General features: G+C 41.1%; 1 protein-coding gene across 1 annotated transcript; it reads left to right on the top strand.

Annotated features, from left to right (window-relative positions):
- Positions 1–8429: 8429 nt before the first annotated feature.
- On the top strand, positions 8430–109960 carry grin2aa (glutamate receptor, ionotropic, N-methyl D-aspartate 2A, a). The gene is made up of 16 exons (XM_026355852.1): positions 8430–8457; positions 17536–18036; positions 73375–73541; positions 77136–77564; positions 84078–84192; positions 88557–88759; positions 92249–92420; positions 93223–93376; positions 94361–94486; positions 94623–94852; positions 97945–98105; positions 100815–100904; positions 102032–102129; positions 104377–104615; positions 107583–108315; positions 108346–109960. Exons 2-16 carry the CDS (start codon positions 17539–17541, stop codon positions 109545–109547), a joined length of 4617 nt encoding a protein of 1538 aa, XP_026211637.1. The 5' UTR covers positions 8430–8457; positions 17536–17538; the 3' UTR covers positions 109548–109960.
- The last annotated feature ends 15190 nt before the right edge of the window (positions 109961–125150 follow it).

The raw sequence follows: 125150 nt of genomic DNA, 5'->3' as shown, positions 1-125150 counted from the left end.
TGCAGAAGCAATGGTTGTTCTGTGGTTTGTTCAGAAAGCAAAGAAAAGTTGAAAAAGCTGAAAAACAAAAACAAGCTTTAACCAGACCTTTGTTGCTCACATCATAATCTGTCCTTGTGCCTCGCAGATCCAGGCTGCGTTAGACTATACAGTAACATTATGAACCCTAATCTCTAATATTTTCCTGTTCTGTGGACAAATTAGAACAATTCAGAACATTTTGGCTTAAATTAGAACCAGTGTTTGTAACTTATCAAACCAAAGAAGTTTGTGCTACTTATTGTTCCTTTTATAAAATGTAGTGGTGGTAGTGTCATGATTTGGACCTGCTGTAAGGTTTGCCACCATGAGTCATGAATTCTTAGACAAGCAAATTCTTTGGATAAATGTTAAGGTATCCACTGTGACCTGAAGCTCATACTGGATCATACAGTATAACAGTATAACAGTATAACAGTGATCCTAAAGCACCAGTTGTTCTACCAAAGAAGGGTTAAAGTAAATGAAACTCAATACTTTGCAATGGACAAATTAAAGTCCTGACCTTAACCAAGCAGTTCATAAAAGAAAGCTAACCAGCATGTGTGAATTTAAGTTGTTCTAAAACAAGGAATTGAAAATTCTTTATGTATAGGACCTTCTTATGATCCGATTACATTTGAGGTATATTTATGTAGAAGTACTTAATAAATGAAGCAGCTGAAAGAGTCTCACATTGACAGATACATAGAAGTGCCTGGAGTTTAAATAAACATATCAAATAAACATATCAATGCAGTTTGCAGTTTTTGCAGGAAAAGCACTTTTTCACCCAATTTCCTTTAAATGTTGCACTGTGACAGTAAGTTTACTTTTCTTTTGCATCTACCCAGGGTCTCTTTACTGGTGTCTGCATAGAACATGATGGATGCACACTATTATTCCATTGTTCTTCCCTCAGCAATGTAGGAGGAAACTCACAATAGAGGTTTTTGCACACAGGCAGTCACAATAGAGAAAGATCTTCGAATACCCTATCAGACATCATGTTATCTGACTGGTACCTGTGTAACAGGTTTCCATGCAAACAAATACACTACCGCCAAAAAAAAAAGTCACCACCATTTAGGATTTAACTAAGCAAAAAGGTAAGAGTCTGTCATTGGACAATTACTGCATGAATGATTATTTTTCAGCTGCCAACAAGTTATTTAACCCAAACTTATGCAGCATATTCCAAGATGACAATGACAGGATTCATCGAGCTGAAATTGTGAAATAGTGGTTCAAGGAGCATGACACATCATTTTCACACATGGATTGGCCACCATGTGTGAAATCCAGACCTTAACCCCATTGAAGATCTTTGGGATGTGCTGGAGAAGACTTGTTGCAGCGTCCGACCCTCCCATCATCAATACAAGATCTTGGTGAAAAATTCATGCAACTCTGGAATAAATGTTGTGACACTGCAGAAGCTCATTTAAACGATTCCACGGTGAATGCGTTCTGTAATCAAAGCTAAAGGTGGTCCAACAAAATATTAGAGTGTGTGAGTTTTTTTTGGAGGCAGTGTCGAATCCTACAAAAATCAGCTACAGGCCAGAAGAAGGAGGGCAGTGAGATACATAAAGAAAGTAGATTTAGAGATGCTAGTCCTGTGCACTGCTGTGTTTTCATCCATCCACCTCTGTTCCTCAGAGCAGGAGAGTTAATTTTCTCCATGAACAGAGCTGTAAATAAGTCCTATTGAATTTTATTTCAGCTTCACAGATTGCAATAAAATGTGTTTGTTGACATCTTGCCCAGAATAGATAAGGAAATATTCTCTTACTCTTGTAAATTGCAGGTTTAAATCAGCCTTGATTAAGTTCCAAAGTTACGAATGCAGTTACACATGTGGAAGAGTCGTTTGAGGTGAACTCGGTATTCTAGTGTACTTCTTTCTGTAGGAAAGTATCACAACCATTAGGTGGCAATGTTTGTCAAGTAAAGGAAAATATGTAGACCAATTTTTTATTAACTATCTTTAAATCTATTTGGATTTTTTTGTTCTATTTTTACTGTATAACATATTTATATATAACACAAGACACAAGAAACTTTAACTTGGAAAGTGACTCTCTGCATTATTAAATTTTAAATATGATGGTATGTTTGATCTTATATTAAACAATGTTTGGACAAAAAAAAAACATATACATACATATATATATATATATATATATATATATATATATGTATATATATATATATATATATATATATATGTATATAAGGTGAGCATTATATATATATTTTCCCCCACAAGCTCACATGATTTTGCCGCACTGCTTTGTCTCATGACTGTGAATTGACAACTAGAATATATTCATTCAGTTCAACACTAGATGGTGCTGTCAAACATGACATAGACAGTAGAAACTGTGGCGGGTCTTCATGTCTTTTGTGTGTCTAACTTGTTTCTGTAAAAAGTGAAGGTCAGGATGACGGCACAGCAGTGCTTTAGTTAACAGCATGTCTTTTACAAATGATAACAATGATGATTTGTTAAAGCCTTTGCCTGGTCGGTGGATCTACTGTAAATCTAAGTTTAATTGGTGGTCCATTTGAAATTTAAATTAGGCTTTTTGTTCATTTCGGACAGCTCTGCCTTTTGATGAGTTAGCAGATAGGTTCTGGGTTTGAATGCAGCTCTGCAGCTCCACCACTGAAATTAGCCGGTCAAAGCTGCATTCAAAGACTGACTTTGCCTGTGACCATTAAAGAAACATCTCCCTTTTTGGCTTATATTCTCTTTGAAACCTGTTTTAAAAGGCAGCCTTGCAGATAGACTCATCTCCATATGTCTCTGCACTTATCTGCTCTTCAAACAAGTCAGTCACCTGGTTGCCGTCTGCCGTGACAGCCAGGTTTTCCACATTTATTGTGTCATGAAACAGCCGCTGTCAGCTTCTAATTGGATATCCACATTTCACTGTTCAGCAAAATGCCCAACAAGATTGGTCATACCACTGTTTAAAAAGTTCCCCACTACAGCACTTGCTCAGATTGACTGTAAAGCGTCTTTGTCAGATGGCAATATGAGTTATTGTGAAACCTTTTTATTATTAAAGTACAGAAGAAACTTTAATTTCATTCAAGATGGCAGCAAGTGAGTCTCAGCTGAAAACTCTGGGTTTAATGAGTGGACATTGTCTCTGTTTGGATTCCAGGAATACACTTTTTTTTTTCATTTAGATATGTATCTGGACAGTCATCAGCACATTTCAGATACCAGCAAGTGTCTTTAAGTGCCTGAAGACCCCTCAGGAAATCAAGGTAATGGTTACTGCAATTGCTCCATCATGATTATAATTAGATGAAAATGAACGCCCTTTTCACCCAACAACAAAACAAGGCCAAGAAGGTGCTGTACAGGAGTGGGCCACATGAGCCATAAATACAGTATTAACTGTCCTGTGAGTGAGCATTAAGTTCAACCAGGGATATGTGCATTTATTGATGTAGTATCTTTCATCTTGAACAAGGTGAGCATTATCTTATCATTAGTTTTAATCTGGTCCTTGTTTTACATGACTTTATATAATTCCTAATATATTGTTTAGTCTGTTTAGTTGTAGTCAACTGTCTCCAACATTATTTATGAATCAGTTTGCCACAACATTAGAAATGAAAGTTTTAAAACTCTAAAATCTAATCTGCTACAGGGAACGCATGTGCATCTAGATGATGAAGCTCTGCTGGTGAAGAATACAGCAGTTTATGTGGAGTTCATGCTTTACAAAGGAAGCCCAGTGAGCTGCCGTGAGCAATTTGATCTATGCTTGTGGTATAGCTAAGTGACAATGAGTAGGTTCAAGTGGAGGGTGTTACCTGTCAAATGCAGATCTGTAGATACATGCAAAAGATAAACTGCAGGTGGCATTACAGCTGTCAAATGCAACTCACATCTCATGTTGGTTAAATAATTCCTGTGAGTGTGCTGTGTTGTTCTGCTTCTAGTGATTTCTGTGCCTGATTTGTAATGCTTACATGTTTTACGTTTAACAGCAAACTCTCTGCTCGGGTACTGCAGATGAAAAAGAGGGTTTCAGGTAAATCTGACATATTTACTTTTTGACATGATTAATGTGTGTCGTCCCAGTAAATTAGACCAGTAAGTAAAGTTAAAATGAGAGAACTATACCTGCTAGTCTGATGATTCTTCACTCACGGGGGGCCTCAGTGAACGTGTCTTCCTGTTCCAGTAATGTGAACAATTTTACTTTGCCACACTGATAAAGGTGAGTTTCCAGAAACTCTGCTGTTCTGCTCTTCTTTCTCATCTTCTACTATAACCGATTCAATACTATACAGTGCCAGAACAGGGAAGACAGTCACAACACCTTCAGTGTAAGTGCCTTCTGCTGGTGGAGAATAAAGCCACTGCACACTGCACCACTCAGGAGTTGCCCCATTTTCCAGCAAGTAAAACAACACAATGAAATAGCATGGAAAGACTCTGTCTGAGTGATTTGCTGTGTTTTGTGATGCAGACAGCAGAGCAGTAACAATCATAGATGAAGTCATGCTGCTTAGGGAAGTGGGATCATTTCTGATCTCATCATATTATTCCATTGGTAGCTAATGAGGCTTTTTGGTGCTTAGCCTGGAAATGCTCAGAGAAAGACGTAGGAAGATGCTGATTACCTGGCATTTGTACTACTTAATGCAACACCAAATAAGAATAAGAACAGTAATTTCACTTCAGCGATTACATTGCAATGAGATTCCAAATGAACCCCAGCCAGCTGCACCTGATTATTTTCAGTCAATTTCAGCTTCAGGAGAACATTTCTTTTAATTTAACATCTTGAAAGTAGATGAGATGAGAGATAGATAAGAGTGTCAATGAACATCTAGTCTTGTGTTGAGACTTTGAATCATTTATAAGATAGGTTGTTGCTTGTCTATAGGGAAATAAAAAGCTCAGGAGGAGACAGAAAGACGCAGTGAGGTGTTATTAGATGGAGATATACTCAGGTGTTTTAATGTAAAGTTTTTGTTTTCCATGCCTCTCACTCTCTTCTAACTCTTACAATGCAAACATACAGTATGTTTATCCCAACTCAGTTACTCGTCTGTTGTCCTACGCTGCCCGTCCAAAAAAACGTCTCCACCTTGATTTAACTAAGCAATTAGATCAGAGCCTGTCATTAGATAATTACTGCATGGATGATTATGTTTCAGCTGCCAACAAGTTATTTAACCCTAAATGATGCAGTGAGGAGCTTCTCATTTCTTAAACAACCATGTCTGAAGACTCATCCTGTGGTCGTGGAAAAGATGTGAATTTATTTCAGAAGAGTCAAATTATAACAACGTTATGTGTCCAAAGAATGAGGTCAGCTGATGAACAGGTTATTCCATCAATGGATTTTTTCTTCCCTGATGTCCTAGACATATTCCAAGATGACAATGTCATCATCATTCATTTGGTTCAAATTGTGAAAGAGTGGTTCGGGGAGCATGACACACATGGATGGGTCCCCACAGAGTCCAGACCTTAACCCCACTGACAATCTTTGGGATGTGCTGGAGAAACCTGCACAGCGGTCTTGGTAAAAAATTAATGCAACCCTGGGCGGTAATAAATGTAAGCTGCAACTAAGCTTGAGTTGCTCTGTGGAAGCTCTTCACTATATGTACAGTTCCACAGATGAGTAAGTAAGAGTGAGCGATTTCTATTATCAGATGACTGCATCTGGAAAATTAAAAGAAGGTGCTGAATTATATATTAAAAAATTAAAAAAAACAGGAAATGAACTGATCTCCATGTGTTATGTTGCAGTGCTGTGTGTGATTCTGTGTGTGTTTAGATGCTGTAGCATCTGTTTCCCTGTCTGAATATCGCATATTTGTAGTTGAGTTCCCCTCTCTTCTACTTTCTGTGTGTGTGTGTGTGTGTGTGTGTGTATGCTGCACATCCCTTGCGGCCAATCTGTCTCCCAGACAGCTGTTTGGTGACCTGGTAACACCCCCCCACCCCTCTCCCTCTCCCCCAGCATGCCTCACACACACAAACACTCCCACACACAGCCGTCCAGCATGTCTGTCACCACTGAGATCTCCAAGTCATCACACAGAGACACAAAAAAACGTCTTTAAGCATCTCAGACTGTGTGAGAGTGTTTTTACATTACACAAGTGGGTGATTTTTAATGATCAGCACTGCACATCATTGGTCCATTGGTGGTTCATGAGGACTCCTGTGACACAAGCGATGTTGCATGAAGACCCCAGGTCCAACCACAGTGCAGGGAGTTTGGGACTTGCTGGTCAACCTCTTTAACTCAGCTGGTTACAGCCCAAATGAAACACTGCTCTGGAGTGTGCTTCAGGCAAGGGACTGGGGTAGAGCTCATGTAAGCACTGTGAAACAGCCATAAAGAAGGGGAGTCTGAGTTTGTGGTGCAGTGACAATCGGTGCTTGAATACATGTTTTACACAAGGGGCTGAACTATCAGGGCTTTCGTTTGATGAGTCAGTAACATCCAGTACTGCAAGATCCACCTTGACAGCTCCAGGGACATTAGAAGTACAGCCAGTGGAGCAGAGACTGTTCAAAGAAACAAAGGAACCAAAACATGGCTATGTCCCCATGGTTGAAATGCACATAAAATTCCTAAAATCTTTTTTTGAGTTCTGTGAAAAGTTTCTGCAGTTAGAAAATGTCACCACTTCTTTATCCACATGCAGAAAGTTTGTGACACGTTGTGTTTTGTGTTGTATTTCATCAAAGCTTTGTTGTTCTGGGGAATTTGCTGCAGGAATTAGCTTTTTTTGGTCAAATGCGTTCAGATTAAGCACTGGACTCCAATAAAGAGACGCCGTGTCCCTATTCCTGACTGTGACATTCACATACAAGAAGCTGCAGCCAAACTGTGTGGAAAGTGTCCAATATGGAGGAACTGATGTGCCATCTGACATTGTCCTTCTGGCTTCAGTGGACCATGATCGCTGATTTGCAGAGGAGCAGTTTCCAGCAGAGTGTGACACAGTTATACTGAGAAAGCACCTTCATATCAGGTGCGAACAGAAATGTCCAGATCCACCTACTGTGGACATTGTTGGGAAAAAAGAATCCTCTATTCTGAAAACAAGTCCAATTTGTGACTTCACTCTTTGTTATTTTATGAAAGTGAATGAACATTATTATTAATATTGTGATTTAACATTATCAAGATAAAACCACACTGAGTCTGTTTCAGTGGCGTGGAGCCTTTCAGATTTGTTATGAAACTACAAAAGGACTACAAAATATTTATTCTGTGTACCCTCCAGCTTATAACAATAACTGAAAATGAAAACAGGTCACCGGGCAGTTATAGGCTAGCCTCTCCATTTATATGTCAAATCAATAATGAAAGAGGATACAGTAGATTTTCTGACAGGGCACACTGGTTTTCAGTGGCTAGGTTGCACAATATGGTCAGTGTCCTACAATGATAATACCATTAATATCAGTCCACGAGAGAAATGTTATTTAATTGTTTTAATTGGAACCTGTTTAGTTAGTTTGTTCTTAAAGTTTGAATACTGCGTCATTGCACCTGTGCTTCATATTCATTAACAGGACATTTTATATCACTGCATCCTTTCTACTCCTCTTATTTAAACCTTTATGTCTTGCTCAGACTATGTGACCTTATTGTGCAGTAATCTCCCTACAGTATGTTTGTGATAGCCAGTAATGAGTTTGTGGCGATCTGACTGATCCTTCTGTCATTTTTAATGTCACTGTGTCATTAGGTGACATTTTTATTAAATCTTTGCGTCAGACCTGGTAGATTGAAACTTGTTTGTTCACTGTTCTTCAACACAAGCGTGTCTGCATGGTGCATCACTAGGGCAATTCGGGTTTTCTGAAAAGAAAAACAAAACTGTTGGTGCAAAGGCACAAAGCAAACAATCAGAAGAGAAACCAGAGGAAACGACAGGTAATCATGTGACCAGGTAAAACTGAAGGCTGGGACGCTCCTGCACTCATACAACAGCGGTGACTGGTCAGGAAAGTGGGAACAGGTGAGTAGGTAGGTGGAGGGGGTGGGGCTGTTTTCTGTCAGGTGTGAAATGTGACTGTATATTCATTTGTGGAGCGTGTGATCCTCTCACTGCCTCCACCACGGTCCTCTCATCACAGAGCCAATGTGTCAGATGTACAGAGATCCACTAATACTGAGCTTAGGATGAGACTAGTCTACATGACTGGTGGTTTTTGAGCATCGTCCCAGTCTCTTTGTTTAGTCTGTGGCAGGATGACGGAGTGTAAGAGCTGCATGTCAGCAGAGGAACTAAAGAGTTGCGTCCTCTGTTTCCAGGTCGGAAGCAGTCCAAGAGAAGCAGCTACGCAACTTGGGCAACAGCCCAGTGACTAAATAACGAGCGCAAACTTCTCCAAACAACACTGCAGAAAACTTCGGTGGAAATTCACAGGTACATGTGCTGTTGCAGCTCCTAACAGTGACGTCTTTGCAGCAGGGCATCCTGCAACGTGACATCCGTGGGTTTACGTATCCCAGGCTCATATTTTGAAACTGTTCAGTGGAGTAATTGTCTGCATTCACATTTTCAAGGTTAGTGTGTGCGTAGACACACGTTTTATCCAATCCACACTGGGAGCTGAGGGAGCAGTCGACTTCCATTTGTCATTTCTTTATGTTGCATTTATTTCTGCACCACTGGTTGGTACTATACTTTATAGACTCTTGCAGTTTTGCAGCTGGATTGAATGTATAAATATCCAAAGCATGAATGGATGGAGACAGGGAAATTAGAAAAACAGTGGGATTTCAGAGAACAGGGGTTAATGCTTATTATCTGAAGCATTAGGAATTCAGCTCAACTCTGTCTGCATTAGTGGGTCTGACTGAGCTAGTTCCTCAAGGAGCTTTAGCGCAGAGTGCAGGGGAGAGAGGGGGAGCGGGAGAGCGACAGACCGACGGACACACAGTCCGTCTATCTATCCAGCTGCCCCAGCCTCTGCAGAAGCGCGCTGACACACGCACGCGTGCACACTCTCTCACACATACACGTGCACGACAGAGAGAGAGAGAGAGAGAGAGAGAGAGAGAGAGAGAGAGAGAGAGACGCTGAAAGCTGGTCCCATGCTCGCTTTGCAGGCTGGAGGAGCCTCCACTGTAGAAGTCAATGTACGTGTGCGTTTATGTGCGTCCGGCGGCCGCTCGCCTGCCTCTTCCCTCTTCTGCGCTCCGCTCCTCGCTCGGGACAGGAATACCGGGATACCAGGAGCTCTAATCATACAGTGGCAGGCTGAGCCCCCACAATGCGCGGGGCCAGCAGAGATTGCAGTGGAGAATCAACGGTAGCGCACACACAATGAAGATTGGATTACAACAACAGTGATTTTATTCGCAGCTGCGCGCTTGTGAATTGTTAAAACGGAGGATTTCGAAGAGTTCTTTTGGACACGGTGGGAATAATTCATTGCCAGAGATTTTTTTTTATTATTCTGCTGTTGTGCAGTGTTTGAGAGTGATCACCATCTGAGGCTGCATGGTTTCTCACTGGAGAACGGGGACTATTGCAATGTCATCTCACACCACTGTTTTGGAGCTATGTGGAAGGGAGATGCTGTAAGTACTTGGTCGTGTGTGTAATTTTTATAATCTGAAATGGGGCTGTGATGATCATGCACCATCTCTGTCCCTCTCTCCTCTCTCGTGGTCAGTGGGCGCCGTGCTGCTTTTACCCACAGGCGTCCCTCATCCAAAGTGCGGCACTCACACCACAGAGAGCACAGCTGTCCCCCAAAACACTACAAACTTTGATTTAAACGGTGCGAGACAGGCAGAATAAGATGCAAGCAAACAAGCTATCAAAATCTCTTGACATTTCTCACGCCGAGCTTTTTCATTTCATCATTAATACATGAGGCTGGCGCAGTGAGCGGGGCGCAGACTGTTTGAAAGCGCATCTGCATCTCACGCTTAACGCCTCTATTCTTTATTTTTATTGTTGTTATAAATGAATATACACGCTGTAAATGTGAACTGCAAAGAGATGTGCCTCCTTCTTCTTTGATAGTTTGTATTTAGCAGTGATCATACAGTATAACCACAAAGAGTGTGACCCCGATTTACCCAGAAAAAAAAAAAAAAAAGATTAGACCAACGCAGATCACTCTCTGCACATAAAAACGAAGATGTGTTTCTTTCTGGTGATTTCTTCCAGATATTGTATAACACATTGCGGGGCTTTCGTCTCACCAGTTGTTGGCACAACTTCCAGCTCTTCTCCATCCCATAGCAGGACGAACAATCAGCATCACTTCAGGGGGATCTCTAAGAAGCGCAGCTATTATTTTCTAAGTACGAGGAGGATTTCAGGGCCAAACCTCGCGTCTATCCCCTCTTGAAATGTGGCAGCAAGTCAACTCGAGCTTTGCCCTAAAAAAAAAAATCTTTCAATATGTAAGAAGCGTCTTGGCCACGAGTGGAGAAAGCAGGTCCATGCTGTACCAGTAGGGGTCGCACTTGTATTATGTTGGCTCCATTGAACCTAATAGGGGGGATCCAAATGAATTTCCATCCACTCTTCCCCCCCGTCTCCCTCTCCCCTGTTCTTGGGATTCAGTCACGTTGTTAAAGCGCAGTTCTGTCTCCCTCCTTCTCTCTCCATGCAGCTCATGTAGGGGCGATTGATATTTTTATAATAGCCAACTACCTCCCCCGATGAGGCCCTAATCATTCTGCCTTTAGGTTTTTCCACTTCTACTACCCAGGAAGAATATGTATGTGTGTGCCAGTGCACTTTTGAAGGACGGTGTGTTCTTAAGTATTGGGCATTCATTATTGCTAATTGTTCACCAGTTCACCACAGGCAAGAGAGATGGGGGTCGAAAGAAAGTGTGAGCATAAGAAAAGGAAACGAGGAGGCGTGTGTGTGTGTGTGAGAGAGAGAGAGGGAGAAACAGAGATATTAATGATGTTAACATCATTTATTTGCATATAGATGAAGACAGCATTAGCAGAAAACAGTTCTGAAGTTATTCAGCCAAGGGATCCTAAAAAATGCAATGGCTTAAAATGTAAGTCACCATCAAGTACAGAACAGATCTTTGCTCCTGCAAAGGCACCGTGTTTCAAATTCATTAGCTTTGTTCATGGCTGAATAAAACCCGAAATTGTTTTTATTCTGAATCACCTCTGACTCGAGCCTTTAGAAATGGCTTCAGAGAGGGGATTTCTTACGTGTTGGGTGAAGACTGCAGGACCAGAAGCTCAGCTAGTCGCCTGGTGCTGAATTAAAAACATAAGAAATAACCCATCAATCCACATTAAACTATCCAATCCAAATAGGAGGATAGAAAAGTTTATTCTAATCACCATCACTTCCATTGCTTTCTTTCTTGTCTTTCTTCCTTATCTGTTGTTTCACATACTTTAGCAACATTTACATGTCAATAAACTGAAATGTAGGTAAAGAGGTGGTGGGCTGAATCGAGCTACCTGCATGAGACAGAGAGTGACTGCAATTAGTACAGAACAGAACATATCATAGGTATGTTACACATCCTGTAGTCATTCATCCTCCAGTTTAGAAAGGATGTAGTTGTGTATTAGGCATCAGGTGCAAAGAGAGAGTGAGAGAGGAGCACGGTTCAAATCCATTATATAAGAGAATACTAGTGATTTCCCTTCTTTCTTTGACAGTTTCTCTCTCTCTCTCTCTCTCTCTCTCTCTCTCTCTCTCTCTCTCTCTCTCTGACACACACACACTCAGAGTGGGTTTGTAGAGGGCTAAAAAGGTATGTGCAGTGGGCAGACAACATGTTGAAGCCTGAGTGGTAACAGACGATTACTTCCACTGGGCTTCTCATGGGCGCTCATGCACACGTCAGGGCACACAGAGCAGATGGCTGGGGCCTCAGAGAGAGAACGAATGAGGGAATGCTTTGGAGAGAATGGATACAGGAATGAGGTGACAAAGTAGGAGAATGTCAGAAGACGGGAGGAATAGTTTGTATATGTCATAAAGTTGGTCCAAACTGAGCAGCAGTTGACATGATATTCTAACTTTATATATAATTTAATTGCATTTGCATTTGAAGACATCATGTATCCAAAGCTGGTGTCTTTTCCAGTCACTTTAAACAGTGTTACTTTATATTTGAAGGCCTGTAGACAAGTCCTGGCAGTGCATTTGCATTCAAACAATTTCTCTGTCTTGATGTTTGTTTCTTTCGAATTTCAGCATCTAGTTCTCCATAAAGAAAACGTACACAGAACCTGGAGAGTGAAATTAATTGAGAGGGAACCGAATGAGACGGTGAGAATGATGGCGGAGAGGGGAAATGTTTGGGGACAGATAAACAAATTAAGGAACAAAGCAGCAGTAATATGCAGTCGTATTAATCATCATGTAAAAATAACGTGTCTGAATTATTGATGCATAAGAAGTCTAGTTGTGTGTGTGAGTGTGTGTGAGGATGAAAGGTTGAAGCCTATATTAGCAATTGGTTTGTTTTTCACCGATCACTGAGAACGTGGTTTTAATTAGACATGGTAGAATACATTTTTTTTATGTTTAGTGTTTCGCATGAGGCAGAAAATAAGACTGCATGTGTGTGTTTCAGTGCCTGTGTGAGCGATCGCCAGTAGTATGGGTGTGCCTGCCAAACATTATTTACTGTTGTGATGCCAGGAAACGGTAGCATTTGTGTGACGACAAACTGCCCCAATCTGATTTGGCTAAGGGATGCTGCCTCTCTCCCTCTCTCCCTCCCCCCTCTCTATCTGAGCTTCTTCTTGTCTGTCTCCCTTTCTGAATATAGGCTACTACTTTCCTTTTTTTGTTCTTCCTCTCTTCAGTCTATTTCCTCACCCGGACTGTCCCGTTGTGATGCTGCAGATTTGAGGAAAGGAAAGAGAGAGAAACCTTTCTTGTGAGTCAGATTCCCAGAGCACCAATTGGGACAGCAAGACAATCTTGGTATAACAACATAATCACCTGTTAGTATAAATTAACTAATACGCATTCACTGTGCCTTTCTTTCTCAATTCCTAAATAATATTCATGAAAGTAGGGATGTGCAGTCTACAGGATGTAAACAGAACCTATAGAAGTCTTTATGTAAGTGTTGCAGTCTGGGGCATTTCTTATTCAGCTGCTCGGCTCAGATTTTCCAGACTGTGTGGGCTTCATAACTTCAAGAAACTGCTGATGAAAAGCATTTTAACAGAGTTAGATGGTCCCACTGATGCTGTGACATTAACACTGAAATGTAATATATACTGTAAAATGACGACAGCAGCAGTCGCGGGGTGGTGTAGCGGTTATGAAGTCAGTCCCACGACTGGAAGCTTTGGGAGGATCCCCCTTTTTAGAACAGTCTTTGTTGTCTTAGTGCTCTTGGGCAAGATCTTAAACAAGAACCAGTATGTGCTTGTTTGAAACCCTGCACCTGTTTGTAAATGTTTGGTGTCCTTTGGCCAAACACACAGGTGACTGCTGTAAATCTTTACTTCTAATGGTAAAGATACATATTTTCTCTGCATTTAAAAAAGAAAAACGTATTCCACTGAGAAATAAAGAGTTCTGTTGAATCAGATGTTTCCATGAACTGCGAGGGCAAGCCTTCATGTAATCCAACAGCTTTTGTGTAAAAGCAGAAGACGACTTCTTGACAGAGACACTATGAATCCATTAGGCTTCAGTGCTCCCTTTGCAGTGAATGGGCTGAGATTTGGATGATTCATCCTCAGGTCTGCTAAAAACAGTGTTCATGCTCAGTTGGGCAGGAGGGGCGAGCAGTCCTGCGCTTGTTTTAAACACAGGATGACACAGTGAGCCCACATGCATTATTCAGCTCACAATGGAGCCTTCTACTAGGGTCTTGATTTCATTACAGAATCACAAGGTATTTCTAGCCAACAGAAAATAATCTTAAACCACCATCATCCGCACAGTACACATAGATCATGCAGCTGGATTCTTCTACAGTTTCTAGAGCAAACTGGATTGAATACTAATAAATTAACATTACAAAGCACATAAGAGCAGATTAGTTTGCAGTAAAGAGTTCTAATTGGTCTAAAGAGCGTCTGAGAATCTTTTATTTATTTTCTACATAGATGTTCTTTTTTATATTAATTGTACATTTGTGCCTACATTTCTATACAAATGGTTATTAACAACAATCAAATGGACAAAACTAGGAACCACAAAATGCATTCATCTAGTGAAAGTTCATTTTTAAGTTTAATTACTTTATTGATCCCTGTGGGGAAATTCAGGACACACTGATGTCAGTGTTGCGGCCATTACAGCTGATGGGGCAACTTAGGATTCAGTGTCTGGCTCGATCATGATTCGACATGTCAGCGGCCAGAGCCAGGGATCAAACATATGACCTTCCGATTAGTGGACAACCCTCTACCACCTGAGGCCAAGCTTCCTCCTTTGAGAAGGAGGGGCTGTGGGGGCTCCAGCCCCTGACTGTTGCCCATGTAACATTAATAAATTCTCTGGGCTCTTAGCCCCCTTTTCCTATTGTATATGCCTCAAATATTGTGTTATATACTATTTCAAGAAAAAGTAATAGCACAATTAGCAGTTTCCTAGTTTTCTGCATAAATCAATCATGCGAGTTAATCCTCAATTTGCCCTTCAGCAAAGTAAAAAATATCCACAAACACAATATTTCTAGGCTGATAACAGACAATCAGGATCATTCATGCCTTTATTGAACACACCTACTAGTGTTTGTGGAAAAAGTATTGGCAATACTCAATAAAAAGAGGGCCATCATCCCGACAATGAAGTATGGTGCAGAGAGCAATCATGATTTGGAGCTGTTTTGCTTCCTCTGGACAACTTGACATTATGGAGGAAAATAAGGAAAATTAATTACCAAGTTTAGCAAAGTTTAATGTCAGGGTGGTTGTTTGCAAGCTGAAGCTCAGAAGAAGCTGGGTAATACAGCAAGACAATGACCCCAAAAGTAAATCAATTACAAAATCTAGTTTTGGAGTGGATCAGTCAGAGCTCAGCCCAGTAGAGATGCTGTAAAAGAATCTTAAGTTTGCCAATCACACCAGTTCTGTAAAGAGGTGTGCTAAAGATGGTTCAACCAGTTATTAAAACAGTGTTGCCATTATCTCTTGCACCATCACTATGTATGTTTAATAGGTGGGTTCAATAAAGGCATGAAAGATCATGATTGTTCATGTTTTATCACCTCAGGAGTATTGTGATGTGTTGTTTGTTGTGTTGATATTTGTTAGAATCATGATTAGACCACGTTTCATAACCAATTTATGCAGAAAAACAGGAAATTGCAGACGGTGCCATTTCTTGTGTCTGCAAACATTTTATACATTATCTATTTCCCACAACAAACACAGGCGTAAATATGTAATGATTTTAAACGTCTGCCTCCCTAAGGCTAAGTCTTTGGGCTCCAAAAGTATGAGAACTCATCAAAAACCACCAGCAGAGACCCAAAATGAATGCAGTGTTCTACATATGTTTGTATCAGCACATGGAGAGACAACCACATCCCTTCCATGATGAATATGATGTTTTCTCAAACAATAAAAAACAGAATAAAACATTTCACTGCAACAAACAAAGTCCATTACATTTCCACTCAATGTTGAATGTTGAATTTTTGGATAAATAATAAAAATATAATTCAAGTAAGTTTTTTCAAGCTATTTTGAAAAGCAGTGGTACGTCTCCTTCATCCAGATCTGCACCAAAACCCAATTTCTTGTTTCTTCTATCGTCTATTGTTTCTTTCCAACAAAATTGACTTCTTTTAATGATTTTGTGAGACTCCCTGCTATCTAAGAGGAAAATACACAAAGGAGCAAGATTGAAGCCCATATCCTTGATAAGTATTAAATTTGTGTGCTTCACTCTAATTCACTGGCTGTTTGTTAGAAGCAGTTTACATCGGTTGGCAACACATGAATGTCTTGCTGTTCTTATGAATTCTTTATTTATGTATTTTTCCCAGTATTGTTGTCAGCTCTGCATCCAAAATCATTGAAAAGCACTCCCTCCCCTATCCACCCTGTGTTTTCGGTTTCAGTCGCATGTCTACATCTGGCTGACCCAACATTTAAACATGATCTGTGCTGTTAAATCTGCACTGCCTCCAACATTGGCATGGCACAACAGCGCCTGTGAATCAATCATGCGCCAACGGGCTCTGCACTGATGCAAAAACATGCGGTCCTGTCAGTGAATCCATAAATCATCAAGAGTGCACATGGACACATTATGTGACCAGATGTTGCAGGCCTTTCTGATTTTGCTCACGCTCTACTGTTCAGCACACCTGCTCATATGTCTTCCACATCATGAGGAACACACACTCGCAAAGAGTTTTATGCTCTCTGAGCATTGGGTGTTCAAGGGGGCCAGTGAGTGTTATCTCTTTAGAGAGATGGGTGGCGTGGATTGTGATTTGTTTTTGATGAGGATGTTACTTTGCTCCTATGATTGCGGTAAAATAACAAATGTCAGGCGGACTCGCTTTCCTCACTCACACTAATTCTGTACGAAGCCCGCGGTGCTAGTTCAAAAGCGCTGGAGAACACTATGTGGCATCCCAAGCTATTCATAGCACTGACTGGTTTATATTAGCCTGTTGTTTTGAGCTTTATGTAACTTGTCTCTCACATACCTCCAGAGATACAAACTGGTCTACATGTGTCTGACAGCTGTGTTACCACTCAGACTTTTCTTATCATACGAATTCAAGATAGTTGAATTTGCAAAATGGTGTCATTTCAAAGTCAGGTACAGCTGGAAAATACCCAGGACTGTTGGCCACCCCTGCTGTAAATAGTTTTCAGAATCTGAAATATTTACTATACAGTGAGCACGAGACTAAAATTCTAAGGCCATACTAGCTGGTCTGTGATGTACTGGTGCATCACAATCATCATTTTAATGTGGTGATGATCATCAGATATAATGTTTACCATGTTTAAGTGTGTTATGCTAACATTTGCTAAGTAACACAAACAAAACATCATGGGAATGTCATTAGTTCTGCTGTGATTTGCTGGTCAAAGGTTAGTAAAGTGATCAACTTAACGAAACAGTCTCATAAAATCAAAGGTGGTCTGTTCAGTTTGTCTGGTTACATGTCGAACCCTGTGGAAGGTGGAACCTTAAGATATTGACTTGCCTCCTTCAAACAGCACAGCTTGCTCCTGAATCATCTGATTCCGAACAGTCGTGACCATACAGTGTATACTTGTTAGTCATCTTCTTTTTCTCTCACCCCTCCGCAGCGTCTTCTCAAGGCCATTTCCCTCCCCACAAGGTTTATGTGTTTAATAATGTTACTGAGAAGAAGTGGAATAAAAAAGATGCTACCTGATAGTGTGGGCTTAAAGAGCTGTGCATTAACAATTTATCTCCCCTGTCTTCTTTTCTCTGCCATCATCATTCCACACTTCTCTCTCCCATCTCCTTCACTCTTTTTGATCTGTCTTCATCTGTTCCGTATTCCCTCATTCTCTTTCCATGCAGGGGATGAAGTGGTTTGGCAGTATGTTCCTCAACAGCAAAAGGAGTAAGAGGAGGAGTAGAAGGAGCAGCAGCTGTAGCAGCAGTGGTGGTAAAGGTGCACTGCTCACCTTGGCTCTCCTGGTGGCAATGACCCTGATTGCAGACCCTGCTGTGGCTCAAAAGCAACGGACTGGCGGTGGCTCGGAAAAAGTACCAGTTCTAAACATTGCTGTGATCCTTGGACGCACACGTTACATCTCAGACCGGGACATCCGAGCGCTGTGGAGCAAGGAGGACCCCATTGACGTCAACGTGGTCACACTGCTGGTCAACGAGACTGACCCGAAAAGTATCATCACTCATATGTGTGACCTGATGTCTGGGACCAAGATCCATGGTGTGGTGTTTGGGGATGGCACCGACCAGGAGGCCATCGCCCAGATTTTGGATTTTATTTCCTCGCAGACGCTTATACCCATTCTTGGCATCCATGGGGGGTCGTCCATGATCATGGCGGATAAGGTATGGAAGAATGTATGGAGAATCATGGGTGGATGGATGACTGTTGGAGGAATGATTGCTACTGATGACTAGAGGAAGTTAAATGGGTGAATGTTTGATTGATGGATTGCTTAGATTTGGAGTGAGTCAAAAGTTCTTTGAACAGCCAAGAAATTCAAGCACACACTTGACCTGTGACCTGTAAGTCATTACATATTTGACTGTTGCTGCTCTCAACCAGCTGTAAAATAGCATCAAGTCGATTTAACTAAGTGAAGGGAAACTATGCCTGGAAACTGCACTTTACAAATCAGTGCAGCTAGAGAAACAAAACACAGAGAGGAACCAGAAAAGTGCAGAAAAAGGAGAAAGAGGCGATGTGGAGGAAGAAAAGGGTGTAGGAAGATGAGGTAAGTATCTGCAGAGAACCGTTGGAGTATTTGAAAAGCAGGTGTAGGACAGAAGGAACTGAAGACGAAGAACTATTGTGACTTTAGACAGAACAGTGAGGGCCGAGGAGGAAAAATGGAAAGAGTGGGTGTTTTAGTAGAGTGGCTAACATTGGCTGCGTGGTACAGAGGACTTTTATCTGGGACGACTTTATTCATTGTGCAGGATTCCCTCAGGTGGGAGAGTCCTGATTGGTTCTCCCATTTGAATAGGGCGTGCCCCTCGCCTGCCAGTCACTTTGAACTGTGAATGATGAAGATGAAGAGCTCAGCTCACTCTTCTGCGGATTCATGTGGGAGTGCTTAGCTCCTGGTGTTCATCAAATTCACAGTGGGGAAATTTTGATCCACGTTATTTACCCAGCAGATCAAACAGCAGACAGTGTGTTAGCCAGACTAGCTACATACAGCGCTTTAAAACATCGTTTTTCCATTGTCAAATAATTGATCATACAGTACTTTGGTGTAATTACTGTGAATCCAAGATAATAGATAAGTTTGATCCTGCTGAATTGTTATAGCTATAATATATTCTATAAATCTTTATAATATCCATCGGTACAAGAACATTATAAATCTTTTGGAAGAAAAACATCCTCTCTAAGAAATCTCCCACTAAGCTGTCCACTAGGTTTCCCAACACATGTGATCCTGTCATGAGGCCATTCCAAAACCTCTTAGGGACCATTTTGTTCATTTACAGTAAATATGTGAATGTTTTAAGGACACTGACTTTTTGCAAAATCGCATGTGATACCATTAATAATACTAAAGAGCAAGAAAAAGAGGGAAGAGCAAAGGAGACGTGTTGAAGGAGAGGACAGAAGAGGAAGGAGGAGGTCAGAGCTGGAATAGAGGTGGAGAGGGAATGCCAAGAAATGAAAGGGTGAGGTATAATCCCTCAGTTTGACAAGAGGCGAAGGCTGAGTGGAGGGGAATTACAGAATGTCCTGATTGGCACCTGCCACACACCACTTATTTTAGCAGCACGCACACGCCTCATGTCCTCTGTCAGAGATTGTCATTGAAACAGCAGCAATTCAGCTCCTTGACAGCAGGAGTGTTTCCTCTGTGGGAACAGATGAGGAGAAAATAATCTATTTTAAAGTGCTCAACCCACCACTTTGTCCTTGTCTTGGTTCTCACGTTTTACTTCCTCCCTTACATCTTGTCTGTCTGTCTCTGCTAGCTTCAGCTCCACATGCTGAAGTGCATGTGCAGCTGTCTCTTACCCTTCACTTCTTCAGGCTGTGGGAACTTAAATATTTTCTCTTAAGCCACTTGTGTCAAACGTGTGAAGTTGATACTGTTTTGGATTGTTTCTCCGTGCCTGATGAATGCACTGGTTGGGGACACAAAGCTTTTACCTGGAAGCGTTAACGTACTGTCACTCTGAGGACACGTTACATGATAATCGGGATTCTCACACATTTCATAATGTAATTCAAATCAAGTTACATCTCATTTCACATATGTAGACATTAAAGTGGGGATGTGAAGGGAGTGGAGAGATGGGCTATTCGTCCGCTCCACTCGCCCTCTCAAAGCTACACCAGGCCGCTCACCTCGTAATTGCTCAGCGAACAATAACATTAATAAATTGTAAAACAAATTTCTCACACTGCACAATTACATAGTGTTTCCTGGTTTACCTAACTCCCTCCCCTCTTTAGGGTTTTAAGGGTTTTGTCTTCAGTCACCCTGTGAAGTAATAGAGTCGGTCTGTTCAAATATGATGAGAAACTCTCACCAATGATTACTCCTTGTAAGCTCCTCAGTGTATTTGTGTGTGTTTTGTGTGTTTATAGTCCCTACGTACATCTCTTGCACTGTGTGCGATCTGGGTGTGTGTGTGTTTCCTTTCCTGTCACTTGGCGGCTAAATCTCTTTGTGCTGACGACTTCCTCTCAAAGCTGTTACCACGTCTAGAGAGGGAACTGATATTATTCCTTACTTTCAGTTTTTCTCCACTTCCCTTGTTGTCCCTCCTCCATCTCTCTATCTTCCATGCTTGCTTGTTAATTAGAGAAATGTTGCAGTATTTCCCTGTGTTTGTCTCTTCCATAGAACTCTCAGCCTTTGTTGAATAATGCAGCACATGCCTGTATTGAAAAGAATACACTGATTAGGAAAGAAACACCATCGTTTGCTGCATTCTTAGCAATTCAGCTGTTTTCATTGTCTTTCTTAACTTCACATATGAATCTTTTGTCTGTTATTTGTGAGTTTGTTCTTTCTTTCATCCGTTGCATCAACTTTTTAGAGCTTGCCCTTCTCCTTCTCGTACCCAGTGTTGTTGTGTGGGCAGATGTCTGGCCTGGCTTCTTGAATGCCTTCATGTAATTCTCATGCTAAATGGTTATCGACTTTCTCAGAGGTCACTAATGGCAAGTGGATCATGTTGGTCACGACCACTGTTCATCTTGTTTCCTAACTCAGAGCTGCCTGTTGACACATCCTGTATGATCTGTCTGAAGTCCTCTGTTGCTGCGGATGTTTTTTTCTCCTCATCTTAACGCCCCTCCCCGTCCGTTTTTATAGAGCACACCTCATGCATTTAATCATGGTCTGTGCACCAAATGTGTTAACAGCAGCAATGGGAGATGTCCTTCTTTTTGTTGCTTCTTGAAGAAAAACAAACACTTTGAACATTTTATTTTATTCAGAAGCGAAGAGTTGGTAAATATTGTGGTACTCTTTAATGTTTTGCAGCAGTATGACACAGTACTGTGTGTGTGGGTCTGGTTGGTGCCTCATCAATCCTGCCTTTGCTCTGCACAGTAAAGTCACCTTAACTGCTCCATGGACAAACAGGCAAGCACACAGACAGACAGACAGACAGACTACTTTCATTTCAGAATTCATCCCTGGAGTGACCTAAAAAATGACACTTCATTTACATGGGCTGATTAATTCATTATTTCCCAATTCAAACACATTAATGAATATTCTGCCTGATGGTTACTGAAACACACATTTCATGAGCTTTGGTATTCAAAGCAAAGCCTGACACTCTCACACAGTCCCACTCTAAAAGTTACAAAGAAGATTGAATTACAAAAAAAAAAAAATAATAACACCAACAACAAAAAGAATATTAAATTCACACCAGTAAAACTATTCACTCCAACTCATTTAGTCACTTTTTGCCAGTATTGTTTGCACACCTCCCCATTAAAAACATTTATAATTGCCATGTTGGTAGCCACATTGGTAGCTAACTTTCCATGTAGGAAGACGACTTGTTTCTAAATCTTATAATCTAATTAACTAATTAACATGGATCAGTTAACACCCATCAGTAGATTCTCCAAGCAGGGGAAACACTCATCAATAGGTGCAACCCCAACCCTTTTTAAAGTTAATATGCCATATGTCAGCTGGCATCAGGACCATAGACATGCTTGTTTCAGCAGGCCATTATCAACTGCCTGACTTTTTTAGTTAAAATGATTAATGCATTATTTAGGAACAAAACAACTTAACTTAGACACTTGCTTAGGAAAACATTACCATAACAGTAACAATCAATTAGAAATAGGGAACAAGCAGTCCTTTCAAATTTCGAGAAAAAAGTGGCTGTTTTGTCGCCCACCCAACCATTATGAGCATGAAAACAACTGATAATGGCCATTTAAAAATATTGAAATTGTTGGCTGAGATGTGGGTGGGCATTTAGGGATCTGGATTCAGGCTATGGTGCTTTAATATTTTGACCATCAGCATCTACAAAACATCAGCTGAAGACCAAATCTATAGGAATATAGCATCATATCTCACCTCAGTGGGAATAACTGACGTCACAGTCTTGCACCACATCAGTGGATGCATGGCCTGGCCTCCTGTGTTTGTTACCAGCTCTTCCATCTATTAGCCACAGTTACTCAATGTTTCCATTTATCTAATTAATCAGTGACGCACAACGTTACACACACAGAGATGCCGCCATGCTGGAGCTTTATTTATGTAATTTATTGATCCATAATGGTGAGATTTGTCAATAGATCCCAGGATAATGAACAGTATTTTCAGATTATGCATATTGATAAATTCCGCTCTTGTCCTGTTCGTATTTGTTCCTAAACGAGTGTATGTGTTTAACGACAGCTGTTATTGTGGCCGATGACCGAAAGTTTATTTTTTATAACAACTAACTACACATGGCCGATGTAAGTGCCATCATTAATGTTGTAAATGCAAATGGTTGTGTGTGTGTGGTGCTATTGTGATCAAAGGACATTATTCATCCATCCCTGTTTGCTGTCTCCCCTCAGGCTGCATCACACACACACATGAATAAACACACACACATACACACACAGGCACTGTGGTGTTTGTTGCTGCTTGCTTGTGTCAAACAGGAGGGAAAGAGCGGATAGAAATAGAAAGTTATGATATCATTTATGGGGGTTGTCCAATTACTGCGTGGAGACGTTTGTTTTTGTTTGTCGCAAATCACACTGTCATTTAGCATGATCTCCAAGCTGCCGAACCACAGAGCTGCCGCAGTGTCGCAGAACTCCACGCGGAAAATATCCAAGTGCACAAGTGCACTTTGGTCCTGCGTATGTGTGTGTTTAGGTCCACACACTTTATCAATATCTTGCCCACAAAGGCAATTTGTATTTGTGTGTCTATAATTGGCTGAGTGTCTGTATGTGTGGGTGCAGGCTGCGATAATGACATCACTGGGGTGTTGTCAGATATCCTATTACCTTGGTAAGACTGTCCTCAATGCGATTCCCATGGTAACACTTAACTTGTTAGCTCTCGTTGGTTTGAATTGTTGGTGTCTATGGTGCTTGCATGTGTGAATAAAATTAACTTTGGTGTCACTGTAAATATGGAAAGGTGTGTGTGCGTGTGTGATTGTGTGTGTGCGTGCACGCGCAGCTATTCTATGTAGCATTGTGTGTATATTCCAATAGCTAGATGCAGCTGTCTTGCAGATGAGAAATGGCCTCTCACTTCTCAAAGGGAATCGATTTGAATGAATATGTGGGACTAGAGGAAATGGAGCTGTTAGCTCTTTCTGTGAGTCTATTTCCCTCTTTTTTCCTTCATCTCCCTCTTCGGTCTTTCCCTGATGGCGTCTTTTCTAAAGTCTAAAAAGTTTGTATTTGTGCTGCATAGTTGGAGCTTTACTGGGCCTGTGAGCCTCCATCTCACTCAGGTTGCTTATTCCTTCCAAAACTCTTTTCCTTCCTTTTCTTGTCTTCTCTCTGCGTCCTTGGCCCCTTCATGTGTCTTCTTATCTCACGGTGTCTGTCTTCTTCTCTGTCTCTCTGTCCTACATGGGAGCTTCAGCTTTATACAGAGATTGCAGCAACACAAATTCACGAAGTTGCATACCCCACAAGCACAGGGGCGCTTGCAAAAGAAGAGTCTTGACAGTGAAAGCTGTAGCCAGGTTGATGATGCAGGTCAGGAGCTGTAAAAGCTCTTTTCTGTAATAAAATCCACTGAACTGGTAGCTCAGACATGGTATAAATAAACGTTATGACCCATACTAGCCAAAGCATCTTTTCCACTCTTAAATTAATTGATAAAGGCTTTGAATGGAAGGACTAACATTGGTTTGTGTGATAGTTAAACTGGAATAGAAATTGATTTTGATGTTGTACTCATGTAGACACTTACTTTAGTCTTTAATCTCCTTAGTACTTCATCTTCTTCATTTTATCCTTGTGCTGCTACTTTAGTCCTCTTTGTCACTGTTGTCTTCTTCCACTGAATGAATTGCACTCTTTTTGCTGACGCCACTCCTGCTGGGATAGATGCTCTAATAGTGGTAATAGGTGCATGAATTGAAAAGGCCCTGACCTGTGCATTTGCCTGCAGACTCAACAGCATAACGCCGCTATTTAAACAGTTTGTTTGCTGCCATTGTACTGTACAGGTTTTGTGTGTGTGTAAGTATTGTCATTACAAGATGAACAAACAACTGCCCTGGCTAACATCAGTCTAATCCTCTTGTCTGTTTGTGTTGTGTGAATATTTTTTTTTTCAGTTTGAGGGTCCATCTTTTTTGTTTCTCGTTGATTAACCCAGTGTCTCAGCGGTAAATTGAATTTCTGATCTGCTTGACTCGACTCTTGTCAGCCACCATAAGCCGACAGAAATACTCTACAATAAATATAACATAAGCTCGGTGACCGAGAGACTGAAGAGGCACACAGAGAATAACACAGCTATCACAGCTTTGGAGGGGAGAATTCTGTCATCTCAGCTTAAGCCTGACTAATATACAGATAACACATGCATGCGGTTCCTGGCTGTGAACGTCTTTTCATTCTTCATCTATGTGTCACGAGGCAATTGCATCAGTGTGAGTATAAATTAAAAAAAAACGCTGCCATCTCTGAAGTCTTCAAAGACACATTTCCTTATTTTCTGAATGCTGAAACTGTCTGATTAAATTGTCTACACTCAGGTTTTAAGCTGCAGAACCTCAGTGGATCTTAATTCTCTGTACACTGCAAACTGCTTCATTATGAGCGACAGCTACTTATTAGCTAGAAGCATCTTTCAGGAGGACTTGTCAATCACAGTTATAGTGGAGGAAGAGAGACACAGATGTGAGTGAGAGGTTGGTTTTTCACACTGTATTATTACCACCTACTGTCACTCATGCTCCAGAGATGCACACAGATAAATGTCAACAAACTTTGCCCTTTGGGATGTTGGTCTGATGGGTTATTTATGTTGACATGAATATATATTTGTGATACTTTAGTCATACTATAACTCTGTTGATTCTACCCTGACAAAGAAAAGTATAGCTTGATCATTTGTTATGGATGGGTACTTCCACCTGAACAACTGCCCCTACTTTACAGCAAATTCTCCACACATCTTTTCGAAAAACACGTGCTATGACACTGCTACAGTAGGTACACACAACCTGGTTAGGTTTAGGTTCAAATACTGTGTTGTAAGTAGAAACAAACCTGGTTATATTTTCATTAGAAAACATAATCATTGGCCAGTCAAAATGACCCCAAGAACACAACAAACACTCATTAATGAGGTAAAGAAACAACCCTCAGAGTAACAGCCAAAGATTTGAAGGCATCATTGCAACTGGTTAAAATCTGTGTTCACCAGTCTACAGTAGGTAAAACATTTAATTAGCAGGGTGTCTATGGCAGGACACCACAACAAAGGCTGCTGCTTACTAAAGAGAACATTGCTGCACACCTGACGTTTGCCAAAGAGCACATTGACACTCCACAGCAGTATTAGCCAAATGTTTTGTGGACTGATGAAACTATATTGAACTATTTTGAAAGAACACACAACACTACATCTGGCTTAAAAAGGTCACAGCATATCATCATGAAAACACCAAGTAAGGTGGAGGAAACATCATTATGCGGGCCTGCTTTGCTGCATCAGAGCCTGGCCAGCTTGCATTGATTGAGGGGAAGATGAATTCCCTAGTGTAGCAAAAATTCTTCATAATAATAATGTGAGAATGTCTGTACGAAGGCGATACAACAGAACAATGAACAAAAGAACACAACACTAGTAATATGTGTCAGTGACAGAAGCCAGTAAAAAACTCTGAGTTCTGGAGTTCTACCTTTTATTTTACATGCACTGTATTGTCTCTTCTAATGTAGGCCCACATATGCACTCACTGGCCACTTTATTGGGTACAATCCAATACAGCAGCTCTGTTATTAATTCTACTTGCATGCTTTGAATTCCTATATAGCAATGCAGTGTTCTGAGCAGTCTGGATGGAAGAGACAAAGTGTCTTCATCTACTCGCATAGCTCTCACACTGTGCTGTCATATTTCTGTGCCTTGTTCTGTGGCGCAGTACAGTGTTTTTGTTCAGTGATTATTGGTGCAGTCGGTTCCACAGGCGTGTTTCAGCAGGTTTTTAAAAATGTATTTTTTTAACCGCACTGCAACGTCTTCCCTTTGAGCTGCTTTGGGATTTAAATTAAAATCCTCCATGCTGGGAGGTCAGAAAACGGTTACTTGATTTAAGTTTGATCTAATTAGATGGTTTGTGAAGAAATGGACTTCCCACCATTGAAACATCAACTCGAAGAAGAGGAGCAGTTAAGCATGCCAAATTCAACATGTAGAAAGAAAACACTGGTCATTGTAACATAATTAAAATGCGACAAATGAATTATTGCTTTTATTTTGGAGCTAAGATAACAGTGGTTACACATAGTGCACATTGTCCTTTTGCAGTGTTATAGCTTTCTTCTCCATCACCATCTCCTCCTCTCATGTGCATTTCTTGTCTAATCTTGAAAGACTATCTGTCCTCCCCTCTCTTACTGCTTTTCAATCTTGTCCTTTAACTGTTTGATGATTGTTGCAAGAGATTTCTCCCTGTATTGAATCCATGTCGAAAGGAGTTGGCCACAGCTGCATCTGACACACTCGCTTCTTTCTACTATACCCATTGCTTTTTAGGTTTCAGTTTGTTGTGTTTGACGCAGCTCTGGTTTCCTTAAAGGCACTGCTTTTTCCATTGTTTAATCCATTTCATTCTCTTTTACTTCATCCAGTTGTGATTTTACATAATGCACATGCACATGCACTCAGATAAACTGTGAAGTATAAATACCAGACCACACAATCACGCAGATATTCAGTTGCTACATTACTCTGCAGGGTCTGCAGTGAACAAGCATGGTCACTTAAGAATTGGGCTGGCCTGCTTCTCTCGCCTGCTCCCTGCATCCTGTGCAGAGCTTCTCTAGCGTAGCAACCCAATTTCATTAAAATGGACCATAGTTACTCCTTTAGTGCTAGCGTAGTGTAGACTAGCCCAGCACTGCACCATGTTGTGGGCAGTGAGCTGTGCTAAAAGACAGGGAACGGAGCGATGCAGGCAGTGAGAGTGACATGAATTAAATATTCCTGCGATAAGTCTCTTCCTTTCACTCGTCTCTCCATTATGATGGAAAGCCCTGTGGAGCATGGAGTCAACCTTAATTGTTCTGAAGTAGCAGGCTAGACGGGGGTAGGGATGGATGGATGGGTGGAAAAAGGAGAGTGTGTAAGAACATCCCTGTGTGACAAGCAGTGAACAAGATGTGCGCACTGTGGGGGGCTCTCAGGAAAATGGCATTATTCATGTTTTATTGGCACACTTAGTTTATTTGTCTCTCTCTGCCTCTCTCCCTCACTTACATGATGTGCAGGCAGCACTTTGCTCTTAAAACTTCAGCTATGAAAAAAAAAAAGATTGCTGCATCGCATCCATTAACATGAAAAACAACTTACATGTCCATTTGTCTGTCGACTGAAAGCTACACATGCTGAGCAACAAGGCAAACTTTCCTTCGTCCTGAACTGGAAGTGACAGAATATTCATATTCTCAGCTTTTGCTTTTATCCATCCTCGGGCTCGTTGTCTGTTTTAACTTGTCATATCTGATCTTTAAAATATTTACATTGGCATTTTATGTGTTAAGTTAATGTATGAAGCATGTACTGGACCATGTACATGGAAACGAGTGGGGCTTAATCCTCTACAAGTCAGAGTGATGGCTACATGATTTAAGACACCTATATAGTAGCTTTTAATGTTGCTTCATCTGCAACGAATGCATCCCTCTACATTTTGTCTTTCTAGTTTAAATGCCGACTTTTTGGAGAGAACTATTTTTAGTTTTCAGGTCATTTGCAACTTGTCTCAGCACTCTGGGTTCTTTTAACTGCAGAGTCCTTAATATGTAGTCCTTAAAGTGTCGTGTCGCATCATGTAACTGACGTAGTGCAGTGAGCGCTTCGCTTTTAGATTGTAATGTTGTGGAATTCAGCTGACTTCAAAGATAGAGGGAAGAGAATAGGGGCAACGAAAGAGTGACTCAACAGCTTTCTCCTTGAAAAAGCAACACAGAGAAAGAAAGAAATTTGGAATGAGCACAAATGAGAGCGTTGAAGACAGATTAAGGAGCAGTGAGAAAAACAGGAGCAAGGCTGAGGGGCTTTTAAAGAGTCCGTCTTTAATTAAGTTGTGTGGTTATTAGTGATAAGGTTTTTGCTGAGAAAAGTCAGTGCACATCCTATTAACACCCCCACCCTACTCCAACCATGTATACCGTAATGACTGTATGCAAACTGTTAATGTCAGTACTGTGCAATCTTGTTTAAGTTGAAGAGACTGCAGCGTCATACCGACACAATCAAATTCCATTGTTTTCCTCCTTATGAACAGTTAATTAATCATTTTTCAACGATCGTGTTTCATTATTGTTGAAATTGTGATTAGTTACTTGTAATTTGAAGTGAACTGTAAGTGTACTAGTATGTTGAAATTACCACTAAGCCCACGGGATTCAGTTTTCTGTAGAGCTTCTATAAAAACACTTGCAGAAAAAAAGCTTTAAAGCTGTATTAACTGATTTTTGGCCTCACGTAGCCCAAGAGAGGTCCAATATTTACTCTCTTTTTAGCTGTTTAGCATTATCCAACTGCAGGTTGGTGCTAGTAAAATAACGTATGTGACTGGAAACAATGATTATGTTCATAGTGAGACCGAACCAAAGTGAAACTGTAAATAATTAGCCAAAAGATGGGAAAGTGTTCCATAAAACTTGATGAAGTGCAGTACTGGGTGATAATTCTTTCTGGGTTTGACACTTTTCACATTACATGAAGTCATTTGAGTCTCTGCTAATGCAAAAATATTGATTAGTTTCACTTTATGGTTTTCCTACAACAAAACATTAAATATTTAAAGTGCACAATGTGGTCATACCCTTCAAAAAGTTGACAGCACGTTATATTAGCATCTGCTCTTATATGTTCTAGTTTCGTGCTCCAATTCCCTGCAGCCTGTTTTCTCTGTCTCTCTCCCCTATCCTCCACTTTTCTGTCTATCTTATCATGCCTTTAGTGATTCTATAGTCTTTTTTTAGGGGACAGGTGTAGAGTGAGACATGTGGGGAGATTTTAAAAATAGAAGTACCAGAGAATATGGGAAAGGAGGGACGATGGATGGAGGGGGATGGAAAGAGGGAGTGTTTCAGGGTCAACGTTGACAAATGGGTGTGCAGAGTTAGGTAGGGCTCGGGGGAGCACCGGCAGTTAGGTCAGCGCTCCCCAAGGGGAACAGGGAAATGGGGTTTTTACCTGCTGAAAGACCTGAGAGAGAAAGACAGAAAGAGAGGGAATGAAACAAAACAAAGGCGTAGATGGAAAAGACACAGGGAGAGTCGGCAGTATTTGTGGGCAGAGTAAAGTATTTTAGTCTCACTCCAGTTATTTAAGGAGACAGGGCAAGGGTTGCAGTCACATTTTGTACAGAGCCACAGCAGTAGTGTAACCTTTACAGGGGACTGTTATATAATTTACCTGAGTGGCTTATGGCTTTCCCATAAACTACATGTATATTATATTTGATATTTGATTGTAAATTACATTGGCCAATGAAGGTAAAAGTGAAGCTGGAAGCTGGAGCTTGATGTGTCACAGTAGCTGTCAACATGGATCCTTTTAATAATCTTTCTTTTTAACCATTAAGCTGTTCTACCACTAAAGTTTTGCTTCCCTTAAACAAGAAGCGCAATAGCTGAATCTTCACCTACATTAACGATAGGGTGCAGTAGCAGCATCAGGACCATCCTGACATCCTTGCAATTTTCTTACACAAACAACTTCCCCACAAACTGACTCCTTGTCCTTAAGATGAACTTCCTCCCAACACCGTCTCCATGTAAACCATCAGTAGCTGATAGCTTAGGTGAGCTGTCCTTGAGAGGACTGATGCTTTATTCTCTTTGCTGCAGTAAACCCACGCTTTGTCTGGCCGGCCCTGACTTTATATGTTCCTGAACTCCTGAATGAATAGATACTGAAGCTTGTTATGAAGGGGTTTGGATTAATCAAAATGACTGACTTTTCAAAAGCTTATTTAGAGGCTTCATGACGAGTCACGATGAGGTGAGTTTTTTTGTAGTTTTGTGTTTGCATGTGCTGCATTTGTTGTGTTGGCCTGAGTGTGATGGAGCTATTTTGTGTGTGTACATGTGTGTTTGAGATGTTAGTTGAGTTCAAACTTGACAAGGAGGAGAGGGCATTGTTTGTGCAGAGCCATGGAAAAATATGCCTTGACAGAGAGATACACATCACACACACACTCACACAGAGTATCTGCCAGCATTTAGGCTGCAAATGGATGTAAATGATGTTTGGAAAGCCAGTGTGTGTGTTAGATGCTAACATATGCATACGCTAAGAACCAAGGCATAGGTTTCGAGGCCCCAGCCACGTCTGACCATGGACCATGACACACAGGTACACACAACGTTAAGCACATTTGGCTATTGATGAAGGCTAAAAGCTCTCTCATTTAACTATGGTCTCCCAGCGGTATAGTAGTTGTAATTTATTACTGTCTGCACACACACACATAAACGATGGCTTTGCAGTGCTGTCACTGCAGACCAAGGCCAGCTATTAATTTAGCATTCTGCTCAGTCCATGTGTTCTGTGTGTGTGTGTGTTGCATCCTGAGGCCTAAAAGCCAGGTTTACCTCCAACATTTCATATAGTTTTGGTGGTGTAGATAAACATAACAGAAGACAGTGACAATGTGACTGCAATATAAGAATTATTTATGTAAACTGACATCTCCCCGTGTCATCCGCCTGGTGCAGCCTCGCCGTCAACATCAGTCTCATTCGTCAGATGTGTCTTTGCTACTGAAAAATTTAAATTGTATATACATCAATGCCATAACTTGTTCCTCAGGAAAATACAAACCTGCTCTTTCTTGCATCCCAATCGTACATGTGGGTTTGAATGTGAAATGGTGATTTACTATTGTTCCATATTGTAACATTTGACTCATTTCTGTTTGGAGCCCTTTGTGCTCTCAGTTTTATGAAAGAAATGAAGAAAAATGAGATACAAACTTAAGCAAATTAGCCAGTTATTCACAAAATATTTCCATTAGTTTGCCAAATACAAACACAATTCAGAAACACCAATTACAGCCGGAGACTTTTTCAGCATTTAATTAGCATCTTTGTCACCAATTGACGAATAATTTGAGTGGGCTCACCAGTGCAATCACAACAACACACTTCTTTATCTCATAAACAAGGAAACAATGCAAATGGGAATTTAATGGTTTACACTAAACCTTAGTGTAATAGTTCTCCTCCCTCAACACTTGGGGTGGTCTTCAGTATGCAATTTGAAGAGCTGCTCTAAGAGTCTGCACCCATTTTTGAATCCTCAAGGTGCAGAAGCCCATGATTAAAGTACAATAAATGATGTATGAAAGGGCTGAGATTATGTGCTTCCCACATTTGTATTGTTCATACCAACTGTACTTTTGCTTTTAGGCCAGTAGAAAACAATGCATTCAATGCACATTCAATCTAAGCATGCACATAAACTTTCAAACTCGCATGCAGTGCAGGATTACTGTTGCTGTTTTTGTGATGGCAAAACGACTGCAGGGGGTGTGGTGATATACTGGCCTAATGAGGTCCTCTCTACCTTTATCTCTCCTCTCCTTTCCTCCTCATTTTGTCCTCCAGCAAGGCTACAATAACCAAACCAATTTAAAACAGGGCCCAGAACAGTTATGATGGTTTGACATCTCACTTTTAGTTCACTCCCCTGCTATATGCTTTCTTTCCTCACTGTTACCAGCTACGACATTTTACAGTCTGGTTCTGTGTGTTTGTGTGTGTGTGTGTGTGTGTGTGTGTGTGTGTGTGTGTGTGTGTGTGTGTGTGTGTGTGTGTGTGTGTGTGTATGAGAGAGAGCCGTCAAGCTTTCCTGTCCCTGTGGCGAATCATCTGTCTGCTCCTTAGGGGTGGTCAGCAGGTGCTTTCTAAACAGGCCTCCCACTGGACACCTCTGTCTGTCCTTGTCTGTGTCTGAAAGTACCTTCAGTATACTGAAAGTATGTTTCTCCTTTAAATTTCCCTCACCCCTATTGTGCTTGGTGTGTGTGTGTTTGTGTGTGTGTGTGTGCGTGTGCTCATTCACTAATTAGCCACAACATTAAAACATCCTAGTTACAGGAGTCAGCATTGGAAACATTTAATTCTGGCCATAATCAACAGATGTCAGCTGATAAAGATAGATGTATAATATGTGTATATATAATATAATATATTATTTATTGATGTATTCAGTTATATTTTGGATTTTTCCTCTTCTATGGGGAACACAAAATAATCTCTCAGACTGTGACATTTCATTTGCTATTAAAACTATTTGATTATTTCTACACTATACTTGTGTGCTCTTGCATCAGCTAACACCATCGTCCTCCTTTATAATTTTGCGTTGAATGGTCATACCATGGGGACAGAGATCAATTCCACAGTGTTGCAGGCTGTGGGGATAATGAGGCTTTTCCATTGATTAGAATTTAATTGAGAGGCAACGATGGGCAGAGGGAGGGAGGGAAGGCTACTGGAGTCATTCAGTGCTGTGAGGCTCCTTCTCACACTCCTCAAGTCTTCATCAGAGAGCTCCTTTCGCTCTTCTTTGTCTTTTACTCCCTCTCTCCCTCCGTCCTTTAGCCACTTCTGTCTCTGCATGCCTGCTCTGTCTTTTGCTCCCTCTCTCTCTCTGGTATTGACGGTATATGGACAGAATAGAATTAGACCCGTCTTTGTTCTTTGCCGTATCTCTGACTGAGCACCGAGGCTCCTGGAGATGATGCTGCTGAGTGATAACCGAGTCTCACAGCGCCGGGCACAATCACACCCATCCAATTTACAACTTAATTCAGCTCAGTTCGCTCTCAGATGCTCCTGTGTGACACACACACACACACACAGACGAAGCAATAGAATTATTTTACACACATCTGCACAGATCCAGAAAGGTGAATGGGTAAACCACAGTTTCTAACTTTTTCCATTTTCTGTTTCGTCTCTTTAACCTCTTCTATTCTGCCATCTCCTCACTCTCCTCTCTGTCCTCTCTGGATTTGATGGTACAGTTGGACTTAGGGCATCACTTTATTATTCTAATATGAAATCATCTAACTGGTGTTCGACACTGAATAATTAAGACTCCTCTCGTGGGTTTTCTCAGAATGCTGCAATTAAGAGAGATGCATTCGATGGCTACAGTAGCTGTTTCTCATCGATGACCTGTCTGCGTGTGAGATTTGGATACTTTGTTCTTTTTCAACAATTGATTTAGCATTAACAAGATTGTTTTGTGACACGTTGTTGCATGTTTCTTCACTTTTATGTGGTACTTTTGAATCTGTTTGGGGTGCTGTAACGTGTGAAACAGGTAAAAATAGGTGTGTGTGTGTGTTAAATAGGGAATTAGCCTGAAGCACACAGAGATATTGAAATGTTCCCAAGGACAGATGTAATTGCATTTCATGCCCCATAGTGGTGACAAACAGGCATACATACACACACACACACACACACACACACACACACACACACACACACACACACACACACACACACACAGAAGCATAATAATTAGGGAGCACTTTGTAAAGAGTGCATTCAATCTGCTAGACATCTTTTCAGGATATCATCACCATGAGTGTGTGTGTGACGACACCTCTTTGGATGAAAAAGGTCATTGTCACTTGAAATTAGGCAGAGGGAAAGTGAGGAGAAGACAGAAAGAGAGGATGGCTGGCAAAAGAGAGGTGATGTGGAGGAATAATTGTAGATGGTTAAAAATAAGAAGACGAGATAGACGGGTAGAGAGAAAAAACAACAGCGAAGGAAAGGTGTAAAATAGTTTTTGCATTAAAAACATTGAAATGGACATTCTCACAAAGCCATTTCATTATTTCATGATTGTAATCACAGCCTTTTTTGATTAAATCTGTCTTTTTCTTCTCTTTTTTCCAATTTCTAAAAGAATTATTGAGATACGCAGCACTAGAGGTAACGGAGAAAGGTGGAGGAGAGTTACAAAGAGGAAGGAGGAGAGGAGGGGGGGCTGGTTACATCAGTAAGTTAAAACTCTGGTAATAAAATACAGATTACACAGTGTCGTAGCGTGTCCTTCAGCTCTTGGCACCACTACTCATACAGTACCACAGTCTGTATTGTCCGTTGTGTTCATGTGTGTGTGTGTGTGTGCGCGCTTGTGTGAGATTGACCCTTAGTGGTCACACACCCTTAGGTAATGGCTCCATTAGGAAGACAAAGAGCTGCACTCCTGGCTCATCCCCTATCTCTCTTTTTTTCTCCTTCCCCTCCATCTCTCGCTGTCTTCTTTTCCTTTTCTCCTCATCTCAATCTCACACGTCATTTCTTTTTGTCTTCCTGTCACTGCCCCCCGTCGTCTCTCTGTCTCGCAGGTGTGTGTGTGTGCAATATAAAAACATTAGAGCAAGAGATGCAGCATCAGTTGGCTCATGAATTTATCATCTGCAATTTCATCAAGCTGACCTGTGTATGCGTTTCTGTCTGTCTGTGTGTGTGTGTGTGTGTGCATTTCATACATGCACAAACAAGAACAATCTATCAGGCCTCGTGTTTGAGACAGTCATTAACCCTCTTACCCTCTTCTCGTTATCTCATCCACCCCTCATCACTTCTCTTACTCAGCGTATGCGTGAGCGTTTGCGTCGGGCAATTCATCTCAATAAATCATCTTTCTGTCTCAGTTTTAAAGAGATTGTTCTGGTGTTTGAACCCACATCAAATGACGATTAGTGCAGACCTTTAACCCTTTCAAGTCGTGTCTCTACCCTGCAGTGTGCTGTTCACACTGATTGTCAGGATCCAAAATGAAGTAGTGCAAAGATGTTTTGGTTGCAGGTGCCCTTTAAATGCTAATTTTCAAGTTAATTTTTCATTACAAAGTGTCTTCATGACATTTTTCCACTAAGTGTTTGATTAAGTTTGATTCTGATTGGTTGATTAAATGTCTTAAATTGGCCCACTCAGCACTGATCGGGCAGTTGAGGCGATTATTTCTCCTGCATATTCATGTTCCTTAAACAAAAGGAGAATTCCTTCATCTTCAAAGCTTCTTTATTGACTAAAAACATTCTTGTTGACACTTGTGATGCTGCTCTGTGGAAGTGCATCCTTGTGGCAGATGTCATTTTGATTAACTGACATCCCATTGCTTAATAGCTGTATGTCTGAATGCTCCATGAAGTGCAGAGCAGTAACTTCAACCATTACAAGTATTAATGCTTCATTTACATGTTGTGAAAACCAATAAAACAGTAACATCCATCATCAGTATTTCCTGTAGAGGCTGTACGTCTGCACTGTTGGAGGTATTATGTAGGTTAATGAGCCAACAGATCAGGACAAACAGATTTGTTTGCAGAGCTGTTAGTGGTCAGATTGTTCATGTTGTGCCATTTGGTTTTCTTCATTAAGTTTTCAAGTGCACTCAGATGTTTTCAGAAACACGCATGTTTTCATCTTGCAGGATAGGATAGAAGGATAAATGGGAGTTAATGTATGTTTCCGCCAGATAATTCCTGGTTCTTTTTATTCCCGGGACTAAAGGTTGAGGGACCTTCCATTGTGTAAAAGTCCCTTAGAGGGAATAGTGATTTACATTTTTACAACAAGGCCAAAGCCCCAGGAAGATGAAGCAAATTAGCCTACTAGCTCATGTATCAAGAGCACAGTGGTTTTTTGCTTTTAATGTGTATAGAGGAATTTAGCCGCAACATTCAGTGCTGCAGGTCCCGTCCCAGTAGTTCCTGGTCCTTCAGAAAACACTAACACAACAAGACCCTGATTCCTCTGGTGTAAATACAAATAGAAGAGCTAACTTCCTTAAAAGGTTCTTGTTTCCTGGGAAAAGTAACTACTTGAAAGGCATAGAGGAAGAACTAGAGAAAACAAGTGACGTTATAAGATGTTATTCACTGTACTGTTCAGCATTCAAACGGACAAAGCCACTAACATATTAAAAGATAATAAGAAACCTCCATGTGAAGGTTATTTTTTCTTTATGCCTTTGCAGGAACGACTGATTACAGATTCTCATTTCTTTGATTAGAACTGTGTCATCCTCTCCACCCACCATCCTCTCTCCTTTAAAGGGGCATTACGGTCCTTTCGTGCAGTTTGACAGCTCTTTGTTCTTTCCTCAGAGTAACAAGAGAGCGAGGGCAGAGAGATGGCTGCACCTCTCTCTGTATGTGTGCTCAGAGTGAGAGGGCATAGCAGCAGTGGAAAGAGGACTTAGTCAGAGAAAGTGAGTAAGATGGCAAAAGAAGCCGCAGTGCTGGCTTGCGAGTGCATGTGTGCGTCAGCCTCCACATAACCCCGCATGCCAGATTAGTCTATACTGCTGACTCGTCATTTCAAATACAATTACTTGAAGCAGCGCAAAGTGTGTGTGTGTGTGTGTGTGTGTGTGTGTGTGTGTTAATATGAAAGCAAATGGGTGAATGAAAGAAAAAAACCTTCTTCTGAATACTTGGGGTTCCTAATCTCGCTCTCTTTTTGACTGCGTTTGTGTGTGTGTGAGGATTTAGGTTGCTGCTGCTTTCTCTGACTAAGCCTGTGAGGGTGTGTCTGACGTCACGTAGCGTTTCCCCTGGTTACTAGGCGGCCCGTTTTGTCAGTCATGAGAGAGAGAGAGAGAGAGAGAGAGAGAGAGAGAAAAGGGGGACAGAGATGAATCTAGTTAGAGAAGTTGAAATAAAATGAGATTAACCAAAAGAGGTGCCACGCAGAAGAGACTGGACATAAAAGAAGAGCAGGAAATCAGATAGAGGAGGAAATGATTTCAGTTTTTGTTCAAGGAAGATTAAAGTAGTTTACTGTGTACGGAAGCAGGCAGCTAAGTTTGTCAGCGGCTGCCACAATACAAGACAAAATAAGTACACAGAGTACATGTTTTTCGAACCTGTCTCGGTATTGTTAATGCTGCACTTGGACAGATTTATTTTTCCTTTTTTATTGAAAAAGTGCCTACTGCAGCTTGAACAAGTGATTGGTGCTGCAGCAAAAAATAGTATCACATCCTCACTAGCTGACATGTTGAGGATGTTCCCAATTATCCCCAGTAAGATTCAGACTTTTTATCTCTCTCTCTGTGGTACATTTTTATATATTTATATATATATACATATATATATAAGGCCACAGTTGATCTGTTTTGTCATCAGTAAAAGCCTCACCAAGCTAAAACCAGCTAATAGTTGCCTATTATTTTGTCCACCACTCATTTTAATGTTAAATAAAAGAAAGGTAGCTCTGTGCAACACGGTGCTACATCATACAGAGACGCCTTTTAAAGAATACATATATTACATTTTAAAATAATATAAAATATTAAAGAGTAAAATGAAGGCATTGTCAGAGTGATAGTGGAAATAATCTTGTTCATCGTATGGACCATGAGTAAGCAGGTCCTGAGACGTGGTTATTTAGTTAGTCAGCTAGCACAGCAGGTCAGTTCCAGCCTTTGGACCCTCCTCAGGGCACACAAACACACACACACGCACACACACACACACACAAAACATGCACACATACTGTAGACACAGCAAAATGACTGCACAAGTGCACCATCGTATATTTGTTCATCACACACACACACATGCAAGTACAGTACATCCGTTTGAGTCATCGCGATGACACATTGAATAGTATCACTCGGAGGCTGTAAAACGCACACATACAAATAGAGACACACATAGGAAGGAAGCAAATGTAGGTTGTGTTACGTCATCGGATGCACGCACACATGCACGCACATACAGGCAGCGCTGCATCGAGAAGGAATGAGGTTTTCGCCATCAAACCCAATCAGACAGAAGAGGAGCAATTAGTTTTGTCATCGCATGCACACATCCGTGCACACAGCTGTCAAAGTGTTCTTCAGTCTTCATGTTGACATAAGCACATACACATGCAGTAACAATTACTGTATGATTATTATTAGGTCTCAGCAGCAAATAAAAGAGAGAAGGACGCGTGTTACATCTTATGTGAGCGTATTTGTTCGTCTTACCTTTTGTTTGACTAAATCGTTTTGAAATCCACTCTGAATCCAAGTCGTCACATCACACCGTTCCCTTTTTCTCTTTTTTTCCTGCACCCAGACAGCAACAGCAGTGAATTCAGACAATTCTGGTGCCATTTCGGAGGTGGTTTCTATTTTTAGGCCTATATTTAGGCTCATTGTACTGAGATGAAAAGTGAGCTAAATTCACTGAATATGATGATTCACATGACTCGAATCTCTGTTCTGCAAAATGCAGCGCTTACAGAAAGAAGCGGAGCTGTCTGTTCTAGGTGTTGGACCACTGCGTTTTCAACCACCCCGTCAAAAGGCCCCAGGGGAGCGGAGGTGACAGATGACATTTTAAAACGTGTTATCTTCCAAAGCTCCCCTTTCACATTTTGGTTCAGAGGTCACAGCTTTAACATCTGCCAGACAGTTTTGTAGGAGTTCACAAGCAGTTTTAAGAGCTGCTAAGGTGAGTCCAAGGGCTGTGTATACACGCACAGACGACACCTTCACTCAGCCTTAGAGCTCACCCTTCTGTTCTTACCCATTTTAATCTGCGTAAGATCCAGTACAGCTTTTTGGAAAAAGGGATTTATTGTGTGATCTGTGAATGTGAAGGAAGTAAAGTGTTAATGCAGATTTTACACGGTGCTTTCCATGGTCCTGATAGTGAATGCGTCAGCAGGCATTGTGTGGAGGACTAAGTACCATGGACAGCTCCCACTGGAGCTGGTACTCTCTTTCTTTTGTCCTCTTTGGCTAATTTGCGACGTCTAGCCACTTCTTTTTATGACTTTAGGTCATTTTTGCCATGTTCAGTGCTTTCACATAAGAAAAATGCTCTGGCTAAGGACTCAAAAAACATTTATTACTGGGACAATTTGGAAAAAAGATGGATATCTGTGCATTTTACTTGCAGATATTGACTTAAATACACCATGACAGTTGCCATCTATTGCTATGCTGTTAGAAAAAACGTCTCAAACACAAATATTTCTATCCTCACATATTTATAGTCATCTCTTGCCTACATTTCACCGCCCTCCACCTTACACATAAGCATGCACACAAACACACTGCAGAGTTATTTAGATCGATGTAGAGATGAGAGCTGCTTAATTTATTCATCAGAGTGTCCCAGCTAGAGGTCCAGGTGTCATCCTATCTATTGGCGTTTGGTAGATTTAAAGTGTATTGGAGTCAGCAGTCTTTTCGTCCTGGCCTCCTGCATTAACACACATAATGCTAAATCAACAGCTCTCTGAGAGCCTGCTAAGTCTTCTAGCCGGACAGACGCAGAGGGAGAGAGAGAAAGTGAAAGGAACTGGCACACACTGAGAGGACTTGAACATTTTGAGAGCGAGATATTAAGGAAGGGCAGTAGAGGATAAAGCTCTTTATGTTTGGACAAGTGTTAGTTGGGGACCTGAGAAAAAGGGGGCAGGAGCAGCGCTTCCTCTCCTCACTAATCCCTCATTTTTTCTTCTCTCTCTTCTTTTCATCTTGCCCTTCTTCTTCCTTGTTAAAATATAACGGGAAGCTAGTCTTCAACAGCATATCACGGTGCAGGAGCCTAATGGCTAATCATCACAGGCTGGAACGATGATGGCCAAAGACCGTCTGGGGACGTGGCTCAGCTCTGGGCTCTATAGGCCATGCATCCACGTTGTGTTATCTTGTTTTGAGGCTGTAACACAACAGTTTTTAAATTATATGCTGATTCTTTATTGGGGTCAAATAAAGAATCTAGATTGTGGCCAAAAATGTGGCAGCTCGGTGCCACTTTTGTTCCTGGCGCCATGTTGCATGCTATGCTAATTCAGTTTCAGTTTGTTCTCTTCCGTGCAAGACTCAAAGGTCAACACCGGCCGCGGGGCGGTGTTAAAAGGTGTTGTTTGGACACTGTGAAATGTTAGTGATGTCTGTGCTTGTTTTTCTTTTTTTCTGTGTGTGCATATTTGTGTTTAAACACGGGGTAGGGGGCTGGGGGGGGGGGGGCAGTCTGTGTTTGTTGTTTATGTTGTGCGTGTGCATGTGTGTGTAATGGTGGTGCTGCTGTTGGTGCTAATGGATTCACAGAGGGAAACACTGCTGGCCATCATGTCAGCAGGGGTGTGAAGGCAGTGGTTGGATGGTGTGTGTGTGTGTGTGTGTGTGTGTAAGGGTGTGAATGTTGAGCCTAGGGAACAACAATGTGAACATTTTGTCAATTTAGAACTGCAGGAGTGAGAAAGATACAAGAGGACAATTAAAAGGAGAGGACACAAGGGGAGATGTAATGTCAGCTCACAAGAGGAGGAGGAAGAATGTCAAGCGGGGGAGGGGGGCACCAGAGGGACTCATGACATTTGATGGAGGAGTTAATTTCTTAGATAAAATCTAGAATGTGGATTAGAAAGAGTAATCTTTAGAAGACTTTATTATATCATATAGTGATCAGCAAAAACATTAACATTGGCAGCTATCAGCCCCGTGTGCCACGAGCTGTTTATGTGTCAGCTGTCACTCATTGCCAGCGTTACATGTTTCCCCATGGTGACCCCTGTCCACCACAACATGGACACTGCCAGGTAATGTTACTGCCAGGGTATCAGCTTTTAGAAATTAACCGAATGTGCTGTTTAAACAGGTTTAAAGGGTGAAAAAGAATCAAGATCGTCAAGCTTCTCAGAAATCTTCCTGGTTGATATGATCATGCATATGCAGACATCTCAGAAATCCTTTAAGAAAGAACATGCATATTCATATAAAGCAGGATAGTGAAGGACAAGGAGAAAAGCACCAGGACACGGGTCACGGAAGGACAGGGACAAACAGAAGACACAGAGAGACAGCACATTTTTATTATAAACCATCCAAAACTTTAGTCCTGTACAACTACACCCAAGATACTGTTGTCTCATGCTTCATTATATTGTATGTCAGAGATTATACACATGCACAAATGAACAGACTTTTGGTTGGTGATACAGCAGCTGTATTACCGTCGAGCACTGTGGATATTTACCACAAGATATTTATTTAACAGTGTTAAAACATTAAGAGCTGATTCAATCAGTGTCTTTATGGGCTGTTCTCACAGATATAGCAAATAAACTAGGATTTACTGTAGATGTTCTCATGGTTTCCTTTTTTTAAATTAAGTTTTGCCTCTCTACTGTATTTTTCTTGTTGTGTTACGAGAGCATTTGGCTGCCATGTCATGAATCACTGGCTGCACTAACACAGGCCATTCTTTTCCCTCTGAATGTAAACAGCCTGATCGACGAGTCTCATGGACGTATTCACATCAGTGCTGATAAAATGTTGGGATATAATTCCCTGTGTACATGTTTCATGGTGAGCAATGTGAAGCAATCACTCTATCTAGTATTAATAAGCTGAACCGGACTCTCCACCACACGTTATCACGCTCGCTGCTGTTTTATGAGAATAGTGCAGTGAGGAAGAGCTGTGCTGGCTTGAGTGGGCTTCGGGCTCTGTTCAAATTCAATATAAAAATCATATCTAAGAAAAAAATGAATCAAAATGTGAAAGTAAGTTTGTAGTGATTTATCAAGCAAAGGTCAAACTCCACCCCTTCTCTCCTCTCCTCTTTCCCCCCTTCTCCATTTATCATGTTTACGCCGTTGACATGTCCGCCCTCACCGCTATCAATTAAATATACTGTCTGTCTCTCCTTTTTCCTCTTCCTCACTATTTATCTTCTCTTCTTTTCCTGTTTGTTTATTTTTTCTTAAATTTAAAACTCTTGTTTGTAATGTTAAATGGGATCTTTCGGTGCTGTTACACAGGACGTCTGAACACATTCTACCACATACTGAATGTGGTAAATATCAGTCGGCATTGTTTAGTGCAGAACTTATGCTGAACTGGGTCAAACCTGGTTATTTAAAGCTTAGATGCACTGAACAGAGCCAAACCAGGCCGCACTGTGCTGTGCTGAGATGATACAGTAAGCACAACAATACCCAAGACGACGTGCGTGATGATGAGATGATGGTAACACGCATCACAAAAGAAACATCTGTGGCTTTTATGCAATTGTTACCAAAGACTGTGCTCTAATTGAGTAGTTTGTTTCCAAAGAATTTGCATACGTAAAAATAACAATCAAGCCAAGACAACAACAGCAAAAATAAAAGCAACCAGTGAAATACAGCTAGCATTATGGGAGTCATCAGCACACTTGGAATGAGTCTTTGACCAATCAAATTGCTCAGCTGAAACAGCTGAAACTACCCTTTGTATAATTTACTATGGTATCTTTTACTCTGTGCAGCTGTGCCAGTGTCTGGTTTACTTGGCTAAGACTGAGTTGGGATGAGATGGTGTGCCACATTACAACTGCAGCCAATTCGAAGGAGAAGTGGGAATGAGGCCTCCTCTTTATTTATTCAGCTTTTAATGTTGAGCAGGATACGTAGTGTGTGCCCATTTTGTCTGTGTGAGAGAATGCGCCTGCCAGCCAGTCATAGCAAAATGCTATGAGGGGAGGTTGTAGTTTATGATCGAGAGTCTCTGCAGCATGGAGGCACTGTAGAATTGGATTGTGACTGTGATTTTGCATGCTATACACCTTTAACAAAGGAGGATCAAAGGAAAACAATTGTCTATAAGGATCCAAAGTAAAGAGCATATGTATTCTTTTTGTTTCTGTGAGACCTGTAAAAGCACGTTGCACCATCTATCACCACACTGATAGTTTGAGCCTCGGGGAAATGCATTATCCAGTTCCAGCCATTGCAGCAGATAGCGATGCATCAAGAAGGGAGCGGACATGCAACCAGCACTACAACAGCTAGCTTTCCATCCATAAGTTGCTCAAGAACATAGTGAGCGTGTAGAGTGTAATCCAGCATAGTTTCATCTATGCACTTTTACCATTTTACACAGGAGCAGCTGTGAGTGCTTTGTCCACATTGCACCATGCTGTTGATCTATTTAGTGCAATACTACACTGGCCTTTTCCAACATGCGCTGCGCTTTGCTGCGCTGCACCAGTGTGATGTGTGCAGTGTGTGGCTGCGAGTCTATAATTCATAGACATATGCACTCTTCCCTTTGAAATCTATCCATAATTGATTCTGCCAGTCCCACTGTAGCGATGGTTAGAGGGCTATCTATCTCTATGACTCACTACTGAGTATGTGTGAGAGTATGTGCTTGTGAGTATGCTCATGTGAAAAAGAGACTTGAAAGAGGTTGGAGAAAGACTCATAATGTGAGAAAGGAGCATGGTGCAGTGCAGTGTAAAGTGCGGTCTCCCTGTCTGTTTCCTCTCTTTTTCAAATACCTCCCTCATGGCTTTTTGGTGGAAACAAAAAAAGCTTTACTCACCTCACTCTGCTCACGTAGCACCCTCCATCCCCTCCATCCCTCCCAGCCTCCCTCTTTATTTATCTGGCTGCATTTCTGTCATTTTTTATTCTTTTACTATTCTCCCCTGTCTCCTTCTTCTCTTACTCCCTGGCTGTTTTGCTATATTGCTAAAATGGGTCCTTAGTCAGTGGCTTTAGAACCATTAAGCTGCTCTGAATGGCCTTGCCAATATGCTAATTTGATTTATCCTTTTTATTTTTTTACACTGCACTAGGCAGTGAACAGAGCTGTGCTACTGTAATGCTCTGGTGCATTTGGTGACCACTACCGGAGGCCCATGTCATAAAATCCACAGGCTATGATGCAACTTGAGGTAAATCACTGGTTGTTGTCATGCGATGAATCCAGTGTGGTAATGCTGGTGAGTAGCCAAAGTTTGCAGAAAATGATTTTCAGAGTTTAGGTCACTGACCGTTTTTTGATGAATCACCACAAAGACATGAACAATCGAAATCTTTTGATGCAGTAGTTTCACTTCATGGTAATTTTCACCATTGCAGAGGAAGAGATTTAAGTAGATATTTTTCACATCACTATATGCGGTTATTGATTTTACTTGCATTTTAGTCAGATTTCACATTTCCATGATATTTCCAGAACCTACCGATGTGGTCAGGAATCAGGGGCCATGCAGCCATAAATCTGTGGGTGTTCCTCACAGGGCAGTCATGCAGTAATTCCAGTGATTGAACAGTATTCATTGACTCCAACACTGTGCATCATTAAAAGCCTTGGGCAGTATAGAAATGTGTATAAAGAGAATTATGGTTTGCAGCAGAAACTCAACAACAACACTTTATTGTTGTTGTTGTTTTCTTTTTTAGTGTATTTACCTATATGTAATGATATATTGAGGCTCACTATTACTGTTTTCCTACTATGACCACCATTAGGAGGTGTACAATGATGGCGAGGTGGATATGACCGCATCAGCACACAGAGCAGGTAATAACGCTGACATTACAGCAGGCTAAGTAACACCGAGATGTACGTTTTGGTGAATTGAATGTAATCTGAGGTAATTCCAGAGGTAATGCTGAGGTGAGTTTGTCCGTGCGTCAGTGATGTACAGCTGAGAGAGAGACTGGGCGGATGGCCCAGGGAGCTAACGACACCATCTGCTCTGCTCACACACACCATTAAAACCACAGCTGGAGACACACCTCTGCCTGTCTGTTGGTCTGTGTCGCTCTCGCTGTCTCTCTTCCATTGCAAAGCAAAAAGGCTTCATTGACATGAAAAAACAACAGGATCTATCGTAACACAACAAACAAGACACAATTAAGAAAAAACAAAGTGATTACCAAATTACAAGGCACATGTTTCGCATCTCTTGTTCTTAATTGTTAATGTCCCTTCTGTCTGATATTGGAACAGCTTGATCCATATTTTCAGCTTCATTTGTCGCTGTATCTGTTCTCCAGTCCTGGTCTCTTCCTCTTTGTAAGTAAGTTTATGTATGTTTGCATCCGGTTCTTCTTTTTATTCACCCCCCTCTCTCACACACACACACACACACACACACACCTGCCCCCCACACATCTTAAGTGTGGGGGGCTAAAATATTACAAGAAATATAGAGTTATAGAAATACAGTTTTTGTTTCAGAGCATCGGCCTACTATACCGTTTACCTTGACTTGTTACTCATTATATACCCCCCTTCCGCTCTTTGTTCCTCGGGCCTGTTGGCACCCCCATCTCCTCTGTGTCCGTCTCTACAAACACACACACACACACACACACACACACACTGTCTCTCACAGCTCTTGGCAGACAGAGACCCTGTGGTTTTTCTGCTGAATCTGCCTTTATTGCTGATCTCTGCTGTTGAATAATTCACTGCAGATGTTGCTATTTGAACAGCCGCACACACACACACACACACACACTCCCATTCATTGGCACATGCGTTACACATGCCCACGCAAAGTCTCTCTGTCCTGTCTGACAGCTACGCACACGCACAGGCAGGCACGCACATTCCCACACACCAAGGTGAAGACATGTGCCTTAACTGGTGCACACACACACACACACACACACACACACACACACACACACACACACACAAACTGCTCTGCTTTCCATTTCCCTTTGCAAAATGGGACAATGGGGAGATTTCATTACCCTGTGTAAAACGCATGACAGTTTAACAGTCCCTCAGTACATCAATCCTTCCATCCTCTCTCTCTCTCTCTCTCTTTCTTGCTCCCCTACATCCCTCATGTCTTGATTGTAAGTTAATTACCTCACTGAGAGGCTCGTTTCCGAGCGCAGCGCTCTGTGTCTTTGTGAACGTCACTGGTGAGTATCTGAGACAAAATTTGTTGGTCTCCTTTGGGTACGATGTTTATTGACTTATTGATTATGCGTAGAATTTCAAAATGTTGAGTTCGGCTTTTCAAAAATTAAGATATTACGACTTCAATGCAAACAAATGCACACTTCTTTAAGCAAAAAAACAATTCTTCAGGTGTTGTTGTCTCATAAAAATGCTACTTGTGGTTTCATACATTTGAAAACTCTCATGTCTCTGTTAAATACAAACCATAAAACAGCAACTACTTAGTCTAGCTTAGCATAACAAAGTGGCAGCATTGGTTAGTTGGCTCTGTCTAAAATCAATATAATACAGTACCAGCACCTCCGAAGCTCTCTGACTGACTGACTGCTAGTTTCTGTCTCTCCTCCTCCCACCATAACTGTTTTTAAGACCACTGCAACACACTGAATGTGTTCCAAATGAAATTGCCAAAGCTGCAGCATAAGATATCTATCAAATCTCACCAGCATCACAGGAGTAAAGGGAGCTTCTTATTAAATCACATTAGTCTATTGATTCCTTTGTTGGCTCGCCCGACTTTTTGTCTTTTAAATGAGCTTTTAACTCCTGGCTGGCCATAGACTTACTAAATGTATTAGCATAGACGGAGACATATTGTGCTGTCAAGCAAGAAGCACAAACTTCCCACAGTACTGTAAAGTCTGGCTGCTTCGTCTTTGTGCTTTTGAATTGATTATATTTTAAACATTTGATTTCTTTGTTTCACTCTCTCTGAAGTTGAAGGATCCTTGCAGGGATGAAATGAAATCTGAGACTTTGATAAAGCATTTTCACAATTTTAGAACCAACCAACAGCATGTTTAAAGCCACAGCCGCTTAACGGAAACAAACACATATACAGACACACACAGAAGCTGTGTCGAGGGGTCAGAGCTTTACTCACTGCGTGATGGTTGAGTGGATTATAGATGGTGTAATGATATCTGGGTGAAATGAGGTTTTGAAGTACCGCGTAGGGTGATTGCACAGTGGCTGTTTATTCATTTTCTCTCATGCCTCGTATCATCTCTCTGTGTGACAACATTTCTGTGTAAACACGTCTACTAATATGTGTGTTTGTCTGCACATATCACTCTATGTATTTCCAGTGATGATTTCCCGGTTGGGAGATTACAGCAGGTCAGGCAGGACATGTGATAGATCTGTGAATGACAGCTGAACATCTTGTTGTACTGTCAGGCACATCACTGAGAAACCTGGCTGCACTACTCCCAATGAGAATCAATGGGGGTGTAATCAACAGGGGTTCTGCAGTGACAAACCAGTCAGGACGCAGGTCCCCAGCTGACCCTGTGTAGTGTTGTGGAGAGAATGTCATGTCACTCATGTCATGAGGAAATAGGCAAACTACATGCAAAGAGGCTGGAGCACTTTGACAGTGTTGCAGTGCAAAATCCCATCATTAAAAAGTTTGAGACGGTCTGAGACACCTGAAAGTACAAGATGATCGATGTCTCCATGTTTTGCTAAACTCAGTGTAGATAAAGAAACCAGTACTGATTAAAAAAAATGAATGGCATCAACATCAAGGATGAAAAGCTTTGTAGAATCCAAACACACATTTAATAAGCTGTAAGAAATATAGGTGTGCCTGTTTGTTTGCTCCACCTCTGGAAACATACTGTACATCTCCATCAGTGCTGTTTTATTTATTCACAGATTATCCTGAACAAATAAAAAAGAAACCTGACAAGTAGCATGTCAGTTTATTTTCGTAAGACTTGTTTTAATCTCAGTGTAATCATCCAGAAATGAGTTATTACATGTACAGTACATGATAATTAGAAAACACCTGTCCCTTATTGTCTCTTTCTAATTGTCCCCATACTCGTCCTGAAATGACTGTTAAACGCATTTTTTAGATGCAAAAAGGATATAGGATACCTGTACGTACCCAGACTAGATGGATGCCAGATACAGCATCAAAATGTAAAAGTGGTGGAAATGAGAGTAATGTGTGAAGCATTTGCAGTTTCAATGCACATGTGAATGTCGGTGCATTCATCCGATAAATCGTCAAGCTGAGTCTTAAAATCATGTGTGTTGATGTTGTGTGTGTGTGTTGGAGCATTTACATAAAAATGCATGATGTCCTCATGCATAAGTAGGTTGACGGTCGTGTATATGAACGAGTAGGTCCAGCGTATGATAGAGAGGTGTGTGTGTTCACATTTACATAAAAAGTATAACTACTCCCATGTATGCTCAGAGATTAGGTGTCTCACACAGAGCATATGCATATATCTCATTGCTTCACAGCTCCATACGTAGATCCTCTCCTGCTCTGACATCCCCATCCCCCTTTACTGCTACGTCCCCCCTCTCAGCCCCCTGCCATCATCTTTCCCTAATCGTTTGATCACGTCCTTTCCCCTCATTAACTTTCTCCCTTCTTTCCTTCTCCATCAGCCCTTCCCCCACTCAACACTTGTGACCCTCTTCCCTCACCTGGTTCCCTATCTTCCTGCTGCTCTCCTCGTCCCCCTCCTCACCTCACCTTACTTTACCTGAACGTGCCATCTGCCTCTTCCTCCTGGGTACTGGAGGATGAAAATAAGAGGGGGAGTAGAGGGGTGATGGGGAAAAAAAGAAGCAAGAGGAGAGAATAAAAACGGCTGAGATTCACTAAAGAGGAGGAAATGTAGGTCTCAGCATAAGTCTTCATCAATTATGCTGTCGTCATACAATATGTCAGGGGACTGGATCAGAATATTTTTGCTGATGGTTCTTTTTTTGAGCCTATTACTCTCAGTGCAAACTGGTCTACACTGAATCATGTCAATAAGCAGATATTCACTGAAACACACACAGTAATAATTTATCAAGTGTCTGGGAAAATAGTCTGGAGAATGGAGCTTTTAAAGCTTCAATACAATTCACATTTAAAGTTCCACTTCTGTCCACTGCAAACATTTCAAATCATTTTCAAATCAGGGCAAACTTCCTTTCTTACTATTCCTATCTCCCATGCAAACATACACACGCAGAAATAATAAGAACAGGAAAAATGCTGCAAAAAAGCAGTGGAATCCGAAGTACTGACGCACACAGTAATAAAAATGCAAGTGTGATATAGTTAAACAGAAAACTGAGTCACAAATGATGATACAGATTAAAGTGAACTCCTTTAATCTGTATCTCGGGTGTAAAAACGTGAAGAAATGTGTTCTCCAGTTGTCATCACGGTGACATTGCTTTTCATGTCGAGTGATCAAACCAAGGCAGCATCTCACATCGTCTCCAAATTAATAAACTAAATTAATTAATAAACTAATTCTGACACAACGTCTGTGGATGATTGTCATACAACCAAAAAACAAAGTTTGCACATGCAGTAGTTAGACAAATACTGCTTTATTACTCTTGACACTTCCAGGTGATTAATATAGGCAGATGTGTGTTTTCTTTTTGCCAATTTTCCCCGGGTGGCTGGTGCTAAAATGCAGCCAGTAGACGGTGACGCGTCCCCTCACATTCACGATACAATCCAGCCAAAAGCAGTGGCTGAGGCGTCACAGCAGCAGGGTGGAGCTCTCTTGGATTTGATCTCATGCTTTTCATAGTCCAGTTTAAGTCCACTTTTAATTTTATTACCTCATTTAAAGATACAGGTGTTCTACCAAACAGTTAAAGACGTCTCTGCTGTATTTAAGGTGTCAAGTAATTAAAATATAGTCATGTTAGAGAGAGAGTGTGTTGAGAGTTGTGCATGTCTGTGTTATTGTTAATAAAATCTAAATTGAGGCAGAAATGCTGTGGGTGTTACAGTTCTAAAGAGACTGAGAACACAACTAACTAGGTCATCTTCTTTCTCTACACACACACACACACACACACACACACACACACACACAGCAAACCTTTAATACTGCAGGAATAAGGTAGATTTAGACTCTCTTAGCCGTCTCCTTAATACATTTTTTTATAAATAGAAGAGCAGCTCTAGTGAACCATGTACATCTTCTCCAAGTTTATCACTGTCGAATAAAGCAGCCTCATTTCTATGGGTGGCAGTGGCACCGAAGTGGGCAAAATGGCCTTGTGCTGGGATGTCCGCCAGTTGGACCCCGTAGACTGGCTGAGAAAATCTGGATAGGGAATGTTAGTCTCTGTCACTGTCTGTCACCTGCAATGATGGTGGAGTTTCTGCCGAGAGACTAGTTGGGCGGCTGCCCTGTCTAAATATGTGAAGCCGAGAACATGAAACAGGCCATTTGTGGGGAATAATAAAAAAAAAACAAACAGTGCCAGATAGTAATCAAGAACGAGAGTCCGAGAATTCTAGCCATGAGCTCTTGTAAGTCATGATGGCTCCTGAGTGGCCACAACAGACGGTGCTAAATATTACTAATGTAATCCTGATAAGCTTCTGGGTCGTAGTCATACTGCTCTCAATATGCTTTTATGTAAAGAAATGAATGTGTTCCACCTACTGACAGCAGGAGCAAACCGTTTCTGCAGACTGTCTTGTTTTCTGATCAAAGGTTGCTCCATTTTCCGAACCCTGCGAATGAAAAACACCCCCCACTCCCTCCGAGATGATGAAAACCTTTTTGTAAAATAAAAAGAAAACAAATAAATGGGGTGTAGTAGAACAGATAGTCCTCCCTGTCAGGGTCTAATTTGACCCTCATTTGTCATTTTACAGATATTGTCATGAGCATTTTGAGATGGCTTAGATCAGATTGTCAGCAAAACCTTAAACTCATCCTCTATTCGCTCAGAGGTCAGGGGTTAAATAGTGGGGGACAATGCAGCACTACTGTAGATGACAGAGTTCAGCCTGCTGCATTAATCACCTATTCTGTCTAGTTCAATATTTATGAATTGTATATGTGCTGTCTATAAGAGCATCATGTGGGTTGAAATACAGAGGCTTGGGTGTAGTTACCTGCACAGACCACTAGAGGCTCTCTAATGCCCACATATACTCTACCATCACTCCACATGCAGCTCACTGCTGACATGCGCTGATGCACAAACTTTAGGGGTTGTTCACTGTCAAATTCTAACTTTGTCTCATAAGTCATACCTTTATGAAAACAAGGATAGGCAGATGTCCAAAACATAGCAAGGCAAATCTGTACCCCTCTCTGTGATCATTTTTTGATTTTTGTGACCTTTTCGCCATTAATAAAAAACACTCTTTCAATATCTTCTGTCTCCTTTAGCTGTACTGCAGTTTCACACCTTACTGTGCCTTTTTATCTGTCAGGCAAAAAAAGAAACCAGTTAAATCAGATTGAAGCAGAAATTAACAATGAAGAAGATTCATTCCTAATGATTTACTAATGGATGGAAGACAAACCTCCCTCATGCCAAAGGTTGGTAGTTAATATTTGACATTTCCATTTCTTTTCTGAAATTACTGAAAAAGAATTGAAGGCTGACTCCGCTGTCTGCCAAACATTTTCCTTAAGTACTAAAGCACAGCACAGACACTGGCTCTCACTGATCCTTCAGCATTTGGAGTCACATCATAGGCAACCCCCTCTTTGATTCTCTGGATCGTTTAACTTAATCCACGTCTTTGAAACATGGCTCTGTCTTCAGCGGGGTTGAGATTTTGTCAGTAAATGGAGCGCTGAGCATGAGGTGAGGTGAGCGGCGTAAGTTCAGTGCTGTTTCTTTTTGATATTACACCTGGTATTGATGAGTTAGAACATTCATATCATACAAATATGAGCTTTAAACCACATCTTCTTGAAATCACAGTTGGCTAAGTGCACTAAGAACACCTGCTTTGTCTGTAGTGGGGGCTTAGCTCAGCCTGGTGCACTTATCTGTGCATTATCTGAAAGCTGAGTCATGGCAACTGGACTTCTTTCTTGTTGGGTCAAAATGTTTCGCTACTCAACCAAGTAGCTTCTTCAGTCTGAGAAAAGTTGGTGAGAGATCTCAGATTTATCCTTCAGGGTGGGTTCATTTCTCATCTGACCTGATACTGATGGATTCTCCATGTGTGCAGAAAGACGCACTTCTTCTTTACAGCACATTAGTTTGTATTTAAATCATTTTAATTCATGCTTTTTTGATTTTATCTACTGCCGTTTAAAAAAAACCCACCAAATCAAGCATCAGCCGGCAAATTACCGTTAATCCAGCCTCTAGATAATGAATTCCAAACAGCACATTTTGTAGAGTGGAGTAAGTTCCACAAAGCAACAAGCTTTAGTCACGTCAGCATCCTCTCCGTGTCTTTGGAGATGCTGCTCGAATTCAGGGAACACCCAGGATCTGTAGCTCTGCAGTGCTCGTGCTAAGGCAGTTTCTAATGTGTTTCAGCTGTCGTCGACTTGTTGTCTGTGTTAATATTTGTACATGGCTGTTTGTGCATAAAGGAGATTACGCGACCCAGCAATTTGTGCTTTTTTTAATCCCAACGCTGGAACCATGTTTTTCTGCGTGTATTTTATGTGATAACGTGTTTGATGCATGCTCCTCCTGGCAGTGCTGTACATGTTTGAAGCTAGTGAGCGTGTGTGTGAGAGAGAGAGAGAGAGAGAGAGATTGTGGGCGCCGCTGCGTTCGTTGCGCTGCTCTGTGCCGCTGTGCTCAGAATGCTGATGTGTCACGCTGCAGCACTGCCCCACTTATTCAGCTAACCACTCTTCGCTCCCTCCTTCCTTTCCTTCTTCCCCAATCTCTCCTCTGTTCCCACCTTTTTTCTTATCACCTAGTCTTCTTTCCTCCTCTCGCTCTCTTCCTCTATCACATCTCTCCTGGTATTTTTTTGTTTCTCACTATTCCTTATCTCTTTTCTCTCTTTCATCTTTCGTTCTCTTTTATTCTTCTGTGGTTTCTCTTCAGCTGAACAATCCCACCTCCTCCTTTATTCCTTTATTCATCCATCTTTCCCAGACATTTTTTTTTTCCTCACATTTTTCTTGGCTGTATTAATGTGCCTGTAGATGCACCTGAGTGTGTTCACATGTTCTGGTGTGTCTTTATGTGTGTGTGAGTTATGTTGGGTGCCATTGTCTGATTACAGATGTTGAAGATGCAGCACACCGACCCTTGACCACCGCTGCCTGTCTTCTCTCTCCCATGACACACACACACACACACACACACACTAAACAGCTCTGTTCTTATCAGCCAATCACATCGACTCCATCCACTCGCATCAGCTAGCTCCGAGAAGAGCTGCAGCCTGTGACAGCCGCAGCCCCCGGCAACCCACATATGTCCATGCCAGAAAGTGGAGGCTAGCACTGCAAAGCTGTCCCCGTGTTGGCAGCATCTGTCCCTCTGCCGAGCAGACCCGGCTCCCTGATAACGAAATCTGACCACACTATCTCGTGATGTAAATATAGAAAATAACACACTAATGAAGAGTTTGTCCTCCAACGGTTGTGATATGTGGTGAAATATTGTCAGTAAATATCTGCCCCTGGTCACGTGGATCCATGCTTATGTGATAATAAATTTATTAGATAGGATAATGAGCCCTGATCGACTATAAGATATTCTGTGTGATATCCTCAGTATTGCAGAGTGTGCGCCTGTCTGACTGCTGAGGATATCAAAGGCTCAAGCAAGAGATGAATAAGACTGCAGTAACACAATCCATGCATAACACATTCCACCAAGATTAAGATCTGAGACTACTTTAGTAGGCATTTTACACAAGGTTACTGGAATCTGGCTTTTCATGTGGCTTTCCATAGACCAGAGCTTCTTAACCCAGCACCAGAGAGGTTTCCACTCCAGCCTGTTTTTAAGTGTATTCATTATGTCTTTTGAGGCAGGTGAATGGAACTACAATATGTATCCATACTATGAACTGTAACATCAGTGAACTTGGTGCAGTTGCGGTTTTGATTAAATAAGAGCATCTTCCCTTGAGACACTCTCATCTTCTACACATTTGCATTTCTTAATGAGTACACTGCACTTTGGCCTTGGAGCAGTTTGGAGTCAGTGTCTTGCTCGAAGGCTCTTCAGCTGGCAGATACAGCTCCAGCCACTCCTCCATCAGCGGTGGGGGGATAGCAGGAGATAGGAGGACTTATTGTTCTCTGATTGTGACTGAATCTGTTCAATTTGGAATATTATAAGGAACATCATAAAAAAAAGCAAAGTGGTCTGGCCGGCATTTATTTGTTTCCTGTTAGTTATGTGGCCCTTGAGTGGGATTGGTGTTAAAGAAGCAAAGTAGTCCTGGCAGCTTCTTGCTCCAGCTCCTCCTGGGGGGTGTTAAGGTGTTTTCCAAACCAGATGAGATGTAACAACCCCTTTAGTTCTGCCCTGGGGTCACTTTGCAGTTGGATGTGTCCTTAATAGGTCCACGGGGAGCCATTTTGATCGGTTGCTGCTCATGTTCTTTGTGAGTCTCTCACTTTTTTGTTTTCTTGGTCCTTGGACACAGCACGAGTGGACAAAATGTTTCCAAAAAGTCCTCCCAGTTGTTTCATATGTTCTGACTGACGCCTCTGTTAGTGTTTTGAGATCATTTGATCTCCATCACACACAAAATGAATCAGGACAATGTGATGAGGACGATGTGTCTGTGTGTGTAAGATACTTATCACAAAATAAAGGATATTGTGTTTTATTTCGAGCGGCATCAGGGCAACATTCCACCAATCGCAACGGTCTCCTGAACGCCGCAAGGCTGCATTGTTGTGGAACATAGTCTCCGAGATAAGTGTGTTAGATATGCTTACTGTTGTGCATGTGTGTGTGTGTGTATGTTAAAGCTGTACTTGAGCATAGAGTGAACATAAGAACATACATAACACAAAAAAAAACATGAGCTGAACACATGTACACACGTGCACACGCGCACGTGCATGCTTCCTGGTGGCAAAAGCAGCATGACGGTGTTCAGTATCGACCAGGGAGATGTGTAATCCACTCTGCGGGTGTGTGTTTAGATGATTCCAGAGTGTTTTGTGTTTTCCTTTGTGTCTTGTGGTTGCTTCCAGAGCGAGTGTAGCGTGTAAAGTAATTATTGAGACAATAAAGCCTGCGTCTTTTGTCTTTCGCACTCAGCAGAACGTGTGTGTCTGTCTGCTTTTGTTCATGCGTCTTTGGTTTCCATTTGGAGACTGGAACTCAAACGCTAATGATGGGAGCAGTGATAATATAACTATTGATACTGTGATACTTGTGTCTTCTTGTAAAATATTGATTTTCAGAGGAGTGGAATCAGTAATAAATATAAACAGGGCAGTGTAGTGTCTCCACTCTGTGTTTTGCAGGAGAAAATACTTTTTTTTCTTCTTCAATTTCCTCCAATCGCATCACAGCATTATTGCCACTCACTGTCATGAAAGAGATTAGCTACCATGGAGCACAAATCTCACTAACTCAGCAACAATATGGACTTGTGATAAGGAATTTGTCAAAGTAAACCTAATAAAACCCCACACACTACTTTTAGAATATCAAAAGTGATAATCCTATATACTGTACCGTACAGTATTTACCTGATACCCGGATTTTAGCAGACGTTTTGACACCATAGCAGGAAATTGCACAATATAACTAAAATGATCATTTCAGGGACAACCGTGACATGATGCATACAACATGATGATACAACAACAACACACACACACAGAAATACATCCTACATACCATTTGTGTCTTTAAGTGTTTTCTGACTCTTTTCCCTTCCCTCTCCGTCCTCCCCCTGTATCTTTCTCTCTTGATTGCTTTATCAGTTCTATCTCTGTCTCTTTCATCAGGCACAGGGAAGAATGTAGTGGAGCATAAGGATTCGATAGCACTAACCTTTATCTCTTTAGTCCACAGTTCTAACTAATGACAACCTCTTCTTCTGAGCTGAAGTTGCTGTGTAGCCACGGAGGTTTGACAGGTACAACTTCCCTAATAATCCATATTGAATATCATGGATTGACACTACTACTGTTAAATGGAGGGAAGCCATAAAACATTGCAGCAAAGTGTATAAAGCTCTGTAGAATTTAAAGCCTACATCCAGTGATAAATGACTCCAGCATTAACCAGCTCTTTTGAGACCCTGCTCTGTTCAGGCAGAAGTACTCTACGACTCTTCTACACCTGTTCTTTACTCTCTTTTACATCTGATCCCCCTTCAGAGCACTATGGTTTCTATTATCTATTGACGTTCGTGTGAGATAGTGTACAGTGTGACTGCAGTTTGCCAAAGGATCCAATCGATAGTAAAAGCAAACTAGTTAACAAAAGTTATCAGTGTTTTAAGAACTCTGCAAATCAAGTTCAACACCACCAGCTTCTTCTTCTTGACTTTTCAGTGTCATTTTAAGTTGTTTTTGCAGCCACCTTATTCATGTTTTTGAGTTTCCCTTTTATTTTGTGTTGTTTGTAATGTTTTCTGTAATTAATGGATTTATTTATTTTTTATGGCATCTGTGCTGGCTCTGTGTTATTTGTGGGGAATCTTAAGAGTGTTTGGTGTCTTTGTTCTTGTTTCAAGTCTGTATCATTCTGTATTTTGTTATGTTTGATACACAAAGTTTATTTTCGGCTGCTTGGTAGTGATGTCCTTCCATGAAAAATGTGATTATTCTGATGGAACAAGCCTTTCCTGACTTTTCGGCTCCCCTCTCCGCTGACCTCTCGTATAAGGTCAAGTATTCAATTGTGAGATGGCAAAAACAAGGGGAATAAATGTGGAGAACATACAAAATTAGCGAAGAACTGCTGCACTCACTGAGTGTCCCCCTGTTACACCTCAGCGACTGTTATGTAGTCGCTTCCAGAGGAAGATGGAGCTTAAACAAAAGGCAAAGAGAGTTAGGGTAGGGGGGAAGTATAAATGGGGAGGAGAGGGAGGAGGGACTCATTAGTGAAAGGGTTTAAGTGGAATGATGAGAAGAAGCTGGAGGGAAGGACAGAATAAGATAAGACAGGATTTACAGTGGGAGGGAGTGAGAGACAGTGAGAGAAAAGGAGGGAGGATTTTGGAGGAGAGAGAAGTGTCACTTCAAACATTCTCACTGGGAAGAGATAGGAATATCATCCAAACCTTAATCCTGGTGTATATTTAGTATCTAAGGTGCATGCATGTGAAAACTGTTCCTTGTGCAGTAAGAAAATGACACGACACACTTTTCCCTGTGACACAAAATGTGGTGCTCCATTCGACAAGATCCTGCATTTGAGGAAAGTTCACTCAAGCTTGTTTAGCAGTAAAGAGTCGGCCATTTTGTTGTCTCCCCAGCCACTTTCCAGTTAGCTTTTCACTGTCAGACTGCAGCTGCATATAAAGCTGGCAACGTGGGAGTCCAACTGTGTCTAGAACCTGTGTACCTGGTTTTTAGATAATTCTCTATCCCCCTCTAGCTTTCTCTCTTTTTCTCTTCCACTCTTACACACATACACACGGGCAAACACATTGATGCTGCTTGACTTCACTGTTACATCTGAACATCTCACCATGTCTGAGATGTACTGCAATCACATCACTGCTGCAGTATGCCTGAGGGCTTGTTTGTCAAATACAGATGTAACTGTCCTCAAAATCCCACTTTTTTACACGCACACTGGCGTGCTGCCGCTGTGAGTGTGTTTGTCAGATTTCTGTGGGGAGATGAGCTTTAATACAGTGATTACTCCTTTAAAGTATGCTTTACTTTATTCTCTTTCAGTGTGATTGAAAGGTTTGCACCTTGAGTCTTACCGTCATCATGCACCTCATATTTGATACTTGTTTTGCAGAGTATGGTCAGGTCAGTACAGTAATAAAGATGACTCATCTAAGATTTATTAGACGCACAATAAGACATAATGATTTGATATTTAACTGCTGATAACCTCGCATTACTGATTCTTTCATGGCATTTTACTCTTTTGTTATTCTCTTAAAGAACATTTCAACACAACATATTTGTTTTTTTACTACTCAATATAGAAGCACTGATGTTTGATGTCTGACTGTACAGAAGTGTCATCTTTAACCACGTCAACATGTGCATCACAGCGAAAAAATGGAAATGAACTCTGAGCTATGTCTTGGTAGAAAAAATATATATTGGGTATTGTCATTGTTAAATAAAGAATCATGCAGCAATAAAAATGAAATATAAATAGGGAGTAGACGACTGTAAACTACACTACTGCAGCATGTTTCACATTAAAATTTACAAGTCCTGTAATATGCTCCAGTTGTGTGAGCACACTCGTGATGTGTCCTTTCAGAAACATGGGACTGCAGCCTTACCTAGTTATTTATTATGTACTGTGCCAGCACTGCAATGTGGGGAGAGAGAGAGAGAGAGAGAGACTGACTGTTGGCAGGTAGGAACCATCCACACATACTCACCCACAGAGGCACACAGTGTATAATTATGTTGAGCTGTTACCCAAATACTTATTGATTGCCAATGATCCTCCACTGAACCTGACAACACACACACACACACACATGCAGTGACTGCAGTAGAAAAAGCGTGGAATTAACTGAGCCATGATGGAACACCATGAGATGAAGGGGACGAAAAAGAAGAAGGAAAATGGGGAGAGCGAAGTGGAGTGAGAGACGAGCGTAGGGGTTGAATGAAAAAGAAGATATGCTATGATGCAGAGTGCAGTCCACTTGAAGATGCAGGACAGAAAACTAGTTTACGTCAGCATTGCTCCTCACCATAAACTGTGACCAAAAGGGCAATTTTTCACTCTGCTGTGATCCGTCCCCTGTAGTAAATAAAGAGTATTTGGAAATGCATTTAAAGTCACACACAATTAGAAGTTCAAAGTTGGGTTGCTTGTAGACAGTACAGTGAGGAAAACAGGCTGTGAGGGGCTGAAGCAAGGAGAACACACAAAACACTGTTTTACTGGAACAATGCTGGAAAGAGAGGAGGATACTTCAGTGGCAACGCTCCTGTCTCTTGTAGACACAAGCAGTCAAACAGACACTCACATACACACAGTCCCACGGATACAATCATAGCTGCACCGATGCAAAGCTGCTTAATAGGAGAGTGATGAGGGTGAATTGGCTTATGGAGTGGAAGGAGGGAGACGAGACATAATGGTGTCAATCTGGATACACGCAAACATCAACAAATACGTACACATGTCCAAAATGAAATGACTGAACGAGACAAAAGCTTCTCAAATATGATTCCTATATTCACTTGTGTATTTTTTTCTGCTATAAATAAAAACACAAAGATCAGTGAGGTGTCAGTGCAGTTTCACAGTCTTTTCTGGGTGGTGGTGGTGGTGGTGTGTATGTTTGTGTGTTTGCAGCTGTATGTACCAGTGGGCTTGTTGTACAGTGATCTGTCTATCCCTCATCGATTCTTGGCAGGCATTTCTCGGCATCGGCAACTCTTCTGTCACGCTCTCCCCTCTCTCTCCCACCCCCTCTCCGCTCCTGTGTTTTGGATATCACTTGTTTGTTGGGGTTTGTGTGGTGTTTCAGAAATGGTGGACCCAGTGCTGCCTCAGCAGATCTCTGGCCAGCGGTCGCTACTTTGAAAAAGAAAGTGGAACAAAAAAAAAATAAAAAGAAGAAACGAGGTAGTGGCAGAACAGTGAAGCCGAGAGTGAACAAGGGAATTGTGTCCTTAACAGGAAAATGACAGCACTGGCCATCTGTTTAGGTGGTGACATGTTTACAATTACCTGACAAGGGCCTTTTGTGGCCACGTGAATTACTGCCTGTCAGTCGTCTCCCAGAAGCAAAGGCAGACGTAGCGTGATGCCATTATAACACTGCAGAACCTCTTGAGGAAGAGGTCAAGGTGGGTGGTTTGTTGTACAGAGCACATGATGTGCACACTAGAGACATCTGCTCATGTCAAGGAGCAGTTTTTCCTTGATCTTAACCATATATATAGATACAATATCTTATATTGTTGCTAACTTCAGAAGATGTAATTGTGAGAGAGAGAGGAGTTCAGTTGCTGAATATTGAAGTGTGGAGGAGAGCGGAGAGAAAAGGGGTGGGTGAGAAGAGGAGGAGAGAGGTGGTAAAGAGAGGGTGCGGCTTAGTAAAAGCTGTTCCCATCCTTTCAGTGCAGGGTGTGATGGAAGGTGATAGTCTAATAGGATACAGGACGGACAGATAAAGAGATCAGCTCTCTCTCCCTGCGAGCATTCCAGTCGGCCATCGGGTCACCATGCAGGGCTCTACACATAAATCCTGCTTTATTCAGAGCCTTTCCCATCAGTAGGGAGTGCTCTGCTTCCATGCCAAGCTGCCTAAAGCACCTGACAGAGGAATAGTGAGAGTATGACCAGGTTGGAATACATCAATGTGGAGCTCTAGTGCACTGTGGATATCCACAGCTGATGAAAACTGCAAAACGTCCTGCTAAAGCTTTACAGTAGTAGTAATATCGTAGTAGGATAGACAGTTGTTTTATACTGGACTTGAACTCCCATCTCATGCGGGAAAGTCCTGTGCTTTCTTGTGTCCCCCATCCACCCCAACCCTCCCCTTGAAAATCTTTTAGGGGTTAAATATTTAGTGGCTGTTTAAAGTTTTCAGCAGGACACACTCCAATAATAATAAAAACATGACAGAGTGGGTGTGATCAGCACACAGTGAGGTGAACAGACAGACGAATAGTTAGGATTAATAGTCTTTGGGAGTCAGAAAACAATTATGTGAATGTGCTCAGAAAAACTGGAGCAAGACAAAATGAGAAAACGAAAAGAAACAGTGGAGGAAAAAAGTATGATGAAAAAATGTATTCAGCGTGAGTGAAGAGAGGAGGAAGGTAGGTGGGAGGAGTGCAGTGCTAAGTAATGTATCCTGCCAGTTTTCATTGTGTCTACAACTGACACTGCTCCACAGAAGCAAGGATGCCGTAATAGGATAAAGACTGTACTGCAGAGGGAATGGAGGGGAGGGGGCAAAGCAGGAAGACAGACAGAGACAGACAGACATACATGAGCAGGAACAGTCGGGAATCAATTACTGGGTGTGAAACTATGTTTGATTCACTAATGTTGTTACTTCAAAATATTTAGTTATGTTTGAACTTTCCACGTCTGGAGCGAGCTACACAGTCAGTCGAGTGTTATTTGGATGTTGAAGAGCTTAACATTTATAGGGGAGCGTCCAGTGAAAGAGGACCACTCTCTGAGGAGAAGCTGTAGTCTTCAAAAGAGAACTGAGATGGGAAAGTTGAGGGCCACATGCTTCAACTCTTCAACACATAGTTGTACTTCAAGTCTCACGGAAGTTTGCAGATTTCCCTGCGTTTCCTTACTGTCCACTGTTTACTCTCAGTGTGACGCTCCACCAGAATATGTGCTCCTCTTGTAGCACTTGTCGCGTCTGTATAAAGTAGACTGTATGCTGGTTAACTGCTCTTCCTCTGGGGCACTTTAGAAGTTTCTAAAACTGTTAGTCCGTCACTGCAAGGTGAATTACCATCCTTTCAATTATTCAACACTGTCTGTCATCCTACCTACCTAATGTTCCTTCCACATCTGCATTTCCAGCATTGCTGCCTGAGACTAAGACAAGTGAGGAAGTGTTGCTGTACACATGTGAAGCGTGAATGTGGTGGTTTGTGTGTGAGATCCAAAGACTGAAGCACTTGGAAAAAAAGATCATAAACGGTATCATTTTATGGACAACACTGCAGACAAAGACGAGTGAGATCATTACATTCTCTGTAGACAGACACTTTCACAGTAATAAATGACCTCCTTTTAAAAGCATATACATACGGAAGTTCAATCACAATCCTGTTAACTGTGCTGTTAACACAGCTGATCATGCAATTTTAATTGAAGGCCCTAAGCACTGGGTGAGTACCTCTGACCCACAAGTGAGCTGACTCAGATCCCATGTGGTAATCCATCTTGAGAACACATCGCAGCGGGGTTCTACAAGACTCAGGTGTGGGATTCTTCTTACTTTCGCTCTCTTTGTTTCCACAAATGACAAACCAGCTCATGAATTTAGGAAATTGTCCTATTTGGCCTGCATAGCTGCAAAAAGCACAAATGCAAAAATACAAATAACTTTTGATGGTGATATAAATTGAAGGAACATGAAAAACGGCTTTAAAAACTAGCATGTCAGTCTCAATCCCCATTGCATGCAGAGTCGTGATCGCATGGGTAACATGTTTAGTCTCCAGGCCATGGGGGAAGGGAGATTCTGTCTACACAAGCACTGATCTGTGTGCAGTGATGCTAAAATGTAAGCTTCAGTTTTAGTTTTATAATTGGTCAGAATGTGCAGAGTATAATGAATGTGCGTATGTGCATCAGTGTTTATGACTTACAATGGCCCAGAAGGAAAATGTCAGCACTCTGTTGTTTGCATTTCACCTACATTTTACCATATGAACATACACACAATCATATGATAAGGTTAAAAGGGTCATATTGACCTGCTCCAATATGTGCCCTAGTCATAGACACGTAAATAACTAACAAACAAAAAGGCACACACACACACACACACACACACACACACACACTGGTTCTGAGCTTCCACAATCCATATCTATCAATGTACATTAAAATAAGAATACATTAAATACCCCATAATCAGTGTCAAATTTAATCATTTTTATTTATGTTGCCAGATATCACAAATTTGCCTTAAGGGACTTTACAGTCTACAACAAATTGGCATCAACTGTCCTTAGATTCTCAAACTGGATAAGTTGTAATTAAATAAGCACTAACCACATTTAAAGGCAAAACCTGTTAGTTTGGTTTAGCTTCAATCTGCATTGCTGTCTGCCAGACAGCAGAATGAAACAACCCGATTATTGCCAACTGATTATAACCGCTGCTCCTATGTGATGACAGTTCTTGTATTCCTAACACTTAACACACACACACACAGCGTCCTAAACAAATCACAGCCTTATCTCTTATCTGGCCCAGCCAATCACATGCTGATCTGATCACTGACACCAACAAAACACACAGGGAGAGAGAGAGAGAGAGAGAGAGAGAGAGAGGTTGGAAAGGAATGAGAATGAAGGAAAAACTACATGATCGGAGGAGTAGGGAGAGCAAGACAACAGCAGAAGATGAAGAAAAGCAAAAGCTGGGATAAAAGAGAGAGACAATGGAAGGGAGGATCAGAGAGAAAGAGGGTTTTGCAGGACTAAAATAGACCAAGTCAAATGAGAAAACTAACAAAGCGTGTCGAGCACTACCAGAAGTGTGTGTGTGTGTGTGTGTGTGTGTGTGTGTGTGTGTTTTACAGCGGTTCAGAGCTGCCGTTATCAGGTGATGTAAGGAGCTAACGTGGTGTAAAATAAAAGCAGCATTTGCTCGATTGTTCTTGATGTCTGGGGTCACAGGCACATGTTATTTGGATGTGCGTCCATACAGCATGTATGACATGTGTGCGAGTGTGTCTGTGTCTCGCCAAATTCTTGGCCACAACTCAGTCACTCTTTAAAGAGGATTTGAAACTTTGAGAGCTACAAAGTGGGTCAGCAACTTCCCTCTCCTCTCCTCTCCTCTCCTCTCCTCTCCTCTCCTCTCCTCTCCTAATTCACCCAAGAGGAAGTACCTTCATTTGACTTTCAGTGGCAATCTAAGAAGCATATATTTAAGGCTGAAAATGCCGTTTCAAATGCTTTGCCATACTTTCAAGAATCACATTATGGGAGAAACACAAAATCCTTGTAAATGAGCTTCAAAACATTTGTTTTTAAAAAGCTGGGTTGTTCAAACCTCGCTGTACAAATGTGTTTGTGACCCAGTTGAGACTCTCCCCCGCTCGTGTGTGAGCACTGATCCACAGATGCTCCTCTCTCCTCATGACTCAAGTCAGATATTGTCACTGTCCTTGGTCCTCATACGAGATACCACAGCAAGGTCACGGGAGGACGACCCTGATCGTCCAAGATGTTCGTCAGCCTCTAACCAGCGTCACAGATGAATCATTTTTGTTTCCCGTCACACTTGGCTGTTAACGTGGATGTGACTGTATGCACTTTCTCCATTTCCCCTACAATCGAGTGACTGCTTGCTGTCCTGTGCATTCTTTATTCCTGACAGCCACTGAGCGGCAATTCCTCAAAACAACTACTTTAAAAGTTTTGAATGTATGAAAACCTGAGTGGAGCAGCATTTATCCAGTGGCTTCAATTGGTTACGGATTGATTTTAAGTGGATAGTGTTTGTTCATATATCCCCTTAGGTCACTTATGTCCTCTGACCAGATGTTTTTGGTTCTGAGATCTACACTGACGTTCACAGGGCCCATGCCTTCATGGTAATGCTGAACGTGTGAAATTACTGATTCAATAGGCCGATTACCTGATTACACAGCTCCGTCTATCAACCACATTCTCTGATACTGATTCGATGTGCGGCATCAGCCAAACCTCTGCTAATAAGCGCTCACTGGGGTCCCACAAACTGTGGATGATGGTACACAAACACATAAAGGTCATTTTCAAACATTTTTATCAAATGTGATCATTATTGTTTGATTATCACTAATCGTCACTATAGTTCAAAGTGTTTCCCACGTCTTCATTCTTCCTTCTCCCATTTTATCCTGTTATCTACACCTCCACCATCCACCTGCTGTTCACTGTCGTGCAATCTTTTTCACTCCACTTTTTTTCCCCCCTCATCTCTGTCTCTTCATCGCTCTTGTGCCTAGAAATGTAAGTGACCCATCTGTGATAGCAAAAGGTACATTAGGCATTAGGGAGTTCCCCTCCGGTCCTGCATGTGCATGCGTGAACGGGTGTGTGTGTAAAACTCTGTGCGCCTGTGCATGTTGTTAACAGATATCGCCTGATGGACTCCTCCCAGGGGTGCTGTCCTTCTGCTTGGCCAATGAAATACAGCCAATTACGCTGCAGGCCTTGCTGGCAGCCAATCAAATGGAAATGGGAAAGCTTAGAGATGACGATGGGGTTTGGGGTATAGCACTTATATTACACTTTGTTAATGTAAAGGAAAGTCTGTGCATATACTATCTAAACTAACTGATTTTCCCAGCTGTCGTCTTATAGTATATAATCAGGTTGGATGTCTTTTTTTGCGTGTTCAACATGTTCATCTATTCCTATAACACACCCATTCTTACTCCCCTTCTTCTGCTTCCTCTTTCCCTCTGCTTTCAGTCCACGCTCACCTCTTAATCATCCATCCTTCGTTCCTTTTGTACCCTCCTCTTGCACTCTGACATCGCTCCTTGCCTCCTCCTCATCTGTCTTCCTGCCATGCTTTCCCTCCTCCACCCTTTGTGCCCGCGCATCTCTGCTGTGTCCTTTTTTAAAAGTAGGTCTCTCAGTGTCAGCGGTTGTCCGTCAGTGGCAGTGGCGATGTCTCACTGATACTGCCAGCGTAATTAGTGATGACCATAACAGCTGACCGATGCATCTAGGTGGAGGAAACTATCAGCACATTATGCAGTATTGATTTGACTGAGTATAAGAGGGTAAAATGATGGGGGGGTCTTCTCTACTCTAATATGAGTAGATACATACTGAGTGAATAAAGTTAGAGACGAACTAATTCTGGGTTGAAACAGAGAAAAACACAAACATTTTATGAACATTAATATAGACACATGCTTTGTAACAGTTAAATAAATAAATAGGATATAACATAATATCAGGACTGAACAGGACTGCATTAGTGGGTTTTTCCTTTAGGATTTGGTTGTTATGCTATGCTAAGCTAATCATCTCTCCACTGAAAGTGAGTAGCGGATCCCAGCTGACATCTGGCATCATGGGGCTGAAATATAGAGACAGATAACCAGTCACAGTCAGATTTACATTTAGAGTCACCAACCTAACTGCATGTCTATGGATTGTGGGAGGAAACCAGAGCCCCTGGAGAAAATCCATGCAAGCATGTGGAGAACATGCAAACCTCCACAGAAAAGCCACAGCCGGCCACTCCATTCAAATCCAAGACCTTGTAGCTGTGAGGTGGGAGTGCGAACCACTTGTCACCACTTGTTCCTACTTGTAGTATGTAGTGGAAAACTAGACGGCCTCGGGCCTTCCTGACTGGGCAATCCTGTCAACGTGCTTGCTAAACAGTGGATACTGCTGCATGATTTCAAATTATTCACTCCCGAGTTAGCAATATCCTCTCACCATCTGAGCAAAACTCACTGAAGTGAGTCACACTATGCACAATTTCCTCAGTTGCTGCGATAATGTGACATGATGAAGGTGGCCAGGTTTAAAAGCAACCTACTGTAAATGCACACAATATGTTGGTAATGTGGTATGATGACCCACTAAAATCCCACATTTAATACTTTAATGGTGAGATATCAAAAACATAGTTAGATTTAACTTCCACTGAAGGATGGGTGAAATAAAATGTCAACTCAGCTTCATGTTGGAGGAAGTATCAGAAGCATCAGTTGAGTTACTCATCATAATGATGTTGCCCCTAAAAACAAGACGTAAAGAAAAAAGAGACATGAAGACATAAACTTTTTTTTGTCATTGTAACATCGTACAACGAGATTAAGGATTTGACCCAGTATTCATGCTCCCTTATGTCACTTCAGCCTCCATAAATGTAGGTCTAGGTGTTTTGTTCTGTAGAAATTTGGCCTGTGAGACCCTGTTCTTCCTTTCTGCTGTTTGAGCTGAGGCTTGTATTAGGTTTTCTGGGTGTTTGAAATGAACTCGGCAGGATACACAACCCTCTGGCACAGATACAAACACACACAACAGTTATAAATTCCTTTAACTTTGCGCGGAGAATGTGTACGCATGTGTCCTAACACATCTCCAAGCATTTATTTCTTTGTGTGACTTGATGTTTGAGTTAATGTGAATGGTTGCATGTAAATGAATATACTGGTTATTTCTCCTAATGAACGGTTTATGTTCACCTGTCTACATCCTGTTGCCTGCATCAAGTCTCACCCTGATTGCTCACAACACAAGGTTTCTTGTTAAATTATTAGTCATGTAGTCAATAAAGCACCATAGTGTTGAGGATGTGGCTGTGCAGTGACATCTAATTCAAAGTCCTATTTTATTGTTATTAACACATTCACTCATCCAGGAGGATTTGTTTCTCTCTCCTTTGTGTTCATTCACAAACCTGCCAAAGTGTGATGTGAGGCGGGACGGAGAGAGACTCCAGGGAAGGAGAAATGATAATTGAAAGGTATAAACAAGGAAGGAGGACAGGAAACTAGAACTAGAAAAGCTGAAAGGAAGGAAGGAAAGGAGGGAAAAAGAAAAGAATTGAGAAATGGTGAAGTGTAGGACAGCTAAGACGCCGAGGAAAATAATGACGGTTATGATGACATATCGACAGTGATGGCAATTTTCATAATGATGACTCTATTATTACAGTGGAGGCTGTAATGATGATACCAACCATTTCTGTGCATGTGACAGGTGTGAAATGCCCAATATGCCAGTCGAGAGAAGGCAGGTATAATAATACAGTGATAACTAACAAGCAGGGTGGTGTAGCAGGAGAGTAGTAATCAGATCACCGGGAATGGTGTGGTTTAGAAGAGCCGTTCTCATATTTCTAGTGGTAACGTCATCGTCGAGATCATGTGTTCATTAAACGATGCCAAAGTCCTAAAATGTAACCTTAAAATAACACCAATAATAATATTTACATACTTTTCTATATAAATGGTGTTTTCTAAGCCCTTTTAACAGACCCAGTTGGTCCTCCAAAAACATTCCTGCTACGTATGCAGACTAATTCAGCTAAAGACAGAGCTCAGATATTTTATCAGAAGTGTAAAAATATGCCTTAATAATATGACTATCCTTTTCTAATCATCTTGCAGGCCCTCAGATTTATCTTCTGCATCCCTCCTGGGTGTGGTATATCTAAAGTTGACTGACCACATTTCTTAAGATTAATTAGTCAGTGAAATAATATTTAGTTTTTTGGGGTAAAATTGCACCAGCTTAAGCACAGATCCTTATTTTATTTGGTTGTTTTCATTGATTTGATTCGGGGGTAAATTGTTAAGTTATGTTCCCGTCACTAACAACTATCCCTGCTTTGGTCCCGGAGGGCTGTAGCAGAATTCAGGCCTTATTAGAAGAAACAGAGAGTGGGAGGGAGAGGGCAAGATGGATAGAGGGAGGCGAGAAAAGCCAGAGCCCCTGGATAGAGAGCTAACGGAAAAACAGTAAGACAGAGAGGAAGATATTGGACTTATTAGAAAAGAGAGTGAATGGGAGAAGAGAGTAAACACAGAGCAACAAAGATAGAGACGGAGAGAGAGAGAGAGGGATGATGTTATTTTGTCAGTGTTTCCCTGTGGGGGCTCGACTGCTTGTTAAAAAGTCCTGACAGAGGAACCACAGCAATAACACACACTCGCACACTAACAGACACTGCTTCTGTGTGATAAACTTTGAATAGGTCTCTTCCTCCCTCTGTGTCTGTTATCTAAAATGGACTGCATTCATGCCAAAATTGTTATTCTGTGACGCCAAGTACAGCCTTGTTTAACAATCTGCGTGGATGTATCCTTCATTGCCGTTGAAGGCCACTGTTTCCTTATAATTATCTAACACAAACAAAGGATTTCTGATCTCTGTTCACACCAACTGGCTTTTTAATGCTCATTCTCCACAACCCATAAAGGCATTTAAAGCACACACATATTCACAGCTCCACCAAAGGATGTGCTTATTGCTTTAAAACGCTGTAATCTAGTAAAGACTGAACAAGCTTCCACAGTTTCATAAGATTCTGTCAGAGCCATTTGCAGAGGAGCGCAGTAGCATCCCATAATGTGGTGTAAGTAAAAGACACTAATGTATTTAGGGCAATTATATTTCTCTCTGGTCATGATCAGAGGGAAAGAAAAACATAAGGAGGCATGCTTTTTGTACACTTAGTTAGAACAACTGCATGCTTTCCTCACAGTGGCTTACTATGCAGTACTTCAGTATATAAACCTTTATATTCTGCATTTGAATAAATGCTGCAGAGTTTCACGGACGGAGACACACTGCTCCATAGTAGAAGTTCACAATCACAAGGCTTTCTTTAAACTTCTTAGATTATCTGAGTCTCCTATGTCTGCATTTGACAGAGGATATTAAAAAGGGATCAGCACTTGTTGGAAATAACATGCAGTTTTGGTGCCAACAGTGGGCCGTTGACACCTTCTTTTAATATAGGTGATAAAATCAGTGCATCCTGATGGAAATTGTCAGCTTAATGATGTCTTGCTTATTTGGCATCATGAAGAATATACCTTGGGAAACACTTGAATATGGCTGATGTCTTTAATTACACATTTAACTATGAAGAAGCACTTGTTGCAGCTAAGTAACTTAACTTTCTTAATTGGCTTCTTTTTTTCCTCTTGGTGGGAGGCAGAAGCAAGTGTTAGCCCATCAGTTCACACTTTTTGTACATTTGGAATTTGTGCATACTAAATCTAATGAATCTTTTCAGCACTTCTCTATCTGATATTGCTTTGGTGTCAATCCTGCCCTATGGTCACATAGAAACTTACTCTAGACCTGTTTATGTACAAACTGCAAATTTGAAAACAATTACGGCACATCAAGTCTGCAAAGCCAAATTAAATATATATCATGCAGAATAAAGCATCTAATAAATCCTAAGGCACAATACAACTTTGCATTCTGGTGTCCACAGAGAAGATGGCTTCTTGAAGTTAATATTGCATTTTTGCCTAAAGACATAAAATATGATCCTAATGCACAAAATTGTCTTGTTGATGAGTTTGGCTTTCTGTATATAAAGTCTTGCTGTATTGCTATATTTTTTTAAATTTCTATCACAGTGTAATATTGGCACAGAATGAGTCTAATGATAACAGTCTCAGAGCATGTATGTAGGTATTTTCTGTGGTTTTTATGCTAAATGTTGGCTGCTTGAAATTCCAGTTTGTGTCCACAGACATTTCGAGTTCTTTTGTTTTGCTGCAGATATTTTTAAGTCTGTGTGTCTATATTTAGTAACTCGCCACTGAGGAATTTGTGTCATATCAGAGCGTTTCTCCTCCACTGGTCACTGCGGAGCTGTTAAACCCAGCAGATACCAGGATATCTGTAGCAGATAGAAATAATATATGGACATATATGACATCCATATTTAACAGATATTTGCAGGTTTTGCCGTGCATGTGTACTATTTAGCCTTTATCTTGGTGAATGTGCAGCTAAGTTCACTACACACTCATGCGTTTGTGTGTATGTGTGGGTGACTTTTCTGTACACGTGTGTGTGTATCAGACTAGACAGTGCATGATGCTATCAGCAGCAGAGGATATGAAGACTACTATTTATAACTCCCCCCTATCTCAACTTAGACTTGTCCTGCCCCACAGGGCAGGTGCATGTTTGTGTGTGTGTGTGTGTGTGTGTGTGTGTGTGTGTGTGTGTGTGTGTGTGTGTTTGCGTCATTGTGTTTGTGCGTATGCAGCAGAGTGGGAAATTTGAGAGCAGGAAACTGTGAATGTGATAGACAGAGCAAGAAGGGAAGAGCTGTGAATGGTAGACTGTGTGTTTCTCTAGGTATGTGAATGTGTATATGTTTGTGTGTGTGTGTGTGTGGATGCTGCTAGCTGAAGGTGTGAGTACAAAGCAGAGACATGTCGCACTTGACAAGGGTGAAATGAGAGGATATGATTGGCTGTTTTCTGATGTCATGGATTGTGAGCCATCCCAATTAGAAACAATCATACGCTGCTTAGTCACTCCATCAGTCCTTTTTTCTCCATCTGTCCTGCATCCAAATCCCCTCCCTTTTTGTCACCGATTCCATGTCTGTGTGGAACTTTTCCTGCTTGTCACTGTCAAGCTAATTTATTATCTTAAAGTGTTTCTGTTGCTAATCCTTATAATCATAAGCTTCTTTAATGATGATTTACTTTATGCTTCCAGTTTTTTATTTTAATAAATATAGAACATGAAATACAGTAAAAGAGAAAAAACACCTCATTCATTTTATACAAATGCATACGGTATACTGTGTGCTGTAAAGTCAAATTTGAACAGGAGAGAACCATCAGTGACAGAAAAGGAATCGAAGGTGTGATCGTCTTCTCTCCTTCAGGAGCAGAGCACAACATTTTTTTCAATTCTTTACTGCTGCAGTGTGTTGTCTTTTGCTGCAGTCAAGTGTTCAATTGAGGCAATTGTGGTCTGAGAATTATAGGTTAGGAAACCTAAACTGTCCATTTTTGAGACAAAATCCAAAAGCCTAACCTTCCCTTTTCTTATTCAAGCAGTGTTTTGGATCATGCACACGTGTAAAACTAAGATATTCTCCCCAAACCAAACCAAATCTCTTCATTCCTGTTGGGCAAATGGCAAATATAGATTTCAGGACTTAAATATGTGAAGACAACATATAAAATAAAACACTTATTCCGTTTTATTTGCTAACATATTCTGTGAATGCCATGACTGCTCGATGCTCCCTGGTGGTCACACTCCTCTGTATATTGCTTCAAAGCGTGGGAGTAGAGTGGGAGCTGCGGTGATGAGGACAGGAAGTGACACGTCTTATAGACTGACCTCCCTCCTGTCCCACCATGCTCAAACATTGCTGCAGTTTCAACCCTATTAGAACACACACTGCTACACAGAGAGCCTCTGAAGAGCATTTGATCCCGAGTCATCCAACCTCACAGATACAATACCACTAAAGAGCACTCGAGAGTCTTGATGTAAAGGGGAAAATGATGAGCACACACACAGTCGCCCAAATCATGCCAGCAGTGAATATCTGAAGTATAATATTGAGAGGCTAACAACCTACTCTGTGTTATAGAAGTTAGAAATCGATTCCTGTCTTTTCCTTAGTATTGATCTTTTCTAAAACTACTGTATGGTGGCAACATTAAGTCAACATGCAAGCAAAAAGGAAAAAGCCTAAACGCTGACATTTCTTAATCTGCCTAGACTCATTATGTGTCAACACTTTTCGACAAGTTCATTTCTGAATCAATGTGCTGGAAGTGTCTTAAGTTTTTTTGGCTGACATTTCCACAGGTTCCTCATCAGAGCAGACTTCATCTCAATCAGCCAGCGCATGGCTGACTTCAGTCAGAGCAGGGTGGATGCTGCAGGCGGGGCTAGTTTAGATGCTAAGTGAGCAGTAGTGATGATGTTTTAAGTGATATTCACAGTTAGAAATACAGGAGTGTAGAAGATTCTACTGAATGTGTGGATGAAGCTGTGTGGTTTTGTCTGCCTGAAGTTTTTTTGGCAACTTTTTTGAACATTTACTGTATCAGTTCTGTTTGATCACACATCGACCCTCCTGCTTTTTATTTTAGTTTAGTCACAGTGTGGATGAGTTAGTGTAGATATAAGATGCAGGCAGTGTGAACATTTTGAGAGCAGGTGCGATCTTAAAAGGTGACACCCTGCAAAATCACTTTTTCTTCACTTCTCTTATTTCTCGTTCCAGCCTTCTGTTCTGCGTCTCTTAGACCTCATGGGCTTTTTTTTAATTTTTCTCTCCCTGTCAGGTTTCAGCCTCACACACGTGCGTGCACACAGACATGTACACACACTAACCTACAAGTCTATCATAATTACAGTGCCAAAGACAAGTGGTGTCAAAATAATCCATGTGTGAACTCTCTGACATTTCAAGGTAGCGGAAGTCCACCCAGACACTCACACAACAAACCGTGCAATAAACAACCAAAGACAAGGTAACACCTTGTCAGTCGACACATTTGTGGTGCTAGACACTTTTTCTTCCTCACTTGTCTCATTTCACATCGTTTAGTAGTCAGCGCCCTAATGAATCATTTAAAATTGAGCCCCCGCTATAAATGAATAGAACTCATTTGTTCACCTGTAATAGTACATGCCTGCTCCGTCCAAGTCCATGTCTCAGTATGGCTGAATTAAGTGGCAAATGATTCTGAGTCAGGTTTAATGGAGTGAATATGAGTGACTCATAGTGACTGTAACCCTCGTTGCCCCAGAACCAAGCCCACAGAGTTCTGCAGCCTGCCTGTACTGCACCAATCCAATTTGGGCCTAATTGAATTGTTCTGAGCCCCCCATCCATATATTTCTACACAAGAAGCTTATTACCCTTGATCTCTATGTGTGTGTGTGTGTGTGTGTGTGTGTGTGTGCGTGTGCGTGTGCGTGTGTGTGTGTGTATGAGAAACAGTAGAAGAGAGAGTGTCCGTGTACCTGAAGTGTGCCAAATCTTAAATGCTCTGTTGCTGATTGATATTTCTGAGCTGTAGTTTGAATACGTTGCTGCTGAACTAATAAGGAAAGTGAACCTAAGAAAAATCGAATGAATAAAGTCTCTCTTCTCTTTTCTAAGTCTCTCTGTTTCTCTTCTCTGTTCTCTTCAGGATGTGAAGTCAACATTCTTCCAGTTCGGCGCCTCCATCCAACAGGAGGCTCTGCTGATGCTGAACATTATGGAGGAGTACGACTGGCACATCTTCTCCATTGTTACGTCCAAGTTCCCTGGCTACCAGGAGTTCATCAACATCCTAAAAACTACTGTGGACAACAGGTAGGATGATGTTCTCAGCTGTGAAGCAGATTATAACTAAATTTGATAATAGTGGCCAACAAGATGGCACTTAAAGTACAGCAGCATCAAATAGTTTTTTACCTAGATGTGGATGTGTTTGCTGAAATGTTGACTTACCAGCTGACGACAATGTGGAAACTTCCTTTCCATTTGGAGAAGCTCTGGATACAGAACACAAAGTGTAATGACCATCAACACACACTTGACCTACGTGTAGCATACAGTACAGTATACACTGTATAGTGCAAATTGGGAAGTGTGTTTAGTTTATGTAAGATCTGCAAACAAGTAGGAACAATAAACTCAGTTGAGTGATATTTTTTGCATCCTCCATTTAGTAAAGACCATATAAGTCTAAAAAGGAAATGTAATCTTAATATTAAATATAAATATGATAGTATCTTTTGCAGGATTGTTACACACGGTTTAAATGGACAAGCTAGCTTTGCATATTCAAAAATATTTCCAGTAAAATTCATTTGGATACTTTCAATATAATGACTTCTAATGAAGATACACAACTTCAAAATTGCATATTGAAAATACAGTATCTACATAATAGGGAAACTATGAAGCACTTAGGACACATTTACCCTTTCAGGTCATCAACCAAATCACTCCCAGGGCCAAAAAGTTAGACTAAATAAGTGCAGATTACAAGCACTGTAGGTACGTTCTCCAAAGAGTTATTATTTTGGGCATTTCTCCAAGCCCATTTTTCCATGTTGTGTGTAATCTTCTCCATTATCACTGCAAATTTCCCCAGAGAATGGGCAGGTTTACTTTCTGGAAGAGTTGTGGTGTTCCGGCCTTGTGTTTTTCATCTCCGCTCATACATCGTGTACTTCAGAGACAGAGTCAGAATGGAGTGGTTTCATAATCATTCTTAAAATTAATGTATATGACTGGTGGTGTTACTACACATGTGGATTTGCTGTTTGCTTCACCTGTAGGTCATTCTGACTAAAGCTTTAGCTCTCACAAGAGAGAGAGACTAAAAAAATCTACAGAAGAGAACAGCAAGTAATATATTTCTAGCAAAAATGTCAAAGTCATGATAAATGTTCAGCAGTGTGGAGGTGGTAGCAAGGGCCGATGTCTGCACCTCTGAAATACAGTATAGAAGCCCATTAGCAGTTCGTCTTTATGTCAAACCTAACACGGGTTCAAAGTAGTCTGACAACAATTAGTGGAATCCTCATAGAATGAGAATGTGTGAATTTGTCCTCAAAACGTGTCACTAACAAGAAACGACAGTCTGAACGTTCCTAATTCAACAATTTGGCTTTGCCCTGTGTTTTTAATCCTTTGGATGAGAATGTGTTTCTCCTGAACACTTTCAGTCTTCAATCTCCTCAAACATGTTCTATATGCTCCTTCTTCTTCTTTTGGCTGCTTCCTCACCAGGTTCATGAACCTCCTCTTGGTCCTTTCTTTTTTCCTCCTCTCTTGCAGCTCTATCCTCTGCATTCCTGATATACTATGGAAGAAATATGTCTATACATATAGAAAAAGAAAACTTGATTACCCAATTAACTGGCTGTAACTAACAACCTCTCATTGCACTGTTTTCCATTGATTGTTTACTACCTCATCTTTGCTTCATAATTACTGTTACAGGAAAATTGTTAGGAAATAAGTTATTACAACTTTTGCTTTATAAAACATGCATCATCAAACTGTTAGAGCTATACACAAATCGTACCCTGTGCATGTTTTTACTCCCAGCTTCCAGCTTTAAACGACTCTAAGCCCCCTTGATTATGGTTCTTTAGAGCATCATTAGGTATTGTAACATCAATATCGATTCCATGTAAATGTATAAATAATACTTTAGTAAAAGGTAGCTCCACTGTGCCAGAGATTTGTAATTAAGAAAAGTTACTCAACACACCTAGTGTCAATATTCGTACCCTCCAGATGTGATGTTGAGCTCAGTGTTTAAATAATAGCCTATCATTCATGAAACAAGAAATAATAAGCCCAATTACCTGCAATTACACGTTGTCGATTTTCCATGTCTGCATTCACTTGGTTCACACTTAGTCATGGGCAGACAGTTTTAATGCCAATGAGCTTTCACCATTCACAACAGAAACATGTGGTAGGTTCAGAAATACAGGCTCAGATGAATATGAGAGGAATATATTTTCTAGATAACTGGCAGATATGTGATCTGCCTGTTGGGACAGTGCCTGAACCACCAGTGATCAGAAATGGTGGTTACAGTATCTGCAGTATGAGGTCTGAAACGTCCCAAGCAAACGAGATACTGTGTGTGCAAATAAAGAAAAATCAAAAATCAATATCCAGAACTATATAATAGTTTAAAAGTATTTTAAAGGTGGATGTTCACTTTGTATGTGTTCATTTTGGTACAGAGCAAACAGTGACATCATGGCGTGGAAACTAAGTTCTTCTTTGAACATCCAGTGGCAGTTACATCGTTCCATAGCTGCTCTGACCCGTGCTGTCTTTCTTTCATTGTGAATGTGTCTCCGTGCATTATCGTCTCTCTTTACTAGTTTTGTCGTCTGGGACTTCTAGACCATCATCGCTTTGGACAGCAAGAAGAGGACAAGACGTCCCAAATCACTCTCATGTTACGCAGCCTGCCTACTGTTGGATTCTTACACGATGTTTAACTGCTTCCCTCTTTTCCCTGCTGTGTGTCACATTTTGTAACACTTCCGTGTTACAAAGTGCCTCCTGTGTGTGTGTGTGTGCGTGTGTGTTCACATCATTCCTTGGCCAACTCTGTCAAAGACCTATACCCCTGACACTTGTCAGTTTGCAGCATGTTATGTTCTTTAATTACCACCATTTCCCACCATTTCCTGTGTTTCTACTGCTCTTCAGCTTTGCGTTCTGGGATGTGCTGAACATTATCACTCTGGACAATGCGAAAAAGAACCACTAATCCCGCTGGATGAAAAAGATTCCCTCTGATTGCATTATCTTTTTAATGAGCATGTGTTGCTTTTCACTTTGCCCACTTTAGCTAACTGGCTACAGAACTGGTTTAAATACATATTTCACTTGGAATCATTATACATTTTGCTCCACAACAGCATCAGTCTCAACACTCAAGAGGGCTAAATTATCCTTATAAAACATTTATAGTCAGCCACATAGTTTTGCAGGTGCAATGCAATATTAATGAACCTATTTTTGTGCAAAAAGTGTGCCAGAGGCTCACAGTGGCCGGCCTCTGTTACAGCACTATTAACTGATACCTGTTGATGCTTTTCTGTCACTAATTAGCAAACTGACCACCAGCACTGCGTTGGCTCTTTCACACTAACAAGCCAGTGCTTTACCATTTCTTTCTGTGGGCTGGAACCCACTGAGTATCACTGTACAAGACCAGCTTTAGCGTTTGCATGCTATTTGGATTTAATGTGTTTCCTCTGACAATAAGCAATGTACACCTATTAGCATTCACGTCATATTTTACAATGATATTCATTATAATGCCTAATTCTAGCTGCCCTTGTCCTGCACACGAACAAAGTTAATAGTCTATTGTTAAATATTAACATTTCCCTCCTGTCCTTGTTATTCTTATTTTAGCTTTGTGGGCTGGGACCTGCAGAATATCATCACTCTGGACGCAGTGGAGGAAGACAGCCGGTCTCAGATCATGCTTAAGAAGGTCCAATCTCCAGTGGTCCTGCTCTACTGCTCCAAGGATGAGGCAATCTACATCCTGGAGGAGGCTCGATCTCTAGGTCTCACCGGGTTTGGATACATCTGGATTGTGCCGTCACTCACCACTGGTAACCCGGAAATAACGCCTGATGAGTTTCCATCAGGAATGATTTCAGTGTCATACGATGACTGGGACTACCCTTTGGAAGCGAGAGTTCGTGATGGCCTAGGGATCATAACGTCAGCAGCGGCAGCCATGTTGGAGGAGTATGGTGACATCCCTGAAGCCAAGACATCCTGTTACGGACAGATGGAGAAGACGACCAAGTTGCCACCTAGTGCACTACACAAGTAAGCAAAGAAGTGCTTGCTGACATTCATGGTTATAATGACTATTTTTATAACATCTAAGACAGACAGTAGCTGTGTGAATGCACATAGACGCTTGTTTGAGTGCATGGCTTTCTGCCACAATCTGTTTGTTTTCACCCCTGTCCTCAGTAATTAGAGACTTCTACAAGTTTCCACCAAGTCTGATTAAGGATTGAGATTGAAGAAAGATGCAATTACTGGATAAAAAAACAGGGAATTGAGAATTAGAGCTAAGAGAATAGAAGACGTGTAGGAGTCAGAAAGGGGAATGAAAGAGCTGAATGGAAGTTAAGGAGGGAGTTTGTGATTTAGGTAGCGAAGGATGAGTGAAGGGAATAAATTGAGACTGGGGTAACAGCGGGAAGCCGCTACAAATGAGTGCTCTCCAAAACTGAAGAGCTCCTCGACGAGTGCTTCTGTTCGCCTTCTCATTTATTTCTCCATCTCTGATTCACTCGATATTGCTCTCCTTCTCATCATGCACTCGCTCCCCAGCAGCCAGTGGGAGATGTTGCAGGTCTTGCCAGCTCTGTCTGGCTTTCCATCTGGCAATGAAAGGAAGAGACACACACACAACCTGTGTTTACATCCCCACACTATTTTTTTTTTTTCCAAACTGAAGTTTAAATAACATCCCATTTATTTGCACAAACATGATGGAAAATTCATAAATGTAGATTTTTAATGTGCTCCATTTTACATTTAAGATAGTTCAAGTAGAGAATGATTGACGGGAACATATTTAGCAACTCTGATTGTTGTTATTTGACAATATCTATGAACGTTTTTATAGTCCTAGTTAGTTTGTATTTGTATTAGCTAAAACACTTTTGGCTTCTGTAGCTAATGCATAAATTACACTGCCTACTTTACATTAGTATTGATGCTGTTTTTAGTCTGAAACTCCCAAAGTCTTTGTGTTTTTCTTTTTATTAACAAAGAAACCAAACTAGTGCATTGTGCACTGTGGATATTTAAGAGATGGCGCCTGGGAGATTAGAGCATTAACTGCAAAAAAGGGCTGGGCTGAGCAGTTTGAAATTTCAGTAGTAACAGAGGAGAAAATGGCATTAATCAGCAATATTTATGAACTCCCACTTAAAAATTATGGTCATTTTCTGCAGCGACAGTAAAGTATGACTGATAGCATCTTTAATAACCAAAGTGGGACTTTAAATACCAGTTCCACACTAATATAGCAATCATTTGTTAGAAAACACACACACACACAGACACACATTGCAAGAGATTTACCTGAGCCAGCTGACTTCATTCCCAGCATGCTCTGCTGCTTCAGATTGTTACCCAGGTGATGAGTAGCCACAGATGGCTCTGTTGTGGGTGACAGAGTTCAGCCAATAGGGTTTCAGGGCCAGGACATGAGAAACATGATTGGTCAAGGATAGGCCGTGGCGGTGGGCCAGTTTGCGCTGTTAGACCATCAGTGGGTGTCAGGGGAGATGGGAGGACACGGTGAAGCGAAGACACAGACAGAGGCGGGCAGATGGCCCTGTGCACCAGGTTTACATACTTGAGTATTTACAGATTTCAGTAGCAGCAGCATCTCATGAGTATCTGGTTAGCAGTCATTTTGTTTAAATGCCTCCCACACGCAATAGTGACTTGACAGCAAATTGATTTGAGGATGGACCTTTTATTCTGAAGTGGGCAAAAACATGTCTCAATAGAGCTTAATATTAGTCTGTGCCTGGGATCTCAGAAGAGCCAGTAGTTCAGGTGACTAGCACTGTGCAGTGTGGGCTTTCAGTGAAGTTTTACCTCACTCACTTTAGAGCTATGATGATAAATCCACTGTGACACATCTAAGATGAATATGTTTTGCAGAGTAATAGAAAAATAAAATTAAATAAAAACAGGTGACAAATGACCAACTAAGAGCGCTGGCCAGTGCAGCAATCAGACCAAGTGACAACTTGTGTTCCACATAAAATATGGTGTGTGCATGTGCACAGGTCTGTGTGTGTCCGCATGTGTGTGTGTTAGACACAGGAGAAATATCCCCCCTGAAGAGAATGTTCTGTCATGGCAGATTTACAACGTGCTGCTCACCTTACTGTGGTGAACAGTATGCCTTAAAAGACTTTAACACTTATTTATCAGTGTGTGTGTGTGTGTGTGTGTGTGTGTCTGTGAGTGTGTTTGTGTACACACATCTGAGTGTGTGCGTGTGGAAAAGGCGTGGTGGTGGTAGTAGTTTGTTCTGACAGGTAATTTCAGTCTCTAGCCCTGATATATAAGGGTGAGAACTCGCACACGTGTGGACAGTTGTCATACGAGCCGTGCAAAGACATATTATATTTAGACACAATACAGTAGAACTGAGGGTTTAAAAGATGCATGTCACACAGTATGTTGGATTAAAATTATATATTATGCTCATGCAATATTACATAGTCTATGTTCATAACATGTATATTTCATCTTACAAGTAGGCTACTTACATTTTAATACTCCAGCTGTGTTTACATATTGTTCATAATTGCTTACATTGAATCATGTCCCAGTGGCTCAACATGCCAGTCACCGTTTACTGTATGATCACACATTAGTACATTTTGGACTAAAGGAAGTACAGACTTAAACAGCGCTGTTAACAGTGCAGAGATATTACCTAAACTAAACGTTTTTGAGTGAGGCTCAAGCTTCTAACAGATCAGACAGATACAGTCGTTTCTGCAAACCACTGTGCCTTAATAGTGAATAGTTGGAACAGGTCTTTGGTTTCCAGGCACAGGATGATTCCACATTTTACAGGGCGGCAACTCTAACTACTAAAACTACTGCTAATCCCGTCGTAAAAGAAGATATGAAGTATGATATGTGAGCAAGGTGCTTCAGTGTTGCGAAGGGATTCCTGTAGTAAAAATTGATTTGCATATTGGAGAAAAGCTCGGTTTGATATCCCAACCGAGCTCCAGTATAAAGAATCCAAAGCCAATACTCACATAAATCCTATTTTGTGCAACAAAAGAAATCCTGCTGAAGTAGCTGTGTGGGCATGTGTTGCATTTTGTTGTGCAACTGTAAGCTTGGAAAATACAAATGCTATTGTTAGCATTAATCTCGTGCTACTGAAACTCACACAGAAAAATAACTGCACAGACTCATACACACCAGGGACAACAGGAGGGGCAAAGACGCTACTAAGCTAGCATCTCCTTCACCTTGTGCAGTCATCATTCATGCCACACTTAACACCCGCCACCTGAGGCTGAGTGTGTGTTTTTTCAAGTGACTACCCACCCTTGGGTCCTCTTAAAAGATCTAAATCAGCACTGATATCAGCTCCCATCTTTTTCTTCAGGCTTCCCTGCCACACCTTTTCACTCCTGCAAGCACAGTGGATGTGTGTGTGTGTGTGTGTGTGTGTGTGTGTGTGTGTGTGTGCACTTGCTTTAGCGCTTCTTTAGAGCCTGAGTGATTTGACATCATACATCATTGCTTTGACTAGTCCTTGTCTTGAAGAAGGATAAATGTCTCTATCTATAACACCCACACAGCATTATAGAGTTCATTTAAACATTTCTGTGGAGACCATTTTCCCTGCAGTAAAACCTCTTCAGATAAAATGTAGAGTCCTTATCACAATAAGACCTTTATAAACATGCAGAGATACGAAGAATAACTTAGCACTTCAGATTTGATACCTATTGTGTCAAGAGCACTTTCGCAGGGCAGGGCTGTTACCTGAGAAGACGGCTGCTGTGGTGTGTGCAGAATAAAATGACTCAGTATTTTCAGATATCATTGTCTTAACATCATCTTGACAATCGAACGCTGCAGTTCCTTTGCTCACTGAGTGGACCATTAATAAAGCAGCTCTTATGTGTGTGCTGCAGTGTATCTGTAGTGTTGGTTCAATCTGGTGCAGTGCCCACCCATCGCAGCCCCCTTTTCTCCAAAATACAGGAAAAGAGGAAAAAATAACACCAAAGATATTTTTATCCTAACTCTGTCGAGGCTTAGTCCTCTTCCTCTCACGTCGCCGCTTCCCATCTCTCTCACTCAATCTCTGTTATCTTTATACTCTCTCGCTCACTTTTTTTTTTTTTTTTGGCTGCCCCTTCTGAGCAGTCTCCCTACTTCAGCTCCTTTTCCTTCGTCCCCACTAATGAATAGAGAGATTACTGATATAATGGAGGCTGGAAAGTGAGAGAAATTGGATCGCTTTAGTGTGATCCTCAGTGCTACAGGGGAGAGGAAACATTACGTGGAGAATTGTTGAGGTGGGCAAAGTAATTGTCTGTGTTTCTGTGTTTGGGAAGGGATATTCATTCAGGGTTGTTTAGGGTCATCTTCCAGCGAATACACTTCAGTCCGTGTCCGTATCCTAGCAACGGCATATCAGGCCCACCTGTTCGATGGGCGTCGGCCCAAATGGGCTTACACACACACACACACACACACACACACACACACACACGTGCAATCTGCCCGTCCTGTCTGCATCATGCTCTTGGTTACAAACACTAATGTGTGCGCTGTTAGTGTATTCCTAATTGCATGAAGTCATTTGTTTTTTTATTTCCTGTTTATAACAGGATAGAGAAGGTTGTCCCATAATTCAGGTGTAAAGAAACCTATAAGAAACCTATCAGCATGATGTCCCACTCACGTAGCCTCATCCATCTTACTGTCTTCTTACAACCACTAAACAAGTTTCTGTGTTGTTTTTTTCTGATTTATATCACATCAGTTATGTTGCTGCTGTAAATATCACTTTCTTATCACTGTGTGTCAAACAAAAAGCAAGAAGATAAACCAAATCAACAACAAATGAGGGCAAATTGTACAGTAAAATGAGGGAATAAAATAGCAAAGCCTTCCACTGCGTGTGTCCAAGAGGCATGTGAGCGTGTCTGCATCTCTTCCAGATAGACGGCTGCATCGTGCAGAAGGGGCTGTTGTCTAAAAGAGCAGCACAGGCACTGGTATTGATTCCAGCACCTCTCTCAGAGCCATAGTCACACATAATTGGGTTCAGCACTGCATCCCATGTCCAATCAAATGGCTTAATAACACTCACCTGGTCGCTTGCAGGCCAATCTGATTATTTTAATCACAAAACCTGCTCAGTCCACTTATCTCTGGCTGATTTCATCTGGGTATTGAGGGATTGTGTGTGTGTTTGTGTGTGTTTTTGTGTTTGTGTGTTTCAGCAATTTAAAGGGACATGTAGGTGTCGTAAAATGCCACCACTCACACAAACACACTCCACTTTTCTCCACTCGCTTTGTCATCATGTTTTATACACAGTGTTATAATTGATCATCTGGCTTGCCTAACATATAATTTAATAACTTTCAATTTATAATAGTTTTTTTATATAACAGCACAGATAATAAAAAAAGGATAATGAACCTAAAGGGCAGTTACATTAGGCAGATCATGTTAGTTTACGCAACTTCACCTAAAGAGACTTAAAATCAATGCACCCTAGTCCACCGAGCCATTTATCTCCCTGCTCTGCTACACTCTGCTACGCTCGGACGCACTTAATGTCGTCTTTGTTGTGAAATTACATTAAATTGAAATGGTCAAATACATAGCCTATTAATAGAGCACAAATTAGTGCAATTCTCTAATTAATTAGAAGGAGGAGTCTCTATCATAAAAATGTTGAATGAAGAAATATCTCTGCACTCTGCGGTTGAATGAGCCTGGGTCACAGAAGCCTCTGACAGCATCTTGCAGCATTAAGACATTTTTTGAAGCATATTTCTACTTAAAACCAAAAGGAAAACATTCTGTATGGTATTACAGTTTGTTGTTCAGCAGTTGCATCCATGCAGAAAGTGACTCCATGAAGCACCTCCAGAGCTCGAATGTGGCTTTTACGTGTTCCACGTAGAGGTTCACCTTATCGCCATGCAGTCCTAGAGCAGAAAAGGAAGAAAAGCAGAGTTGTTTCTCCTGTGTTGTACATGATCGCCGACAGAAGGAGTGAGTGAGACAGAGTGGGCAAGGACAGCCATGATTAATGTGGAGGCTATGTGGACCCAAGAATATCTTCCCATTGCCCTCCATCTTAGCTAATGTGACCTGCCATGTGGGTCAGCCATTACATTTTGTGTGTGTGTGTTATCTTCAGCATTTCCAGTTTACTGTATGTGGAAACACTCCCTGCATTGCATAACTTTCACTCTTTGTTCGGTTACGTCATCATAATCCACTCCATGTGAATGAAAATATGGCTTTACAACACTCGATACAAAAGAGCCTGTGTGAAGCTTTCAGGGTAGTAACACTGGTGCAGTAGATTGTAAATTGACTTTTTCTCATGCTAATACAATTCAATATCTCCCTCTCTGTGTTTCTCTTCACCTCCTTCAATTTCTTTCTATATCTCATGCTGTATTTATTTCTCCCTACCTTCCCACTATCTTCCTCCTCATCGCTCTCGCTCTCTTTTACTGTGTCACCCTCTGTCCCACCTCTCTTCATCTCGCCTCCTCCTCATCTCACCCTCAGGTACATGATGAATGTGACGTGGGATGGCAGAGACTTGTCATTCACAGAAGACGGCTACCAAGAAAACCCAAAGCTGGTGGTCATTGTTCTCAACAAGGACAGAGAATGGGAAAAGGTAGGAGTCACATCTGTGTGTACAGTATGTGGGTAAGTTTCTGCATGTGTCTATGAATTCATATATTCACATACAACAGTCGTGCAGGACATGCTCTCTGTTTCAGGGGGGTTGTGCAGTTTGTAGTCTCTGATAGCACTTCAAACCACAGTTAATCAAAACCAAAGACCTCAGTTATTGGTGTGGCAGAGGGTCAACGCTCTTGTTTGTGTGTGTGTGTTTGTGTGTTTGCCCTTCCACATTCTTTATTGACAGGCAATATTTTTTTTTAGACCATTCTGGTTTTTATTCAGGTCACATCTCTGTGTGTTACAGTATTCGTTTTAGTTTGCCGCAATCCACACACTCTCCACTCAATCTCTGAGACCAGCTTTTTCACATTACACACTCACACACACCCACACCAGAGTTGCACAGAAGATCCTTTATTGGTATTCTGAGGGGAGGTAGAGTGTGTTGTTGTAATGTGTGTAAACAGAGAACCCATGGAATTGATCAGTACTACTTCACTGTGGTGCAGAGAAAGAAGTGAGAGAGACACGGAGACCCAAAGTGGAAACATAATTGGGAGCTCTCCCTCTCTCTCTCTCTTCCTCTCCCACTCAGTCTGGTGCAGCTGTCCCACCCATGCACCAGAAATCAACTGCACAGACAGAGAAAGCAAGTGATGGAGACAGATGAGCCGAGGCAGTGAGAGCAAATGAGCGTGAGAAACAAGACAAAGAGAAAGAGAGGGAAACAGAGGAAGACAGAGGTGGAACTGAGCTACCACCATGTGCATGATTTATTTTTTTCCATCCACTACAGGTGTTTAGCACTCAGATTTTCTAAGCATCCACACCTGCTGTTCTGTGCAACACACGTGCAGGTAGCATATTTTAAAATATTGGTAAGAGTTGCTTGTGGATTTGCTGCAGCTGTTTTTTTGTTAATGGTGTCGGTGTCTTTTTTTTCCTTGAGGATTATGTAATCACCAGTGAATTACTGTTTTCTACAAAAGAAGCACAGATTGCAACAAGGCATGCAGGGACTGTACTGTATCTGAGTGGATCAGGAAGCTGGATCCAATGCTGCATTATGGGAGTTTATGCTAAATTAGGCTTTTATTTGGAAAAGCATGTGCTGTAACAACTGAACAGATATTTTAGAGCAACTGAGGAGGACCTAGCTCTGCCAGTAGTGGTAAACGTAGTGTGGATGGTGGTGGCGTGTACGTAAACGCACACCATGCATTAATGTTTCTGTAGCAGAGGTACTGTAATTTAATGACAACTCAAGACATCTATCCATTATCTTAACCACTTACCCTGTATAGGGTTGTGGGGGACAACCCTATACAGGGTGCTGGACCCTACCCCAGCTGTCATGGAGCTGGAGGCGGGGCACACCCTGGACAGGTCACCAGTCTATCACAGGGCTGAGATATAGAGACAGACAACCATTCACACCTATTGGCAGTTTAGAGTCTCCAATTAATCTAACTACATGTCTTCGACCTGTGGGATGAAGCCAGAGAACACAGAGAAAACTCACAGAGACATGTGGGGGGAAACATGTGAACTACTGCTACTGGATTTTAAGCTTTTCACTCATTAGCGTGTGGTTGGTCAAGTTAAACAGAGAAAATGTGTTGGTTGGTGAAACTTAAAAAAAAAAGCATCTCCATGATCAGCAACATTTCATTCATGGTGGAGTTACAGTATAGCATCACAGACTGAATGAGAAAAGTGTATTTACCGATCAGAACCAGGATGTTATGTTTTATTCCTGCTGGGTAGATGGAGTGTGTAAATTGCTTCAGGAACTGCTGCAGTGTTAGCAGCCAGTTCACAAAATAATTATTACAGACAGCATGGGATTTGTGCTTGGAGAGTCACAATATGGAGAGCAGACACACAGAAAAGCTGATGTGCATTCACGTGCACACACACACACACACACACCTCCAAACTGACACGTAATTTCAAGGCATCACTACTTCCTCAATCTTAATAAAAGTGCTCCACTTTAAGGAAACATCTGAGATTCCATAGATGCACTTTTATCTCACTCTTCCACTCTGTCATCATTTTTCTCACATGCGCACACACATACACACACACACACACACACACACACACATTCACAACATAAACAGAGCAAACGTAAGAGATGGAGAGCAGAATCCATTTTCCCGACATAATTTTGTCTGACAGGAGTGACAGATACTGTTTTATGACTGAATGGGTTTCGCCACGCCATTAGGAACTCATTCTCCCATAATGCAACTTGCCACAGCGATAACTCTCCCGGTGAGAGCGGCACAGAGAAGGTGCTCGGGGTAGGAGCCCTGACCCATGTTTTTCTTTATTTTTTTATCATCCTGTCTGACTTGTTCAGCCGTGTTCTGGCTGATGGTAGCACTTGTGCGAGAGTGTGTCCGATTATGTGTGTGTGTGGTGGGGTCAAGCACATTGTGACAGAAAAGGAGTTTGAGAGAGTGTAATACTGTAGATAAAGGAGAGAGCAAGGCATGTTATGTGCAAAGGGCAAGGCTTAGCAAAATAAAGAAGCGGGAACAGGGGGGTTTAAGGTGTCAAAAAAGGAATAGATTAAACAAAACAAGTGATTTTATTTTGAATTATAAAAAGAGAAGTTGCAGAGAAACGCTATTCTTCTGGGGCAGGCTACCTTCTCATCACCAAGTGGCTCTAAATCCATCACAGGATGATGATGTGATAGGATTGCCGCTATGGTTTGTTATAAATCCCGTGGGCCTTATCATCCTAACCTCCCACTGGCCTTGCTGTCACATTACACGCGCACTCACCTACACACTTCTTGCTATGTATTGTGTGAGTATGATATCTGCTTTTTCATACGGGGAGATTCAGCAGTCTGCTGCCTGGTTGGTCGATAAAGAGGATCCTCACTCCTCTCTGGGCATTAATTTATAACCCCTCTTTCTTTAATTAGAGAGGAGAGATGAAGAGGAAGAGGGAAGAGGAGAGCGGGAGGACAGGAAATCAGCTGAGCTGCTGAAGTCAGCTCCTTCTTCCTCTCCGCCTCTTATTCCTCTCTTTTTTTAAACAATTTTCTGAGTAGAACATTTATCTCTCCTCAGTTTATTGACTCATCCAACTAAATCAAGGCCACTCCTCAAACGCTTCTAGTCATGACTGAATGTGTCAGGCTGATCTGAAGTGTGTGTTGTCAGGTTTCTACTTCCTCTCCTCCTCCAACTTGTGTGGGTGTCTGTTGTGCATATGAACAGTTAAAGGTGCCACATGTACTGAAACCAAAGAGATTATTTATCCTTCTTTTTGTTTTTGTTCTGCCTAAACTGTAGTATTATGCACACTTCACTTCACCAATGCACAGATAGATGTGTGTGCACATGTATGCACCACACTCGCCTAATGTGAAATGCAACAGAGCTGGCGTGAGACAGATGGATAAGTGCAGCCACTCCCTGGAGAGTGAAAGCGACACACCACATACCACACACATCTTACCTCAGTGTACTATCCCCCTACCCCGTCCCAACACAAACACCTACACACACACACACACACACACACACGAGAGATGTAGCTGACAGCAGAGTGAGCTGTTGACAGCGAGCGGAGAGAAGACTCTAATCCCTGTCAGAAGACAGAAAACCACTCAAAGCAAAACAATTAAAATGCAAATTTCACTTCATCCTTTCTGCTCGTCTGATAATAACTTATCCAGGTATGAACGCTAAGTGAACATATATCTGTGTGCATGTGACACCCGCTGTCCTACTCTGATTCCATGGTGAAAAGGGGTTAACGTGGTTAAATGATAGTACTGTGTGTGTATTCAAGGGCATTTATGCCTTTGAATATGTGTTGCTCAGCATGTGTACAGTGTACTGTACCATATACGTTGACTGTAAAGTCAGCCAATCTATTCTGCACTCCGCTGTAGAAGAGACAGACAAGAGAACAACTTCTGAAATGGGAAATAGTGAGTGAGATTTAGCTATTTTCTGGTTCCTGTATCATTAATAATTAAGAGTTGAGCTACGCCGTGTTGGCTGCTGCTGCCTGTCTCTTTCTATCTGACACAAACATGCATAAAAGCTATATGCACACATACACGTGCATTCAGACCGGTGTGGGTGGGTATGAAATATCCATAGAGGACTCTGCAGCTCTGAAAACAGTTTGACTTTACAGTAACAACGCCATCACGCCACATATGTAAAACTTTTCTACATTTGTAATCATCTCAGTTTCTTAATTCTTATAGTTGAAATAGTTCCTGTTTGTAATTATTTGTTGTGAAGACAACTGACTATGTCTTAAACTAATAGATAAGTCATCTCATCTTCTTTATGCTCTGTTTTTACCTTCCAGATGGGGAAGCTGGACAATGGCAGCCTGACACTGAAGTACCCCGTGTGGCCGCGCTTTAACTCCTTCGGTGATGCCGAGCTGGATGACAACCACCTGTCTATTGTCACTTTGGAGGAGAAACCTTTCGTTATAGTGGAGGACGTAGAGAGACTCACTGGTACCTGCATGAGGAACTCTGTGCCCTGCAGAAAGCATATCAAAGAGTAAGTCATCTATCTGTCTATCTAGATAATTAGTTAATTAACTATCTAGCTACTAGCTAATTAGATAATTAGCTCATTCCCTAGCTATCTAGGAACTTGCTGGGTAATTAGCTAATTAGCTAGCTATCTAGCTATTAGCTACCCTAACACCAACGTAACATAAATATTGTATCACTTTAAAGTAACAACAAACACTATTTTTCATGATGCAGTGTATTTCCTCACTCCCCTCAGCATAATGCTACATTAACCTTAGCTAAATGCAGTCAACTAACCATTTATAATGCTAAACAAGTATGAGTGCAAAAATATTTAAAGCAGTATGACCTAAAAAAAATGACACAAATCACACATACAGATGCAAACGTGCTGTTAAGGTTGTTTAGTGACACTGACTGACTGGAGTTTCTGTGTTGTGCTGTGCTAATTAACAGAGTGACAGGTAATTCTGTGTTTGAAAAGTGGCCTAAGCACTGCAAAAAATGAGGTTCCATTTTATATCAGTGTATTTCATAATCGTAGGATGATGAAAATGACATCATTAATTTTCCATTTTCCTTCCTGGCTCTGCTCGCGCTCTCTCTTTCCTCTCATGAGCATGGAAAGAGGCGCAGTGTGTCTATGCAGCAGCGTCTTTCCTCCCCCTGAAAATGGAAGCAACTGCTGAACTCAGCACTTTAATTGCTTCCTTACCATTTTTATTTCTAATGCACCACTTCTGCTAGCATTTTGTTGTAGTATGTTCCTAAAGTGTTTGCAACATCTAATGGGTTTGCACTACTTTAGTATTATTTCAGTTTATTGTACTGGAACACAGTTAAAGTAGTACTGGAATGGGCACTCTGCAGACTCTACACTACTCTGTGTCACTCTTATCAGTACATGCGTGTACACGTCAATAATTAATACTCATGGGCACACATGCACAAACAAACAGAGTTGATTAAGCAGTAATAGGGTCCCAGAGAAGGGGTCAACATTCATCCAGAATGACTGTGAAGTAGGGCGGAGGATAAAGCATCTCCAAGGAGGAACACAAACACACACACACACACACACACACAGCATATACACTCTCTGCTGCCACATGTCCACTCACTCACAGCCCAGTACATTTGGGTGTGTTCCTCCCTCCTGCAGTGCAATTCCCATTCAAGCATCCGTAGTGTCCATTTGGAGAAAGAGGGATAGATGGAGGGAAGGAGAGAGGCAGAGAGAGGAGTGTGGCGGAGGGGTTGAATTAGGGGGTTAGAGGACTATCCATGCATGCAGAACTACAAATTCACTCATCCAGGCTGGGCCTAAAAACAAGCCATACTCACACTAACACACACAATTGCACATGTACCCACACTGCCCTCTCTGGAGACCCATCAGGCCCTGTAGCGTTTCTATATCAAGTTGGCCTGGCAACTTCACAAACAGCCCCATAACATCACATGCTCCCGGTGCCTGGACTGTACTACTGTATGGCCTGCCTAAATGAGTACACTGTGTTCATGAATGCAGCTATTACTGTTCTGGCCTATATGCTTGCTCTGTCACTACCCCCACCAGCTGAACCTGCCAGAAAGTTGACTTAGTTGTCCTTGTTTCTATTATTATTATCACAGATCCCATTCCCAGCACGATTCCTCCTCCCTCCCTGTAGCACTTTATCGTGTAGTTACCTTACAGTAACATGACTACAGCTACGTTCGAATTTTAACGTTATATCAAATTAATATAATAACCTATACTAAGCCTAAAGCAGCCACACTTCTTTCCTTATTCCCTGAGTCTGTGTACTGTGGACTTGACCAGCGTTTCTTACAAATGATAATAATGTTCTTTGTGGACAGTCTGTGAATTATTATACTCATTTTAGTCACAAATGACAAATTGTTCCAGTATTATGCACAGAAAGTAGCATTTTCTTTATCTTTGCACACACTTTAAAATGGTAATTTTACTTTTACTTAAGTACAATTATTTTTAAGTATTTCACATTTTTTACACTCTAAATCGTCTCTGAGTGATTTCTTGCCAGAACAGTCAGTTGCTCATTTTCCGTGCCAGGCAGTAAAGATGAAATGCTACGAAAGTGCACTGGAATAAAGAAATGGACAGACAAGAACTAATACAGACCTAAATAAATCAGTATCCAAATCACGTTCAGCTCAGACTGAAGTAAAACATGAAGAAGGAATAAATTTCACTTTAAGTCCCAAAAGGCGGTAATAGCAGGTTCATTATTCATTGTAAAGTTGTCCTTTTCACCATTGTGTGCGCTAAATTGTAAGCCATGGGCCAACTTAAAGATGTTGGGGTGGAAGATTTAGACAAATTGACACATTGCAAAGAGGGTGTCAGTTGTTTCAGAAGTTATTATTTTAAGATTGATGAGGAAACAAAACCTACATTGCTTCTCTGGTAATACATTTTACTGATTTTATTGACATATGCAAGGATTGCTGGAGCATTTAGATGCAAATGAGCATATTTATTTGATTTTAAATTAGCTCTAACAGCTGCTATAGATAATCTCTGGTTAGATCGGTAGAAAAACACCATGGGTTATTGTGCAACATTTCAGAAAATAGTAATTCACAAATGCTGACAGATCAGCCAGTGCCTGGCTTTTTCAGATGAACCCTTTCTGTCTTGTGCAAAAACTATTAGAACATAAAAAGGAAACTTCTTTCCAGTTTGAAGACAGCAAAGAAGTCAACTTGGGGTGACATTCGTTTGACAGGTCAATGGCGACAAGTGAGGGCAACACAGGAGTTTGCACCTAGAGCAAAACAACACACAAAATGCCTCCAAAGTGACAGAGTTTGAGGTCCAAAGGCTGCAGAGTCATGGATGTGTGGGTTCTTCCCCCCCTCACTTTCCATTAAGTTTGTGTCGGGGTTGTTGTTAAACTAAAGGACGAGGTTATATCCTCCTAATTAGCACATATCTAAAAGTTAAATGAACATCCCAGGTGGCTGAAAGTTGATGTTCACTCTTATGTGTGTGTGTGTGTGAACACTGTTTGAACTCTCCTGCTCTCGAATTCATACACGCAGATGGTACAAGGCTTGCAGATGCAGTGCCGTCATAAACCCCCTTCTCTAGAGAGACGGAGAGGTAAAAGGAGAGATAGGGGCATATTTTTCAAGTCTTCTGATGTCATTCCTAAATAGAACAACCTGAACCTGAAGGTGAAAAAGTCCCAGGGTGATGTTTGTTCATTTGAGTATTCATAGAAGTTTAAAGTAGGATGCAAAGAGAGTGTGTTTTTAAAGCAAAAAGAAAGATTGACATGAATCCATACAGTACAAGGTTCATAAAGGTGGATAGAAAAGTTGATCAGCCTTTCTTTATGCATTATTCTGCTTTTGAGCACAGCAGGTACATTTTCAGTAAATGTCTATTTCCTACCATTTCCCTCATTTTGTGTCATCACAGGTCAAAGAAGCTTCTGTTCAAACTAATGGTGTTTGTGTTTTCTTTGTGTTTCTGTAGTAACACAACAGAGGCTGGTGGGACGTACATCAAGAAGTGCTGCAAAGGCTTTTGCATTGATATTTTGAAAAAGATTGCCAAGTATGTCAAGTTCACCTATGACCTGTACCTGGTGACCAATGGCAAGCATGGCAAGAAGATCAATAATGTCTGGAATGGGATGGTGGGAGAGGTGAGTGGTCCATTCACTTACCTACTGCTTGATGAGTTGATCATAAAAGACAGATGTATAATGATTGTGGTTGTTTGTCTGTAGGTCAGTCTTCACTTTACGTTTGCAGTACATTTGTGAATTAATAATACAAGTATAGGCTGTGGGGGAATCGTTAATGGCTGCATTACACAATATTCCTATTCTTTATGTTGCAAAACAACCTTTTAGTGTTGACTGTACAGAACTTTTAAAGTATGGGGGAAAAAACCTTCAGCTTTGAGGCTTTGGCACCAACTGTAGATGCTCAGAAAGTAAACAAATCTTAGCTACTCCTGCAGAAAACTCTTTTGCATATCTTTAATTACCAGCTTCAAATTGAAGGCAAAGTCCCAGAGTTAACTGTAAGACTGTAAACTTTATAGCACTCTATATTTTTATAGCACACTTTTTTCACGGAGCTGAATTTCATCTACAGTAACATTCGTCTTATTTAGCAGTATTCTGCTTTTACACTCTTTACATTATTTAATATTCAGATTGAGGCTGAAGATGTTATTGATGTGCAGTCAGAATTTGGCAGGTATGATTTATTTGTGCTCATGAAGGATAGTGCTCATTTGCAGAGACTTGGACTTAGTAGTAACTTCTCTGTACAGAAGAAGCATGAGTAGTTATTGTAAGGTCACTTTTTCACTGCATGTTTGTCTCACTGTTCAATCAGTTAAGTAACTACAGACAGAACTTGAGTTTGAACTAACATTAAGTGCAGCTTCATGGTGATTGTTGCTAATATTCCTCTCCTCTCCTCTGCCCCTTAAAGGTGGTCTATAAGAAAGCCGTCATGGCCGTCGGATCTCTGACGATCAATGAGGAGCGTTCTGAGGTCATCGATTTCTCCGTCCCGTTCGTGGAAACTGGGATCAGCGTCATGGTCTCTCGTAGCAATGGAACCGTCTCCCCATCAGCCTTTCTTGGTAACTGTCACTGACTAAAATGAGAGGAAGCTCTGTCTTGTTTGCTTTTTCTGATTGTGTGAGTGTAGAATGGTATTTGTTTTGGGTGTGTGTGTGTGTGTGTGTTCCTGATGCAGAGATGACAGCACAATTCAGTTCTGTTCCGCAAGTGTCAATACTTGCTCTTTCATCACAGGGATTTAGCTCCACTGCTGCTTCCTGCTACAATAACTCTCACTTACCTGAGAGGGATTTAACCACAGGATTTTAACCTGACTGACCATGAATATCCCTGCTATGGCTGCTCAGTCACGTTCATTTGATGCACGACACTTCAGCATCATCATTTGAGCTGCTGCTCTCACATGTATGGGAAAAAATGCATACAAAGGCACACACATGCACAAATATTCAGCAAGTAAAAAAAGAAACACATGTATAGGCCAGCGCATACAGGCACGATGAAACACACACACACACACACACACACATAGGTACACACACTGACATGTATGCAGCACGCAGTTACTGCTGTGAAAGTGGCAATTATAAGGATTTAGCAGGAAAACCCATAATGGCTGCTTGCCAGCGTGCACGCACGCACACACACACAGTGTGCAACTCTGTGCCAGCAGTGCTCTCCCATTTAATCTCTGCAGTAGTGCTGTGAGCTTAGAGGGAGGACAGGAGTGCTGACACTAGGACTTCCTATACTGTACGCCTCCTCATACTGTCAAATAGGAGGTGTGCCTGTGTATGTACAAGATCATTGGGAGGGGTGTGGGTGGGGGTGTAGGGGATACTGTGAACACGCAGGAGTCAGCTTGTTATCCATGCAGTTCTTTCCTCAATCCGTGTGCCCCTGTGTTTATCTATACGATTGATTTATCCCTTCAGTTAACACAGTTCAGAGAAGCGACCATGAAAAAGAAAGTGATGTGATATAAAGACGTGCGATAACGTATGTTATTACTGAATCTCTGTCTTCTTATTTCTTTCTGTCAGAGCCATTCAGTGCATCAGTGTGGGTGATGATGTTTGTGATGCTCCTACTGGTGACTGCAATGGCTGTCTTTATGTTCGAGTACATCAGTCCTCTTGGCTTTAACAGAAACCTGGCACAAGGAAAAGGTGAGCATCAACATTAAGACACAGAAAGTGGTCTATGTCCAGTATATTTACCTTTTTGGCAGGAGGATTTCAAAGTTGTCATTTCTAGATTTATTTTTAAACCATCTGTCATTCTCTCTCCTATTATTTCTGTCAGATCCACATGGCCCTTCCTTTACCATGGGCAAGGCTGTGTGGCTGCTGTGGGGTCTGGTCTTTAACAACTCTGTGCCAGTGCAAAACCCAAAAGGAACCACCAGTAAGTTCATCGTGTCTGTGTGGGCCTTCTTTGCTGTCATCTTCCTGGCTTCCTACACTGCCAACCTGGCCGCCTTCATGATCCAGGAGGAGTTTGTTGACCAAGTCACCGGACTTTCTGACAACAAGGTAATGGAGAATAAATGGGAGATGTGGGTTGTTACTTGTTGAGAAGTATAAAACTAGACCTATTTTAAAGTGTGTCTTAGCCTCGTCCATTCACCACTTATTTAGTGAATAGTTGCTGCACTGTTGTAATTCGTTGTGATTACAAATTGTTAAAAATGCACTTTTTTATGTGTAACTGTGATAACATGCACTGAAACAGCTGATAAAGGAAGGGTAGTGTTCCTGAAGAGACAGAGGCAGATGTTGAGATGTACCAAGGAGAAAGCATCTGAGAATGATGTAGAGGGTTTTGACAACATACAGAAGGAGAGAGGGAGGGAGGGATAGGAGAAGGGGTACAGCAACTGGCAGGAGGGCGACAGAGGAATAGCGAGAGACAAAGACACACAAGATGGTACAAGACAACAGGCAGACAGATATGGGCCAGGCTGACGGCTGAGGTAGGGAGAACGGAATGGCACGGGGAGGGAGAAAGTAAGAGAGATATGGAAAGACAGAGAGGGTCAGGAAAGTGGAACCAGACAAAAGGGGTAAATGGCCATTCAGACAGATGTGCTGAGCGAGGCTGGGCATCAAGTCAACTGTTACAAGCAAACGGATTAAGAAAATTCTCCACTGACAACCCTGTCTGTGACTTTTTCTCTGTAAACTCCTTTAAGTGGTTCCGGACCATTAAGTGGGCTAAGAGGCTGCAAAACAAACTAACAGACTTGCATGTTAGCAAACAGACAGCAACATGGCCATTATCTGTTTTTATTATCACGTAAAGGCCAATCATCTAATTGTTTATTAATATTCTAATAATAATATAATCTGAGTGGGTCACATAAACAAAATGCTTCTGTGACTTAAGCATTGTCATTTTGTAGTGGTTCCACATTGTGGCTTTAATCCCATTTTTCGAAACCTCTAATTGGATTGGATGCTTCTTCATCTGTTACATTCAGCTAATGCTTTTGTCTATTGTGCATTTTCTCCATGCATATATTGTACATACTCACAAGCAAAGTGAGTTTGATTAATTTGCTCAGGATTCTTTTGTCAATGTTGCTGGTGATTCAGCTAAGACAGGTTTCATTACTGATATGAAAATAACCATTAATATATTAATCATAAGCTCAAAGGAGAATCAATTACTATCACTTTTTATTGTCTGCGGTTTAACCATCTACGTAGCTTCGGTACAGTTACATCTTTACAAGAACTTTAAATCTCTTACATTAAATTTTAAAGTCTTAAACCCCCTTACAAAGTCAGAGAAGGCTTCAAAGTTTGGAGACACAAAGATGGACTACTGAGATGGAAAAAGTCTGCAAGAAATAAATAAATAAAACATGTAAAGACACTGGCAATTCCTTCTTTAAAGAAAGATACGGTAGATCTGAAGAAAAATATGGCATGTGACAGAGATGGATACTGTAGGAGAACCCAACACATATACATAGAACACGCAAAGAAACAGTTACACACACAGAAAAGGGAGTCCTGTGCTTATGTTACAGCAGACATTCATAATAAGCAGACAGAATGGGAAAAGAATGACGAGGAAGAGTAGCAACAAAAGAGGCACAGAACAGAATATGAGCAAAGGAAAAGACGGCAGATGAGCTTAAGTAAATACACAACGAGGCAACGCTTGAACCTACAGCACTGGAATCCCACAGGGAGTCGCCTGACAAACACAAAGGTTTGTGAAAGATTTCGCAGACTGATATATTTACATTTGTTTATTCCAAATATATGTACTGTATATATATATTTGGAAGCCTCGCTACACGTGATTTCTTGGTAACAACATTCAGGAATTTATCGTATCACCGTTGTAATGTTGTGTGCGTACTTTACTGTCGGTCATGGTCATGGTGCAGGGCAGTGAGCACTCTTATCTCTACCTGTCTGAAGCACAAACCTTCTCCTGCCTCTTTCGTTTTCTCATCATCCCTGGATCAAGCTTTTATTAGCACATTGGCAGCAGCTCTTAGGTCCTGAAAAGCCCTTCACTTTTAATCTACATTTGACTGGTATCTGCTCTTCTCCGGAGGGCTGCTGCCTGTGATGCTGACACACACATTGTGTGACATCACCACTTATCACATGCACATGGACAGTAGAGTTTGACTTATCAACACACCCTCACCCTGACCTGATTACACAATAGATGCACGTGTGCAGGCAGATACAGTACTCATACAGTAAAATATCTCTAAATGTACTACATTTATGATCTACACAGTTTAGTGTACATAAAAAAAAATCCATTGGTATATTAGTAGTCACTATTCCAGGGTTTCTGCAGCTTACTTTACAATTTAACCATAGTAAATGTACTTTGAGTAAAATAATTTTGTACATAATTAAGACTAAAATTCAGATCTATTGAATTTTAGACATTTTAAGGACCAGGGGAAACCGTGTATTCAACACAAAGCCTAACTGACGTGTAGATATATGGAAATTATTGAAATATACTTTACAAAACCAATTTACGCACATATCCAGAAACACTATGTGGTTAGAGTGGAGCTTGTAATTGCTCACTAACTGATACAGTTCATTTGTGTCCGAGGGCAAATTGTTACCTCTGTGCACGAGGGTAGGTTGTTACCTCAGTAACAAGCGCACTACTGCAAAACCCTTGACCTGTACACTGAGTAGATTATACCTGAGAGACGCGGACGATAGGAGAATTTTAAAAAGCAGAAGAGGATCTGTTATAGGAAGGAAGAAAAGTAGGAGAAACCAGTCTCTCTGCTATGCAGAATTGGTTTTTGATGTTGTACTGTAAATGGTTCCCAACAGATACAGTAAAGCTGATAGAGTGAATAAATAAAAACTGTGAAACAGTGGAATAGACACTATGGACTATATAGAAAAAGAACACGTACATATTTTCCTACTCTGTAATAGTTGCTGCTATGACCTAAAATGCAGACTTTGCAGGAATGCGTGTATCAGTGTATTTTACTCTAATGGATGAGTTTATTCAGTTATATATCCTTTGATCCTTTGAATACTTTGTCTCTTCCAGTTTATTTCTGTTCCTTTTCTCTCTCCTGATGTTCTATGTATTGTTCTCCTTAATTGCGCCACAGTTTCAGAACCCATATGCCTACTCACCACCGTTTCGCTTTGGGACGGTTCCTAATGGATCCACAGAGAGGAACATCAGGAAGAACTATCCTGCCATGCACCAGTACATGGTCAAATACCATCAAACTGGAGTCCAGGATGCACTTGTGAGCCTCAAAACAGGGTAATAACATAAACTACTTTACTGATCCATAATACAATAACAAACGTGTGTAGTTGCGTGCACAGTATTTCAGTATGTGAGTATCCATGTTTGAATGTGTGTGTTTGGGTCAGCTCCTCTGAGACTGGGAATGAATGGGCTTTCTCACTGGGAGCACCTATTTTTAGTACTGGTCTCTCAGCAAGGACAGGGTTGCATGGACAGAGAAACATTGGTAAGGATGCTGAAAAGGTTAGGCAGATAGAATAGAGGAATAACTCTCATCACATGGCATGACAAAAAGGAAGAGGGTGGATTAGGAGTGCAAATGCAAAATGTCAGATTAGACAAACTGGAGGAAGGGTAGAGGACACGGAAAAAAGGCTAAGACACTAGAGAGGAAGAAAATGGCAATGAGAGGGCAGTGGAAAAGGAAAGCATAAGGAAAATAAAAGAGGAAAGGAGAGAGAGACATAGGAGGGGGACTTTTAAATATGAGAGGAAAGAGACAATATGGAGTGAGGCGAATTGGAAGTGAACTGGAAAAAAAAGGTGAAAACAACTTGCCGTAAGGTACAAAAAGTGAATAGACAATATGACAAGAAGTTATTTCTGATTGAATCCCACCCCATAGCCATTAACCAATCGGAGTTCTCATATGAAACGGAAAGGAAATAAAGAAAATTACACACATAACAAATATGAGGATATAATTCATTTTTATGCAGTTGTGTCTTTAAGCTCATTCTGTTTCATTCACCATAAATAAACTGGTGAAAAAACACTTAAAGAAGGCTTAAACCACTCCAGCATCTATAATACTCTCAGCAGCTCTGGTCTTCACTTCTGCATTAGCATACAATACGTGTAAACATGCTCACACAAATATCTCAGGTATCTAATACCACATTCACATAAAGAAAAACATGCATACTCATGTATATCTCTGCACACACAGTCAGCTGCAGGTATGCACAGTCACTAATACCCTCATTGATAATTCTGTTCTGTGGTATTAGCAGATGAGCAGTTTGAGACTCAATAGCTGGATTAACTGTGATCACACATAATGCTGACAAGCTTTACACCTAAAATCTGTTACAGCCACAAGAACTAAAACTATGCACAGGGGAGTAGAATTCATTTGACTGCACTTTGGTACAGCAGTGGTAAAGTTTCTATTTTTAATGGCATTAAACTGTTGCATTACTATCTATCTATTGCAAAAGTGTAGCATAATGCCAACAATCTGCAGTGCCCAAAGGTACAGGAACAGAGCATCTTCAAACATTTCAGTGAGACCACTGAGTTGTCACAGCAGGGATACTGAAGCAAAGGATTGTCTGACAAAAGAAGCTAGCTTTAAAGTTATCCAACGGCACAATAAGTATGAGGAAAAACTAGTATGTGTTCAGTATATTGTGCTATGTACCAGATTCAAAAGTGGAAATAGAGCAGGGAGGTTATTACTGTTGTATTACTGTTGTGATACATGCATGTTTGCAAAGTGTTGTTTGACACAGCCTCGCAAGTTTTACCTCGGACTGAAATCTCAAAATCAAATAGTCTGTTTTGGATTATTTGGAGTTTGAAATTATGGCAATTAATATTTATCTAGATTTACAACTGTACAAAGTTTGTGTGTCGGAAGACACAACTGTATAAAAATGAATTATATCCTCATATTTGTTATGTGTGTAATTTTCTTGATTTCCTTTCCGTGAATAGTTTAACTGACAGGTTATGTATTGTATGTGTTGCTCTGTGGTGATGTAAAACAAGATTTAGAGTTGTGCCAAATGGTAATTTTACTAAGATAAAGATGACATTCAAAGGTGTATATGGATTGAGGCAAGAAAATCTGCGCTGCTACCTCCTACTCACTCAAATAAAGGTGTGGCAGATCACTGATGGCTGAATCCTTTTCCAAGCCATTAGAGCTACAATATGTCTGGCTACCATCTACAAATATCCATGCACAAATCCATGCTCACAGACATGCACCAGTGCACAGCCACATCTGCACAATCACACACATACTGAAGTATATGCACACTTACTCACACACATGCCTGGTTTCCCATGTTTGGACACAAAGTCTGCATGTGGATGGAGCCAGTGATGGGTTAAGCTAATTACATAGCTAAACTATCGGCTGTGAGCCTCCGTTAGAGGGCTGGATCTGACATTCAGTAAATGCCATCCAGTCACTGCACTATTAGTAGCGCTCTCTGTGTGTATGTGTGTGGACAGAGAGTGAGAGAGCAGTAGCTAGTGACGGCATCAATTACATTGAAAATGTCAGTCTGATCTAGGATCTTTTACTTTCCACTTTGCAACCTGCTTATTTGTGAGTGTGTGAGAGAGAGTTAGAGGCAGTGAGAAACCGTGTAAATGTTTGTGTCTGTCTAAAGTTTGTTTGTTGTCCGTGTGCCTCCAAGGTCCTATCATCAGTGAAGCGTGCTGTATTGAACCGCTGCCACTCCCCACTGCGTCCTCTGTGTGTATGGTTACACTTGGATTGCAGCTCTATTGAAGATGATTTAACACTTTAGAACTGATCCACAAACAACACATTTGGAAAAATAAGCTCCTCTTCTGCTTTCTGTCTCCACCTGTGCACTTCTGACTCACTTTCTTGAGTGGAAAAAAAACACACTGAAATCTCTCTGCTCTCCTGCTTTGACTTCATCCCTTCTATCTTTTTCTTGTTTTTCTCCTCATGTGCAGTAAACTGGATGCCTTCATCTATGATGCTGCAGTGTTGAACTACATGGCTGGCAGAGATGAGGGATGTAAGCTGGTCACCATTGGCAGCGGGTAACTAAAACTTCAACTTAAAAAAAACGTTGTTTAAATCCATATGTCGTCCTGCACAGAGGCATGTAAATTTAGGCCACATGGACTTGGCAGCTTGTTTATCTTAGTTTTGCTACAATGACAAAAAGTAATTCAACATTCAGTATTTGTGCTTACTGCCCTTTCTTGCTGTGAGTTCATTGAGAATTTTAATGCCACATATCTCTGTACAGATTAAAAAAAACAGCAGCGATTTTTTCAATTACTATCATTATTCAACTTCTTGAACAATTACAGGTCTGGATTAGTTCTAGGTCAGAAAGAGCTGCTTCTCAGTTCTGGTCTGAACCACTAAGTCACCTCTGCCTCTGCTCTAAGATCCGTTTTTCTACACCTTAGTTTTAGTACAGTCAGACAAATGAGGTCATCAGAAGTGTTAATGACTGCACTTTAGAGGTGCTTGTAAGGATTTTGTTATCTCAGGAGAGAGCCAGTCTAGATGTTTACACTCATTTCAAGTCTTTATGCTAAAAGAAAGCTTACTGGCTGCATTGATCTTTTTATCTTTTAACTCTCAGCAAGAAAGCAAAGAAGTGTGCTTCCCAAAATGTCGTATTTTCCCTTGATGTACTACAGACAATGTGGCACTCATCTCATACAGCTAATTAATGTGCTTATTTTGTTTTGTTTATAACAAAGTACAGCTGATTATTAAATGTCACTATTTGTCCTCCATTTACTTTACATTCCCTGGTGCCACCACATACGCTACTGTAAGTTCAATTAAATCTGAGCTGAAGTTGAAAGTTCAGTGTTTTAAATAATACAGTTCTTCATACAAGCACTAAATTTGGATTTGAACTAGACACAACAGTTATTTTATTAAATATTAAAGTGAACAGAACAGCCCCAGGACTGCTTTTCTAACCCATTAATGAATTGTTGAATTGTTTTTGTGACCTGAGCGAATATCTTTGACCTACATTTTTAGGTCATCACATTTACGTGCTTCATTATGCAAGCAGGTTCTTCTTAAAGAAGTTTTAATCACAGTGAGCTATCTGAAGAAATAAAGGTTAAAATGTTTGTTTAAAGGTTAAAATATGTGTTTTCTGTGTACGTGTGTGTTTGGACTGGCTTACTTTCAGGTACATCTTTGCTACGACTGGTTACGGCATTGCTCTCCAGAAAGGTTCCTACTGGAAACGACAGGTGGATTTGGCTATCCTGGCTATTATCGGAGATGGTGAGAAACGCACTCGTACATCATTCTCATATACAAATTCAAAGTGCATGACACTATCTGCGAAGGCAAAAGGTTACACTGCTCTTTGCCAACACTGTAATTCGTGCACACATACACATTCTCACACACATGCACATCTCTGCTGTCTTGTCTGCTGACAGCACAAAGGGAAAGCAGTGAAGTATAAATAGTCCTTTGATGTTATTCTGGACACAAAAGGCTGCTCTAAACAGAGGGCACAGTGTGTAAGTTATTCTAATATATTCTTCTTTGCAACACCAGATCTGTGTGCATGTTTGTGTGTGTATGCATTACTCTATCTGAATCACCACATTTCTTTATTAAAGTAGCCTCAGAAGTTCTTACATAAACAATTTTCCTACTGCAAAACAGACAAAAAAGAGTTAGCCAGAGCTTTTAGTGACAGATTCATTTACATTTTACATCGAAAGCATTTTGCTAATGCAAGTGTTCACAGCCACTCACATTAAGTGCACTGAAGTTGATTAAATGAACATTGGTGTCAAAATAATCTTCTCCAACCAAATCTTATCAGGGCAGCATGCAGGCCACACTCTATATTTCATGCCTAGCTAAGGAAAAGGAAATAAAACAACAGTGTGTGACAAAGGTAGAGAAAGAGGAAACAGGTTGAGGCAGAGAGTGATGAGAGAGATAGAAATACAGAGAGTGTGTGAGCATGTGAAGACTAGAGAGAGGTCAAAGAGAAGACAAGGTAGGGAGCACAGGATGAGAGGAAGACAATGAAAGAGTGTCAGGTAGAGAGAGATGGGGAGTGAGAGGAGTGCAGTTCCTTGATAGATGACAGTGACTCGGTGTCTTGGCAGATCCTGCTTGATCGGATAGACATAATGTGGGTGGGGAGCATATGGCTTTTCACGGACAGAAAGACGAAGAGAAGATCTGTTGGTGGAAGGTGAAGGACAAACAGACACAGAGAGAGACAAAACAGGCTGTCTGGAAACATGTGGGCTGGGTACAGACACAGTTGAGCCAGCTATAGGTCACATCTCGTCTTGAAGGCTAAAGCGAACTCGCATATAATGAGAGCACTTTGCTGTGATATCCTGTTGTCTTCCCAGTGCTTGTTTAGCAGTGGTATAGAAATGTTAAATTGTGCTTTTTTAAAAATTTTCTATTTTGAGCAATAGTACAAATGCAATAGTTTTGACAGCAAGTTTGTATCCATTAGGTTACAAGTATGTTCAATCGTTTTTGGGACGGAGCCATTTCATAGTGCAGATTGCAGTTTTGTTACTATACTCAAAATAATAGTTTTTTAAATCAACCATAGATGCTTCAAACTAAAACATTTTAAAAGTTCTGAAAGTGCGGCTGAGACTTGTAGAGACTTGTGTTCCTGTGTTCCAACTGACTGGTCACCAGACCTGTTTGGGTCGTCTGACTGTTGAAAAGAACATTTGAATTTCAGCAATACTTCCCACTGGAGTCGGAGCAACCGTGCACGCAGTAGTTCCTTTCTCCTACCTACAGCTACATCAAATTTTAAGCAAGGCATAAAAGATAAAGCATGATATTTATGAAAAGATTTACATTGGCTCCATCTATTTGTATATTTGCAAATTTCGGAGGAGACGAATTCTGCTCAATTGTCTTAAAGGGTTTAGTAAATCTGCAGCCCCAAGACATCTAGACGAACACCACCATGATATTTATCTTTTCCCACTAGCAGCCTTAGTTATCTAGCCCTGAATGACATAGATTGGATTAACCACACGCCAAATGTCACAGAGGAAGCCAGAGAGGGTGGGGGCAGAAAGCGGAGAACAGCAGAGTGAGGAATGAGAAAAGATAAGGTCTTTGTTGCTTTCTACCGTTCTATCATTAAACCTGGAAAAAAAAAAACAATCTCTTTGCCCTATCAGGCAACAAAGAGAGGACTTGAAGACATTGGCTGATGACCAAACAAATTTACTTTATAACAACATTCCCTGCAAAACCAATTAAAGAAAAGCATTAGCATTGATCCTATAAGGTGACATATTTCTAACCACATATGCCCAAAAGCAGAGATTAAACATCTTTAAAGCTCTCATTACATCTGCTTTTAAAGTAATACTAAGTACAGATTGTCACAGGAGGACTATAAATGTTTGCTCATGTAATGCAGGATCTGGGTATAAACTCCTGATTATGCTAGAGTTCTTCAAACCCCAAAGATCCATTCAATAAATGATTTTCGCCTCTCTCTGTTTTGTTTTTCAGGTGAAATGGAGGAACTAGAGGCACAGTGGCTCACAGGAATTTGCCACAATGAGAAGAATGAGGTGATGTCAAGTCAGCTGGATGTGGACAACATGGCTGGGGTCTTCTACATGCTGGCCACTGCGATGGGACTCTCCCTCATCACCTTCGTCTCCGAGCACCTCTTCTATTGGAGGCTTAGATACTGTTTCACGGGGGTCTGCTCTGGCAGGCCAGGTCTTCTTTTCTCCATCAGTCGGGTAAGGGCTGACTTGTGTATAGCAGGTCCTAGTTTGAATCTGCAAGAATGTTCAGCAAGCATTTGTTAGCCTCTGTTTGTGATTTGAGAGAACAAACTACAGGTTTACATAGAATTACATTTTTAATGAGTACAAGCACTTGTTGGAACAGCAGTGTTGAATTTGGTCCTAACAGTCAACTGGTGTGCCTGAGTATGTTGCAGTGCAAGTACCTGGTCCTGAGGTGGCCTGAATGGATTAACAGTGGTTGTGTTCAGGGCTATAAAGTACAGTAAGCACTGCAACTGTATGGTGAGCTAATGTTATTAGGGTTAGGAAGTCCTGTCAAGTTTTCTATTAGGATAAAGGAGCAGAGCAGGCATGAACAGGCGTGTACTGAAAGAGACCTACTGCTGAAGTAAGAAACTCAGTTAAACAAGGGGAAAGGAGAGAGAGCTGCATAAAGCAAGATGAGAGGGAAGGATGGGGATGGCAATGGGAGGGGGGAATCACGAGGCAGCCCTGAATAGCAACAAAAATAGATACTAATTGCAGCATGTTTTTGGGTGAAATCATGGCAACCTACGTTAAATCAATCTATTCTCTCCCTCATTCTGTTAAAAGGTCAGCATTCTCCCTTGTTATGTGTAAGAACAGAAGACAGACATTCATCCCTAAACCCACTGCAGTGTCTCTGCACTATTTTAAACTGTGTCTCTTTTTGCAAACTTAACTGAAGGGGTGGGGAAGAGAGAATAACTTTGAGAAGCTAGTGAGGATCCTGAAAACACATTTCAAAGGCATTCTCCAGAGTTATTTAGAGCAAACGTCATTCTTAATGGCTTAATATCAAGTTGATATCAAGTTGTAATTCTAAAAACTCTTTGAGAGTGAGACTCCGTTCTTGTAAAAACATCAACATCAGTTTTAGAGTGTCCTACTGAAAATGTTCATATAAGATCAACTATTCTGAATTAGGAGTGTCACAGACTGTAGGAGGTTAATGTGTTAATAAAATCAAATACCACACAATTTATATCTAATGTTCCTCTGCAATATACTCTATATATAGATTTAGGTAAATGTATTGTTAACACGATTCATTTTTAAAACTACTGCAAACACAGTGAGGAGCTACACTACATCATGACTATATTCAATTAAATTCTATTTGTAATGCACTAAATCACAACAGAAGTCATCTCAAGGCAATTAACCCTAACCCTAACTAAGAGATGGTCCAGAGTCACCTGATCCATCTCTAACTATAAGCTTTATAAAAAGGTAAGTTTTAAGTCTAGTCTTAAATGTAGAGACGGTTTATGCTTCCTGAACTGGGAGCTGGTTTCAAAGGAGAGGAGCTTGATAGCTAAAGGCTCTGCCTCTCTACATTTGAAAACTCTAGGAACCACAAGTAAACCTGCACTCTGAGAACAGAGGGTTCTGCTGGGAACTATGAGGTCTTTAAGATAAGATGGAGCCTGATTATTAAGTGATTTATATGTGAGGAGAAGAATTTTAAACTCAGTTCTGGATTTTACAGGGAGCCAATGGAGAGAAGCTAACATAGGAGAACTATGATCTCTTGCGAATTCCAGTCAGAACTCTGCAGTATTTTGGATTAACTGGGGACCTAAGGCGTTACTGGGACATTGTTTTAATAGTAAATTACAATAGTCCAGTCTGGAAGTAACAAATACTTGGACTAGTTTTTCAGCATCACTTTGAGATGCTCTTCAATTTACTAATTGAGTGCTCCTAAATTTACTAATATTCCTCAGGAGGAAGAAGGCTGTTAGAGATTTATTGTATATGATGTAAAGGAGATATCCTGGTCGAAGAACTCAGATTCCTAACCGTATTACATTGAGGCAAGTTTGATAAATTGAGTGAAAGGAATTGGCCCAACCTCGGTACCCTGTGGAACTCCATAACTAACTTTTGTGTGCATGGAAGACTCATCATTAACACGCATACTGGAATCTGATAGATATGATTTAAACCAGCATACTGTTAACCCTAATAACTGTCTTTCTTGGCTAGGCAAGATTATTCTAAATTAGAGAAACACCAGCTTCTGTGATCTCTGCTTTAAGCTATGGATTGATGAACTGTACAATGGAGCTAGCTTCCTCTGATTAACTACCTTCTTTTTCAGAGGGGCAATAGTATTGAGTATTGTTTGGAGTGAGGCTAGAGTGAGAAAGATAGTTGATTTATGCTGGAATAAAGTTAAGTTGACTGCCCTCGTCTGTGTTGGTACACCTGAAATAAAAGATGGAATCAGTTCCTTAATTTTGTCAATAACGTTCAGATAAACATCTACTGTAGTAAAGAAAATTCTTAGGTTAAGTAAAACTCAGTACAGTAAATTCAAATGTTAATTAAAACTGTGAGTGGGTTTATTTACACTTTGAGCAAAGCCAATGGAGTCCAATAGTAAATTAAATGCAGTGTTGAGGTAAGCAGTTCAGCTCTAAAGTCACTGCTCTGGCTCCATATTTTCCCCCCCTTTAGTAAACATATGGTGGTTGTCCTTAGAGTTACAAATGGACACTGGTTGTTTTTTTACCATACCACCCTTATCATACAAGATTAACAAAATAAATAAAACTGATTGCTGTCTTTACTGAGGGGCACAATTTTTTCTTATGAACTGAACAAGAATATGTCAGAGAGAGTGATAGCCTAATTCAGTTTGGTTCCAAGGTTGGAATAATGATGATGAAATGCTGCGTTGATTCAGTGTATTATTATTTCACTGCCAATTTAATTAATTTCAGTTAAACATACAGAATACAAATATGTTTGACTACAGTGGTAAAGTAATCATTCTGTTTATCTCTCTCCATCTCTTTGTCAATCCCCCATGTTCTATTTTCCCTTGCTCGTTTTATTTTACCTCTTCCTCAAATTTTCTCCTGTTATACTTTTTCATTTGTTATTTGTCTTTCTGTGCTCTCCTCCATTTCATTTTTGTTCATGCAGGGAATCTGGAGTTGCATCCATGGAGTCCACATTGACATGAAGAAAAAGACAGATCTAGACTTCAGCCCTCAGGACAAAATGCTTAAGCTCATTAAGTCAGCCAAACAGATGACCAACATGTCTAACCTGGGTGGCTCCCACATGAACTCACCCAAACGTGAATTCATGCACTCAGCTGGCCCCATGATCATGGACATGATGGCAGAGAAGGGAAACTTTATATATGCTGACAACCGAAGCTATGCTCCCAAAGATATGATCTACGGGGACACTGGTGACTTGCAGTCTTATCTTGCTAACCGCCACAAAGACCACCTTAACAATTACATCTTCCAGGGAGGCCAGCATCCTCTGACTCTGAATGATGCCAATCCTAACACAGTTGAGGTGGCAGTAAGTGCTGATTCAGTCCAGACCAACGCCAAGCCACCTCGAACCCTGTGGAAGAAGTCGGTGGACACGCTCCGTTCGGTGCCACCTGGACCCCCTCCAATGCCTGACATGCTGATGCCAGATCCACGAATGTCAATGAAGACACAGCGTTACCTTCCTGAGGACGCAGCCCACTCTGACATCTCTGACTGTTCCAGCAGGGCAGCCTCCTACAAGGACCCAGAAAACAACAAGCACCTGAAGCCCAAGGACAACTTAAAAAAAAGATCGGTGACGTCAAAATACCCAAGGGACTGCAGTGAGGTAGAGCTGTCCTACTTAAAGACTAAGCAGGTCAGCAGTGGAACCAACCAAACTGGGAGAGGAGGAGGAGAGAAAATCTACACTATCGACTCAGACCGAGAACTGAGTCTGCACTCAGACCCCGTTCACTACCGCGAGAGTCGCGGCCTTGCTGCTGACGATTTGGATTACCCCGAGATCTATTCTGACCACAGCGACAACTATAGGAAGTGTGAGCAGCCCATCATTCAACTGAACTCCTCGCCTTTACATCATACCGACTCAGATCTTCTACCAGACCCAAGTTACTCTAAACATTATAACCTGAAAGACAAAAACCTATCTCTTTCCCCACATGAATCTATTGATCGCTATAAACAGACACACTGCCGTTCCTGCTTGTCTAAAGTGACTGCTAGCTACCCACCAGCAGGGCCGTACACAACTTCTGGCTCTGCCGCAGCTTCGGCCACACGCTCACCTTACAATCGGTGTGAGGCATGCCTCCACACAGCTAACCTGTATGACATTAGTGAGGACCAGCTTCTCACAGACACCTTGGTGAGTCCCACCATGCACCACCAACAGCAGCAGCAGGAACCAGACGAAATGTTTGGTCTGTATTGGCCACAGACGGACGGCCCACATGTTCAAAAGCGAAATCGCTTGAGGCTGAGTCGACAGCACTCCTTTGACAACATCATGCTAGAAAAGCCCAAGGATGTGGACCTGGGCCGACCAGCACGCAGCGTCAGCCTAAAGGAGAAGGATCGCTTCCTGGACTCCACATCTGACTCGCACTATGCGAACCTCTTCGGCATGCGTCCCTACTCTGGCAGACTGTTTGGGACTGGATCCAAGTCAATGCAGTTTAACCACAATCTCGAGGAAAGCAAGAGGAGCAAGTCCCTGTACCCAGCCCATGGCTCAGATAACCCTTTCCTCAGCCACTCGCTGAGAGATGACACCAGCAGCAGACTGGTCCATGGGCGTAGCTCCTCTGATATTTACAAACAGCTGGCGGTGGCCTCACCTGCTGCAGTCCTTGGAGCTGCCCCCATCAAAACACGCAATGATGCGAACAATCTCCGCTCTTCAGTTAAATCCACCACTTCATACTGCTCACGGGACGGGCGAATAGTTAATGACATGTACAATAAAGAGCATGTGATGCCTTACTCAGCCAATAAGACTAGTGCATACCCAGCCCCACGTGGCGTCCTAAACTCGGCCCAGTTTAGCAATAGACGGGTTTATAAAAAAATCCCCAGTCTGGAGTCTGATGTTTAGTTACTATAAGAAAAGATGTGTTCTCTCCTCCTTACTCCTCTCTGGGTTTGTACTATAATTTATCAACTATGTTATACACTATGGGATGCCATAGCCACACTACATTTTTCTTCTTCTCTTTAACATTGTAATCCAATGGTATGATAGTACTATTAGTACTCTCTTTGCAGATATCACCATTGCTGTTCATTCTCTGCCATGTGAGTTGGCACCATGGCAGGCACTTTGCGATAAGGTATCTGGATGTAAAGGTTATGGGAATCATTAACCCTCAAAGTTCTGAAAAAAGGGTAGGAAATAGCATATTCCCATTAGTGGGACAGAGAAGGCCCAAGTTGCAGTAATGGAGGACTCCTTTGAGACTTGTTCTGGACAGTGCCAGTTGATTTGTGATTGAAATGTGCAAGGATGTGGTGAGGAGGATGGGATAAATTATATGAGAGGGGAATTATAGGGAGGTGGGGGGAGAGGTAACCTCTCTTTCAACCCTACCTCCTCCTCCACTTTTTCCTCTCCACCTCCACTGTCAAGCTTGGGGCTCACTAGTTGAGGAGAAGAGGCCTGACAGGTAGACCAGATGGGCACGTTTGATGTCACAGCCAGACATGGAGGCGTCCCAGGAGGGCACGGGCGTCACAGTGAGCTGGTCCAACGGTCTGCTGCTCGTTATTCTGACAAATATGGCCACTGAGACACCTGGCAGTGCAAGAAGAGACGGAGAGAAAGGAGATGATTGGTTAAATGGCACAGTTCTGAGTTCATCCAGTTGTTTTTGGCAGTTAGGTATGCTCGGTCAGAATTTGGTTTATTTGTTAAACCAATGGTAAGAGACATGAGACGTTGAGAATAATGTAGGTGCTATCAATGAATAATGTTTACAGGCTGACAAAATGACTGATAGAAAAGAACAGACAAGCAGGGAAACTTGAGGCAATTGATGGGCATTTCATTTGTGGCACTGCACATTTAAAAATATTTGCAAAATATTGCTTTTTTATTCTATGAAACTATAGGATTTATTAGGGATTCTGGCATCTGGATCCCCTATGTAGAATTTTAGTGTTTGCTTATTTGGTAGCACAATAGCCAGTTTAGTTTTAACACCTCTCTCCCACATTTGCTTTTGAGAAATGCATACCCTTCTGAAAACACCAAGAGTAATATATAATTTTGCATGTCTTAATTTTTCTTTCTGTGTCAGAGAAGATAAAATACACTCAGGCACATACTTTACAGTTTTTGAAAATGGACTGTCTCTCTAGATATGGTGGATGGATATTTGTATAATCAAAACCTTCATCCTTGACCTCTGTGCTTAGTAAAATAGTGTCATGCTGTGGCTCCTGCTGCAAAAGACCAAGAGAAATGTGGAAGGGAAGAGAGCAAAGGAGATAACAAGGGAGAAAAGGATGAAATGACAAATATGTTGACCACCACCTTGTCTGAACTGAGAAGGGAGTGCACACCTATGTTTTTGTTTTTTGATCTGCCACTGAGAAACAGGGTATTAACTATGAAAACCACTGATGAGTCCTTCCTTCTTCCCTTCCTTGTTCAACATGACACATCGGCAAAGTTGTTTTTTTACCATGTCATTTTATTTTAGGGTTTTTGTAAATGTAACTTTGGTTGTGCTTTACATTAACCATTACGGTCTAAATGGGGATTGTGTTGAAATTATTGATCATCAATTACTGGTGATCTACAATTAACTAGGGCTCTTGAGAATCTGAGAACTACTTCAGATTCATTTTTGGTTCAAGTACATGGGGAATTTTGGGTGGAGATGTGAATTGGAGAGGGTGGGACGAGATGGGACCAAGAGGGCTCCACTGCAATGTGATCATCAAGGCTCCATCTTAGAGTGAAGTAAATAGTGTGTGTGCATGGCAGAACTTGGGTAAGCTTCACGTCTTAAGAACATCTGGTTATTTATGCTATAATTTTTTTTTTGACTTTTATTTTTGATAACACTACGAAACACAGAATTGCACATGCTTCCTTGTACACGCGTGCCCACATAATACTATTTTGTAGCATACTGTCAACTTGTACAGTTCAAAGAAAAATATGTAACCATTTTAACTGATTTGCTTGTTAAATTGGATTCACAAAGCCAAATTGTATGAAATAAAATACCTCAGGATGATTCTGTGCGTTTTGGGGGAGCTTCAACCGTAGCAACAGAACATGATGCGGCGATGCGAGTTTTTTGTAGAAAAATAATAGAAAACAAACAAAAAAAAAACAAAAAACACAATTTATTACAGCTGCAAAGCGGAGTCAAACTTTTCTCCTTTTGATGTTTACCAGTCCAAGGTCTTCCAGTTCAGCTCTCTGCCCAAGCTCACGCAACCCAGGAGAGAAGAGGAAGAGAAGATGGAAAGGAGGGATGGCAGTAGAGTGCTCAGATCGTTTTGCTCAGTGAGGGGTGTGCTGCATGTAGCTCCACCTCATCAAACTGAGCATCCTTAACAGAATGGAGGATGTTAAATAAGCATCCAAAATCCACACTTATATGGAATATTGAGACAGGAATCTCTGTTTTCTCTCCACGGTTTTAAAGGCAGTGAAATGCATTAGCCACTGTGTTTCAATTGAAGCTCTACATTTAACAACCACAGTCATATCGCCCTTTTGTACTCTTGGAATACTGCAGCGAACCTCTCCTTGCTTCAGCTTACCCAATGCTGACTGACGAGCAACATTTGTCCTTTTTTGCATCTTATCTGCATATTTATTATTATCATATTTATCTCCACATGCTGCTTGCGTGAGCTGACGAGGGAACAATATGCACATGTAAAAGTATCAAACAGCACCCTCACGTTTTATGAACTTTTATGACAATTTGTTCTATTTGTTTTCCTTTTACAGAACTGTCATGTAAACTATTGCCATTTTATGTTCAAACATACACACACGCACACACACTCACACACACACACACCCTTGTGATGACAACCCTGCTCTTTTTAATGGCAAAAATGTATTTTAATTACATTTAATGATAAATAATGAGGTGATGGCATGCAACCCCAGATGTAACAATTTCAATGTTTTTTGTTTCCTTAAATTTTCTGTTTGTTCTTTCTGTTATGATGTTATGATCACTAATGCGTTGTAACCAGGTGTGAGTATATACATATTTGAGAGAAAAAAATTATCTATGTTTAACATGATGAAGATGCTGCTGCTGTTTTGGGGGAGAAGGCGAGAACCTGCCCCTTAGTGTACCTTCCATATTGGCTGACAGGTCATTATCAGACCACGTTTTGCCGGGTGGGGGTCGCAGGTCAGGACTTGGCTTGGTGTGGCGGGACATCCTTGCTCTTCCTCCAATGGCAGGTGAGAATTACTGAATCACCAGCTCTGCTTCTCTCTTTCCCCCTTCATGTATAGTCAGGACTTCAACTGTAAAGAAGATAAAAGAAAAAAAAAGGCAACCCTCTTTGAGTCTGCTATCCCTCCAAAGATACAAGACCTCTTTATTTATGGTTTGCTGTAAGAATAGAGCTTTTTTTTTTTAAACTAATACTTCCTCAAAGACTTTTAAGGAACTATTTTGAATATACTTAGAAATGACACCTGTATACATCGCTTGTAAATTCATACTGGAGTACATCATCATGGAGAATTATAAATGATAAAGAGTAAAAACAATATTTTTTGTGTGAATTTCACAGGAGCTCTTCTGTACAGTGGCACTGTTTCTCTATCTCTCTCTCTTTCTATCTCTCTCTCTGTAGAGTGACTAGAATAAAACTTCACCATTCACAAGGTTTGTTGTCCTGTCAAAATTCACAAAATGCACACCAGGCTCCGTACCTCACCATTCATGAATCTAACCAGTCTGATGAACCAGCCTGATTAATTAGCCAACATTGGGCTGATCTTTGGCATTTTTAATTATTCCACATCGGTAGATGTCTCTGCTCATGCTGGCCGATTAATACAAAGTGTCTGCAGACACAGCAGCAGCTACACTGGGAGCATTTTACACATACACGCACCTGTAAATTACTTTGTGTGAATTTACTAAATTATTTGGGACTCACGTGGATGCGTTTTATTTGCAGTGAGCGAGATTAGCTGATCTAAAAATACAGTCTGCAACCTCTCTTCTCTGTGTCAGCGTGACTGAGGGCAGAGCTCAGCTCCTCGACACAGAGCAGACAGCCGGCAGGAGAACAGAGGGAGCACAGGTGACATGACACATTACTAGTTTCTCATTATACATGTTAAAAGCGAGCAAAGCTCATCACAGCATGTTAAACAGACAGACTCTCAGAAAAGCAAACATCCCACATCTCTTAAAGGTTCTGGGAGTCCCCCACATGTTAAGTAGTGGCTCCCTGACACCTACAAACTATATGAAATCACCTGTGTATCAGATCTTTCCTTGTAGTAGAAGCGCTAGTGACAGTACAGAATGAAAGTCATCTGCATTTCAGAAACTTTTTTGCATTTTAAAATACTAAATATTTTCTAAATACATTAAATGCTCAATTACGTTCTGCATTTTCATCTCTAATTTGTAGTTACAAAATTGTTGCATGTTATCTGACACAAATCATCACTACATTACTGCAGATCTGACAGCAAAAGAGATTTTTAATCAAGGAGCTGTGAAATTATGAAACCACTGACCACACACTTACTGTAGGGTCCCACAGTAAAGAGGACAGTCCACTGTATTATAACATTGGTTGGTTATTCTTACAAACTAGGTTTCTAGCATGCTTGGTAATGACTCACAATTCACTGACAACTGTCAATATGTTTGTGTGAGTGTGAGAGAGTAAATATTGAGTGAATTCTGTGACGTGCTGCTCTGAACTGAGGTGAAATGGTCATAAAATTCATTAATGGATTAATTTAAAGATTGTGCAACTATTGTGTTTAGTTAACAGCATTTGATGAACCAACCCACCCCTCTAATTACCACCACTGGTCTGAGCGAAAGAAAACTACTACCCAACAATGTTAAAAAAAAACAAAGAAACAAAATGACTTAATTTACTAATAATTCAAATATTGACTCAACTCTACAGGATGCTGCACTAAACAAAGTCGTCTTTAACTTCTCTGTTGTATTTCTGATTTTAAAACACAGCCACAACACTACGTGGCGATAAATGTTTTATAATGATTTCTATCAACTTGTTGTTGACATTGTTGAGTTTTGCATATTTGACTTTCTGTGTATGTGTGTTTGTATCCAACAGAGCATCAAGACACCAGACACATTTACCATCAGCCACATTCCTTCTTTCCTTTACGTCGCCATATCTCCCTCTACAGTATAGATCCATATGTTCCATTTCTACTTTTCACCTTCCACGTACCATTTTGATCCATTACCCTTCCTATTGCTGCTGTTCGACTTACTACTTTCTCTTTTTGCACATTTCTCATTTCAGCTCCGTCTTAAATACACTCAGGGTTTGATCAGTGCTCTGTCATTCATGTGTGGGTTTTACAATCTAATCCTTTACCAAAGCCTAATTTTAAAATAATACCGTCCCATTGGCTAAATGTGTGCAAGAACATCACTCCAAGCAAAACATGGTTGCATCTCTCTCAATGTCTAAATGAGGACTACAGGAGTGTCTGCACTGAGTCTACAAGGATTCAAACAATATCAATTTGAAAATGATTATCAGTGCAGGCACAGCTTAAAAACAGCATGCTCGACTCTTACGTTAGTAAAATGCAACTCTCTCACTTTCTGTAAAACCAAACAAACCCCGCCAATCAAAAGTCTTATTTTCCGAAATGAACAAGGACTCCTCTGGCGGAAGGAGATATACTGTAAATAACTAGGTTAAAAAAACAAAAATTAAATGGTTAAGTTTAGATAAAGATTTCTTTCTCTTCTTTTTCTGTCCAATAGGTTTGGCCACTAATCTCTCATTAAATGTATTGATTTTGGTGAAGGTATCCAAGACGTGAGGTTCTGTTTAATTTGAGATATTACAAGTGGGGCTCCTAAGTACACTGAGTGCAGAGGAGCCCCGGAGCCAGCAAACTTAGAAAATGACTACACGACATGACACACAATGCTCTTGCAGAATCTCTCCCTTTAGCCATTCACTTTTCATTAAACACACTGTAAAAAAACATATTGAGGGACATTTATTGTGCTAGAACAAGCAGACACACCAGGTCACGCATCTCAACAGAATAAAATGCCTGGTCAAATGTACTGTAGACACCCGCTATACCACAACTCTGACAATCCACGTCCTGCTCAAAGGCAGTGTTACAACATCTAAATGATAAAGAGCCAAAATCATCACGTTGTAGTCGTCTTGTCTTCATCCTAAACTACTTCTAGCCATCAATTCCTCACTTTTTCATGTGGCTTAAAATAGCACAGAGACCGACTAGAGCTCACTCATCATTCTCGCTGGGGTTCCAGTTCAATTACCTAGCCATCCTGTGAGGAGTGTGGACACTTCATTAGATTTAGTTTCTCAATTGAGGTTGTCTACATACGTGTGAGAGACAACCTGAGAGAGCGCTCAGAGGAGGGGCAATAATTGAAACGGGGGTGTCATTCATCAGATCACACAGAGGCAACAACAATGTGGTCCAAACATAGTCGTGTAGAGAAAATCTGTGTGTGTGTGATAGAGAGAGAGCGTGAGCGGTTGTGTCAGCCAACTCGACACAGACACTGTTGCAGATCATTCCTCTTCAGCGGAGGGACAGATGGAAGAAAGAAGAGCGGCAAACGTGCACTCGTTTATTCTGTCATTTTCCATTCTGCCCTTTGGTCCTCAGAAAATCACCTCCTATTTGATTCTGGGAGACAAACAATTGGCTCGGTCAGCTCCCCCCCTCGGCCCTCACTCTTTGTGTGCATGTGTGTGTCTTAGTCCACAAGTGTTTGCCCATAGATTTTTCTATCAAAAGCTTCCCTGCACCACATATATCCACCCGGTGGGAATCTTTAAACCTATCTACTTCAAACACACACACAACCCAGCCAACTAAACTTATAATTATTCTCAACTCCTTTAGAGGAAAGAAGAAATAGGTCTGATTATTAGGGCGAGAAAAGGATCAAAGTACTGCGGTTTAGCTCTTTTTACCTTCCTCTCAATGGTCTACTCACACAAAAGACCCTCGTCTTAAGAAGAGCCTTTGAAGACTGAACGCCATCACGCTTCCTTTTAAATGAGATATTACTGGTTAGTTCACCGTTTGTGCTAAAAAAGCAGATGAAGTTATTCACAATGGGCTCTAAATTCAGCAATTAGCAATTTAAGGATATTACACTATTTTAATAGACGTGCATCTTCATGGCCAAAGATAGTAGCAAAAGATGATTTTACTTGTAGTGAAATATTTACTTTATACATTAAAGTGTGACAGAAATATGAATACAACTTGAATTTAAATAATGAATTATTATTTATAATGATAATGACCGCCTGTGCCATCCTTGCCAAGCTCTCTGGCCCCACTAATGCCATGCAGCTGGGATGATGGGGGTTTTAGAGGATACTGTTTTTGTGTGTGAGCAGTCCCACTGCTTCGATAGAGCCACTCAAGATGATGCAATGTGTGATGTACATTACCTGATGCCATGTACATTACTCACTGACATCAATTGTTCCCAAAGCATCGAACCAAGAAGGAAATAAAACTAAATTAAGTCAGATACTGTTGAGTGATTGTAGTCCTTTTCTCTCAGTTGGCTGCAACTACTGACAACGGTTTTAACGGTTTCAACAAGAAAATGAGGCAAAAGAATCCCAAACCAGTACAACACTAGATATACTGTGACTTTAGTTGTAGTACATCGACTAAGCCCCCTGCTGTTCCTAAAAGCTGTCTTTAAAAATTTCAGTTGCCGTTTTGTCTTTGTGCAGCAAGGTGAAAATATTTTCCTTAAAAAGTAATTTACTCGTGCTAATCTGATCTGAACTGTAGGGGTATTTTCTGGGGCGGTTGGAATGAATTATGAAACAAGGACGATGTTGACACTGAATATTGTACACTCAATTTTTAAACATACTGTTTATATAATATCCCACATGCTGCACACTTATTTCCTGCAGGAAAATCACAAATTTATAGAATAAGACAGTATGGCTTTCCTCCACACTAGTCAATTATGTAAATATTTTCTTCTACTCTGTGCCAATAGTTTCTTTAGCTTAAAGCTACACACACTTGTTAACCACAAACAACTTATGGCAGCCTACAGGGAGCAGTAGTCATATTCACATTAACTGTACAAATGCAATAGAAAAGAGGATTTGAAAATCTCTCCACTCAAGTGTCAGGGGTGTTTCATGGCTGTTCATTTTAGTTTCACAGAAATTTAATGAGCCTGTGGAGGTCTAACCCTTAGCCCCTGTTAATATTGACCCAGGCTCACGGCCACTCCCTGCAGCTTTTTGATTTCCACATTAGTGCTCCAAACTGACAGCAGTCTGGGACGCTGCCAAACTCCGACTTCGATGCACACTGAAGCTCAGCTTTCTTAGATAATTCATTTTCAGAACTGCTTGTGTTGGGATTGCCAAGCTTTCAGACAAAAAAATGCATATATAAATCTTACATCAGTATGTTACAGCTACATTTAAGAATGCTCATCAACCTCAGTGCAAGGTAAAAATCAATACGTGTACTGTAATCATTTGACTTTAAAATAAGCTGGAAAGAAGCTGTGCCCTCCTGTGGCAAACCTTGTCCATCCACAATTTCGTACAAAGACAATGATGAAGTTTGATGCCTGAAACAGTAAAGACTGATGGTGACAGGACATGAAAGACAGATGGAAGAAAGTATGGAAAGAAAGATGGATGAATGGACGTGGGGATAAAAGGTTTTGCATTGTTTAGGTTAATGGATTTGTGATGCCACTCACTGAAGATTGATGGCAGCTTGTTTTGATGTCTCCTAATGGAGGAAGGAAGGCAGATAGAAGGGACAGGAGGAGGAGAGAAGGACCAGAGAAAAGAGAAATTAGAAAATAGGGCGTCATTTGAAAACTCTAGAACAAATAATTACCACATAGCTACTGTAAATGTGCAAACATTGGGTGAAAACCATGGAATTACTGTACTGATGCCCAACATTCATGTTTAATAATGTTAATGCAGTATTTAACATAAATACTGGCAATCAATACAGTACAAACATCCCTCAATGAGATCAGAAGAGGGACAACAAGAGAATGCAGGGGAGGCAGAAAACAGAGAGTTGGAAATAAAGGGCGGAGAAGAGCGATGCCCAGAGACAGGGTGAGAAGATTTAAGCTGCACCTCCCCTCTCTGATTGTGAGATCTCTGGACAAAAAGATGGATAAACTGACAGCTAATGTTACAGAAGCCTACAGCTCCACTTTGAAGCTACAGACTGAAAGACTCTCTGCGAGCCTCACGGTGAGGACATTGATGGACTGACGGACTGCATCACTGACTATATCAATTTCTGTGTGGACACCCACGTACCCACAAAAACCATTTGCTGCTTTTCAAACAACAAGCCCTGGGTCACTCAGGACATCAAAGCCACCCTGAATGACAAAAAGAAGGCATTCAGGTCAGGAGGGAACAAAGAGGGTCCCGCTGTCTGTCAGGATCAGGGAAGGGAAGGAGGCTTACAGGAGTAAACTGGAACAAATCCTTTAGCAGAACAGCAGGGAGCTGTGGAGGGGCATGAGGACCATCACTGGCTACAGGTCCAGCAACCAGGTGACTGAGGGGACTGTGAACCAGGCCAACACATTGAATAATTTCTTCAATCAAATCCAGGCTGAGCCCCCTGCAGGTCACTACAGGCTCCTCAGTCCCTCCTCCACACAACTCAGCCACCACCCACGTGTTGTCCATCTCAGCAGATGAGTTGATGACTGGCTTCACCCCACAAAGGCAGCAGGGCCAGATGTAATCAGCCCAAGGGTGATGAAAGCCTGTGCTGCTCAGTTATGAGGTGTTCTCCAACATATCTTCAATCTTAGCCTGTGTGTGGAGAGAGTTCCTCTTGGGTGGAAAAGTGGTGCTTAGTCCCTGTGTTTAGGAAGCCACATCCCAGTGTCCTCACAGACTACAGACCAGTAGCTCTGACCTCACATATAAGGTTTTTGAGAGAGTCTGGAGTCCCTTCGACCTCTGGTCAAACCCTCACTTGACCCACTCCAGCTTGCTTACCAACCTTGGGGTGGATGATGCCATCATACATCTGCTCCATCACACCTACACCACATGGACAAGCCTGGGAGTCTTGGTGAGGATCATGTTTGTTGATTTCACCAGTACATTTAACACCATCCGGCCTGCACTGCTGGGAAAGAAATAAAAAACATGCAGGTTGCCACTCCCGATTTCATGGATCACGGACTACCTTATCTGAACTGTGTCTGACACTGGTCTGTAGCACTAGTGCTCCACAGGGCACAGACTTCAGGTACAACTCAGAGTCCTGTCATCTTCAGAAGTCCTCTGATGACTCTGCAGTTGTAGGATGTATTCAGGGAGGAGACGTCACCAGGTGGACAGTTTTATGGACTGGTCATGGACTGTGTAACCTTTTATGCTGTGGTCTGCTGGGGCAGAAACATAAAGATGACAGACACTAACAGGCCAACAAACGGATCTGGAGGGCTGGCTGTGTTCTGGGGGTGGAGCTTCACAGGACATTATTTCTGCCTGTGGCCATCAAACTGTACAACTTGAACTAAACAAAACATCATCTATATCATTATTTATGTTATCATTCCACACTGGTCTATTATTATTGTTCCATTTCATCCATCTTTTGATATTCTGTGTATATAATGAGTTTTTGCATTTGTTATTTTGCATTTGTGTTGGTATAGATCTTTTCTGGTTGTGGTTCTTTCCTTCTGTCTGAATTGAGAGCAACTATAACTTAAGCAAAACCAGTTTGCCCATAGTTGGGTACTGTGCCTTGCTGTTATAAAGCTGCTGGGCTGCTGGACAAACAACATTCTTTAACCCTAAAATACAGCACATAGAAACCGACTTTAATGATGCATTTAATTCCTACACTCATTAGAGAAGAGCAAATACCTGACAACAGCCTTAAATCCCATTGCATTTGCTTAGTCTAAGCTGCAATTGCCAGCATCACTGGATGCGCTTAATGCCATGGCCTGCTCAGTAACCCAGACATCATCTCCCATCATGATATGCATCTTACACCACTAGTCTTGGTAGAAATGACCATTCTGACCTAGTGCACTTTTAAGGTGTTCTTTAAATACCATCTAATGCTCAGTAATATGGCAGAAAATGTTATCACACCAGTTTTTCTATATAAACCAATATTAATAAGTATGATATATGTCAAGTTATTATCTAACTGAAAGACCTATACTAAGGTCTGTGATTTTATTCTACATCAAATTAGTTGTTTGATTTTTAAAAGAATTCTAATCTCAAAATAAAATATGTATTCAACTAAATAAATGTTAGAAGATGTGTGAAGTGCAGCTATTTTCACATTTTCTACACATGTATTCACAGATTTTTACTTAAATTGGTTAAATACTAAAAATACTTGGAGTAATAATCCAGTACCAAATACACATGTAACAACAATTACCAAATATCTAAAGTACTTTGTTACTTGTACTAACACGCAGTATGTCAAACATGAACATATTCACAAGTTCAGCAACCGTCTTCAAATTAGGACTGTGCCATACTGGATTTTCCACAATACTTTATTGCTCCTAAAGTTAGGTACTTGCCATACTAACAATATAGTTGCATGACGACTTGTTTGCATGCACACTAACATGGGTCTCTCACATGTACCTATAAACACAATAAATAGAGAGGAAGGCCTTGTATATTAGGAGGACTGAGAATGAGTTCAATCTAAAGAACCTAATCTGTATTTTGGAAATGAAAGCAACAACAACTATGATTTGCAAGTTGTGTCAGAAACCCCTGCCAACAAAGGGTGGAAATATGAAACTGAACTAACACAATCTGTGTCTAAAAACATGTCAGATTTTATTTTCAAACCACCTAAATTGGTTCAGATTAGTCTCAGATGTCATATTGTTGACTAGCATTAGTCATTTACACTGTTAACACTAAAATGGTGAAAACAGTCATCGTTTTAAATCTAAATCGACCAGGTCTCATTTATAATAGAGTGGGGCCAAGTTTAGAAAACACAAAACCAGCATTTCTATCAAATCAACATCATCATCATCTAGTGAAGTCCTAAAGGCCGCTAAAACAACAAAAAACCTTTAACTCACCCCGAACAGTCCAGCTCCGACCTCCAGAAACAGATGAACCCTCCAAAGGCTGCTCCTGGTCCTGTGCAGCTGGGTTTTGTTGTTTTTTAATAGCTTCACTCGGTGCAATTAAAGGGTTCAATGTGTCCATGAAGATGCCAGATTAGCTCACGGACAGATCTCCTGTTGTCCTCGGAGGAGGACTGATCCTCAGGATGGCAGGAAACTGGAGCGGCTCTCACGCACACCTGTTTCTCAATCAATCTCAATGATCAGTCAATAATTAGCTGCCTTCATGTGTCCTTGTAACACACTAATCAGAAAGGGAAAGACACTCAGTATGTATTTAACTAAGCTACGCTTGAAACGAACCTTTAGTGGTGCGTAGTTGGAATAATAAACTAGCACACATTTCCTATATATAAATAAAAACAGCCTATATGTTACACAGCTTCAATAATCATTACTGTATGAATACACTATCCTCTCATCTCACTTGGCCTGTCTTTCCAAATTATCAACCCATGGGATCTTGAGTGTGAGAACAGTGTGTCCCAGCATCCTAGAACCACTCTTCTCTTAAACTGCACCAAAACCCCAACCCCAACCCTCCACAACAGGTTAAATTTACTTTGATATCACAAAGCTGCATTTCTGCTTTCCGCTTCCATCAGCAGCTATTTAACCCAGTCAACAGCCAGTCATCCTCAGCCACCTCATCTTAAGCATCCACTCAAACATGTACCTATGTGACTAACCTAATAGCTGCACTAAGCTACCCTACATACACAACAACAGACTGCACCCCACATGATCCAAGCATTCAGGTTTCTGTGATAATCTCTTAAAGCTCTCTTAAATCACTTAAAGCTTCAAACATATTAACTATTGCTCGAAACCATTTATGTGTATTAGACCCGGTCAGTAACCTTTCTTCTAACCTGCAGCCATTCATTCATAGACTCAAACCCGCTGATCTGCCATCAAAACCCATACAGACATCCTCCAGATGGACACACCTTAGAAGTGCATCTGAGTTCCTTTAAAAATAAGGAAATACGTTCATATATATATAATTATTTATTTTCTTACATTAGTCTAATCCAGGTTATGATTGGATTGTTTTACAGTCCATTCTTTTATGTTAATTATTTTTGGGGCAAACTTAAATAATGTAATTATTATTATTTAGGAATAGCTACAGCATCTCCTGCAGGACTTACCCTCCCTGCTCTTAGTTGCCCTACATATTACCTGTTTATCTCTCTCACGATCAAACAACATCCCACCTTGTTTCCTTTTTGTTGTTGTTTGTTTACCTTGGTTGTATTTGCAGAGCCTTGGTTATGTCTAAATGTGTCTCACCCTTGGGACAGGCTTCTTTTACACCCCTCCAGTTCAGCTGAACATGAAGTTCATGTTGGGTCACTATGTATTGATGTATTAAGATACTTGTAAGAAGGTCTCACTTGAGCTTAATCTTCATCTTCCACTTTATGTCAGTGGTGACCTTACATCTGATACATGCTGGTGGTAGTGATGCTCTTTATGCCATCAATGTGCTGCTCTCCATGGAGCCCTTCTGCCCTTTGACCCTAGTATACACCCGAATAATAAGAGGAAAGACAAGAGCCACACAGAAAACCATACTGTATGAGAAAGACTGCATTTTGTATTTTACGAACACACATGAGAAATACTGGACTTATTAAAAATATATCCAATAATAATTTGTATGAAATGAATTCACCGGTGCTGTATACTGTTAGTAAATGAGGTAAAGGGTTGTGTTGCGTGTTGTTAATTTGTTTAACAAATGAGTGGGATTATGAATCAGAGGTCAATTCACAGCTAATGTCTCACTTTAGAAGACAACACTTTAAATGAGCTACAGATGTATCCCCTTTAGCTGTGTGTGTGTGTATGTGTGTGTGTGTGTGTGTGTGTGTGTGTGTGTGTGTGTGTGTGTGTGTGTGTGTGTGTGTGTGTGTGTGTGTGTGTGTGTGTGTGTGTGTGGAGGATGTGGGCTTGGTAACTTTTATTAATGTACTAATTACCATCTTCCTTTGTGCACACATACATGTTTTAAACTGTGTGTATGTGCATGTGTGCCAAATGATATTGTTGTTGTACATCTGTCTAAGTGAGCCTGTCTGTGTCTATGTGTGTGTGTGTGTGTGTGTGTGTGTGTGTGTGTGTGTGTGTGTGTGTGTGTTTGCATGCAAGCATTATGCAATCTGTCTTCCTGCAGTGTGTAGCAGTAACGTCAGTAATAAAGTTAAGTGGGTCTTTGGTCCCCGTTGCCCAAAACATTTTGCGCGTGTGTGGTGTTGGCTGGTTTTTCTGGTTTCAAATAACGTTGAGACTTATTCACCACAGGGGAAATCTTGATCGAGAGAGAAACAAAAAGCTTACCTTGTCATTTGCGGCTTTATGAGAGTGGTGTGTGTGTATGTGTATGTGTGTGTTTGAATTCAGGAGCCTGCCTCAGTTTAAAATCTTTCAAACGCAACAGGTTGTGTTTGTGAGGCACAGTCTATCACTTTCGGTGTGTAATATAGTCGTTCTTTCACACACACATTCTGTCTCACACATAAATACACAGCACATGTTCCACACATTTACACTGCAGATCAAGCACTCGCTGTAGCAGACTGATTCAGTGGAGTTTATTCTAGCTGTGACACTGTGACAGACACTCTACTAAAAATTAAGCTTCTATACAACTAAACTACATTTATGATTTTATCGCTAATTGCAACCAGGTTACATTTTCCATTAAATCAAGGATGAATCCACAACACACACAGCTCCGGTCTGTGACTTAGTTCCCTCCATGTGTATAAGTGTCATTTAGTGCTGTCTCATACACTTTGTGGACGTGATGTGATTGTATTGATCTGTTCTGGTTGTGTGATTACAACCCTCTGGGTGTAATATCACTAAGAGCTTTAAAGTCATACAGATTGACTTTAACCTTCTCACCGTCACCTCCAACACAGTTACAGACCTTTTCATTTGTCATACTGCACTGCAGTCAGAGGCCTGGGATTTCATTAGCCTGTAATAACCCAATCCAAGGCTCAAATCAGGAATTATCCTTTGTGCTTTCTCCAAAAAAAACTAAAAACGTTTTTAGTCTTTATTCATTTAACCTTTAATCAGCCAGTTTAGCCTCGTTGAAACCCGAAATGTTTCTGGATACTGAGCCAAGAACGAGCATCTCTCTGTCTACCACAGCTTCTCTCCTGCATTGCAAGACTGTTCCACGTAAGGTGGAAACCACTTGTAACGGTGCGTTCAAGATTCTTTGCTTATATAACTCTGTTACTTACATAAGCTTAGAACAGATCGCCCATGGCTGC

The sequence above is a fragment of the Anabas testudineus genome, chromosome 8, assembly GCF_900324465.2.
Source record: "Anabas testudineus chromosome 8, fAnaTes1.2, whole genome shotgun sequence".
Lineage (NCBI taxonomy): Eukaryota > Metazoa > Chordata > Actinopteri > Anabantiformes > Anabantidae > Anabas > Anabas testudineus.
The sequence above is the reverse complement of the archived record's forward strand: the minus strand, read 5'-3'. Positions and strand labels throughout refer to the sequence as shown.

What these genes read in the sequence shown, in the direction of transcription:
- grin2aa (XM_026355852.1), top strand. Translation starts at nt 17,539, where the DNA reads ATGAAGTGGTTTGGCAGTATGTTCCTCAACAGCAAAAGGAGTAAGAGG. An exon ending in CCACCTAGTGCACTACACAA is followed by an intron (nt 77,565 to 84,077) that starts GTAAGCAAAGAA and finishes TCTCACCCTCAG; the next exon opens with GTACATGATGAATGTGACGT. An exon ending in CTGGTCACCATTGGCAGCGG is followed by an intron (nt 100,905 to 102,031) that starts GTAACTAAAACT and finishes GCTTACTTTCAG; the next exon opens with GTACATCTTTGCTACGACTG.